At 35.5% G+C, this 107,692-nt stretch overlaps 14 protein-coding genes and 1 pseudogene across 22 annotated transcripts in view; 6 read left to right on the top strand and 9 right to left on the bottom strand.

Annotated features, from left to right (window-relative positions):
- Positions 1 to 3,649: 3,649 nt before the first annotated feature.
- On the bottom strand, positions 3,650 to 5,962 carry LOC110707090 (zinc finger MYM-type protein 1-like). The gene has a single exon (XM_021885125.1). It carries the CDS (start codon positions 5,960 to 5,962, stop codon positions 3,650 to 3,652), a length of 2,313 nt encoding a protein of 770 aa, XP_021740817.1.
- A 1,840-nt stretch (positions 5,963 to 7,802) lies between these two features.
- On the bottom strand, positions 7,803 to 12,744 carry LOC110707046 (DNA-directed RNA polymerases I and III subunit rpac1-like). The gene is made up of 9 exons (XM_021885071.1): positions 12,259 to 12,744; positions 11,990 to 12,172; positions 10,274 to 10,403; positions 10,102 to 10,182; positions 9,768 to 9,967; positions 9,433 to 9,528; positions 9,263 to 9,356; positions 9,025 to 9,138; positions 7,803 to 8,361 (listed from the first exon to the last, which is right to left on the bottom strand). Exons 1-9 carry the CDS (start codon positions 12,328 to 12,330, stop codon positions 8,258 to 8,260), a joined length of 1,074 nt encoding a protein of 357 aa, XP_021740763.1. The 5' UTR covers positions 12,331 to 12,744; the 3' UTR covers positions 7,803 to 8,257.
- Positions 12,745 to 13,974: 1,230 nt separating this feature from the next.
- LOC110707045 (25S rRNA (cytosine-C(5))-methyltransferase nop2-like) lies at positions 13,975 to 20,768 on the bottom strand. Its single transcript, XM_021885070.1, has 17 exons — positions 20,283 to 20,768; positions 19,919 to 20,091; positions 19,752 to 19,815; positions 19,335 to 19,468; positions 19,147 to 19,230; positions 18,958 to 19,032; positions 18,798 to 18,869; positions 18,631 to 18,704; positions 18,294 to 18,346; positions 17,359 to 17,468; positions 17,113 to 17,181; positions 16,675 to 16,749; positions 16,303 to 16,395; positions 16,147 to 16,226; positions 15,962 to 16,061; positions 14,759 to 15,078; positions 13,975 to 14,374 (listed from the first exon to the last, which is right to left on the bottom strand). Exons 1-17 carry the CDS (start codon positions 20,557 to 20,559, stop codon positions 14,311 to 14,313), a joined length of 1,917 nt encoding a protein of 638 aa, XP_021740762.1. The 5' UTR covers positions 20,560 to 20,768; the 3' UTR covers positions 13,975 to 14,310.
- Positions 20,769 to 25,072: 4,304 nt separating this feature from the next.
- LOC110707044 (heterogeneous nuclear ribonucleoprotein 1-like) lies at positions 25,073 to 28,103 on the bottom strand. Its single transcript, XM_021885069.1, has 6 exons — positions 27,922 to 28,103; positions 27,786 to 27,826; positions 26,980 to 27,143; positions 26,721 to 26,820; positions 26,385 to 26,554; positions 25,073 to 26,084 (listed from the first exon to the last, which is right to left on the bottom strand). The coding sequence occupies exons 1-6, from the start codon at positions 27,972 to 27,974 to the stop codon at positions 25,575 to 25,577; spliced, it is 1,038 nt and encodes a 345-aa protein (XP_021740761.1). The 5' UTR covers positions 27,975 to 28,103; the 3' UTR covers positions 25,073 to 25,574.
- A 3,264-nt stretch (positions 28,104 to 31,367) lies between these two features.
- LOC110707041 (GBF-interacting protein 1-like) lies at positions 31,368 to 40,750 on the top strand. Of its 3 annotated transcripts, none has more exons than XM_021885065.1 (11): positions 31,368 to 31,750; positions 32,448 to 32,491; positions 33,250 to 33,361; positions 34,290 to 34,334; positions 34,520 to 34,564; positions 34,775 to 34,907; positions 35,028 to 35,494; positions 36,330 to 36,573; positions 37,120 to 37,408; positions 38,978 to 39,439; positions 40,059 to 40,750. In XM_021885065.1, the coding sequence occupies exons 1-11, from the start codon at positions 31,549 to 31,551 to the stop codon at positions 40,347 to 40,349; spliced, it is 2,334 nt and encodes a 777-aa protein (XP_021740757.1). In that variant the 5' UTR covers positions 31,368 to 31,548; the 3' UTR covers positions 40,350 to 40,750. The 3 variants fall into 3 exon arrangements, with proteins under 3 accessions (XP_021740757.1, XP_021740759.1, XP_021740758.1); XM_021885066.1 differs by having other exon boundaries at positions 31,370 to 31,750; positions 36,330 to 36,564; XM_021885067.1 differs by lacking the exon at positions 34,520 to 34,564.
- A 1,177-nt stretch (positions 40,751 to 41,927) lies between these two features.
- Positions 41,928 to 45,023, top strand: LOC110707042 (nucleotide-sugar uncharacterized transporter 2-like). The gene is made up of 7 exons (XM_021885068.1): positions 41,928 to 42,025; positions 42,629 to 42,783; positions 43,046 to 43,254; positions 43,354 to 43,447; positions 43,583 to 43,749; positions 43,853 to 44,023; positions 44,260 to 45,023. Exons 1-7 carry the CDS (start codon positions 41,962 to 41,964, stop codon positions 44,540 to 44,542), a joined length of 1,143 nt encoding a protein of 380 aa, XP_021740760.1. The 5' UTR covers positions 41,928 to 41,961; the 3' UTR covers positions 44,543 to 45,023.
- Positions 44,896 to 46,705, top strand: LOC110707089 (annotated as a pseudogene).
- Positions 46,706 to 48,157: 1,452 nt separating this feature from the next.
- LOC110707040 (coiled-coil domain-containing protein 22 homolog) lies at positions 48,158 to 53,052 on the bottom strand. Its single transcript, XM_021885064.1, has 6 exons — positions 52,509 to 53,052; positions 51,030 to 51,500; positions 50,259 to 50,482; positions 49,775 to 49,921; positions 49,273 to 49,497; positions 48,158 to 48,803 (listed from the first exon to the last, which is right to left on the bottom strand). Exons 1-6 carry the CDS (start codon positions 52,773 to 52,775, stop codon positions 48,560 to 48,562), a joined length of 1,578 nt encoding a protein of 525 aa, XP_021740756.1. The 5' UTR covers positions 52,776 to 53,052; the 3' UTR covers positions 48,158 to 48,559.
- A 599-nt stretch (positions 53,053 to 53,651) lies between these two features.
- LOC110706741 (ABC transporter G family member 26-like) lies at positions 53,652 to 57,226 on the top strand. Its single transcript, XM_021884697.1, has 9 exons — positions 53,652 to 53,942; positions 54,045 to 54,334; positions 54,427 to 54,582; positions 54,691 to 54,874; positions 55,007 to 55,285; positions 55,389 to 55,673; positions 55,810 to 56,094; positions 56,216 to 56,323; positions 56,487 to 57,226. Exons 1-9 carry the CDS (start codon positions 53,745 to 53,747, stop codon positions 56,754 to 56,756), a joined length of 2,055 nt encoding a protein of 684 aa, XP_021740389.1. The 5' UTR covers positions 53,652 to 53,744; the 3' UTR covers positions 56,757 to 57,226.
- Positions 57,227 to 58,524: 1,298 nt separating this feature from the next.
- Positions 58,525 to 65,328, top strand: LOC110707039. 2 transcript variants are annotated; one of them, XM_021885062.1, is made up of 3 exons: positions 58,525 to 58,797; positions 59,326 to 61,296; positions 64,809 to 65,328. In XM_021885062.1, the coding sequence occupies exons 1-3, from the start codon at positions 58,600 to 58,602 to the stop codon at positions 64,917 to 64,919; spliced, it is 2,280 nt and encodes a 759-aa protein (XP_021740754.1). In that variant the 5' UTR covers positions 58,525 to 58,599; the 3' UTR covers positions 64,920 to 65,328. The 2 variants fall into 2 exon arrangements, with proteins under 2 accessions (XP_021740754.1, XP_021740755.1); XM_021885063.1 differs by lacking the exons at positions 58,525 to 58,797; positions 59,326 to 61,296 and adding an exon at positions 62,254 to 64,281.
- Positions 65,329 to 68,566: 3,238 nt separating this feature from the next.
- LOC110707038 (protein CWC15 homolog) lies at positions 68,567 to 72,986 on the bottom strand. Its single transcript, XM_021885061.1, has 8 exons — positions 72,844 to 72,986; positions 72,262 to 72,422; positions 71,561 to 71,667; positions 71,373 to 71,414; positions 71,184 to 71,271; positions 69,449 to 69,548; positions 69,120 to 69,226; positions 68,567 to 69,024 (listed from the first exon to the last, which is right to left on the bottom strand). The coding sequence occupies exons 2-8, from the start codon at positions 72,390 to 72,392 to the stop codon at positions 68,901 to 68,903; spliced, it is 699 nt and encodes a 232-aa protein (XP_021740753.1). The 5' UTR covers positions 72,393 to 72,422; positions 72,844 to 72,986; the 3' UTR covers positions 68,567 to 68,900.
- Positions 72,987 to 74,153: 1,167 nt separating this feature from the next.
- On the bottom strand, positions 74,154 to 95,084 carry LOC110707088 (farnesyl pyrophosphate synthase 1-like). Its single transcript, XM_021885124.1, has 13 exons — positions 94,971 to 95,084; positions 94,207 to 94,231; positions 93,965 to 94,080; positions 93,777 to 93,863; positions 93,567 to 93,683; positions 93,383 to 93,471; positions 93,224 to 93,275; positions 92,521 to 92,616; positions 92,307 to 92,348; positions 92,121 to 92,213; positions 89,172 to 89,174; positions 74,363 to 74,434; positions 74,154 to 74,282 (listed from the first exon to the last, which is right to left on the bottom strand). Exons 1-13 carry the CDS (start codon positions 95,082 to 95,084, stop codon positions 74,154 to 74,156), a joined length of 1,035 nt encoding a protein of 344 aa, XP_021740816.1.
- On the bottom strand, positions 89,253 to 91,944 carry LOC110707037. 5 transcript variants are annotated; one of them, XM_021885060.1, is made up of 7 exons: positions 90,522 to 90,658; positions 90,294 to 90,434; positions 90,141 to 90,215; positions 89,784 to 90,037; positions 89,647 to 89,695; positions 89,395 to 89,571; positions 89,253 to 89,290 (listed from the first exon to the last, which is right to left on the bottom strand). In XM_021885060.1, the coding sequence occupies exons 2-7, from the start codon at positions 90,360 to 90,362 to the stop codon at positions 89,288 to 89,290; spliced, it is 627 nt and encodes a 208-aa protein (XP_021740752.1). In that variant the 5' UTR covers positions 90,363 to 90,434; positions 90,522 to 90,658; the 3' UTR covers positions 89,253 to 89,287. The 5 variants fall into 5 exon arrangements, 2 of the variants coding, with proteins under 2 accessions (XP_021740752.1, XP_021740751.1); XR_002508419.1 differs by lacking the exons at positions 89,253 to 89,290; positions 89,395 to 89,571; positions 89,647 to 89,695 and adding exons at positions 91,308 to 91,385; positions 91,460 to 91,513; positions 91,604 to 91,938 and having other exon boundaries at positions 89,876 to 90,037; positions 90,141 to 90,434; positions 90,522 to 91,205; XR_002508420.1 differs by lacking the exons at positions 89,253 to 89,290; positions 89,395 to 89,571; positions 89,647 to 89,695; positions 90,141 to 90,215 and adding exons at positions 91,308 to 91,385; positions 91,460 to 91,513; positions 91,604 to 91,937 and having other exon boundaries at positions 89,915 to 90,037; positions 90,522 to 91,205.
- A 2,052-nt stretch (positions 95,085 to 97,136) lies between the features above and the next one.
- On the top strand, positions 97,137 to 102,541 carry LOC110707087. Its single transcript, XM_021885122.1, has 8 exons — positions 97,137 to 97,373; positions 97,518 to 98,168; positions 98,296 to 98,503; positions 98,708 to 99,027; positions 99,223 to 99,291; positions 99,407 to 100,015; positions 101,564 to 101,875; positions 101,969 to 102,541. The coding sequence occupies exons 1-8, from the start codon at positions 97,137 to 97,139 to the stop codon at positions 102,539 to 102,541; spliced, it is 2,979 nt and encodes a 992-aa protein (XP_021740814.1).
- Positions 102,542 to 105,089: 2,548 nt separating this feature from the next.
- Positions 105,090 to 107,692, bottom strand: part of LOC110707035 (cytochrome P450 CYP72A219-like) — a 6,911-nt gene continuing 4,308 nt past the window's right edge. For both annotated transcript variants that reach the window (XM_021885057.1, XM_021885058.1), the window contains 3 exons: positions 106,941 to 107,185; positions 106,139 to 106,547; positions 105,090 to 105,612 (listed from right to left, as the gene is read on the bottom strand). In XM_021885057.1, the coding sequence (XP_021740749.1) occupies positions 105,181 to 105,612; positions 106,139 to 106,547; positions 106,941 to 107,185 (1,086 nt within the window). In that variant the 3' untranslated portion in view covers positions 105,090 to 105,180. The remainder of the gene's footprint in view (positions 105,613 to 106,138; positions 106,548 to 106,940; positions 107,186 to 107,692) is intronic.

Genomic DNA, 107,692 nt, shown 5'->3' with positions numbered 1-107,692 from the left:
AGACTATTTAGCATTTGCATGGCGTTAAATAACTTTTTAAAGCCTTTAAAGTAGACTTAAATCGTTCTAGAAATAATAGGCACATCAACTCTCCAATACAAGTATATAATTAACTTATTCGTGAAAGTGTATTAGATTTATTTTAATTGTAAAAATTAATTTGATTAAATTGTGTCAAATATTGTTGAATAAAACGGTATGACCTCACAAGACAAAATCAACATGAAGGGTTGAAGGCCTCTCATTTACATGGTTTTCATAAAAAAAAAAATATAGTTCTAACTAACATCAATTTTATATCTTGTCAATTGTCATTGATAGATAGATTTGTATTGGCAAACAAAAGCAGCTCGATCGATTTCATTTATTGCTAAAGTATTCCTTTCTTGTCGATCTTTTCGTCATGCATTATTAAAATATAAATCATTTTTGATAGATTTAATTATATAATAGAGCTTAGCTAGCTAGATGCCTAGATAGGTGGACCATTAACCTGCCATTGCACTTTGCAATGAACTGCGAACTTAAGTATTGAGATCACTATCAGATTAGTTGTTAATTACGTTCTAATTAGATGAAGTGGATGATGATTTATTTAATATTTTCTTCGTTCAACAAATATTGCTTTTTATGATTTTCGCATTAAAAGGACAGCTTATAATAATAATAACAATAATAATAATAATAAGTAATTTTGTTAAAAGTATACATCAAAGTAAATGCTATAATATCCTTTATGAATACTCCCTCCGTCTAATAATCCTATTAAACCTAGTCATTGTAGAATGGTTTGCAACTTTGCATAGAGTTGGTAGCAAATTGTTGTTTATTTATCAAAAGTTTAGGTAATACGTTGTCATCATCATACTAGTATTGTCGTCCACAATTGTACATCCCAAAGCATGAAGATTGTATACATATACATTAAGGAGCTAGCATCGAATATGGTGGCGCTCTAGGAAACACATTAATAATCTATCCCTTTTTGCGCCCTCATATATGTGTATGACTTTATGGCTTATCTATAATCTTTCCTATGTTTCTGAATAATTAAAATAGTTAAACTTAATTACACACATGTTAATATACTAATTTAATATTAGCTATCTAATTAAATATCAATAAACAATATAAAAAGGTTGATAATATAAAGTTTTATATTAATACTTATATAACAATATTGTTTTTATACATTAATAAAAACATATTGTCAAATTAAAGTTAGTATATACTTCATATATAGTTAAAAAAGGAAAAAATAAAAAAAATAAAAAGAAAAAAAAATTAACATTTTAAAAACGAAAGTAGGAATACTACATATCAAAAAGTTATATGAAGTATCAAGTATGTATTACTGGTATTATAGTAAATAGAATACAAATATTATAATTGTATATGTAGCGTTCACCATAATTTATGGTCTTTTTCATCATGTATAAATTTGGTTGAAGTACAAATTCCAAAATAGTTTTGTCTCATAATTGGTTGATGGCCCAAAATTTGATTTTCCCACAGCACGTGGAAAACTGGAATCCATACACATACGAGAATGTAGGTTTTTATGGTGACTCCAAGTTTCCAACCCTCCTTTTTGGCTCTCTCGCCCTTTCCCTTTGCATGTGCCATATTATACCAATGAAGTAAATAATCTTTGGGGATAAGGGAAATCCTTTAAATGATCAAGTCTGGCGATGTTTGATCCCTAAAATCTCATGGACATGATCACACGAGACGGGACCAATGTCACTATTCTATCACTTCTACCTCACAGCTAAATACTACCTCCGTTTCATATTATGTGCAACAAAGGGGTATTATTTGTGAGACATAAAATATTCCTTTGTTGCACATAATAAGAAACTGAGGTAGTATATACTTATATGATGTTATATCTTTTCTTTTGTTTCAAATTAGTTATTGTATTTTAACTTAGACACTTTTAAATGAGTATAAATGTATTTTAACAATCATGTAAAATATGTTAGATTTCTTTTAGTGAGTATATATTCAAAATATTAATTAATTTCTTATATAATTTTATCTCATTGATCATTAGAAGATAATCATAGTTATACATTAAAAACGTGTCAACTAATAATTACTCGTATCAACATACTCGTGATACTCCGTACAAGGTTTTTTAAATAATTATTTATAGATGTTAATTAGTGAGACACGTACAAAATGTTATGAATGGGAGTTTAGAAATGCATACAATGATACAAGTAATTGTTAAAACAAAATTAGACAAATTAAAAGTGATGATAAAAAAGAAAATTAAGACAAACTCTTAAGATCAAATATGAGTATAATATAAATATTAGTACTTATGTATAACACTAGTATATCTTTGTTGATTTGTACCAAAATAATGTTAAGATCGGAATATATGGTCATAAATGAATAATCTATTGTTTTGTTTTCCGTAAACAATTTTTATTTAGGTCATACAATAGAATCCTATGCCCTTCGTTTTTAATCATACGAGGCACCACCACATGCAATGCATGTGCATACATTTATATATATACAACTCCAAAAAAAAAAATTAAAAAAAAAATATACGGTATTTGTTTTTTTTTTTTGGCAAATATGTAATCCAGGTAAAAAAGAATTAGTCTTTCTTTTTCCAAATAAAAAAATGTCTAAATGTTTAGATTAGGGTAATAATGTCTTTAAATAGTACATGTAATAGCTTAACTTGGAGTTTTGACCCTTGTGTGCTTGAAACTTTATATCTAGTACACCTTTTTTTTTTGACACATATATCTAGTACACCTTTATTTGTATATTAATTCTTCCATAATCAAAGTTCCTCTTAAATGTCATCTATTTTGATGATCCCTACATTTTATAATAAATGTTACGGTGACAATTGATAATCTGATGTGCACAAGTAAAAAAGACTTTCTATAATAGTGTTATTTTTATTTCATAAACAAGTAATAAGATAAGTAAAAGTCAGGAAAACTGAAAATCGAAAATGATATAAATTACATAATCGGAGACATAATGTGGCAAATTGACAACAACATATGAAGATGAAGTGATAGTTATCAGGATTGGGTGGAGGGGGCTGCGTTGGAAATTGCCACAACCACAAAGACCCCATTAATCCTTAACCTTAGGTTCTTATCAACAACAAAGTAGCTCAAAGTAGCTGTACTGTACTTTAATTTTGTATAACAATTTAGTGATTTACAATACACAATAATTCTAAGGAAAAAGCTGTTAATTAAGTTGGGTGACACTTTCTCTATAAGGTTTTTTTCTTTGTTTGGGACCACTCTTTTTAATACACAGACTAAATAATTAAGGGTAAGCCCTCTTTATTAATTAGGGTTTAGGCAAGACATTTTCTCATTATAGGAAAACACATAGGTTACATAGCCTTTACAACTATAATCCCAATATGATTATCATCACATGGCCAACTAGTCATAACAATTAATAACAGTGGCGGAGCCAGGATTTTCAACTTGGGGGGACAAAATGCTTAACTTACGAAAAGCTTAACAAAAAATAAAAACAAAAAAAAAACTCACACACAAATTGGTTAATACTTAATATTAAAATTTCAAAATACAAATATATACTTAGTCATACAATTCAAAATGATGAAAAAAATTACATAAACATTACATTAAAATTACAAGTTCATTCTTCGAGTCTTCATACTTTGAAATCGATCAATAATCTTTTCGTCGGAAACTCGTAAGAAGACATCCTTCTCAATAAAAGTGACCAAACAATCATTCATAAGTTGATCACCCATGCTATTTCGCAACTTGTTTTTGACACATGTCATTGCAGAAAACACTCTTTCAACACTTGCCGTGGCAACGGGAAGAATCAACATCAACTTGATAAGCAAATGAATAAGAGGAAAAGTCTTATGCTTATTGGTTTTAACAAGCATCATAGAAAGAGAATTAAGGTCATTTAAACCTTGAAATCTTTCATCATTTAGCATATTCTCCATGAATACATCAAGTTGATATTCAAGAGCCATCAAATCAAAGCTTGAAAATTCTTCGGGATAAAAAGAGGCAAGTTTAAGTACCTTATCTTTATCAAAGGATGAGAAGTTATCTTTAGGACTTAAACAAGCCATACATAATAGTAACTCCATATTCCTCTCATTAAATCGTTCATCAAGTTCTTGAAGATGCAAATCAATTAGTCTTAAGAAAATTCCAACCCGAAAATGATGTTCATTTGTTGCTTCTTCAACAAAACGTCTTGATCTTCCATGAGGAACATAAAGAGAATCCATAGTGGGAATAACAACACCATGTTTAGTGCAAAATGAAGTTACCTTGTTTAAGAGAGTATCCCATCCTCGCTCCCTCATTTTTTGCAACACCGTTTTTGTATAAGTGACAAGTTCCATGGCATTTACAATATCTTGCTCCTTTCTTTGCAAAGCAACACACAAATCATTAGTGTATCCAAAAATAGTCAACATCAAGTGAGCAACAAAAATAAAGTCAAATGACTCTAATTGTCCTAAAACAATTTGAGCTTTGAACTTATCTTCCGATGCACCATGCTTCCCAATTTGTACAAGCACCTTAATAATTGTAGGAAATAAGAGGATGGCATTTAAAAGTGACTTGTAATGAGAACTCCAACGAGTATCCCCGGGCCTACTCAAACCAAGTTCTTGATTTAAACCCGATCCACTCACAATATCCCCAACATCCAAGGCTCGAGCAACTTCTTGAGCTTGATCTTGACGAATCATTTCTCTTCTCTTGCAAGAAACTCCAACCACATTCAACAAATTTCCAAGTATCTCGAAAAGCCAACCACAACTATCATTCTTTTTAGCAACGGCAACTAATGTTAGTTGAAGTTGATGAGCAAAACAATGTATATAGTAGGCACTTGGAGTATCATTCATAATCAAAGTCTTAAGGCCATTTATTTCACCCTTCATGTTGCTAGCTCCATCATACCCTTGCCCTCTTATCATAGATGGGCTCAATGAATGTTCAACAAGTAAAGACATGATTGCATCTTTAAGAGTTAAAGCGGTAGTATTAGCAACATGAACAATGCCTAAAAATCGCTCCATTACCTTTCCACTATCTCTATCAACAAAACGCAAAACAAGAGCTAGTTGTTCTTTTTGGGACACATCACTTGACTCATCGGCCAATATAGCAAAGTAATCATCACCAACTTCTTCTATTATGCACCTAGTTGTTTCTTTGGCACAACAGTTAATAATGTCCTTTTGAATAGGAGGGGAAGTCATTTGACAATTTTTAGGTGCATTTTCAAGAGTATGTATCCTTACTTCCTCAACCTTTTCTCCTAACCATTTCAAAAGCTCAAGGAAATTACCCCTATTATATGACTCCCCACTTTCATCATGTCCACGAAATGCCAAACCTTGCCCCAAAAGAAATCTTAAACAAGATAAAGATGCTTTCAAGCGGATAAAATATTCACTTTTAATCACATCACTTGCATTGTCAATCACATTCAAGATTGATTTCTTTTTTTCATCTCTTAAATTCACATATTTCTCATAAGCAAGATTATGAGCACTTTTAATTCCACCAACATGCTTCTCAAATCTTTCCGGTTTATTCCATGCCCTAAACCCTCCATCAACAAATGCATCACCCCCCGGTTTAATACCAACTTCATTCTTGAACAAGTAACATACAAAACAAAATGCAGCATCTTTTTCAATACTATATTCAAGCCAATCCCATTTGTTGAACCAATGAACACTAAAGCGACGCAAACCAGACACTTGTCTTGTAGGGAAGACATGAGTTTTTGGTTGGCAAGGTTTTTTAAGAATATAACCCCTCCTAACAGCATTTCGTTCATTTGCGGGGTAATCCATAATGTTTATTCTTTTTCCCGGATCATGAGGAAGAAGTTCAACATCATACACCAAATCTTCCTCTAATGGTACATTACTATTACTTGAACCACCCATTTCCATACTATTTTCTTGACTTTGAGGGGAGCTAACTGAAGGTGAGTTATTGGACTCATTTTCATTGAGTCTCGTTCTTTTAAACAAGAATTGTCGAAGATCGGGTTGTTTAGTTGCCTTTGATTTGTTTGAATTTGGTGAATCTTTTGATATTTCCTAGTTAAATTGAAAATTATATATCAATTTCCACAAGACCACAATCCACATCATTACATAATAACAAAACCTAAGAGGCTAAGATTTTAAATTTCTAATTCAACTACACATTTCAATAATTTACAATAATTAATAATTTAAATTCACATTTCACAAAAACAACCAAAAACTCTAACAGGGGAAACAATCAAACAAATATAAATCAATAATCATTTATCAATTCAAATTATTCAATAATCAATACCCACAAGGCCACAAATGACAAATTCACAATAAAAATATAAACATTTAAACAAGTAATAAAAATATGAAATTCAGAATTTCAGATTTACTGTAAATTTAAACAATTAAACATTTAAACAACAAAACAAGTAATCAATTATTCAATTAATCATACATTCATTGATTCATACCTCCATTGAAATGCATATGACGAAGTCACGCTGTCACGAAGTCACGAAGGAGTGAAGGACGAAGGCTCAAGGGCGGCTGTTGAACCTCGTCACTGCTGCGAACTGCCGGCGAACGGTGGACGGCGTCACGGCGAGCCGGCTAGGCGATTGACGAACAGACGAAGTCACGAAGACACGAAGTCACGAAGGACGAAGGCTCAAGGGCGGCTGTTGAACCTCGTCACTGCTGCGAACTGCCGGCGAACGGTGGACGGCGTCACGGCGAGCCGGCTAGGCGACAGGCGACGGCGAATCGAAGAGAGAGAAATTGAAAATTGAAAAACTTAGGGTTTGGCTGGCTGGTAAATGTCGCAACGCAACAGATGAACAGAGCACTAATTGCATTTTTTTTTTAAATTTTTTTTTTTTTTTAAATTTTTTTTTTTTTTTAATTTTTTTTTTTGAAAATGGGGGGACAAGTGTCCCCACATGTCCCCTTCTAGCTCCGCCCATGATTAATAATCCCCTCTTCGTTAGAATGTATTCTATTCACCTGATTTTCATTTATCTAAACTAGCTTATCTTATCTTATCTGAACTTACCTGAATTTATTAGACTAAAATTTATTTTAAGAACAGCTTGCCTATTATGGCTCCGTTGAAGAGATGGAGATATCGATTAGGGGCAGATAGATATTGAAATGTCAAAGTCAAAAACCATACTGATTATGGCTCCGATCCGTTGAAGAGATGTGGGGATGAAGGGGGTCGGAGACATTGGTCCCAAGTTAGGTTATAAGTGCAAGAGCATATGGCATTTCAAATATATGTACGAAATAATTTTTTGTAGGATGGGCTGTAATTTCCTTACAAAATTAGATCTGAATCTCTCCAAATGTGAGGCTAAAAGTATGCATCATTGAGGTTTAGCCAATCAAGTGGACAAGAATCTAGCCCCCCCCCCCCCCCCCCAATTGTCATGTATAACTGAGATCTCATGTGACAAACTCAGAACCCTAACAAGTAACAACCTACTACAAGTCTAAAATATACTCTCTTTTTTGGTACACACAAACTACTACAATATGACATTAATACATTACAGAATTCTTTTAATATAATGTGCTAAAATAACAATAAACGTGTAAAATTTACACGTGCAGCAGCCAGGCAGCCAGCACTCAGCAAGACAAACAAGTACTATAATAACTATATAAACACAATCATTCAATATAAATGGTCTTGGGAGCAAAGCACCTAGCCAAAAATAAAATGACTATATGAAGAGGAACATGCGAGGATGAACCAATCTTTCACAAGTAGTTTAGAAAACAGCGTACTTCAAAATAAGGTAACGCCTCGAGTTTTGTCGCATATTAGCTGAGATATGCAGGTGAAATAACAATGGCCAAGTAAAGCAAGCATTATCCATAACAGGTTTCACATCAATAATCTTGCCATTTTACAAGGTACAGGTTCTTGTTTGGACCAGAACATAGCCACACAAAATTCGATCCAAAACATTGGCTATTAAAATTCCTAATTGTCTTGCTGATTAATGCTTGAACCGAATTTGGCAGAGATATCTATACAACCACCAAAACCCCCTTTTACACAGCTTATTTCCAGTTTTCTGAAGCACTCCGGAGAGGTTATAGGGTTGGAATTGTCCTCCAAGACTCCTAATGATTTGGCTTGATAAGCATATGTTTTGCAACCAATATTCTGATTCACAGATACAAGTGAAATTATGACAGTTCGGTTATGATACGTTCACACTTGTCTTCCAAGATCTTCACAGCTTCGGTAAATAGCACCTCAGGAGACAACGCTCCAGTTGATTCAACAGTGACTGGCAGCAAAACAAATATAGTTAACTCTAACCATAATTCTAATATACAAATTTCAAAAAAAAATCTTACTATAATGCAGGACTAGAAGAAAGATTAATATATCAATGTCACACCTAATACTAGACTGCAATTGCCTGGCCACCAAGAATTTATCACTAAATAGACCAAAATTAAAATCGCGAACTATTTAAGAATGTCATCAAGGATAAACAGCTTATCCTGCACACCAAGAGGCGAGTGGTGGTTCAAAATTAAGAAGGTTCGGTTCCTCTGCACAAGAGATATGACAACATAAAATGTAAAGAGCCTACCACAGTCCACAGGGACTCGTTAACAGAAAACATAGTTTCCCCAGGAATGTGAACTCTCAGCTCATAATGCACCTTCTCAAACTTGAAACAATAACAGAACCCAAATGGATAAAAAGTAATTCTCAATGAAAAACTTCCCTGAGAATTTAAACACACAAAGATGAAACCTTAGGCTCCAGTTCTCCATCTATACATGGAGTACAAAATTTCTTGCTGCTGAATGTAGTATTCCACAAGAAATCTATAGCTTATACAATAATCTTCCTAGTAAGTGTAATTCAAGCTAGAAAATAACAGTAGGCAACATTTTTTAAGCATAAAATAGTTTATTATTGGATGAGCATAACTTACATATAAAATGATCTTTCTTACGCCGCAAAGCGACATATTTGTCCCATCCTTCCCCTCTAATGCATTCTCTGCAAAGGGTACAGGATCTTGGTCGTGGGGCTGTTGCTTTCTTACCTGTTAAGGCGCAAGTTTTGATAAGGAAGCAAAAAGCAGGAAGGAGGGGGGGGGGCATATATATCCGAGAAAAAGCACAAAATCATTTGTGCAGTGGTAATATGAACTATGAAGAGCACAATACCAGTAGGAGTGTCTTCAATGTCAAAAACATTAGCTGGACATTTTTGTACCAGCTTTTCTGCCTCTTCATTAATAATATCTTGCAAGAGAACAACCTATGCCATAAAAGTTGATATCAGTATAGTCACAAAAAAGAGGGGGGGTGATCAGATAGCATTGTAGGCATTTTACCTCAGGAAGCATCCGGTACCAAGCAGTCGCAACTGGGGACCACTTTGCATGTTCTTTACCAACACCTTTAACAGCATGTGCTTCAAGTTCAATTTCCTGGACATATGACAAAGTTGACATTTGATAAAATTAAACATCAAGACTTCACAAAGGAGTTTGTGAACAAGCATCAGCAATTGATAAAGGAAAAACAACAGCCCACAAGGGGACAAGAATCACTCAATCGACAAACTGCCATATTTAATTTAACTACCTAAGTAAGTTTAATAACAAGCTGCTAAACTCAATGGATTAAGTTACCAGCAGATACAGAAAGCAAGAGATATGAAAGCTACCTGTCCTGGCCCAATCCTAGCTAAAGTGATATCAGGATACTTAGGATGAATTGGATTGTCTGATAATTCAGGTAGCTCATCCTGGCTCGACTTAAAATTAGTATAAGTTTTGGGTGCCGTGGTTGAACTTGATGCTTTATTTTCTATCTCCAATAAGAACATACTCCCTTTTGGCAACCAACTCAGTTCTTCTGACTTGACTACAGCAAAATGATAGCAATCATTATTCAAACGCATCACAAGCAAATGAATCAATGAAGGTGAACAAGTAGTACAAATTACAAACTAATTTGCAAACCCCTAATATACTCTAAGGATAGTAGCAAAGATATACCTGACCGCCGTGGTTCTTTTTGTTCACAACGGGCATGAAGTCCAAAAACAATGGTGTTTTTCTCATTTGGTTCATCCTTTTCTAAAAAAATATATAATTAAATTGTTAAAGGCAAACAAATTTGGTAAGTTCATAAACTTATTGTTATCAACATCAAACACAGAGCTTATACCTGACTTATAAGAAAATAACCTCGGGTCAACTCTTAAGGGAACGAGCCCCAATCTGTGCGCAAGAACCTCATCCTGAACCACTGACGTGTTTTTTTCTATAAAAACCTTCTCAATGGCCATTGTGGGAACCTAAAATAACATTTCAAAGTTCAATTTAATTTTCACACAGAAATCACCAAGTCATTAAGTTTCCAACTTGGACCATGCATAACAATGCATAAGACACATTCAAAGACATGAAACAATCTAGCTTTACATAAAATATAATGCATTCAATCATTCATCATCCATCCTCAACTCTGAAATAAATACAGAAGAAATCCTGAAACTCATACAATACTGCTAGTACAGCTACCATCAGTGTACCATGATAGTCTGTATAATTCATTGGGTATAGAGAAGGGGGTAATATTATGGTATTGCATAATAAGTTGGTTAGGATTAGCTTGGAGAGGAGAGTCAATAAGAGAAATTGGGGGAACTGCCATACATAGAGGGGATTAGAGAGAGAAGGAAATCGAATAGCATTGAGTGAATTTTACGTTGCTTTAGCTTGTATCCAACCACTAAAAGGTATGGGGTGTATGCTCAGTTTGATAATTTAATCCAAATCACAATCAACTATCATTTTCCCCTAAATTCTCTTCTTCTTCCTCGTTTCTACACCATGATTCAAGTCAATTTCATCTGCTAGTGCAAATGTGAGAGTAATCAGCTAATCATAGAAACGGTATATTCAAAATTTCATCTTTCAGACATTTTCTGGTGTAATTAACAACTAGTACACGCAATTTTAACCTTTTCAGTTCATTCCTCGAGAGGGCAAGTCATATAATCCAGCACTAGAACTTATAACACCTTGTCCGGTTAAATTTTCGGTTTTCATTGCCTAACATTTTTTATTCAGAGGGCACGAGGATTTATTTTTTCCTCAAAGATTTGGAACATCTCTTCAAATTCTCAAGACAGAGAACTTATTCTCTGGTATAGCAACCTTTCACTTACTACATCTTCTAGGAAATCAAATTGTATTTTATGCCAGGGGTATCAGGAAAGCCTATAAACTTGTATTGTGGACCTCAAACAAGGAAACAAGTTTCGGTATTTTTCTTATATCCTCACTTTGTCATCTACACGCTCATCAAAACTCGTTCCTCTGACGTTAATACCCCTGCTAAGCAACCTCTTTATTTGTTTGCAAAACCACTGTAACTTCAACTATTTGACTTAGTCAATCATGGGGAACTCTACCCAATTTAAGATAATGCACTATAATGTATACTATCTGACTAAATTGTGCCACACTCTTACTCCCACAATTGGGGTAAACTTGATACATCACAACACAAATCTTACTTAAAAGAAAAATGGTCATAATAATCAGCTCATTCCTAACCTATTCCCCATTAATCAGTATCTCCGAAGCCAAACATAAGTTACTACTCTACTACGGATATTAAATTTGATCAAAGATGAAAACTTTTTCCAACGTCTTGCGGTAGTACATGTGACTATTATTTCCGAACATACTACGTACATATTTCTATATCCAAAGACTCAATCCTCATAAGCAACAATCAAATTATAATCCACACATAATCAAACAATAATAGAATTCAAAAACCCACAAATTCACAAAATAGGTGACATACATAATAACCATCAAATTAAACAAAAAAAAAAGTTATTATCCAATCCAAAAATGAATAATTTACCTCGGAAATGAGAATTCGTCGAAAAGCATTAGCCAAAGCAGCATCAATACCAATCATATCAAACTCAATTTCATCCTCAGTAATACGATTGACAACGACTTTAAAATCCTTAAAGAAACTCTCTAAACTCGAATTATCAACGTCCATTGAAGCATATGCTCCAGAATATAAAATTGATTCAGTCTGTTGACAAAAAACGCCATTAATAATGGAGAAAATAGAATCAAAGATAAAATTTACCAGAAATTGAAGAAAGGAAGAGAGAGTACGTCATTAGGAGCATCGAGTTTGCAGGAGACGCGAGTGCGCTTGAGCTCGAGGTGGTCAGGGAGTTTTGGCATCGTTGTTGATTCTGTGTGTTTTGAGAATTTTAGGGTTTAGGGTTTTAGGAACCCCCAAAATCGTTTGTCTATTTGAACTTAGGGGAGGAAAAGGAAATCATGAGCTTGCCTCTAAATTGAACTCTTTTGGTGTTTGCCACATTACTTGGAACTTGGAACCTTCTATGGCATCGGGCTACTTATCTAATGGAGTGGGGTTTAATTTTGGCTTGAACCATATTGCTACTAAGTCATTGGAATTTTTTTTTTTTTGGGTGTTTAGAGAGCCACTAGTGCGAGGGTGAGAGTCGATCTCAAGTCGATCTCCTGCAAACGAGAAGGAAGCTCTAACCACTTGAGTTATCCCTCACTCTCTACTCGTATGTCATTGTGTCCATATAGATGAGTTTCTGGATCAAGTCTAGCCAAATCTGATCAATTTTTGACACCAGTATTACTAAATACAAATATGGTTTTTATCAATAGTAAAATTATAAATATTTTCATTTTAACACTAGTAGTAAAATTTGGTCAATAAAACACAATATTATTAGTAAAAACCAATCTTCATCAAAGACAATTTGAGGGTGAGAATTCGCTTACCCTTCCTCAACTTCCAGAGGGTCTTACCTACTAACCCATACTAGATTACCTGTGCAAGGTTCTAATTTGATAGGGCGCCTTTTATTGGCGTACCAAAACAAAAATTAAATGTGACACTACCAACCTTAATGACCTAGTATCTTCTTTTAGAATTATGCTAAGTTTCGAGAATCATCCTTAAGGGAATAACCATATCAATAAACATGTTCACTCTTGTCAACTTAATTTATGAACCCCGCGGTGCTTCCATTGGAAGGCCGGAAAGGATTTAGCGACAACAAAATCTTAAGATTACTTTGCGCCAAAATAGTAGATTCGTATCAAAGCATTCAACGAGGTCAGAAGCTCCTACTTCTCAAAGACAAGTTCATTGTGACACTGCACTCAAAGAACAAGTACTCCGTACAACAAACGTTACTCACTTGCCTCATGGACAAGCCAACAATGCCGTTTATAAAATGAAGTTTTTGTACAGAAGATCTTTCCAATTGATATACGAAGTATATATTTCTTGTTGCACAAAATGCTGGGTGTTTTATTTTGAACTAGCCTTCTGCCCCGTGCAATGCACGGTTTATTTATAGGTATACTATATAAATAATTATTTTTTAATATATTTATATTGGCAAATGAATAGGTTGCAGAAGAGAAGAAAAAAATAATGTCACAGCACATTTTGGTATTTCATTATATTTTAGATAGTATCACCATGATACCAACCACCTTATTCAATGATACCAATGAACATAAAATTGTTTTGTTGGTATCGATATAATTGTTGGTATCGATATAATTTGTCGTTGGTATCATGTGAAATACCAACGTGTGTTGAGTCATAAATGACTCTAACGGTTAGAGTCCAATAATTCTTCATCAATTCAATACAAACTGGTCTATCCATGTACTTTTTTTTTTTTTTTTTTTTGACAAATCCATGTACTTTCTTAATCCTGCAGGATTCTACATTCACAGGATCACATTTCCTCTACTTTTTTCCAAATGGTATAAACTGAACAGGTTCATGCTTTGCCAAAAAAAATCTCTTGAAATTTCAGAGTAATTGACCTATCAAATAAAAATTACTCATACAGAACTTCAGAATAATACAATACACCATAATGTCATAAGCATAATTCTTTCAAAGATTTATCCTTCCAGTTGTTTTGAACAAAATTTTCTATAACATGTGCTCTGATTCTACCATTAACCTAAGGGCACACATAATTTACTCCTAAAATTTTGCACAAAAACGGAAACAAAAATTAAATGGATACAAAACATTTTTCTTTTGTGGTTTTAAGAAGCTGGATACAAAACTGGGAACTAATAAGAGAATTTGTTCATCATGTTAGTAAACAACATTCTTGACAGAATGGTTTGAGAGGTATGCTCAAATGATCATTTACCGCGTTTCTTCTTGCCTTCTACCTTCTTTTTCCTCAACTCTTCTCTCTTTTCTTCCCTGCACATGTTTTAACGCACCATTGTCAAATGCAAAGGAAGCATATACTAGTGTAATTAGACACACGGCAACAAGGCTCTAAAAGCAATATCTATGCAGATGAGAATTAACTGGTCTACATTATATGAAGGGAAACAATCAAAGATTCTATCTTAAAAGTTCAAACCATAAATTTACGTTTTTTGAATAATGACCAGGGCAAGAATCCAAAATTTTTCAAACTTCAAGTAAAAAAATACAATTCTTCACATCATGGATAATCTAACAGATCATGAAACCACAATTCTTCAAATTTCCAGTAAGAGATCGGCTGATAGATTTAATTTTATGAATGATTTAACAGGATATGATGTTCAAACTTCCATTAAGAGATCAGTTGCTCACCTTGCTTTTGAAACTTCTTCACGAGATGGAAAGACCCTTTTCTTCCTCTTTTTTGGAGGTGATACTTCGTTTTCGTTATCCTTAACATTTGTCTTTGAGGTCGTTTTCTTCTCTGTGAGTTTAGAAGAAGGTTTCTTCTTACCATTATCCAAGGGAGTTTCATTCAAATCCTCAGTCTCTTGTGGCTCATCATCATCTCTTTGTCGCTTATTAGACTTCTGTCCATCAGCATCTGTGTCATTGAGATTGAGATCCTGCTCTATTGTTTCTGATGGAACATCAGAGCGTGGAATGGGATTTGTGTTGCTTACTTTTTTTAACTGCAAAATGAATTTATGAAATAACAGAAAGATTAACTTACAATGCAATACACACATCACATCACATCATTTAATCAAGATCATGCTGACAACTTAGTTACATACTCATCAGAGAATGCCTTAAAAAAAATCCTTCTTAGGTGATTTATGGAAAGCAGTTAAACAACCTTGATTAACCCATACCCCAAAACCGAAACAGGTGAACAAGTAGAGTACACAAGGGGCTTGAGAGATCCATGTTGGAGGAACTCAGCAAAATGACCCTGTAACTTCGGGAGCGCTTACATTGACATTTTCATAGTTCTTCTCTAATGTGGAACAAAACAAATCAAGTGTTGCAATGAAAATCCAAGTGTTGAATACAGGTTCCATAAGGACCATAACCGTGTCAGAGTGCACCTGACACGCATACTGAAGGTAAATAGACGAGTCAAAGTATCATTAGAGAGTAACTAATTTTCAGTCCAAATTTTTCTAATGGCCCAACTAGGCAGATTCTATACCACCATAACAGCATAATGCTTCTATCAGTTGTATGTAAAAGGTTCCATAACCGTATCAGAATGCACCTGACACACGTACTGAAGGTAAATAGAAGAGTCAAAGTATCATTGCCCCTAAGAAAAGAGAGTAACTAATTCTCAGTCAAAATTTTTCTAATGACCCAACAAGGCAGATTCCACACAACAGCATAACGCTTGTAGCAGTTGTTGTATGTATTAACAAAAAAGGACACATAGCAGAATCCCCCATAACTTTACAAGAATTAGAGGCAAGGTGTCAGTCAACCTGTCAGAGTCTGCCATAGCTATAGTAAAATGCATACATACATGTCATACATTCAGGCTACCACTTTTATGTTAATGGGACAGTAAAGATTTACCTTGGCCACAAAAAAACCATCCATATTGAGCTTATGGGGGTAGATCCGCCTAGTCTTGTCTAATGATGGATGAAATCGATATTGCCTAAAGTTGACAAATCTGAGAAAAAAGGTAGATATCATCAGATATCTTAGATAATCAGAATAAGCGGTTATGATCAACAGGACTCATAAATTAGGATTACCCTTCCTCTCCAAAGTCCAGTCCACATGAGACTAGTTTTACATTCCGTTTCTTCAAGGCATAGTCTACTACTGCTTCATTCTGCAAGACTTTAAATTAAGAGAAAATATTGGACAGTAAATGATATTAAACATAGACAAGTATCCATTTCACAAACCTCCATAACCATGATAGAACAAGTTGAATACACAACATATCCTCCAGTTTTTGAGTTTGCATCCACCAAATCAATTGCAGCTAGAATAAGTTGCTGGAGATATGGGTCAATAATCATATGTAAGCAAAAAAAAAAAATAAAGAATAATCCTACAGTGGCGAAAAACTACAAGCCTAGTGCCAAATTCTTAACACCGACATCAATTAAAGTAGCTACAATGGTTGCGTCGGAAAAGTTCCTTGACAATAGGACCAAATTTTTATTCATAGCACACATTCAAATGTGCCTTAATAATATGGTGAATTTTTTTATAAAAAGCATATTAATGCCTCAAAAATCACGATGGGAGTAATAATCAGAAAAAATAAATACCTGTTGCAAGTGAGCACATTTCTGTATCTCTTCAATGCTTTTAGAGGATTTTACAGATTCATCCTTTGATATTACCTACAAAAATATGACAAAATCAACACAACCTCCTTGCATGCTACTAAATCTCAACTCAATGATGCTCAAACTAGACTTGTAAACCTCACAAGCAAGTAGCATATCATGTAAAATTTTATTTTTACACATATAAAATATCCCACATCAGTTTACAAGGGGGGGGGGGTGGAATATCACATACTCCTGAGTAGGCTGACTTAATGAATAGGGCATAACCCACAAAATATAATGTCTATTTAACAGCATTTACTACTATATGAAGTGTGAGCGCATGCATATATGTTTTCTCTACTCGATTGATTTATCAGCAAATAAATGTTTGAATCCTGTAAGCAACAAAATATAAAAAATTATAGTGCTTACCCCTGTTCCGCTGCAAGGGGCATCCAATAGCACTCTGTCACATGAATTAACTCCCAATACCTTTGTTAGCTACATGTAAAAGAAAAATAATCAAGATCAGCATGTACAACTATTAAACATCCATCTACGTAGCCATACTTGAATTTTAGCATATTTATAAATGCAAATACAAAGAATGAAAGGGTATAGAGACAGAATTACAAACTTCTAACAAGAACCACAGCATATCAGTAAAAAGAATCAAACCTCTCTTCCATCATAGTTTATAACTATTGTGTTCGTCACCCCCATGCGGCTAATATTTGCAGACAAAGAGTGAAGCCTCTGCTTTTTCATCTCATTTGCAAACACTAATCCTACAAATAGATGATTTGAAATGAGAACTTCTGTAAGATGAATTTATGACAGTTTAATCAAGCATTTATGCTCTTGACTTTAGATTAATAATCATGCCATATGGCCCACACTGCAAAAAATAGTCATGGAGATTTAAGATTGAAACAATGATCTTTAACAAGTGCAGATCATAACCAACAGCTATAAAATTGGAATATACAGTGATAATTTCAGTCTCAAATATCAATGGAAACATCTTTAGTGAAATAAATGTTGGGTAGTAGGAAACAGAATTCTAAGGATCCACTTACAAGGAAGTGAGCAACGACACTATAGGAGATCATCCTATAAGGATTTTAGAAATAGACAACATTTCTTAAAATGTGGATGATCAACTTAGTTTTTTAGAATGATGCTGGCCTGCTGGATTCTAAATAGGAGGTTTTATAGAGATTGGCTCAACAGTTTTAAGCCTTTAAAGCCATATTGCATATTTGTGTATTGTTCATTATTATATTTCCCGAATTTTTTGAAGTTGACTCAGAACTCAAATATCTGCACAGCTGAAATCACCTTTTCACTCTATAAATAATAATAAGTGTCATTAAAAAAAAAATTAAAAAAAAACCCTAAATTCAAGTAAAATAGAAAAGGCCTTCCAAAAAAAAAAAAAAAAAAAAGAAAGAACCTACTTACTTCCCTCCACTATTAGCGAACAGCCAAATTCTATAACTAACTAACAAGTTTTGAAAGCTGTAACAAAAATTTATAGTCTTACACATATGAAAATCCTAATAAGAATACTACGGCGTTACAGGAGGGAATATATATATATATATATATACCTGTGTTCTTCATATGAGCAGCAATATATGTAGTTTTCCCACCAGGAGCCGCTCTGCAAGTACCATAGAAACACAGCACATCACAACCATTGGCACGAATCAATTTCACAATCTTACTATCCAACAAAGATTTATACTAAAACGGATACCAACAGGCATGAGACAGCCAACACACGAGAAATCTAAACTGTTATAAGTGTGCAGCCTCATCCTTCTTCCCTCTTTCTTGATAAGAAGTGAAGGGAGGGGGGGGGAGTAGGTGACCTTGAGGACAGGAAACATAATGTCTTTCTTCAAAAAATAAAATTCAAGCAAAGTAGCAACATAGATTACTTACGCCATGTCGACAATTTTCTCTTTTTCTTGAGGAGCTAAAGCCATCACTGGCAAGAAAGAACTTGCACTTTGCAACTGCAGCATGTCAGAAGAAACACTTAAATGTCAAGTGAACTAAGATGGAATCAGCATCAAAAAACCAGTGTACTTCTATAAATAATAAGATACCATGTAGTGACCAGCCATATATTCAGGAGTGGCACCAATTGGCACTTGGGATTCATATATTATTAATCCAACCTACACAAAGCATTCAAAGTGTAGTGTTAGAACCAGCTTTTGACCAGAAAACAGAATTTTCCTACCATGCATGCGCACATATACTTACCTTTGACCACTTGCCCAAAGGGTCCAAGTTCACTCCTCTGTTCAAGAGAACATCAGCAAGGTCCCGTCTACGTGTCTACATCAAAAGACATGATATATGAATTCTCAATAGATCAAGTACAATTGAGACTAATCGTGAATGTAACTGTGTAAGACATAATATGCATAGAAACATAAGTCACAATGGCACCTTCAATGTATTAGTTCTTATACACATTGGACGAGGATTTTCAAAAGCTTCAATGAGTTCCAATAACTCAACAGGTCGGAACATCTGTAGAAGTTAGTGATAAAGTTAGCATATAGCTAGTAAGAAAAATGCAAAATTGAGATGGAGAGATAAAGAATCATTGCAGAAACAGATTAAGAGCACAATACCTCTGACAACATCCCAATCAGGAACTCATTGTAACCGTAATATGTAGATAAATCGGTTTTAAGCAGGTCAGTATAATCTTTCCTTGACGCCCCTTCTTGTTTCAAAGTCCTAAACTTTGAAAGGATCCGAATATCTAACATGAATAAGGGAGGGAGGCATTAGGTTTCACGAACTTGAATCTCAAAAACTAAACTTATACTGTGAAACAGTCTCAGATTCTCAACTATGCTTTACATTCAACAAAACACATTGCATTTTTTTATAGTCGTAATAAAATAATTAATAAATGGATCTTATATGACAGGAACTTGAGGAGTTGAGGTAAAATGAAGAGTCCGAGTAACATTGAGATAATGCGAGTATTATTGAGACAAGATAATCTGTTATCTATCTAATAAAATAAAAAATAAACATACTTTCTTTGATTCTTCTCTGGAGACTAGGAAGATCAGGAGGTCCAAGTGCCTCTAGTTCAAGCTCCTACAATTCATTCCCAACGAAGCGAATATATTTAGTTAATTTTCGACACAAATACAAAATGGAATACTCTTAGCTAACAAGTTATAAAAACTTTATAATATACCTCCTTGGTTGGCAGTCTAAACTCAGTTTCTTCCTGTATATTGAGCTTCAATTCATCATCTGCTTCCTTCTGTTGCCTTGCTCGTTTGTCATCAATGGCTTTCGACGACAACTCAATGTTTTCTTCATCAGAATCATCCGAATCCGACCCCGAACCCGACTCAAAATCATTACCTATGCAATAGAGTTCACAATTAGTCCAATAATCATTATAGTCACTACAATTAAATAACACCCAAAAAAAAACCCAAATTATTCAACCAATCAATAACAAATTCAAAACGAAAAGGGTTTTATTTTCCTAAAATCAACAAGAACAATTTTAAAAATTATCAAACTAACAAGAACAACAATAAAAATTCAACCTCCTTCTTCATCCTCCTCATCATCATCGTCATCCTCATTATCAGTTCCACTTCCAGCAAGAAAATCATCCTTAAGTTGGTTATCATCTTCTGAATCATCAGATGAACTTCCACTTTCAGTTTCAAATTCATCAATTTGTTCAGAATCATCTCCAGATAATATATCATCAATTTTGTTCTTCTTCGTGTTCTTCACTACTGGAGCTTCTTCTTTTTTAGTCTTTTTGGCAATGAAATTCTCGACATTCTTCTTCTTCTTCGCTGCTATTGCAACCATTTCTGCTACTTTTCTGAGGAGAGAGAAAGAGACTACGAATTGAAAGAGGGGTTTAGGGTTTTTCTTCTCCTCTTTCAATAATGGCTAGGGTTTATTAGAGAAAGCTGATTTTTTTTATTTTTTTTTATTTTTTTGGCAATAGTTTTACTTTGTGGATGGTTAATTGGTTATGGGCTTATGGCTTGGCTTTGAGACTCTTTTGCAAACTGGACTCTAGGCCCTTTCAACCAAAATACTTCATTTGTTTTTTTGCTTGAAATATCTTAATTTATCACTCATGTCAATGCATAATCTAAGTATTAAGATATTTTGATACTCCCTCCGTGTTTTTTTAAGTGTTACAGTTCTGATTTTCGACCGTGTATATTTTAAGTGTTGCACTTCCTTTTTTGGCAAAAAGCTACATCAAAATATTATATTTCTCTCCTCTCATGGTTTCCACCTAAACCCACTATTACTTTTTTAGTTATCTTTCATCTCACATTCATTACTTTTCAATAAACTATTAACCTCACTATCTTTCTTTTACAATTTTTTAAACTCCAACTACCCCACTTACATCTTATTTTATTTAAGTCAATTAAATTGCCTAAAACTATGTGTCGGTCAAATTGTAACACTTAAAAACCACGGAGGGAGTAGGATTTATTGAGACTTTTCATACAAGAACCTACATGACTATGTAATGCCTTATGTATAAATCACAAATGGTCAAAAATGCGTGTGTGAATTGGTCAAATGGCCAAGTAGGACGAAGGAAGCATATTCTGTCAAAAAATTCATATTCAACGCGTTTTGTAAGTTGTAAAAGTACAAAGTAACCCCTATAACATTGATCGAGTATCCCTTGTAATAATGATCGAGTACCTCTTAAAACCTAACCATGTAACCCGTGACAAAATAATCCTTGTGTTACACTAATTAAGTAACCCCTATAACATTAACGATGTAACCCCCACAATGGCTAACCACAAGGTGGGTCAGCCACATGGAAGAATTTGTGATTCATATTTTGATACTAATGGTGTATTACGATGATTGAATTTTTGTTAAGAAATTCATTGTGATTATAAGCTCAATTTATACAAATACAATATAATTAGAGGCAAATCTTAAATTAAGACAAGGTGAACTTTAAACCCTAATTAAAACTATACATTGTACGTTCATACATCATATTCTCTATCTATATCTACTTTAGAAGAGGGGGAGGGGGGGGGGGGAGGGTGTTGCTTATGTGCCTCCATGAAGATCTTCCCTTGAATACAATAAAAATGAAGTAGGGCTTACGTGCCTTCACAAAAGATCTTGGCTTGATCACAATAAAAATGGAGTGATAAAATTAGAAATGGTACATAATTATAGGTAGCTCTTTCTATCCATGACCATAGTAGGACTTCTAACATGTTTAGCATCAATTGTGAAAATGTGAAATCAATGAGAAGTTGACCAACATCAATTGTGAAAATGTGAAATCAAGTATATACATAATGGTTTGATCCCTTTTGGAGAGCACCAAAGTCTTAGGCTCTATCACAATATAAAACCCCGGAGTTGGTTCAATGTGTGGAACATAGACTCGTGGTTGTCCAACATTTTTCAACATTCTTGTAATTATCATATTGTCGGTGAAGTCAATAATAGAGATGGAGGGATAAGATGTTGAAGGACCGCGGGCATTTGTAGGAATGTTGGAGAAACTAAGGTAATCATAAAAGTCCATGTCATAAACTAGTTGAGGATCCATTGACCATTGCCATGTTTGGCGTCATGTGACCTGACCCCGTTCTTTAAAGGTGTGACATTCCTGTTCTTATTGCTATTACGTATTAAAATCTCATTATTGTCAAAAGAACTTGTTGCACTAATAAAAAGTAGAAGGTGAGGTATGATCAAACACACAATTATTAAAAGGTACATTTCACATGCGTGGTACGTAGACCTGGTTATTGGGTGGGTCAGATCAGGGTCAAAGAGGGTCACATTTTATAGGGTCAATATAGGGTCGGGACGCGGGTCGATAATGGGCGGGCCTACAAAATATCAATTAAAATAAATATTGGACAAAGCCATTATTAATTACATATGAATACAAATTAATCTATATAATTATTTTTACATTATGTATTTTCTTTATCAACTAAATTGGAAAAACATGTTGGCCCTATATTGACCCTACCCAATAAGAGTCTTGTCCATTAAAAGCCCTATAAGCTTGGCCCTGACCCTATTATCATTGGACTACCCTGTCCAATAACCACCTCTAGTGGTATGTGTAATGTACGTAACGTGCGTGACTACGGAGTTGATTGCTGCAACACTCCAATTAGGGTGTAGCTTCTTAATAAGAGTCGCAATACCAGCAACTTGAGGGGTTGCTATTGATGTTCTGCTAAATAGGCAATATGGACTTTTGCATTAGGTTGTTATTGATGAATATGTATTACCTTGTTTCTAAAAATTCAACTCACTTATTATTCATATGTTCAAATAAATTACCATATTATATGATTTGTACAATAGAAATAGATTAGCGTGCTAGATCTTGTTAGATCCCCTTTAATATACATTTTTAAATATCACAACATTTTATAATTTTCATTTATACTAGCCGAAGATATTCAAGGTCAAAGATGTTCATTGAATAGCGCGCAAAAGTGAAGTGAGTCAAACTTTCAGAAATAGAGAATGTACACGTTAAATTGCGTAAGAGTAAAATAATTATATTGTGCAAGACCAAAAATTTAGTTAGGAAACTTTTGAAATACCGGGGCTAATCTGGTTTAGAGTTTGGACACCAGGATGAGAAAAAACTCAAAATTGCAGTAGGTATTCCCAATATTGATAGAGTGATAAATTTTTGAAACATAGCCATGAGGCACATTATTTGAACCGTATCAAAGTGTAGTCCTACACCATCTATTTTTCATGATTTTTACTAGTTACTACCCCATATATAGATAAAATCTCTATTCTCTACTATAGCTTAAGTCTTCACATTCATGCACAAAAACAAGGAATGAGATGGGAGTTTTGAATTGAACTCATTTTGTAAAGTTGATATAAGAAAAAACAACAAAAAAAAAAAAAAAAAAAAAAAATTCTAATATTCAATCTCTAAACAAACCTCAACCCCCAGTTTTTTCCTCTCGTTGAGTTCACTATCCACAAACTTGTACTTGTGCGTTAGCTTTGATTTAGCCTTGTTATGCGTTCATTTTGAGGATTTTAGAGTATTAAATCCGCAACCATAGATTAGTTTTGAAAATAATAGGATCACTTGCAATACATTAATCTTATTGCAATGCAAATTCAATTTCCAAGTATAAGATCAATTATGATACATTAATCTCATCACGATGCAAATTCAATGTTTGAGTATGTTAAGAATTTTATAGTACTTGAACTCGATTAGAAAAGAGAGACAAAAAAAAAAACTAGAGTTAATAGTAGAGGATTATAATGCAACTTTCAAGTAAAACACAAGATTTGACGTCAATGCGAGGTAATTTGGGGGTGGAGATTTACATGTACAATTTTAGTTCCGTAAACTGAAATAAAGCAACTTGTTTTTGTAGTACGGTGGGAAGAGGGTCAAGATGAATATTTTATGTAAAACTCACGTAATAAGAGAGGAAATTAATCATTCCTTAATAGAATTAATATACAATAATGAGAATTTAAAAAAAAGGAAAATTAGCAAATACAATTAATCTAACAAACAAATGAATAATCTAAATATGTCAAACCAATAATTTATACAAAGTGTAGTTGAAATTTTTTCTAACAAGATAAGTACATCAAACAGAAACCTGTTTCTTTTGGGTGATTGAAGGCTCTAATCATCTCCACGTTAGTAATAAAAAATCCAAACCATGAAGTGCAAAAAAATCCAGATACGAGACACTGAATAGATAGGTATTAGTTCTGTACATAAAAATAGTAGAAACGATGAAAATATTGACTTGCTTTAAGTTAGATTACTATGCTACTACCCACTGCACAAAAAGGGAGTTGCTACAATCATACCATAAGTTCTCATAACCATAATATCATGTCTCAGGTAAGTCTGAGCTGCATGGCAAGACAACTCCATAACTTCAACCCCGATATGAGCTAAGCCTCTAGTACTCAACATTAACCATTCATAGACCCAATTACATACTAAATGGACTAAACCAATTGGGTGTTGGTGTAGTGGTGATTGGGACTACACTTGGTAGGGAGGACCTGTATTCGATCCCCCGCAACAACAATTGGGAGGGGACTGGAACCTAACCACCCAGAACTGATCCCCGAATCCGGATTAGCCCAAAAGGGTGAACCGGGTAGAACACCAAAAAAAAACATACTAATGGACTAATATCAAGCAAAAACAATATCCCACAAATGTACTATAACGGTAGCACCTAGAGTATATAGCCAGGCTACAGAAAAGAAAGCAGATAGAATAACACAACATGCATTCAGAGTCTAGGCCAACTCATGAACAATCAAAGTAGAGAGTCATAAAAACAAGGAAGCTGCACATTAAATCTGACAATAAATCAATAATACTAGTATTACAAAGGATTTACCAGAAGATGCACATGTCCAAAACGAAAACAATAATAATGAAAATATAACCTCTATAAAAAAAATCAGGTGACAGTAGAAAACACTGGCAGATACCCATTGGCAAATACTTAAGCCCCTCTAGCTCATTCCAATCAAGGATTGCATTCAAAAGCTATGTAACAAAATAATTTCACCAATATCTATCTAAATTAAGATAAACTTCATCTAGCATCAAAAATCCACATAAGATACTGATACTAGAACAAGGTTAACACCAAATTCTTCAAATCATACTACATAGTTGTCTAAACCACAATAATAAAGACGTCAATAAAAGCAGATCTTCTAATGCCTTAAGCACTTGAGGAAGCATCTCTAATTCTCGTCGGGGTAGTACCTATCAGGCCAGACATAATAGGAAGGACAGCTCCTATCTCGAACTTAAGAACACTGATTTTCTACCGTGAATAAGGATGATACCGACTACTTCCACTATAGCCTCCCTTACCATAGAACCCACTAGCTCCACCATAACCAGCACTAGCGCCGGAATCATAACTGCCGCCATAGCCTGAAGCTCCATAGCTACCATAACCTTCACTTCCACCATATCCACTTAAGCTGCCACCAGAGTAAGCACCACTAAATCCTGCACCATAGGGACCAAATCTGCTAGAGTACCCAAGGGATGACTCTCCCCCATAAGCCCCTAAACTACCACCGCCAAAAGAACCATATCCTCTACCATATTCCCCTCCACTACCATAGCCTCCATACCCAAGCCTACCAGCAACACCTCCAGACATCCTATAGTTATTACCTGCACCATACCCACCATCAAAAGCCCCATAAGAGGCTCCATAACCAGCATAACCATCCCCATAAGAACGGTTCCTAGTGTTGCTACCATAAGTAGGAGCTACAGGATGGTTTGTGGGTTTCTTTGGTTCGGCCTTCTTGATCTCCACCTACAACAAAGCAACTCAGTTAACCTAAAGCCTGCTCCATCAAACTAAGATGAGAGTCCTCTTATGGCAAAATCTATATCTGTATAGAACTATAGACGATATCCATGACTACAAACTAAAAATCCTTAAAAGAAGAATATTAAAAATTGAGCATTTAGCAATGAAAATTGATTCTCAGCTCAAAACAGGTTTGTAAAATTCATTGGTGAAAATAAAATGCAGACATACCCACAAGCACAATAGATAAAAACATTTCCTAGTAACATGGGTTTTCCAAACAGAAAAGTTTGTTGAGCTCACCTGAGTACCCTCCATGTCAATCATATTTCCCTTGGAGAGTATTTCATCAACCACGTCTTCATTGTCAAATACAATGAATCCAAACCCGCGAGAACGATTAGTCTCATGGTCTCGTATAATTTGGTGTTCAGTCACCGCCCCGTACTCGGAGAAAAAGTTTCTGAATTCATCTGAGCAATCCAAAATTAATTCAGATTTTCAAGTCAGGTCTTAACTTTGAGTAGCATTTAAATATGAACATGAAAAAGATGGATACCAGTCATACCACATGCATGCTTTTATCTATTACTCAATGTACAAATATCGATCAGGATAAAATCAAATAAAACAGCATACCTTCTGAGACGCTCGAAGGAATGCCTCCAACAAAAATCTTTTTTGTCTTGAAATCCTTTGACTGAGAAGCACCTTTTGGTATAGTACGCTTAATCTCAACCTTGTAACAAATAAGAACACAATTAAACTAACAGAAGACACAAATCAACAATAAATTGTCCAAGTATAAAACTTTCTACAAATTCCAACACATGATGAAGAGAATAGTACTTTGAACTGCAAAAAAACACCACTAATCCATAGAACTACACCACAATACCTGTTTCCCATTAATGATTTGAGTATCCTCAATAACTTTGTCAACAACCGAGGGATCAGCATAAGTGATGAATCCAAAACCCCTTGGCTGCCCACTGTAACGGTCTTTCATAATAACCGAGTCCGTTATCTCACCATACTTCCCAAAGTGCTTGATAAATGTAGCTATTTCACATTAAAACAAATAGAAACATAAGACTTGTAATAATTACTAACAATCAATATAAAATTTCACAATAATTCAGCCAGACGAACAAATGAATACACAATTAACAAGGCAAAATCTAGAACTTTTAACCTAAACAAAAAAAAAAATGTCACTGCATCCTTGGTTCAGTATATTAGAAACAAACATATAAAATCATAACTTAATTTAGAAAAGGGTCTTTCTACTCTTTCATTTAAACATTTCCATATCCCTGAACATTTACACCAGTTCGAAATTCGGACAACTAACATAGCGAGTATCCAAATCAAAAATTCACCACAAAACATAACAAATTTGAAAAATTGGATATTCTTCCTACAGAAAAATATAATTTTTCTACCGCCATGGCTACAATTAAATTACAAGCTCAAATCCCACCAAAAAAACACTAATTCATTATTCATGAATACACGAATAGTTAAATTGCATGTATTTAATTATTACAGAGTATATTAATATCAAATCATATTAAAAAAGCAAATAATTTGAGAGCCAAAAAACAAAAATCGAAAAAGGGGGAAAATAAGTAAGAATTCAACAATTAAAAAAAAAAATTAACAAAAGTAATGTAAATTAACAGTAGAGAAATACGAACTCACTGTTAGTAGTATCTTTGGGAAGCCCGCCAATGAATATCTTCCTGCAAACAAAAATCAAAATTAAAAACAAGAAAGAAGAAGAATTTAAGCAAAAAAAAAAATGAAAATTATTGCAAAAAAGGGGAAAAATTCGAACCCAGGGCTAGCGCCATCGCCGTGAGGACCATCCGCCTTGAATTTGGAAGCCATTTAGCCGGAAAATCGAAACTCCGATTGAAATTTGTGTGGGTTCAGAAGATTTTAGGGTTTTGATATGGAGAAAAGGGGGAAAGAGAATAAGAATGGACTACAACGTCTACAAGTATATAAATAAAACCTTGAAAAAATAAAATAAAGGGGTTTATATACCAGTCTACTGAAGTACTGACTAATCTCATGGGCTTTTCTTGAAATATTCAGTACGTACTTTTTTTTTTATTGCGCCCGGTCGGAATGAGAAATAACTCAATAAGTGCATTATAGAGCGAATTATAACTTTGGGTTTCTTTTGATTTATTGAACTAAGCTTAACTACGAACAAAGCTGAAATGAATTGTTTATGAAATAAAGAAATTAGGAGCTGAACTGCACTGAACTAGTTGGAGTGAAATTAAGCTAAAGATAACAAACCCTTTACATACTGAGGGGGATTTAAACTTGAAACATGTATACATTTTGTCAAAAAAAAAAAAATTGTACACATGCTACGACTTTTAAATTTCATTGGCAATTTTTCCTTGTAATGTTGTTCAAATTTCAATGGAATAAACATTAAGATGACATCTTAATGAGAAATATCTATTAATGATACTACCTATTATTCTTATCAACATTTTTGTAAAGAACATTCGAAATACATATTGCTACTTTTGATCATAAGTATCGTAATATTTGTATTAGATTATGTACTTGACCTAAATCGTGATATTTTCTGGCAACGACTACCCAACCCCACCCACGAAACCTCCCCCTCCTCAGCCCAATTCACAAAATAACCCCCTCCTTCGTTCTACCCACGAAACTGCCTCCCCTCCTCATCCCCACCAACAAAATCAAACTCCCTTCTTTCCACCACCTTGTGAAATTTGGATTTAGGGTGGTTCGAGCGTTAATTTAGGGTTAGGGGAGTGCGGCTAGGGGGGCAACGTTGACTATGGAGGAGAGAAGGGTGGGTAGGGCTATAGGGGAGGGTTTAGGGTGATCAAAGTCGTTTAAGGGGTGTGTTTAGGGTGGTCAACGTCGTTAAATGGGTGTGTTTAGGGTGGTTAGTGCAGTGAAAAGGGTGGTTTTGTGGGTGGAGCTTGGGAGGGAGGTGGTTTTGTGGGTGGATTGGGGTAGTCAACGCCGGAAAATGGGGTCAAACCTCATTTTTCGGTATAAAAGGTATTGATTTGCAAAAAAAAATTGATTAAGGTGTGTCATTGAAAAATAATAATAAGGTGGTTTCTTGAAAAAACTTGCTTATAAAAGGTGGTTTTTTTGCAAAATTTCCTAGATTTTATTCATGACTCAAGTTATCTCCTCTAGTTTGAGAGAAAAGTTGAGTGTCTTAGACAATGACTTCCCTTAATCTATCCCTCGTAATGTTATGTCTTGAATAAAATTACTTGTAGTTTGTGATAAAATTGAGTAATGTAGCCCATGTCTTAGACCTTATTAATATTGTAATTCGATCTCCCTCTTAGACTTTAGTAGATTTGAATTGGTAGTTGATAGATGAAATCAAACCAAAACCATTTAATTAATCTAGCTTGTTTAAATGATGATATTTGGTGGATGATCCAATGCCTCTTATGGGTTCGACACTTTCTTACCCTTGCTACTAGTTAGTGAGACCGAGATAGGTTATTATTTGATAGGTTGGTGGCGCTCTATCAACTGGCTGGAGGTGGTTTTGGTGATGTGTGAGGGTGGTTTGAGGTGGGTCAGGTCGGGTGCTAAATGGTGAAGAAGGTGGCTATTCTGGTAGGGCGAAGGTGAGGAAGGTGTGGGGTGTTATGTGTTGGTGGCTTAGGGAAAGAGGAAACAAATACCATGGAAGGTAGGGAGGAATAGAAGTATAGGAATTTGGAATAATTGAGTGGGTGGGGAGGGGGGGGGGGGAGAATGATTAAATAACCCTAACAAACAACAACTAAGTTAATCATCCTTGTCGATTCCATTTCCCTATGCCTTTCCTAGATACCCCCAACAAAATGCTCTCTTGGTATACCTAAACCCTCATCTTATCCATCTTATTTATATTTATATGTTGATTTAGAAAACACATACATTAAATATGCAGCTAAAATAGTAAGCTTGTATAGCTACTCAGTTGATCTCAAATTTCAAGCCTCACCTTTTGGTTTATCACACCTAATATTTGTTAGGCTGATTGAAGAAATGACGCATGTCATACTTAATAGAAACACTTGTTAGCACTTTATTCATGCTTAATTGAGTATTAGATTGTCATATATAATTGATTAACTTGTTAGCACACTATTCGCACTTAAAAGTATTAGACTGTCATATATAACTATATAATACGTGTTAGAACGAATACAAAAGTGACATGTATAACATGTCATGGTTTTATGAAAACACATGTTAGCACTCCATTCATCCTTAAGTAAGTAGTATGCTGTCGTTTATAATTGTATAACTTAATAACACTCCATTAATACTTAAGTAAGTATTAAACTGGAAGTAAAAAAAAGTAAGTATTAGACTGTCATATATAACTGTATAATACGTGTTTGAACGAATACAAAGGTAACACGTAATATGTCATGGTTAATGGAAACACATGTTAGCATTCCATTCATGCTTAAGTAAGTATTAGGCTGTCATTTATAACTGCATAACTTAATAACACTCCATTAATGCTTAGGTAAGTATTAGGCTGGAAGTAAAAAAAAAAAAAAAAGTGTCAGGCTGTCATATAAAACTATATAATACGTGTTAGAACGAATACAAAGGTGACACGTAGCATATTTGTTATGGTTAATGGAAATTAAACACATGTCAGTACTCCATTAATGCTTAATTAAGTATTAGGCTGTCATTTACAACTGTATAACACTCTATTAATGCTTAAGTAAGTATTAGGCTGGAAGTCAATAAAGTATTAGGCTGTCATATATAACTGTAAAATACGTGTTACAGCGAATACAAAAGTGACGTAACATGTCACATATACTTTTTAGAGACACTTGTCATCTTACTTAATATTCCCTCTGTGCTGATGAGTTGGCACATATAACTAATTGGGAACATTTGTTTACATTCTATTCAACCCTTTTTCTTCTTCCAAATTGGAAAAAATGACTAAATTACCGTATTTGTAAAAATTAATAAGAGAGAAACAATTACTTGTAAAATAATTGATATCTTAATTTTTACATTGAATAATCCTATTTTTCAAAAAAAGAAAAAAAAATCAAGATAATTAGTGTGGCTTTTGACAGACTAAATAGCCGGTAATTAAAAATTAAAATCATGTATAAAGAAATTCAATTAGTGAAATATTGCTTAAAATTGTTGTAAATCAAATAATAATTCTTCAATAACTGAGTTAAATTTTTTTAATCTTGTCTACATATTTACCATTTACATATTTCAACAGTAAAAGAATTAGTCCAATTAACATTTAATTATGCTCAAAATATTTTCCTTATATAATGTAATAAAATAATTAAAATGAAAATCTCCCTCTTCAAAATCTCCCATTCTTACTTTCTCTCTCCTCTTTCTGTTTCTCTCTCTGTGTTTCTCCTGTCTGAGCTTCAACCAACACCAAACAATGAGCAACAACAGCGGCGCCTCCTCTCCTTCTTCGTCTTCTTCATCTTCTTCTTCAAGGGTTTCGATCCCTAACAATGTCCGCAAAACCATTCAGCATATCAAAGAGATCACCAGTAATCACAGCGAAGAAGACATCTATTCTATGCTTAAAGACTGTTCTATGGATCCTAACGAAACCACTCAGAGACTCCTTCATCTTGGTTTACTTCCTTTTTCTCTCTCTTTTTTCCCCATTTTTCCCCCTGTTTTTTGTTTTTTTTTTGTACTTTAATTTATTGAGATTATGCCTTATTTTTCTGGGGTTTTTGTGGGTTGATGCATTTTGATGATTTATGTAATGGGTTTTTGGTTTTATGCTGTTTTTCGTACTTTATGTTTGATTGCCCCCTTTTTATTTTGCTTTTGTGGGTGATTGGTAGGGTTTGAGTTTTAGTTTCATTGCCCTTTTTTGTGGGTTTTGCTGGATATGTGTAGTATAGGTGTTGATTTTTAACTCCATTGATTAATTAAGAGAAAAAATGTTAAATTTTTGGGAATGGTATGCCGCTTGACTTAAATCCGACCAATTGCTTTGGTTGTGGTGGCAAAAATACTTGGAAGCAAGGATAAGGTAATTCAGTCCACGGGACGGATTTGGATCGAATTCAGGAAGGTTGTTCGTTGGGGTGGGGGGGTTATCTCATAGGTGGGATGATTGCCTTTTTTAAAGTTGAAGCGGAATTTGCTGTACATTTTAGTGTGTCAATCATGGTTTGGTTGAGGTGGTGGTGGTAATGGGGTGTGTGTGTGTGTGATGTATGTGTGATGTGCTTCTAGTTCAGGAATTATTGTTATACAGATTTCTAAGGTATGTACAAAGTTATTAACTAGTATTGTAACAATCTATTGGTTTTGCAGATACGTTTCATGAGGTGAAAAGGAAGCGGGATAAGAGAAAGGAGGTATTCACTACTCATCCATCTGTGACATGTAATTTAGCATGTACAATCTTTATTAAGTTGCTTACTGTATTGCTACCTATAAAGAGGCAAATGTTCTGAATTTCTGTCATAATTTCAAAATTGGTTTTTGGTCAATTTATAGTGGTGTTTTAGATCTTAGATTTGGTCATGATTTTAAAACCACTTTTGCGGGCAGTGCAGATGGTTTGCAGTTTTCGTGGCCTAATGTTAAGGTCACGGTAAGCTAAAAAACAAAACCTTTACTATATTGCTGTGCTATGTTGTTTGACTGAGGTTTACTAAGTACTACCTTGATCGGTCTGATGCATTGATTCATTGATTGCTTTGTTATGCCAATTTTTGTTTATTTTCCACCATGCTTTAATTTGGGCAAGATTTAGCTGTTTGCTCTTCTGCAACACTTGAGGACTAATGAGATTATACCAATCAATATGTAGGGAATGTGCTTCACTAAATAATTGGTGTCTGTTTGATGACATTAAATCATTTAAATACATCGGAGTTCAACACAGATCAAATGGACCTAAGTTTTAGTGAAATTGATTCGCTGTGGTTACTTAAAAAATAAAGTCTTCCTCTGTCCTTCTAAATGGAGAAAATATCAATTGTGTAATTGAATTTTCTAGAAGATTGTTGCATATTATGGAATACAATGTATGAGGTTCTTGCTGATCCTTTATACACGTGTTTACTGTTTTTTTTTAGTAAATCTTGATTTTTTTTTTCCAAATGTATAGTTGCAGACAGTGAAGAGCAGACCAGGTGAAGATTCTAGGTGGAAACCTGGTCAACAAGGGCGAGGGACTAGGAATGCTCGAGGGAACTCTTTTTCTCAGTATATTTCTAATGGTACTTTTTTTAATGCCCTTCTCTACTTAATATTCTGATTTTGCTCCAATCTAAAATAGCATCTGATTAGTGATTATGCACACACATTAGTAGATGTGCACTTGTGCAGTAGGTGCACTTGTATGCTCTCACAGTCTCACATGCATTATGACACTGTGTACACTTCAAAACTGTCCTCAAGCCAACTCAGTTAATGGTGGTTTGCTGAAATGCAGGGTTTTAGGTAGTCTGACATCCAATATATAATTTCTGGGAATATTGCTGTTCCTAGTCCTTGTGGTTTTTTTTTTTTTTTTTTTTTCCCTTCCATTTCAGTGTCCACCTTTTCCGTGATTGTCTTGTAACTCCATTGAGAGAAGTTCAAGTTTCCTGAGAGATGTAGGTGCTTGGATTTGCATTTCTTATTGTATATGAAGTTTGGAGTGTAGTTATAATGAGAATACAAAGTGAATACTGACACAAATATCTTTGCTGTATGCACAAGTTTGAACAGAAGAATATTGTTCCTGATATTGTGTAATCTGTGTATCTTGTAAAATTCTTTTGGTGTCGTAGCCTCGTAGGGAAGTCAAGAAAAACCTTAACTTATAATGGAGTACTTTCTTAAGGATTCTGAAAAATACGAAATAGTATTTTCTGTCCACTTATTCTTCTGCTTTTTTTATTTGGCTGCTCATTTTCCACTCTTCTGGTGGGGGTGGAGAGGAGGTAACTAATATATTTTGAAAGTAAAAAGCGATATTTAGACAATTACTGATCTATTAAGCTTAAGATATTCTAATAGAGAAGCTAAATGCGTTAATTATCTAGTTGAAAATGGTTTTACAGTTTCACATTGATGAATTTTGTGGAATACCCTCTCTCTTTTTAACCTATTGATCTATGCTTGGATGCTAATGTCTCCTTGTTTATTTCCTGTTTATGCTAGATGTTGGGGGTCAGAGAACAGCTGCCATACGCAAGGAGAATGGAGGTAATTAATATATTTTGAAAATAAGAAGCGATATTAAGAGAATAACTGAATGATTAAACTAAGATACTCTAGTAGAGAAGCTAAATGCGTTTTTAATCTTGTTAAATTGATGAATTTTGTGGAATTCCCTATCTCTTCTTAATCTTATGGTCTCTGCTTGGATGCTTCATTCCTGTTGATGCTAGATGCTGGGGGTCAGAGGACAGCTGCCATACGCAAGGAGAATGGAGGTGATTAATATATTTTGAAAATAAGAAGTGATATTTAGAGAATAACTGAATGATTAAACTAATATACTCTTGTAGAGAAGCTAAATGCGTTTTTTTAATATGCTTATACATTTTCAAATTGATGAAATTTGTGGAATACTCTACCTCTTCTTAACCTTAAGATCTCTGCTGGTTGCTAATGTCTCCTTGTTTCTTTCCTGTTGATGCTAGATGCTGGGGGTCAGAGGTTTTCTGCCATACACAAGGAGAATGGAGTAGAAGAGAGTAGAGTGAGAGGTTTCAGGCATCCTCCTCCGCCTATTTCCAAGGGAGCAGACTCTATTCAATTACGCAATCTAGAGAAGTAAATAACTTTTAGGCTTACCAGACTACCTTGGGGCCACCAGTTAAAGCTATTTTTTCTATCATGTCAGGAATGCATTTAGAAAATTCTTCCATTTTTAATTTGTAGCTATCCGTGCAGGTCGTCTTCCATTGTGAATGGGCCACTAGAGCTGTCTAATGGTACCCTCAGTGGGAGCCATGGTGGCCAGTCAACCTACCCATCCGACAAAAAAATTGATGCTAGTGCAGACAATGCAGGTAGTGTAATGCCCAAGGCTAATGCTGAAAATGCACCCTCTGCTTCAGATCCTGTGCTGGTGCCCCCATGTGATTTGCCAATTACTACAGATGGTTCGATTAAACGGGAAGTGGGAATTCAACATATGTCTGCTGACACATGTACTGATCTTGCTGATAGAGGAAATCATCTGAACCAGCATGAACCCCAAAATGTTGACAGTTCTCAGGCATCTTCATCTTCAAGTGAAAAGCAGCTGTTTGAAGTTGTAGAAGTTGCACATCCAAAAATATTGGGTGAATGCCCTTCAGCTGATAAGAGTCATGTTTCTGACAGTGTTACTGTTGTCAAGCCTTCCTCACGACAAGGTATTGACCCATCAAATAAATTTGTTGCTCTCTCCCTCTCCCTTTCTCCCTCTCCTATCATATATCACCACTTCTCCCATATATAATTACTTCAATCTTTATTTATGTGCTTTCTATGACAATTGTTAAGTGCTTCAACAATCGGAAATTCTAGCCAGTGTTTCAATGCAGTTATGTTTTCTTGATGTGGCGAAGACACTGTAACATATCTCGTGCTTTCTTACCGCTTGATGGCCATCCATGTCTGACTGGCTTTGGTCTGTAGACCTTAAAAAACTTTGACTTTGGCCTCTGGGCACATCATAATGCCCTACTTGAGTGTGTGCAGGTCTGCTCAGTCTGCACTTAATGCTGCTCTGCTTAAGTTTGTGCATGGCCTTTTCGGAGGCAATTGTTAAGGCTCAAAGACTTAAATTTTTATTTATTTGTTAATGATACTTTTCTAATGCTTGGCTGACTTTATGTTTCTTCATAATTAGATGTTTACTTCGAAGCCACCTTTGGCCTGTTTTGGATGCTTGCATATTCTTGTTCGATGATTTTAGTACTTGCTGATTATATGATAATGCATTTGATTCATGAATTTGCTCATCTCTATTTTCCCCCAAACCTCCATTAACATGTTTTGTCCTGATCTGGTATATAATTATATATCTTATGGTTTGACTGATTATACTGTATGATGTTAGAGCTGAAATGCTTTAAGAGAAACATTCCAAGTTATGGACTTTGCTTGGCGCCATAAACTAGATCTTATGAAAGACATGGTTGATCAATGACACTGTAGCAGTTTTTGTTTATGGTGTTTCTCAATAAGTGATTTTAAATATTTCAGGTGTAAAGGGTACAACCACAAAGCTAGAGAAGTTAAAATTCTCTGATGGTGAACATGTCATCATACCGCAGCATATCCAAGTTCCTGATGCAGTGAAAAATGTACTGAGTTTTGGAAGCCTTGATGCATGTTTTGAGGTCAGGGAAAACTGTGTTGTAGCCATTGAAAGCAATGGGAACTCTGACCTTGGTACTGATTCAGCTCAAGAGGAAACTGTCAGCAAACTTTCTTCACGGTCTGTTTAGTATGCTTCTCCTCCCGCACTCCTCATTAATCTGCTACTTGTTAGGGTTCTATGTCTCCTTGTATTAGGTGTCCTCTTTTGATACGAGTTTGCTGATGACTGTTTCTATTTTGGTTGATAAAAATTCCTGATTTCAAGTTTGCTTTCTTTCTTTACTCTGTTGATGTGCTCACTGCTCAGTTATTTTTTGTTGCTCAAAAGAATTGCATATTAATTGCCATTCCAATTTTGTAAGTTGATTTAATCTGTTTTAAATACACCTCAGTGATGAATGTTAAGGTACAACTTAAGTGATATGTGTACTCAAGGGATGTCAAACAGTTCCATTTCAACAGGGAATGCTGAATCTTGATGTTGTAGATTTGCTGCATTTTTTTTTGGAGCCTAGTTATCATATTTGTGGGTCATGTGTGCTATGGAGTTTCCTTTGTCTTTTTAAATGTGGATGTGTGTTTTTGTATCTTCTAAAAAGGATGACTGGTGGAGTTTATTGAGTTAAAAACCCTATGGCTCTAAACTTATATTTTTATCTCAAACTATGTGCAGTGATCAAGATGGAATTTCAGCTTCACCCCAGGCAATCCATGCAGATCATTTACAACCAGCTTCTCATTTACCTGGCAATAATTCACCCATTGATACAGAAGTTTCTTCATCTGCTACAGTTCCAAAAGCTGATCAGCCAAAGCAAGAGACTTTGCCAGCTGTAGGCCCTCCGTTTCCTGTTGTTCAAACTGCTCCAAGCTACACCTTTGGTTTCATGCCTCCAATGGTGGCAAATATGCTTGCCCAACCTGAAGGATTTGAGTCCCAAACTCATGTTTCAAACTCTCTGGTATGTTTTACTGGGACCTTTGTCAAGTTTTTTTATCTCAAAAGGTTGCTGATTGATTTGGTTATTGCCTATGTCCCTTGTAGGCATTCTAGCACCCATCCTCGTTGAAAATGCTAGGTTCATTAAGCACTTTCGATTAGGTCCTTTTGGCTAAAGGAAAACTCAAGTCCAGTTATATTGGAGGCATCCTAGCACAGTAGCACCCATCCTCATTACATGATCATTAGAAGCATTAGAAGTGATTGAAATGCAAAGACGAATTTGTACTTATTATTTGAATTCACACTAAAGTCAGGGTTTTCCATCTTTCTTGGAAATTAGATTGGACTGAAATAGAAATTATAGTGGTCTGTTTGGTGGTCATTGTGATCTAAGGAGATATGAAATTTAAGTATGGTGTGATTTTATTTGGACCATAATCTATATCTATATATATATTATTATTAAAACTCATAGGAACAACCTGCTAATGCCATGTGTCACCCTTAATGATTATTTAGTGCCACATGTGCACCATGTATCATCATATGTGTATCATTTTTTTTTTCTCACTGCATTGAATTATGTAGTAATGTGTAGTTAATTAAAATTACTCTATAACTTTAATTCTCTATAATAATATTTAATTTTCATGAAAAACTCTTCATATGTATAACCTCTATATTTAAATTTGACATGCATATTTCAAATATATATTAATAAAAAATAATATAGATTATTATATTTATCACTCACTTTATTATGATCTGTATTGTTTAACATTAACTGTTTTTATTAATTTTGATCAAACAATTATAAAATACGATGTACCGGGGCATCGCCCGGGCCAATAACTAGTTTCTTTCAAATACCTTGGTTCAGATTTAGACCTTTCCATAAGCATGCTACATTCTGTGAGCAAGAATTATACGATAATTAAAATCATGTAAAACTGTTATATAGTCTTGTACTCCATGATTATGCGATTAGCTTAGGACTCTTTTTTGCATCTTGCCTGTTTTTGCTCTGTTGAGCTCACCTGAATACTCACCTAACTGTTTTTTAATGATTGAAACTGATATTTACTAATTAAAACTGTTTGTACTGATTTCAAAGTGTCTTGAATTATACGATAATTAAAATCATGTAAAACTGTTATATAGTCTTGTACTCCATGATTATGTGATTAGCTTAGGACTGTTTTTTGCATCTTGCCTGTTTTTGCTCTGTTGAGCTCACCTGAATACTCACCTAACTGTTTTTTAATGATTGAAACTGATATTTACTAATTAAAACTGTTTGTACTGATTTCAAAGTGTCTTGTTACATGTGGTTAGGGGATTTTCCTGATTGGAACGGATTTTTCCTGAATGCTACTGTTTGTCTTGATAAGAACTGATTTTGTCTTGATAAGAACTGATATCTGCTTATTAAAAATGGATTTTTGTACAGATCTACACTGATTCTTACTGTGTTTTTTTTTGGGTAAAATTGAACAGGGCCTTTGTGCTTAACTGCCAACTATGATGTTCTGACTCCTATTTGGAATTAGTTTAAAGATTCTGACTATTGTATGGCTCTTAATTGCAGAGTTCTACAGCTGTGTCTACTTCTGTATCCACCCCTCCTCCAACGCAGTCTGATGCTGGGCAAAGCTCCGTAGCAGTATCTCCCCAGCCCATTCCTCTATTCCGTCATCCTTATCCTCCTAACTATATACCTTATAGCCATTACTTCTCTCCATATTATGTACCTCCTACAATGCATCAGTATTATGGTCACACTGCATTCCCCCAACCACTTCCTACTGGCAATATGTATCTACCCCCACCTACTGCTGCAGCAGGAATGAAACTTTCTCCTCATTTTAAGCCAGGTTCCAGTACAGGAAACCAAGTGCCTTTAGGGGTGCCATCTGGCTATGGGGCATACAGTACTGCTCAGGTTGCCTATAGTCAAAATGCTGCTGCTGCTGCGACTTCGGGAAACAGTAATGGTGAAGATCTTGGCTCACCTGCCCTAAAAGAGAATAATATATTCCCTGGACAGCAGGTTGGTTTATGCTCTGTTTAGCTCTGTATTTGTTCATTAAAGCATATTTTTGTTTTAGTTTTGAAATTGAGTAGATATGGTAAATATGACAATATTCTTACTATTGTTAGTATTTGGGGAAATCAAAAGGCTCGGTTTTGAGTAAAATCTCAAATTAGCCCTTTTTTCTTTCTTATTTCCTTTAGTCATGTTCATTTAGTTTGATAATTTGGTTACGGTGTGCTGTTATTGAAACATGTGCCAATATCCCTATATGCCAATTCTGATACTTGTATGGCTGGCTCCTTGTGCTAGTATTTTATTCTGGTATGTTAGTCCTCTCAACATAAAGTCTGAGATCATCCTCTCTTCACTATATATTTTTTTTCTCATATATTTGTGTGATCCAATCCATGTTATTGTAAATCAATTAGAACTCAGGCTCACTGTCCTGAACACTTCTTATACTGATTCTTGATGTTTGAGTCAAAACTTGATTGATTACTAATCTATGTCCTGCATAAATCAATCAGAACTTGTGCATTTTTCAACGTAGGCTCACTGTCTTGAACGCTTCTTATACTGATTCTTGATGTTTGAGTTAAAACTTGAATGGGTTACTAAGCTATTTTTTGAACAGAGTGAAGGTTCAGCTGCCTGGCTTCATCCAGCAGCAGGTCGAGATACAACAAGCTTCCCATTGAACCCTTTCTTAAATCTTCCTCAACAAGGACAGCACATACTCAATCCTCAATCTGGACCTGGCGGCTTTGCTCTCTATCATGCAATGCAACCCATGGGAAGTCCAGCACCCGGTCTTCCACTGTTGCAGCAGTCTCAACCTGTGGCAGGATCAGTGGAATCCAATGGCCCACCTTCAAATTCCTATCAACAGCCGCAACGACAACAGCAGGTTAACTGGAACATGTAGTTTCACAGCAATATTTGGTACATGACTAGAATGGTCTTTTTGAAGCCTTGTGGAGGGGAGGAGATAGTATACATCGGCCTGCTGATAGTGTAAATATAGAACAATTTGTGGCCTTGAATTTGAAAAAAACTGAAAGGAAAAAAAAAGGAAAGAAAATTAAAGTGAGTAGATTTCTCTTTTGATCCCCATTGATATGCAACGCTTTCGGAATAGTTACTAGGAGTTGTTAATGGCTTCCAATTTTTAACATTTTCATTCTTTTTGGATTGGAGGCTGATAGGAATTTGGAGAAGTATGAAATGAAATCGTTTTTTGTTATCAGAAAATCATTTCTCCTGTATATTGGATTTTGATGAAACATGGTGGATTATAGAATTTGTAATTGGTAGGAAAAAAAAAAATCAGTTAACTTATTCTATTAATCATCCAATTGTATCTCTGTTTGTTATTCTTCCTCCCACCTTCCCTTCTCCCCATTCTTTTTTACTTCTTTTTAAAGACAGAGTATATATCATACTTTGTATACAATTGAAAAATGGATTAGCCTGTAAACCCGTGTGATGCACAATTTATGTATTACTACAATTTACTCCGAATGATAATACTTTGAAAATGTGAGTTATATTACATGGTTTCTAGATACTGGCCACACAACCCTAACATCAACCGGAAAATTCATCTCATCTCTCAACTTTCTTACACTCCGTCGTTTACTCTAACTACAATCCAATACACATCTTGTTTAATTCATTCAAAACCTTTTATACTTCTTGTATTTTGTTTAATGCTAACATAGGAAATATATTCAATGCTTATGCGTAGACTTTAGGTGGCATAAATCATACGAGTATCATTATTAGCCTTATTTTCCCCTCTAATTAACAACTTATCCTATATATGAATATGTATGCAGGTAAAATATGATCCGTGATGCCCTCAACAAATGCAGACCAAGTCACTGTGATTTTGTTCACCTAGTATCCTGGTAATATTTGGCATTTTCTTCCATATTTTCTGGGGTAAATAATAGTTAAAATAATAATAAAAAAAAGCTATTATCAACCTTTTACTTCAATCTCACATTCTCACCTGAAGCAATTTTTATTTTAATTAACTATAATTTTCTTCTCTATTTTTTTTTGTTTTAAGTAAGTTGCTCATTGATCATATATTAGTACATTCATGAATTGATCAAATTTTCATATATTTTTGCTCGTAAAATAAAAAATATAGGTGGTTATGCACTAATTAACTTATTACTAAATATACATTACGGAGTACAAATTAAGAGTTTGTTAAAACAATCTTTTCAGTATTTTGATCTTTCACTAAGACATTTTACAAGCATTTCTTTCTTCTTAATTAGCAATGTTGTTTAAGTTAATGATTTTGATACATCAACAAATTTCTTATATTCAATAAATTTGATTCTATACTTTTATTTTTAGAAACATTCCAATTAAGGAAACATCTCTAAATGTTTTTCATCCTTTTATATAAATATCTATTTACCAATAAAACCTCATTCTTTAATTTATTTATTGTAATACTGTCATAATTGTTGAAGAGTTTTTCATGTCTGGAAAATCAAGGCAAATAGTAGTAGTCCTACATGGGACTGTGGAGGGATGCTAGTAAGTTTCTCAAAAGGAAAGAAAGTGATGCAGGAGAATCAGGTTTATTTTCTTCTTCTCTTCAATCTTCCTTTTTTAATGCAACAATGTTAGATTTTAATGCCAACGAGTTGTTGGTCCTAGGTGCACATACAATATGATCGTAACAATAAACTTGATCTTTTACGTGGTAGCATATGTCCTAAAAAAGTTACATCTCATAAAAATACGACACTTTAAAAGTGGTATGTGTATATATTGTTCAAATCTCCCGTAAAACAACAATTTAACTCTACACAAACAGATTAGAACATACTGATTCTAGAAAAAAAAGGGCATTTTTATTTAATCATCTAATCTAGTTTATATAATTATTCAATACCATAGATTATACTTTGAGTATTTGAGTGTGACTAAATCATGTCCCTTTGTATATAAGCAATCTACACAATTAGTTACGTGTGTCACATTCAATCTTTGCATTATTTAATGTTTGTTATATAGTTAAGATCATAAGTGGTCCATATAATGGATTCAAAACTTGTTGGTTATTTTTCTTAGCATCTAAGTGAATTGAGTTTCAGTTTTATTCCACTCTATTAACAAAGTTTACAAACTTTCTCCTTTACCTGTATTTGTTGCATTCATTTTTTTGTGTTTTACCAGGTAGAGCCCTGGAGGAACTAAGAGGTTCTCTGTACAATGATCTACTTACGTCTTCAGAAACCGCCAAGCGGCAACAGCAGCGGTTCTGTGGCCCTGCCGTGGCCATGTCTTTCAATTTCATGGTCGCCGTTGGGATTATACTCACCAACAAACTGGTACATTTTCTTTGATCTCATTAATTTTATAAAAATGTGGTTAGATGGGATTTATTTCATTACTTTTTAATGCATGTCTATATCATCCTTTTCTAGTTTTACTACTTTGTTACGTATGTTAGTTTGTGTGTTGTACATTTGTACTCGATCTATCTATAGAGGTGACAAATGAGTTGTTCACTTTGATGCTTATGCATAAGTAGCTTTGTTGTAACTTAAGCGAACTCGGTTTATTTGTTTTGTTTGGCTTTCTTGGTTACAGGTGATGGGGAAAGTGGGATTTAATTACCCAATATTCCTAACATTAATCCACTACACAGTAGCATGGATTATGATGGCCTTGTTCAAGGCATTATCTTGGCTTCCAGCCTCACCGCCTTCTAAATCAACACCTTTTTCTTCTCTGTTTTCTCTGGGAATTGTCATGGCTCTTTCCAATGGCCTTGCCAACACTAGCCTCCAGCATAACAGGTTCATCAGATCACCTCCGGCCTCTTCCAAAACCCGAAGATGTAAACATAACTTAATCTGGAGTATGCTGTATTGTTCATGCTGTTTTTCATTTTGCAGTGTTGGATTTTATCAGATGGCTAAGATTGCTGTAACTCCAACAATTGTTCTCATAGAATTCGTCTTTTTCCGGAAGACCATATCTTACAACAAGGTCTGCTTTCTGTAATGTTATATGACCTATGAAATTTAATTACCAAACAAGGCTAAGTTTGCATATTAAGTGATTTATACTTATATACTAAGGTGTGTTTTAGAGCTAAGTGTATGTTATACTTGTTCGTTTCAGGTCATGGCTTTGGGTATAGTTTCAGTAGGTGTAGCTGTTGCAACAGTGACAGATCTCGAGTTCAATGTATTTGGTGCTTGTGTTGCGGTTGCTTGGATACTTCCTAGTGCAGTGAACAAGATACTGTGGTCTAATCTACAACAGCAGAGCAATTGGACTGCTCTAGCGTAAGAAACATCATTTATCGATTCAGAGTTACTTCTTCGAAATTAGTCTTGTAAGGTTTTTAAACTAGGACACTTAATAAAGATAGTCTAACTAATAATGCAGATTGATGTGGAAGACAACTCCTGTCACAATATTCTTCTTAGTAGCTTTGATGCCGTGGCTTGATCCTCCTGGAGTTCTGTCCTTCAATTGGAATGTCAGTAACTCATCAGCAGTTGTGTTGTCTGCTGTTCTTGGCTTTCTGCTACAATGGTCTGGAGCTTTAGCACTCGGGTACTTGTTTAGCCCTTCAGTTCTATGAATTATTTTATCTCAAGTACCCGTGTCTGATCTGATACTCTACATTGTCACATTGGCATAGACGTACTCTTCACTTTGCACTCAAAACATGCCAAAACATTACTATAAAGTGGCTAAAGTTACATTCATGCAACAAAGGTCTCAAGAAAAAGTAACAAAATACTTGCTAAGAATTTGCACAGAATCTGACTAGTTTTATGGAAATGCAGGGCAACATCAGCAACATCTCATGTAGTTTTGGGACAATTCAAGACCTGTGTCATCCTGCTAGGAGGCTATCTATTGTTCAATTCAGATCCAGGACCTACGAGTCTTTGTGGAGCAGTGGCAGCGTTGGGTGGCATGTCAGTTTATACATCACTTAGCCTTAATGAATCCGTTGAAAGTGTTGTGAAGCAGTTTCCGAGCTTGAATCAACTTGCAAAACATAAATCAGACATTGAAGAAGATGAGGAGAAAGCAAGTGTGATAAGCGTCTCAAGTACCGAGTGATTAAGTAGTAGTGAAAGGCTGATAGTTTACAAAGAAAGTAATGTAGGGGGGAGTGTACTGTCGTCGAAGGTGCAAAGGAAGAGAAAGTAAGAGAGTGGCTTATTTTAGCTTTGATAATGCATGTTGTACAGGACAAATGAATATAGGATTATTATGAGTTCAAACAACAGTCAGCTTTTCCGTTTCTACTGATTAGGCTCGAAGGAGATTTACATGCTTTTAAGCTGAATGTATGTCATTAGTAACTCCATCTTTGTATTCCTAGGCCATATTGTTCAGTAGCACTTGCTGATTTGTGCCTCTCTCCACTACTTCTACACCACTTTCAGTCACATGCCAGCATTTTCTCTGGCATGGGTCACTTCGTAATTGCGGCACTATGTATTGTTTTGCAAATCAGAGTTGTAGAAGTTTTTGTTTTGTTTTGGTCAGTTGGTGACTTGAAGTTAAATACTCATATTTATCCAAGATTTTTAGTTCATTACCAAGTATAGAAATTGTTTTGCATAGCTGAGTGTGTTCATCTCTTCTGAGATATATTATCATGATCAGTGAGTAATATCTGCTGTGAAACATTTATGCAAAAGAAGAAGTAATATCTGTCCTAGATATATTATGCATACTTAAACATGATAAAACAGAATTTAGCTGATGAATCGTCCCTTGCTATCGCAACAAACAACTTAATTTCCCTTCGAGGTCCAAAAGAAGTTTCTGACAGCCTGAAGAAGCTTGATAGGCTTATAGAGAAAGGTGATGGAGGCCAGTTCCGGCTGGCTCGTGCGCTGGAGTCAAAACTCTCAGTCAAGCAGAAGGAAGCAGTCTGTTAATCGAGCTCTTTTGCTTATTCATGCTAACAAAATTGACCAGGTAACTTCAGTCTTGTCTTTAACAAAGTGTCTGTCACATGTTTACTTATTTGTTTCTTTATTTTTATTATAATATATCCTTGTGCACCATTTCTGCACCAACTCATGCTTAATAGGTCGTATATCAAAGACATGAAGTAGCATTGAATGCACTATCTAATTTTCAGGCTCGGGAACTTGTTACTGCTTTAGTGGGAATGTTTCCAGACAGCGTGACGCCTGTGCTGCTTCAAGCTGCAGTACTGGTCAGGGAGAACAAGGCTGGCAGAGCCGAAGAAGTGCTGGGGCAGTTTGCTGGAAAGTCCCCTGACAAGTCAAAGGTATTTCTCCTTGCCAGAGCCCAGGTTGCTGCTGCTGCTGGTCACTTTCAAGTTGCTGCCGAGTCCCTTTCAAAAATCTCTGATATACAACACATGCCTGCTACCGTGGCCACTATTGTTACCTTGAAAGAACGTTTAGGAGATATTGATGGTGCTGAGGTTGTATTAGACAATTCAATCAAATGGTGGTCCAATGCAATGACTGAAGACAACAAACTTACTGTTATCATGCAAGAGGCTGCTGCTTTTAAGCTAAAGCATGGTAGACAGAAAGAGGCTTTGGAGTTGTTTGAGGAACTTGTTAAGAAGAATAGCAATGTTGATGCTTTGGTGGGATTAGTGACTACTGCTGCTCATGTCAATGTTGAAAAGGCTGAAGCTTACGAAAAGAAGCTCAAATCACTTCCTGGTTTGAAGGGAATTAATGTAGATGAGCTTAGCTTGAAACAACCTCTGGGGCAAAGCCTGCTGAAAATGGATCTCGTCTTGTGAATATTGAAGGGTATGATGAGATTAAGAACAAGGATAAAACTAAGATGAAAAGGAAAAGAAAGCCAAGATATCCAAAGGGATTTGACCCTGCTAATCCCGGCCCCCCACCAGACCCAGAGCGTTGGTTGCCAAAGAGGGAGAGATCTACTTTCAGACCCAGGAGAAAGGATAAGAGGGCAGCTCACTTTAGAGGCTCCCAGGGTGCTGTTGCTCGGGATAAACAGGAAGCTGGAACTTCTGATGGTCCTGTTCGCAGTTCTGGGGCTGATAATGCTGATACAAAGGCTACAAATTCAAAGTCAAGCCAAGCTAACAACTCGAAAGCAGCCTCTCAGCATACTGGTGGATCTAAATAAAAAAAGAAGTCAAGAAAATATTTTTGGAAGTTATTTTTAGAAGTCACCCCTTAGTTTTAGTCTCACATGACAGTTAAATAATTTTGGTCTCTTATTTTTGGACTAATAGTAACACAATTAAATCCACACATAAAATCGAGAATTATTCTGCATGCTTTTGCCTTTGTGTTTAACAAAGAATAACATAAAGCTATGTTCTCATCGACTTATGTTAAAAGAATTGCACTTATTTATACTAAAATGAAATTATCTTGCTGAAATACAATTATTTTTGCTGAACCCTACTAGTTGACAGACTCTTTTATAGTTTTGGACTTCTTTTTTATGAAAATTGGCCTCATGTAGTTTATTAACCCCAAATTGCTACTCTTTACTGCTATAAATCCACCCAATTTTCATAGCCAATGCGCCTGCACATGGTAATATTTTTACATTTATACTTCTTAAGGGACCAAGTTTAGCCGTTTAGGGCTAAGTAAGACTACAAGCTTGTCTTGAATGTCGTGAAGGGTCTTTTTTTTTTAAAATTTATTTTCAATTTTTTTTAACCAATTTGGTCAATTGGACAGCATTTTTAAGTCAATTTTGAGTTTATATGATTCCTATTAAATGTATGAACATGCATTTTTTACTAGCTTGTGAAGGGTTTCAATGGAAAGGACACTCTGCATCCTCAAGAGATGCTGAGTTGCAAGCTATATTACTAGCTTTGGGTTGGATTAGAGATCGAGAATGGCAAAAATGTTACATTGAGACAAACTGCATATTTCTTGCAGATGATCTTACTGACAATAGGAACTCTTTTCTAACCCCAAAAATGAATGAATGCAGGCTGCAGTTTCAGGAACTCTACTGATGTGAAGCTGTTCTATGGAGAAAGAGGGAAGAACAAAGTGGCAAACATCTTGGCAAAAGATGCAAGAGGTACACTAAATATTTTGAATCAGATTTGTATTATATCTGTTCCTCCTACAATTTGTACTAATACTCTAGCTTATGACTTTGGTAATATTTCTAGGGATGAATATCAACAGGATGTAATTTTGGGCTATCCCATGGGAGTCAGGTGAAGAGGCTAACCAGGGAGCGAGCAGATGGCTGCCAATCCATATCCCAGTAGTAGTAACTCCGATTCCCCCCTTCGTGGGTGTTTTAAAAAACTTGTTTGTGGAACCTTTGTATTTTCAGCATCACTTGGATGTGCTCTTAACTCCTTAACTCTAACTTAGCTCCTTTTGAAAACTTTTTGGCACCATATCGGGTTAAATATTTTGCTCATCGTTTAATAATTTGTTCGGGCATCTGTGGTCTTACTGCCATGGTGACAAGACTGCATTTTACTTTCCGAGTGTTGCTGAGCAAGATCACTAGATCAGACTGAGATGTTTAACGTTTCTAAATTCCCTTCAATACCTTAGACTGTGCCTTTGACTTACTGTTGTGGACCAACATTTTCGTGGACAAAAGTTATGAGCAAAATCCTATGCTGGATAGCAGCAAGGAGCATTTTAGTTAGTTTGTTTGCTTATGAGTATGCGCAATTTGGTCATTGTGGCTAATTTCATTCATCCAGTTGCAAAAATTACGATCAACCAAGCTTACTGGTCTTTTTATCAAAACTCAAAAGAGAATATCGATGTTGGGTTAAGAAAACGATATGAATTTGCTGTTTACACTTGAAGTTAGTATGCAATAGTTAAAACATTAAGCTTCCTGCTATGAACCTGAATCTACCAAAAACAACAATTATGGAAGCCTTGTAAAAATGTATCATCGAAGTAAAAAAAAAGTGAACTTGAACTTGTACATGAGTTCAAAGGAGAGAAGATCTTCATTTATGCATCATATAAAAAAAAATAATATATATATCTTCAAACTTGTGTTTCATACAAAAATAACAAAACACAAACTACACCACCTCCCAAAATAAAAGCCAGAGAATGGCATGAAATTCATCTAGGATCTAGTTTAGGGATCACATTAATGATTCATGAGGGTTTTCTCTAAATGTTCATTCTCTGTCCTCATGGCATCAAGGTCAGCTTGCAATTTATGCCTATCCAAACTCCGGGAGGCAATTGCTGTTAACTTTACTTCAAGTTCTGCAACTTCTCTTTGAGCTTTATTAGCTGCAAGGATTTGCTCCCGAATCTTTTCAAAGCATGCATGTATATTTGTTAGCAGCTTGTAAGCTTGGCGACCAACAGGATCTTTCTTTGCTTCCCTAAACATAAATGTTCGAACTCAAAAATAAGTCGGTAGCACTTTTGTGCCAAAGCAATTGTTACAGATATATATATATATATATATATATATATATATATATATATATATATTTTTTTTTTTTTTCCATTTTGAGGGAATTAAGCTTACAGGCTGCTAACAAATATACATGCAGCCTGTAAGCTTGACGACCAACAGGATCTTCTCTTCAACTTAAAAAATTTAGTGAAATAGTTTCATTCAGTTAATTTCAGTAGCTGCATTACTTAATCAGTAATATAACTTTTAATCAATTAAATCAGTATTTATTTGAAAAGTAATTTCTATGAATATCAAGTGAATAGAAAAGGGCCCAAGTTACAACATTGTATGACAAGGGAAAAACATATGCCATCAATTTTATTGTCTCAATTTTTAAGGTCTTCCAGAGGGTAAAACAATACACAAGCAAAACTTTTCAGGGTTCTCACCTTAATATTGTTTCATCAACCACTGCATATGTTCGATGAAGGCGTTCCTCAATGGAGTTACTCTCTAACTTAAGCTCTCTTGTTTCCTTCAAAATGCGATCAACATCTGTGTCCAATTTCCGACTGTTCTTTGTAATCTCAGTGATCCTTTCGATATATGATCTCCTAGAAGCAACTTTTGGCTTCTGCTTCATTTCTCCTGTAAGTTTAGCACACTCCTCTTCCCTTTAAAAAAGACCAGAAAATTTAAGTCATTTGCCTTGAGTTTATAACCAGCTCAAATGAAAGTATGAACGAGGAAAGCCAAAACCAGATCAAGCAAGCAACACTTGATTACTACAGTAAAGTCTTATTGTCAAAAATTTACCCAGTCATCACAGCATAATTAAAGGCCTATTTTATTTATACTCCGTACATATTTTATTAAAGGCCTATTTTATTTATTGTCAAATCACAATGCTCATGCTTAGGCTCAAAACAGCGTAAGCTGTAGGTACTGTACCTCTTTCTGATTTCAGATAAAACAGTATGAATTTCACTATCAATGTCTTTCAGTTTCTGCAGTTTGAGCTGACAGTCAGGTTTACTCTCACAAAGGGACTCCAGAAGATTCCATTTTTTCTCTTCCAAAGACTTCCTATCAATGTCACTGTAAAGATAGAAATACAACATCAGCATACTACAGAATTACAGATCATTTTACATGTACAACAAATTGAGCTAACCAACTACGTTTACCCATAACAGAAAATGCCGGTAACATCAGCTAGAGCTATTTATATTTGTTTTGAAGCCACAACATCATAATGAGACATTAGGATTTGCAACATGCCTTAAAAGCTACACAGGGATTGTCTTACCAGCCTACCAATTATACACAGTGTTTTTTGGTTATAATAATATTTTTTTTTTCAGTTAGAGAAAATCACCCAAGTACTCAATCCAAATTCAATCTTAAAATAATGTTAAAAGCATTAAAGCATCACCGCTGGTTCTCCAACTCATGAAGGTTTTCGCTTCTCGAGACTATTTCTCCACTGAGTTGCTCAACATAGTAACTGAATGAATGCTCATTATCAAGTGCCATTCTCATTGCTTCTTTGAGTAGTTCATGTTCTTCCTCTAGATGGTGTAATTCAAGATCTTTTCCTGTATCCTTATCAGGGAACACCATATCTTGACCACATCTGCTTTCTACCATGCGTTTCAACTGCATAATATGTAAAGGAAAAGAAATTTTAAGACAAATCTGTAAAACTTAGTGTCCCGATTGTTGACTCTTAATTTTGCTTCACATTTGACAGAGAAAGTACTCTTTCCATCCTAAAAAAGTTGTCAAATTATCCAAATCCTCACAGTTAAGGTTCTTAAGGATCATACATTATTTTGCAAAAAAAAAAAAAAAAAAAAAAAAAAAAAAAGAAAAAAAAAAATTACAGTATTAGAGCCATTCTTGTGTTCAATGCAGCAATGCCCATCACATAATTAAAGTAGTGACACTGTTAGAAACCAATCATAAATCACTGCAGAATATTACTTTAAGAATGGCAGCAGCTTTTCCCGGTACTCTAAAATAGAATATTTTGTTTAGGACTACTGATTATGAACAGAGGGAGTATCAATTTTCTGCTGTCATCCCACTAAGATTTTACACCACATAAAAGGGGCAAAATGAAAATAAAGTCAAGAACAAGTAGCAACAACATAAAAGATCCAGTCTTGCATATACAGATATACTATAACCTATTCAGTAGTACCTCGGGTGAGAACATATCACAAGACATTGAATCCAGCTCAGGCTTGCAAGTTTCTGAAACAACAGTAGTTTCCTTAACTTGAGCAGCCTTCTCAATCAAGTCTCTTGCACATGCTATTGTTTCTTGCTTGTCAACTTTGCCAGTTATAGCTGCCAAATCCAACTTCTCAGAAACAAGATTATCTTTAAGCAATGGAACTTTGGCACAGTTTCTCAATGGTCCCTGTGCAACAGTCTCTGATCTCCCATCCAGCAATTCTTCTCTAAGTTTCTGATTGTTTGGGTAGACCAAAGGTTTCAGTTCAGGTTCAGCTTCAGCAGTCGTCTCAGAGCAGGTCCTTGAAATGTCAACATTGCTGGACCTCATATTATCCGCAAACTTGACAGTTTTCCTGGCTTGAGACAATTCAGAAAGCTTTTCCACCAAAAATCTGACCAACTTATGCAAGTCCTCTTCAGACGGGTACAGGAACTGCCGTAAGCAACATATATATTCTGTAAATTATAAATAGTAGTTATAGAAACATAAGCATAATGGAAATGGTGAGAAATGATCAAGAATATTAGAAGTCATTAACAATTCCATTTGCAGACTAGAACTATAGAAATCTAAAACACAATTCTTTAGCAGCAAGAGAACAACCTTCACCAACTACACAATTTCATCTAATATCATCCAAGAAAAAAGCAAGAATTTCTCCCCATACAAAGGCAGAATATAACATGACAAAGTTGGGAACAAATACAACCTTCCCAAACTTATGCAATCAGTTATGGCTGATATATTTGCGCTAGAATTTAAATTATGAATTCTAGACGGCGACAAAATGATCAAGTCAGAAAAAATGGTTTCATTCACTAAACTATGGAATTATCTATCTTATTAATTATGAAATGATCAAGTCCATAAATTATGAATTCTAGACGGCGACAAAATGCTCAATTTTCAATCAACATTGAGAATAGCATACACATAGGAGCATGAATAGATTGAGTTCATTTGATACATAGCAAGATAGACTATAGCACATCCAATAAAAAATTCTCGGTACAATACGTATTCATATGTAAATCTCATAAAATTACTTGTACTTCAAAAACACCATACACAAATCACTTAAAACACTGTTAATTGTTGAATATACAATTGCAAAATCTTACTCAAGCTTAGTCACCACAAATCCCATAAAAGTACTCGTACTTCAAAAAATGACAATTTAAGTGATTAGGAGGGGAGACTAGCACCAGCCTATCGTATCCGTTCCATTCACCCGTTGTATACGAGACCTACTAATTCTTTCAATTCATTAAAAATAGGCCAACATTTTCACTTAATTGATAACAAAAACACAGGAAAATACAAGAAAACAACAAATTGATAGAAAAAGATAATTAATTTGTTTCCAATCTCAAATTAATTTCCTAAATCAAATATACAAATTGCAATAATCTCCATTAAAGATAGAGAAAAAGATTATACCTGATGGAAGCTAATCTCAAAAGGGTACCCGAATTGCTGAAAAAGGGAGGTCAAATGAGTGCAAGAATTGACCTTTTCTGCCATGGAATCAGGGAGTGAGGTTGGAAACGACGGCGTTTTATTGGTGTTGTGAAGGAGAAGGAGAGATTGGGAAGAAATGGAGAAGAAAGATGAAGAATCAAGGTCTTTAATTGAAGTGATTTGAGATGGAATTTCAATCCCTAGATTTCTGAGTGAGCTCATTAATATCTCTTTCGATTCTTCCATTGTTTTTCCTCTTCAATGGCGTTCTGCTGTTCTTGGGGGTGTAGGACGAATTTACAAATCTTCTTGCAAGCAAGATCTGACTCGGGTACTAGTGTCGGACACGATCACATTGGTACATGTTTGTCATATTCGGTTAAATTTCGATTTTAACCCAATATAAAGTGATTAAGTGTATCAACTATCAAGGATCTTACACGAGTACATTAACGAGTTATGTGGAGCAAATCCTCACCCTACTAAAAAAATAAAATAAAAAGTACTTTGTACAATATATCAAGGACCCGACACAGTCACGCAGGGTATGTTAATGAGTTCATGTTTTAATTTTTAATTTATTGTAATGACTATGGAGGTTATTGCTTATGTCAATCGCACAATTTTCATTATGTAAATTATGAATTTATTTTGGCAAAATCCTCCTATGGATAATCAAAAGGCATTTCTAATTGCCACATATAAGGTGAATAGTAGAAACATCAAAAGCATGGAAGAATGTGATCCTTCTTTATAAGAAGACTTATTTTATTTTTGTTACATTTTGGCCTTATTCTTGTAATGCAAATTTGGCTCATTTCAACTAAATAGAATGATAAAAAGTCTTAATTGTTGCATGCTTGTGATGATGCTTCTACTATACATCTTCTGTGTATCAATTAGAAATGCCTTTGTTAGTTGCATTTTTGTTTAGCTTGAAAGTTTTAAAAGTCATGTTCTTGGCATTCTTTGTTAAACCTTTGAAGGATGCAATTCAAGAAGCTGATAAAAATTAATTATGAGAAAAAAGAAATAGCTAAGAGCATGAAAAAGATGATGTTCACCAACTTTTAACACATCTTTGATATATAGTTCATGTTTTGGTTGATTACAGTTGACTTAACATTATGTTAGATTGAAAATAATGCTCTGATAGTATGATACAATTTTACTTTTAGTTTAGGCTAAAAAATTTCTTGTTAAATCACAAAAAAGATGGAGATTAGGAATCAGGACGAAATCGAGGACATGACATCAGTAAAAATTGGTTCAATGCAGATTGCAGGAAGCAATGGGTTTGGTCATAACATAGACTTCATGTCACAAGCCTATCTCAGGAACAGGAGTTCTGAAATCATCATAGAAGATGATTCTTCGCCTTCAGTGGACCGTCCTCTTTCGATATATCTCAAGGTACTTAACATACATGATCATCAATAGAAACCCTACTAACAGTTAACTGCAATATGGAGTTAACCATTTGCTTTAACTTCTTTTTTTTTTCGTTTTTCAAAGTTTGAAGATGTTGAATACAAGGTAAGATACAATCAGGGATCAACAGCAAACCCAGTAAAAGCAGTGGTATCGAAAATGGCCTCACAACTCAATACAGAACATGACAATTATAAGCAAATATTGAAGGGCATAACAGGAAGCATTGGCCCTGGTGAAATTCTGGCTCTTATGGGTCCTTCTGGTAGTGGTAAGACCACCTTACTTAAAATCATCGGGGGTCGACTGCAGGAAAATGTCAGAGGAACTGTAACTTACAACAGCATTCCTTACATTGCTGCTCTTAAGAGGAGGTTAGTCAGTAACTTCTAGGATTTATGATCTGATCATTGTAGGCCAGTAATAGTAGTACATTCTTAATGAGTACTCTCAATATCTTCTACAGAATCGGGTTTGTGACACAGGATGATGTGCTGTTTCCACAGCTGAGTGTTGAAGAAACCTTAGTTTTCGCGGCATACTTGAGGCTTCCAAGCAATATGAGCAAGAAACAGAAGTACCAAAGGGTTGAAATGATTATCAAAGAACTCGGCCTTGAAAGGTCTATCTTTTTAAGAATATATGTGACTGATCATACATTAACCTACATGTATATGCAATTATTTCAATGTATGATGATTTTGTGATTGATATTGTTCTTTTGATGTAGATGCCGTCATACAAGAGTTGGAGGAGGGCTAGTCAGAGGAATATCAGGAGGTGAAAGAAAACGAACAAGCATAGGTTATGAGATTCTAGTCGATCCATCTTTGCTATTGCTCGATGAACCAACTTCAGGACTTGATTCAACATCTGCCAATAGGCTAGTTCAAATTCTTCAAGGCCTTGCTAAGGTTCTTATTTCACATCAAGCAATTTTACAAATAGCTAACTTAGCTTGTAGAAAATTTCTCAAGTATATACTCTAGCTCAATCACAATATAGCATTGGTTTGTGACATATGCATACATTTTTGCTAATGATAGGCAGGAAGGACAATAATCACAACGATTCACCAGCCTTCGAGTAGAATGTTTCATATGTTCGACAAAATTCTCCTGCTATCAGAAGGATATCCTGTATATTATGGCAAAGCTTGGGAAACCATGGACTACTTCTCGTCTTTAAGGTTCACTCCAGAGATACCAATGAATCCTGCAGAATTCTTGCTCGATCTTGCTACCGGACAAGTAAATGGCATTACTGTTCCTGATGAGGTGAAGAAGGAAAATGGCTCCCCTGTATCTGACAAGGCTGTTCTGAAAGTACATAACTCTTGCAAAAACTCTGTTACATTTTTGATTTTTGGATAAATTAATGTACTTGTAAAGTGTACATCATGATTGCTTTTGTTTGTTCAAATGGCAGTACATTCAAGTCAAGTACAAGATGCTCCTGGAGCCGAAAGAAAAGGAAGAAAATCATAGACTGTCAAGCATACCGGAGCATCTTCGAATAGCCATCCAAGTAAAAAAGGACTGGTCCATGACTTGGTGTGACCAGTTCTGTATTTTGTTTAAGAGAACATTCAAAGAAAGATGGAGGGATTATTTTGACAAGTTGAGATTACTTCAGGCACTTGGAGTAGCACTCTTATTAGGCCTTCTTTGGTGGAAATCGAAGAGTGAAACTGAGGCTCAACTAAGAGATCAGGTACATGTACTTATGATTATCCTAGTTTTTGTTAAGAATATGAAATGTATTTCCTACAATAATATCTTTAAAACTGGTTTATATACAATTATCAATATGTTTTACCTTGAGAAAATTTTTAATTTAATTTGTCTAGGTTGGTTTGATGTTCTACATATGCATTTTTTGGACATCCTCGTCGATTTTTGGAGCAGTTTATGTATTCCCTTTTGAGAAGATTTACTTGGTTAAAGAACGAAAAGCAGACATGTACAGACTAAGTGTGTACTATGTTTGTAGCACACTCAGTGATTTGTTAGCTCATATACTCTACCCTACTTGCTTCATGTCCATCGTTTACTTCATGGCCGGGTTCAAGAGAACCGTAGAGTGCTTTTTCCTTACCCTCTTTGCCATCTTACTCATCGCGTTTACTAGTCAAGTAAGCTGAACTTTAACTAAACATAGAATTAATTTATCGCGTTCTCTTTTGAATGTTGATTTACTTAGTATTAACTACTGAGTTTCGATGAATGTACTTGTTTTTTGGTGCAATCGATTAGGGGGCTGGAGAGCTTTTCGGAGCAGCAGTTTTGAGTATTAAAAGGTCAGGAATGATTGCTTCATTGATACTAATGTTGTTTCTTCTCACTGGAGGCTATTATGTTCAGGTATGTAACTTTAATTCCAGTCTTTTCAAATATTAAATACTCGTCTTAAACAAGTTAAAAAATAAAGGTTACGTTACATACACCTAGACCTCTTGCAACGTGTATTGTGTATCATAATTTGGTAGTAATATATACTGATTTATTGTTATTGTTATCGTTGCAGCATATACCAAAGTTTATGAGATGGTTGAAGTACGTATCGTTTATGTACTACGGATTTAGGTTACTATTGAAAGTGCAATACTCAGGTGACCAACTATACGAGTGTGAAAGCAGTGGAGGATGTAGGCCTCTGCAGAGCTCCCCTTCCTTTGACACCGTCAATTTAAATGGTGGCTTGCAAGAAGTTTGGATCCTTCTAGCCATGGCTCTCGGCTATCGGGTACTCGCATACATTAGCCTCCGGAAAAGAATCAATTCTTGCCATCTTTGATCATCTAGATGTACTACTAAAACTCTTCTTCTAGACTGATTGATTACTTAACTGTCAAATTGTTGGTAGGATAAGTGTACGATTAATGATAGAGAATATACACACAATTATATTTATTCTATTCATCCATTATTGTCAATTTATTTATGAAGTGTTAAATAAAGATGGTTATGGGTCGTGCCAAGCCAATGTGATTTGGGGTTAACTAGTCCAGGCAGATGACCTAAGTGTCATGCTAAAGCCTTTTTTTTTTTATTATTTTTTTTTTTTTTTTTTATTATTTTAGTGAGTTTTATCGTGTCGTGCTAGGTTGTGCTATTCCTTGTCGTGCTCCCGAATAAAGGCAGCCTAGGTCGGCATGCACACACAACAACAATTTTTTTTTTTTTGGTGATGGGATGTGGTGATACACGGCTAGTCCGGCTTAGTGCTATCTTTAAAATTAATCTAACTATATTTTAATTCACTTTATATATTTTAATTCACTTTGTTTTGGCAAGTTGAGTTTCCAAAAGTGCAAAAAATTAGACATTAACTCACACTTGATCAATAACGTCTGCAAACAGTTTGATTTATGCTGTTATGCATGTTAATAGTCATGAAGCACTAATCTTGGATGTTTGTGAGTTGGCCTAGCTTTACATCCAACCGACTTGATCTATACATAATCATCTTTTATGTAAGGCATGCAATGCACCACACTAGGGAATTAAACTAAGAAAACTATACTACTTAAACCCGAACTAGATCCAATTCAACTAATAATTCCATAATCCAAATTTCATAATTCAATTCCGTATCCATTTTCATGAAACCTAACTAGCGATTAATAAAAAATTAATAACCTAACTTATGGAAGCAGTTGGCCACTATATGTACAATGATGCATGATTCGTTACGTATGAGTAACTACTAATGCAATATTAGCTGATTGTTCCAATATTATAATGGAAGTTTCGTAGAAAATTCCTAAGATGACAAAGGAATAACTTCTGAGCGAGCTTATTAAAACCAAAAGGTAAAATTTAAGATTGCACAATCATGATGTCAGATTAAAATACAAGAACAAAAAGTTACCACTGCTGAAGAATTTTGTATTAGATGATAGTTGAATTTTTAGAATAGATATATAGTGATCTATCAATGGCTAAACAATGTATCCAAGTACATGCTACGGTGCTACCCCTAGTTTTGTCCATGCTCAAATTTTTGGTCGTGCTAAATCGAGAGTCTAATCACGTACAAGTCCAGTAATGGTTGGAGATCTTGGGATAGCTCATTAGATTGGACTACTAGTCTGAATGAGATTTATTTCATGACAATAAACTTGAATATGAGCTTAGAAAGGTTGCATTATAAAACTAATTGACAATAGATGGAGTAGCCCACCAGACTAATTATTGTGTTGATGTGTATAGATATACATAAATAGCGAGTATCAACTAGATTAGTCAGCCAAGGTCAAATTCGGACCACTTGTAACAAGATTAATCATCTTTTGTTCATCTAAGTGTTCCATAATCTGATACAGTAATTAAGCAATATGATTAAGTAGTATTGATATAAATTAGGCCATCTTAGAGATGTATGAAAAAACAATGATCTACCTACTTTTAGCATATGAAAATCATTTACTTCCTAGTAAGATCCAAAAAGGAAAATTCTTGATAAACATCATCTTGTCAAGTTGTAGGCGGAACAAATTATTTTTTCTTGTGTACTGTATATATATATATATATACTACCACAATATACTAAAACTACAGAACCCAAAATTTCTAGAGAAAAAATTTAAAAAACAAGCCAAAAATGGGCTCATTCTTGTAATGTATCTAATAGATATATGGAGTCATGTAGCAGTACTGTCCCATGGAGGGAGATGTTTCAATCTGCATCGTTTCGTATGCCTAAATCCGATCCTTTTTCTGACACTGAAACAACTGATCATGTACTATCTCCTAAGGATCATGCTTTGCAAACACAAGGATTAAGCGCGATTTATGTACCAGAAGCAGCTGGCAAAAGTTCATGTTCTTCTGAGGTACATCTTTGTAGGCTAACATTATATACTAGAGTTAGTAGTACTAGCTACTTCATAACACTTTTCATAACATTTTAAAGGGTTGATCTTATTTTCTATCTATGTAAATGATTTCAGTCTCAACATGTCTTTGAATTCAAAATGTTTATCACTTCTTAAATAATTTCTTTCTATTCTCTTTTTCTGTCCTGTTTTGAAAACACACACAACTTTCATAACTATATAGACCGAAATTGAGCCTAAGCAAGCCTACTAGTTTAGGATTGATAATTGACAGCAAATTACAAGAACAAGCTACCATTTGTTAGTTTGATTTCTATGAAATACTGAATTTGTTCCTAGCTAGTTTAATTTTTAAAAAAGTCGAAAACTTGATATATTTACTGCACTTAGATGAGGTAACTATGAGTTCTACATGACTAGAACTTCGTATTTAGTCATGTAACTTGTCTAGTTGTCTTACCTCCAGGATCAAATTGAGAAGGAACATAACACTAACCAAAGGCATAATTCCTTGCAAAAATGCAGATTCGTGGGTTGCGTTCTTATTCACTAGATCATAATCCTTCCAGCAGCCTCAACCTGAATTCAGAAAACTCTTCATCTGTCCCTTGGCAAGTCATGTTTCGGACTGCTTCGTTCAGCAGGCCTGATTTATCTTCTCGAAACCAAAATCCAATCGCCGAGGATAGTGCAGCAGCTACAGAGAAGGCAGGACATGATATTCTAGTAGACTCTAAACTCGTAGAAGTGTCAACTGATGAAAGAAATGTTACAGGAAGCACTTCAGAGACTTCAGAAAGAATTATTGAAAAGATAGAAGCTAAGCAAAAAAGTTGTTTTGCTTCTGATGCTTGGATATGGGTTGCAGTCTATGTTACCTTAGGACAAGCAGCAGTCACAGTTCTGATTTCTCTATCCTACGGAGTCTCCAAATTGCTCGAAGAATACATAAGACCAATTATATGGGCATCCCTTTGCTCGATTCCTTTAAGGGGAATCCAAGACACCCTTGTTGAGTTCTGGTCCGAGCCTCTTGAAGCAGGACTAACTGATGCAATTTTAGCAGTACCAGTGGCAATTTTACGAGCTTTTGCAGGAACATTAATTGATGCTCGCGATGTATTTTCTTGGGTTTTCTACGGAGAGAACAAGCTCAAAGATGTAAGGCCAGAAAAAAATGGCTTCATAAGGTTGGTCCGAAGGCTGGTTTCGTTCAGTCTCTTCGTGTTTGCTTATGAGCAGATTGGAAGATTTGGGGCCTTCACTCTCATTGGATTAGGCTTCATGCTCAGCTCGAATCTCTCAACTTCAACAATCTCTGCAGTTTCTTCATTAAGAAGTGACAGTTTTCGCCAAAGGAGCAATACTTGTACACAACAAAACAAGGTAAATAATCCTAATCTTGATAAGATTAGCAGGGTTGTTAGTCAGGGGATATTAAGCAGGCTGAAAACAATCCTAGCAGTAGGACTAATTATCGGAATGATCATCGGAAGTTTAGCTGGTTTGATGTTCTTCACTTACCAAATTGGAGCCGAGGGAAAAGATGCAGTGATTTCGATAAAATTCCAAATTGAAGAGAGCAACTATGCAGAGAACATCTTCATTAAGAAATGGATACAGGAGAATCATGCCATGGAGTTGATGGATTGGTACACTTCTGAATGCTACGAGACATTATTACACCAGATTGATAAATTCGCGTATAAATACAACTTATCAGAATTCATAGAAGTAATCAAGCATTTTGCCATCACTCCATATAGTGATGATTTCCCTGAAAATTCATCCATTTTCTTTGGCCCTCCCCAGGCAAGAAAGTACACCTTTAAGCTTAGAAATCTGATGGAGAAGCCGGTTCTTAATAAGGCGAAATGCCTTGCAACTCAAGGGATGGATTTATGGTTCTGGGTACTGACAAACAGCAAGTTCCTCCTAGATGGAAGTGCACATTTTCTGCTGTACATAGGACATGTAATGGTCTCAGGAGCAGCAGGAATAATGCAATTTCTGCTACAATCAGTAGTATTTTTCTGGGTGTTGTACTACCTTCTGACATCAGATTCTAGTGGGGTGACTGAGCAAGTAATGAAGGTTCTTCCCCTTCAAAAACACGTCAAAGACCGATGTGTCGAGGCCTTAAACAATGCTATATCAGGAGTGCTTTTGGCAACAGCAGAGATTGCCTTCTTTCAGGGGTGTTTTACTTGGCTTCTTTATAGGCTATTTTCGGTACATTTTGTTTACATGTCAACTATGCTTGCTTTTATCAACCCTTTGCTTCCAATTTTTCCTGCTTGGCTTCCGACATTGCCTGGAGCTGTAGAGTTAGTTTTGGATGGAAGATATTTTTTGGCAATCAGCTTCTGCATAACTCATATATTGGTGTTGGATTTTGGAGCATTCGAAATCGCAGAATCTGTGCCCGGTTATAGCACCTATCTTACTGGTGTTAGCATCATTGGAGGCATGACTTTGTTCCCTTCTGCATTAGAGGTAAAATTTACTGATCAAATTCCCCTTATTCTGTTACTTGTTCTTGTTTAATTTCCTGAAACAAACATATATACTTTAATACTTCATGCTTGAAAAAAAGAGTACATAAAAGATTCACTTACTAATTCATGTAGCATGATTCATCATTTTACTTAAATAATTTAACATAACTTGATTTTACGTATTGTTAAATATACACCTCCAAGACTTTATCAATTAACTTAATTGACTAGATGACGTTATTCTATGATCATATAGTATAACAATAATAAAACGGAGTTATCTTAATTATAACTTAAGAACTCTACAAAAATTGACAATTTTGCAGCTTACTATTTGGGGAAAAGGGATATAATACACTTATTTGTAAGTTATTTTCTTGCATTTTATGATGATTACAAGTGATATATGATGCTGAGTTGCTGAATGCTTAAGCTTAGGCATGTGAGCTTTCTGATAATACTAATTGATTAATGAAGGTTAGCTTAGCTATGAAAAAAGATAATTAGACTAGATTAAACCCTTAATAAATTTAGACAACGAAACATCATTATAAGATATTCAAAAAGCCTAATATCTACATCAACCACTTTCCCCCACCAAAAAATAAACAATCAAACCAATCTCTCCTCTATCAACTCCTCACATAATAAAATCAATCTTTTTGTCTCTTCCTTAATCAATAATTTCCAACCTCTTAAATTATTAAATTCCTATTAAATATAGAGTATTATTAACTTACAAAAATACTACGTATATATATTATACATTACTCTCACATTTTCCTTTAAAAATCAGTAAAAAACTTTAACTATGAATAATTCTTGTTCATATAAATGTGATAACTTGTTAAATTCCTGTTTTTTCCATATAAATTACAAATTGTTGAATTTTAAAATTGTGCAAATGCAAATGTGACAAACAAAAAGAAGCAAAGATATTTTTTTTTAAACAAAGAAACTGAAGATCATTAATTAATTAATCCCAATATTATAAACATTTTATTATATCCACCCAATCAAATTCCACCCGTTAAATTGGGAAAAAAGTATTAATTTTCTCTCTCCTACTTTTTTTCATTTCTCCATCAAAAAAATTCAATCTTTCCACCAATTTGATCATCATCTTTCCTAAATGGAACTTGTCCCATATTCAGACCCAAATGACCCTTCTTCTTCCTCCTCCACCCCACCTTGGCAAGACATGTTCCGATCAGCTTCTCTCCGAAAACCCACCTCCCCACCACCTCCACCACCGTCTACGGCGGCGCGTGACTCCCACGCGCCGCCTCCGTCTCATTCATCTCTCTCCGGTGACCCCCAAGTCCGGCTAGCCATGTACATAGCCATGGCACACGCCTTCCTCCTTTTCTCTCTCCTAACAGTTTACGGCGTTTTCCGGCTCCTCGAAGGCTACCTTCGCCCCCTTCAATGGGCCGTCCTTTGCTCAATCCCTTTACGTGGGATTCAACGAACCCTAGTTTTGTTCTGGAAAGATCCGTTGCAAAAGGGTTTTACCGAAACGATTCTCGCAATACCCGTTTCGATTTTCCGGGTTTTCGTTGGTACAATCGTTGAGATCCGAGAGCTTGTGTTCAAAAGGAAGGAGAAGAAGTCGGATTCCGATGAACGTCGCCGAAATCGTCTCCGGAGAAGTGGGTTTTTCCGGTGGTTAAGGTGGTTGTTGTCTTTTAGTATTTTTGTTTTGGTTTATGAACGATTTGGGGTTTTTGGGGCAATTGGGATTTTAGGGTTTGGGTTTTTGTTTAGGGCTAATAGTGTTGATTCTACAATGGATGCTGTTTCTAGTTTTAGAAGTCAGAGTTTTAGGAGAAGTAGGGTTAGTGCTTTCTTTAGTCGTGGAATTTTGAAGAGATTGGAAACTATTGTTGCAATTGGTTTGATTGTTGTGATGATTGTTGGGTTCTTAGCTTGTGTTATTTTCTTTTCGTATAAGATTGGGGTGGAAGGTAGGGATGCCGTTTTCGGGTTGAAATCTCATGTAGAGGAAAGTAATTATGCTGAAAGAATTGGGTTTAAGAAATGGATGGAAGAGAATGATGTTCCTGGGATGGTTGATAGGTATACTACTAAGTTTTATGACACTGTTTCAGAACAGATTGATGGGTTGGCAATGCAGTATAATATGACGGAGTTTGTGGCCGGTATCAAGCATTATGTGATTAAGCCGGCTAATGCAACTGGCCGGTCTACTGAGTTGATGTCGCCTTCTCCTTATGCTGAGAAGCTTATAAGTTTGAGGATGAAGTTTAAGGATCGAGAGTGGTGGGATATTTATACTGATATTGATGCTATTGCTAGGGAGCTAATTGCTAGTCGGGTTGATTTAGTTGAGAAGGTGAAGGGTTTTGCTGTGCAAGGACTCGATGTTGGACAGCGTGTGTTTTCAAGTAGTAAGTCTGTTCTTGGTGGAGGTGCTAAGTTTATGTTTACTATTGTTGGATCAATCGTCTCTGGAGCTGCAGGTTTTATTAACTTTATATCGCAGTCAATGGTATTCTTTTGGGTTTTGTATTACCTTATTACATCGGATTCTGGAGGTGTTACTGAGCAAGTGATGCAATTGCTTCCTGTCTCGAATGCAACTAGAACTCGGTGTGTTGAAGTTATTGATAAGGCAATTTCCGGGGTTATGCTTGCAACTGCTGAGATTGCTTTTGTTCAGGGTTGTTTAACTTGGCTTCTGTTTAGGCTGTTCTCCATTCATTTCTTGTATATGTCCACATTACTTGCATTCATTAGTCCTTTGTTGCCCCTTTTCCCGCCATTTGTAGCAACTGTCCCTGCTGCTGTACAGTTTGCATTAGAGGGTAAATACATACTGGCAATTTGTTTATCAGTAATTCATAATGTGCTCTTGGATTATGGGGCTTCTGAGATCCTGGAGGATATACCTGGTCATAGTCCATACCTTACCGGGCTTAGCATTATCGGTGGAGTGGCATTGTTCCCGTCTGCTGTTGAGGTAAAACTAAATTCGGGGTGGAATTCTTCTAATGCATCTTCATATCTTGTTACTGATTTACCAACTAGCTTATCAGCTATATGCATGTCAACTGTCATAATCAACTCAAACTGTTGCATTTTCTGTAGGGGAATCTAGTTTTTCATAAATTGCATAGTGTGTTTTGAGTTTATGATCATTAGTTTTAAGTGATTTTATGATTTTGAACCCTGGAGGTTTTTGTGTCGTAGAAAATCACCCATTTACTTATGAGGTAACAGATGTGAAGATAATGTTATCAAACGAGTCGGAGACATAAATTACAATTCTAGTTCGTATTAAAGTTGCAGCAATAGTTTGAAATACTGATCTGCTCATTGCTGATTCATTGGCTTTATGTGGATTTAATTTTCGTGAATGTGCCATTGTGATGGCTTATCTTTCCATTTAGGTTTTGGTGCTTAAATCTTGCTTTCAAGTCCTATGTGGCTAGCAGGTTAGGGTTGGTATTTCTCTCATACTGAATCAATGTTTCTTCTGTGATGCAGGGAGCAATAATGGGACCTTTAATAACAACCGTTGTTATCGCCCTTAAAGACTTGTATGCTGAGTTTGTGCTGAACGAAACAATGGAAACAAAGGAGAAGAGTAGTGAGTAAATTCAAATTCAGATTCCATCTGAGTACCGCCCTCAGTTATGAACAATGGCTGATCTACTCATACCAGTCTGTCTAGTACATGATTTCCAGGAACACATTGCTCAGAAAATATGATTCATTTTTGGGAGGATAATTTATTTGGCAACTTGATTGAAAGCTGTGTCGATCATTGTTGTTGTAATTTTAAGGCAGTGCATTTGTAAATTTGTATTATTCATTTCATAGTCTGTTTTCAATTTTTGACAGTTTGAGTGGTATTCAGGTCTCCCATTTTTGTTGTACTTAAAGGCTAAAGCCATTCGAATCGAGGTCCTTCCAAACTTATGTTGTAAAGAAATCATAAGAATACAAATGTATTATTTGTTTTACAAGTTTTCCAATGTTGATAAATTGTGTTTACTTATTTTAATTATCTGTAACTTGCTTCTATGCTAGGGGACTAAAGGGCGTATGATATTGTGGTACATCCTTGATTGAAGCTTTCATGTTTGAAGTTTGTATGGTGCCCAAACATTTTTTAAACTGGTTTTACAACGACTTAACTCTACTCGAGTCAAAATGCAAATGCAGTAACAATTATAAATCAAACTGCCAAAAAAAAAAAAAAAAAAAAAAAAAAAGAACACAATTATATATAGAACGGAGTAATAAGGGATCATCTTCATCTACTAGTCAATTCTTTCTTTCATTGATTAAATCTACTTGCACAAACAATTAGAAAAGTTCCACAAACAATTAGCCATCAATTGTGGAATATTTTGACCTTTTTTCATCCGAAAAATGAAAATTGCCGAGATTTTAACTATGGTCCCTAATACCTTTCTGGAGTCCAATTGGGCGGGTGGATGAAACCATCCAATTTGCCTTAAAACGGTCAATTTACCCGTTTTCGTACTAAAACCATTTTACCACGGATATTTTTGACAACATATAATGGTCATATACGGTTCCAAACGTCATTATATGACCCTAAGATGTATCCCCTAGGATCTAAAGACTTTTCGCCACCGAGCCCCGTAACATCAAAACTTTCTCAAAAAGCGTGGATAATAATAGCCTTTAGTTTTGGAATTTTCTTACTTGCCGAGATGTTAACCATGGTCCCTAATACCCCCCGGGAGTCCAATTGGGTGGGTAAAACCATCCAATTTGCCTTAAAACGGTCAATTTACCCGTTTTCGTACTTGCACCGATTTCGTGAACTCAAGCCTACCACGGACATTTTTGACAACATAAAATGGTCATATATGGTTTTAAACGTCATTATATGACCCTAAGATGTATCCCCTATAATCTTAAGACTTTTCGCCACCGAGCCCCGTAACATCAAAATTCCTCAAAAGCGTGGATAATAGTCTTCAATTTTGGAATTTTTTTGACCTTTTTCGCCCAAAAATAAAAATTGTCGAGACGTTAACCATGGTCCCTAATACCCTCTGGGATTCCAATTGGGTGGGTGGAACCATCCAAGTTGCCTTAAAACGGCCAATTTAACCGTTTTTGTACTTGCACCGATTTTGTGAACTCAAGCCTACCACGGACGTTTTTGACAATATATAATGGTCATATATGGATCCAAACGTCATTATAAGACTCTAAGATTTATCCCCTAGGATCTCTAAGACTTTTCGCTACCAGGTCTCGTAACATCAAAAATTTGTCAAAAAGCGTAGATAATAGCATTCAACTTTGGAATTTTTTGACCTTTTTCTCACGAAAATAAAAATTGTCGAGATGTTAACCATGTTCCCTAATACCCTTCGGAAGTCCAATTGGGTGGGTGGAACCATCCAATTTGCCTTAAAACGGTCAATTTACCCGTTTTCGTACTTGAATCGATTTCGTGAACTCAAGCCTACCACGAACATTTTTGACAACATAAAATGGTCATATATGGTTTTTAACGTCATTATGACCCTAATATGTATCCCCTATTATCTTAAGAATTTTCACCACTTAGCCCCGTAAGATCAAAAATTCCCTAAAAGCGTGGATAATAGCCTTCAATTTTGGAGTTTTTTTTGACCTTTTTTCGGCTAGAAATAAAAATTGCTGAGATGTTAACCATGGTCCCTACCACCCTCCGAGAATCCAATTGGATGGGTGGAACCATCCAATTTGCCTTAAAACGGTCAATTTACCCGTTTTCGTATTTGCACCGATTTCGTGAACTCAAGCTTACCACGGACATTTTGACAACATATAATGGTCAAATATGGTTCCAAACGTCATTATATGACCCTAAGATGTATTCCCAAGGATCTCAAGACTTTTACCCACCGAGCCCGTAATATAAAAAATTCCTCAAAAAGCGTGGATAATAACGCCTTCAATTTTGGAATTTTTTGACCTTTTTTCGTTCGGAAATAAAAATTGTCGAGATGTTAACCATGGTCCCTACCACCCTCCAGGCCTCTGGGAGTCCAATTGGGTGGTTGGAACCATGCAATTTGTCTTCAAACGGTCAATTTACCCGTTTTCGTACTTGCACCGATTTCGTGAACTCAAGCTTACCACAGACTTTTTTGGCAACATATAATGGTCATATATGGTTCCAAACGTTATTATATGACCCAAAGATGTATTCCCTAGGATCTCAAGACTTTTCGCCACTAAGACCAGTAACATCAAAACTTCCTCAAAAAACGTGGATAATAGCCTTCAATTTTAGATTTTTTGACTTTTTTTCGCCCAGAAATAAAAATTGCCGAGATGTTAACCATGTTCCCTAATACATTCCGGGAGTCCAATTGTGTGGGTGGAAACATCCAAGTTGCCTTAAAACGGTCAATTTACCCATTTTTGTATTTGCACCGATTTCGTGAACTCAAGCCTAACACGGTTATTTTTGACAACATAAAATGGTCATATATGGTTCCAAACGTCAAAATATGACCCCAAGATGTATCCCCTAGGATCTCAATACTTTTCGCCACCGAGACCCGTAACATCAAAAATTCCTCAAAAAAGTGTTTAATAGCGTTCAATTTTGGAATTTTTTACCTTTTTTCGTCTGGAAATAAGAATTGCCGAGATGTTAACAATGGTCTCTAATATTATCCGGGAGTCCAATTTGGTGGGTGGAACCATCTAATTTGCCTTAAAACGACCACTTTTCCCGTTTTCGTATTTGCACCGATTTCGTGTAGTTAAGCCTACCATGGACATTTTTGACAACATATAATGGTCATATATGGTTCCAAACGGCTTGATATGACCTTAAGATGTATCCTTTAGGATCTCAAGACTTTTCGCCACCAAGCCCTGCAATATCAAAAATTCCTCAAAAAGCGTGGATAGCCTTCAATTTTAGAATTTTTTGACTTTTTTTTTCGCCCGGAAATAAAAATTGCCGAGATCCATGGTCCCTAATACCCTCCGTGAGTCTATTTGGGTTGGTGGCAACATCCAATTTGCTTCTATGCTAGGGGACTAAAGGGCTTACGATATTGTGGTACATATCCTTGATGGAAGCTTCCACGTTTGAAGTTTGTATGGTGCCCAAACATTTTTTAAATTGGTTGTACTAAGACTTTTAACTCTACTCGAGTCAAAATGATAATACAGTAACAATTACTCTGTATATTCAAACTGCCAAAAAATAAACAACTATATTTAGAACGGAGTAATAAGGGTTCATCTTCATCTACTAGTCAATTCTTTCTTTCATTGATTAAATCTAATTGCACAAACAATTAAAAAAGTTCCACTCGATTGTGAGTACAATAACAATATGGAGTTCGTATTGAAACAGTATTCCCAAAGACAATAGCTGGAGACCAAGTTTTCATTCAAACAAGTAAATAAACCTTAGTTTGTCCCGTCCAAACAAAAAAAGAAAAAACCCCCTAGCTCGAGCCATTTGGACACAAACATTGCTTCACAAATCACATAACTGCACTATCAGGGTAATAACGACATTCTGTTTCAAGAAATTGTAATGGATACAGGAAAGTAGTTTCATCTAATGGCTAATGCAATTTACTTCATGTACTTGTGTAAAAATTTCCTGTGGAAATCACTCCTGATGGTATCATTAATGAAGCGTTTAGTTGCTTTCGTCTCACCACGTGCTTGATTCTTGAACACAACATCATCATCCCACCTGCACCACATATACAGGATAACTTAGGAGATCAGAAAACAGTAACAGTCTAGTAGTCACATCATTTGTACTTGGCTAGAATTTTCAAAGCTAACCTTCTTTTAACATTGAAGTTAGTCGGAGCATTAACATTAATTAGAGGGTTTCCTCTCATAAGTTCTGCTTCTTTGTTTTTCAATTCTTCCTCTTGTTGTTGTCGATCCTGCAAAGATGTATCATCAATTTCAATTCAGTCAAAAGTTGCATTACATTTATTAATCATTACCAGTGGCGAAGAACACACCCCTACAAGCATATTGTCCCCCCACCCAAAAAAAGGGGAGAATATACAGATAAAAGGATACATTAAATGAAAAACAAAGGTTCAAGAATCAATTTACAATAACAATGTGTGAAAAACTAGTTCAAGGTTTAACAATCACACCTTTCGCATTTTTTCTTCAGCCCTTTCCTTCTTTATTTGTTCAAGCTCCGCTAAAAGCGCTTCAGTTTCATCTTCATCATCATCATCCTCATCATCGTCACTAAAAACAGAGGAAATTAGCACGTATCAAACCAACATATCAAAACAGATTTCTCATGCACGAACAGGAAAAAAAAACTGATCAATCATAATGTTATTGTAAGAAAATCTGTCCAATAGCTCTGCACATATATTTGAACTTCTGCAGAAACAATTTCTAATCAAAATCCACAAGCATTTATGTTGCCAAGTACTTTCAGTCTTGATCAAGAGCTGAAGCAACCCTTTCATTCAAGTTCAGCACTTTTGAACAAAATTTTTTAGCATTCTCACCACATTACACATATCAGAGGCAGAGAGGAATTCAAAACCCAGGAAAAAGAAAAGAAACAGGGGAAAAAAATCAATACCAGGTACCTTTATCTTAAACAGAATGGAATATTTAAGGAAAATTTGCGAGAAACAACCTTTTAATTTTAACATTTTGCGAGAAACTACCTTTTAAATTATTTTTTATTAGAAACTATCAATTATGATTTTCTTTTTGGTGAAAGACTACCACTCAATGTTTTCCGGCCAATGACTATCTATTCCGGCGTTGACTTGCACACGTGACTAATTGAATATTTGGTAAAAATCTGTACAATTTCAGAATTTGAGGGAAAAACCCCGATCTAATTGAATTGAATCGGTTTGGGGAAAATGATTGAACAATTGGAAAATACTTACTCAATTGCTATAATTTGTAGTGTCAAATTCTTGAAAAGCTCAATTGTTGTGTGCTTGGGCCTTGAGGTATCCTCGCATACGAAGAGTTTCTTAGTGGAGTAAGAGGAGAGAGGCAGCGAGTGGGGGTGGGGGAAAATAAAATTGGGGGAATTGGAGCTGATGAAGAGTGACTAAAGGGAGGGAATTCATGAATAGAATTAGGGAGAAAATAGTGATTTAATGAATCACGTGACTTGTACGTGAAGTCAATGCCGGAAAATATTGAGTGGTAATCTTTCACCAAAAAAAAAAAAAATTCAGAATTGGTAGTTTCTAACAAAAAATAATTTAAAAGGTAGTTTCTCACAAAATGTTGAATTTAAAAAGTTGTTTTTCGCAAATTTTAATTTCATTTATTTGCACGTATCATTCCTAGGTGGTAATTTAATTTCATTTATTTGCAAGTATCATTCCTAGGTGGGGTACTAATAATTGTGATGTGCTAGTTTGTATCAGTTCCTTCCCTCAAAAGTCTTTCGACTTTAGCGGAGCTTGAATTGATTTAATACAAGTCCGAGCTACCTTTCTTTCAAAAAAAAAGGTACCCGCTTATCTGCGCAAAAAATCTAAACCAGATACATTTAAGTGTTTAACTTAAACACAATGATATAAAATTTCTTTTCTTTGCAGACTCACAGTATTTTGTGCTACAATCTATACTCTCATCAAAAGAGATGCAAATGGAACTAAAATATGATGTAGAGCACATGGTATGTGTGTTCACACTGAAAATCATAAAGCACCAATTGAAGCTTATACTAAGTAATAAAATTATATATCCTTTTCACTCTCATTTAACATAGGCTATATATGAGCAAGACGAAAGAAGTAATAACATACAAGCAGACAGACTAGTTTGCGTAACATCATAAATGAAAAGCAAGTTGAAGGCAAAAGCAGAAACAACTGAACAGGAAGTTTGCCTAACCTTTCATCGTCACTTTTTACATCCACATCAGAGTCATCAGCATCTACACTTCTAGGAATGATACGATCTTCAATATCCCTCTTTGAACCTGCAGGCACACAATTATTTTTTCCCATTAATCCTAATATCAATTAATTAATAAAATGGAAAACTATAAATTCAAAACAAACCAACATAGGCAGCACCTACCTTCCAGAAGAAGATGGCTTCCTTTTCTACGATCTCTATCCTCTGCATACCACACGTAACAAAATCAAGAAAGTGGACAAATGAAAGTAATTCAATCAAGCAATAAGACACTCCTTGAGCAGAAGTTGTATAAACAATGGTTAAGAACCAAACTGATTCTAACGTCTATTATTCTCAAACTTTCTTACCACCAAAAGATTTGTCTTTAGATGAAAAATGCCTTCGTTCACGCTCTTCAAGTTCTTCACGAAGGTCCCTCTTCTGAAGTTCATCCTGGGAGTCCTGTCCATCCTTCCTGTATTAAAACCAGAAACCGTGGTTAGGGGGGCAGTGCAAAGTAGATCATTGCAAGCACAAATTTTAAAAGTAACTGCAACACATCACATGGGCAAGCTACAAGGAGGTAGCATTATCGTCTCCAAACAAACTATTATTGTCTTAAACTAAAATGAATATGTCAATCAACAATATCATGAAACATCTGGAGATCCTGCTATTCACAGATACTAAGGCCATAACTCTGTCCACATGCCACACAAGAATACTGGATCATAAAGCAAACAACAATCACGGACACCTAATTCACCCTTAGAATTTATTAATGGCATTAAGCATACACAATCACACAGCAATAAGAACACAAAACCATCGTTTAATCAGCTTAGTCCATAGCTCGACTACATGTATACTTAAGCATCAAGCAACAGAAAACTATCACATTAAGCATATATGTAATTCATAAACTCCCATCATCCAATAATTACTGGTCACACTAATGGTATAGCTTACATTATAAATGTGACAATTAAAGCCGGAAGAGGGTGTATTTATCCCTTGCTAACTGCCTGCCTATATCAAACAAGGTAAAGCTAAAAAAGTAAATCTATACCTGGGCTTCAAATTTGTATGAGCTGCAAGATCCCTGGAAGAATACTTTTGAGACGGGCCAAAAATCCTCGTACCGCCTTGCTCGTTGCCACCCTTGGCAGGTGCCCATGTAGGTCTAGCAGCAGTCGTCATTCTTTGTAATACTCACCTACAAATCAAAAGCTGCAAAAACACCCAAATTTACCAAAACGAAGATGACACAATTTTCCAACGTCACCAAGAAATCAGCTAATTTTCTCACAGCTTAACATAATCAATCTCCACTCGAAAAACCAGTAATTTGATTTGCAGACTCGAAAATTCACCCAAAACAAGACCCCCCCAAAAAAGACATAAAGTTCTATACCTTTAATCAACACTCCCCAAAACCCTAGATTTCAACCAAAATCACTACCCCTACAGCAAAATAGAGGGAAAATTTCATACAAATTCAGCAAAATATATGGAAATCATTTGCAAAAGATGTATGATTAATATAAAATCAGCGAAATAAACCCTAGAATTGAGATTAGATTACCAAATTATGATTCCAAGAGAAACGGAATTGAAGAATTGAAAATTTTTCAAGGAATTAATTTAATACCTGGGAAAAATAATGAAATTCCTAGTCGCTTGAATTTGATTTGTGGGAATAGAAGAACAGCGGAAGAAGACGAACTTCTGGAATGAAATATTTGGATGCGAAAATCAATTTTAAAGAGCGCTTTTATTTGAGAAAATAGAGTACCGTATTTATATACTACGTATTTTTATTTTTCCATTTTCATATACAGTACTTAACACTTCCAATACTTTATCTTTTACACTATTTATATGAATATGTTAATTTAGACCATATTTTCACAATGACAATACAGTAATATGACCACATTAATCTCGATGTACTGTATAGTTTATAACTTTATAAGTACTCTTTATTAATTATGAGTGCATGATGCAATCAAGAGAAGTTTGTTTACTATTGATTTATGTGAAATTAAAAAAAATAAAAAAATCATTCGATAAGTGACAAAGTTAAACCTTTTAGTTATTACATGATTTTAATGGCCCTAATGTATCCAACTTAATGAGTAATTTGGATTGGGTTGATTCTTTATCCTACATTTGGTTGAGCAGACTCTATTATAGTCGAGCTTGAATTGTTTGATAAAAGCTAGGTTACAAGCAAAATACTGAGTTTTTATCAATTCTCACGTGAGTTTTCAACTTGAGTCACTTTTAAATCATTAATGCTCGTGAAAAATCTTTAATATGAACATTCACTTCCATTCTTTTTTAGAGAATGGACCATGCATTCACCTTTGGAAAATTATACTTCGTATATGTTTCGCATCAATCAAAGAACCACAATCAATTAATTCATGGTCATTATTAAGGGCTATGTTCATTCTCTTCAACATTGTTAAATGTAAACAATATTATTAACTTATTTTCATCATAATAACTCAAAATGACTAGAGATTATTTATTTCAAAGATCAATTGTGCGGAGCCTATGACAATTTTGAAATTGGTCATATTAAATAGGCTTTCATTTTGTTTAGTTATGTTAATTTCAACAACAAAATCTTATACTTGTAGTTAATATTTGTCCTTGTATCTTTTCACATAAATAAAATATATGCAATTTAGATCACTTGTATGCTTTATTAGTGGTTCTGTTACAACATGAACCCATAATTACATCAATAATTATTTTCTCCACCATATATGCAGTTATGTACCCCTGTAATATACCAGAGATTAAGTCATATATCATCTTATGTTGGTTACATTCAAATTTCATTACCTAAAAGATATGCATAATTGAGTATACAACAACCAAGTAGAAAATTTAAAGCCCTAGTTACAGAAGTAGTATTTAGAAAGTGTGAAAATAGAGAATGAGTTTTAGTTATGCCCTCTTGCTGTATACTTCGGCCAAGAATGACTTCAGAATTGCTTGCACTGCCGCGCTAGGATATGCATCAATGGATGTGATCAACCGTACGTAGTTCTGCATCTCATACTCGACATATGCACCCTATATATAGGATGTTACAAAACTCAGGAAATGACAGGAACGCAGAGAAGAAAAAACAAACAAGAAATCAAATAACTAACCTGAAGATTGAGCTCATTGTAGAGTTCCTTAACTTGTGCCACACAAGCAGGATCTTGTTTGCCATAGTTTTCCTGAACACCAAATTTATATGCAAGAATTGAGTAAACAGAATGATGAAACTGTCACAGTACTGTATCAAGATTGCGCGATCATAACTTACATGTAAGACTTTTTTCTGGAGCTTCCCCCAGTTAATATGACATATTAACGTTATATGTTTATATGATGGCACTTTCGTTATTTTTTGAACAACTCGCAATATTTTAATGTTTTCTGTCTTTGTAGCTGATATGGCAGAAAACAGTCAACGTTAGTTGAAAGTGAACGCTGAATTTCAATCCCATTTAGCGTTTAACTTGGGAATTAAAAGATCCCGTTATCGAGTCATCTGGAGAAGAGCATCAACAATCTTCCACTTCGAAACTTCGAGCTCTTCTCCATTTTTCCTATTTCGAGCTATTCTCCTTTTTTCTCAGCGCGTGAGGGAGCGATTTACGAATTTGATGGTTGGAGTTCTCAACCCAACTTGATATTGCGTTGTTGGTGTTCTGAAGAGACATCGTAATTGGTAAATTCCACAGCTTGAAAACCCTAGTTTTTGCTAATCATTCAATTCATTTTAAATTTTGCATTTGTTGAGGTCGGATATTGCATTTGTAGTTGATAATGTATAATGTAGTTGATTTAATTGAATTTTATCCGCTATAATCGAAAATTTGAATTTGTAGTTTTCTCAAATCATTGAAGTGCCTTTGAATTTTGGAATTGTTAGATGGGTTAATGCAATTGGTGAAGAAAAGTGTGTACTGTAAAATTGGGATAATCTGTTGGTGTGTAATGTAAAGTGTGTAATGTAAAATTTAGTTGATTGGAATGCCGGCTGAAAATTTGTTGTTTTTGATAAGAAATAGGAATAACAAGAATTATGTAAGTGAGGGTTGCTGCAAGTGCTTATCTTGATTTTATTGATTGCTTGTTATTATTGATTTTGCTGCATGTGAGGAGTCATTTGTATGTTTATCAAACCTTACTCAGTGTTGGAATTATTTGGTATTTTCATTTCATGTTGGGAAATATAATAGGATTCCCCCTTCTTTTCTTGATGTTGTTGATTGCTTCTGGCATGAGGAGTCATTTGTATGTTTATGAATCCTTAGTCACTATTGGAATTATTTGGTATTTTCCCTTCATGTTGACTCTAGATGTCTGTAGTGTTATTACCCTTTTCATGTTGACTATATATGTCTGTATATTGCTGGTGTTGAGGAGTCAAATTGTAGGGAACTTCACTACTGATGTATGCTGCAAATTGAGCAATATATTGCAGGTGCTGTTATGGATTGTGGTTTTGAATCTGGTGAAATGGGTGAGCCTGTTGGCATATCATATAGTGATGAGGGGGGCAAGTGATTTCTTCTGGAGGTGTGCCTGATGGTCTCCCCTTTCTGGACTGTATTCCTAACTCAGTTGAGAGACTAGCTGCCCTATCACCAATTAAAACTATTGAAACGGTGGAGACCATTGTCTCAACAAATCAGATTTGCATGTACACTTATGTTGAGTCACCTAGGTTAGGGATGGTTTTCAAATCCTTTGAAGATGTAGAAAGCTACTACAAAGAGTATGCTGAGCAGAAAGGTTTTGGGGTTACCCGTGTTGCATCAACATTTTCGAAGAAGGATAAGGAGCGGAGAGGGGCCACCTGGAGGTGTGAGTGTTAGGGTCCACCTGATATGAGGGCAAGGAGGGAGGCGAAGAAAAGGGCAAAGGTAATGGAATTATGTGGCACGGGAGGGATTGTTAACGGTGAAATAGGGGAAGATATCATGCAGCGGGTGAAAAGGACCTCCAAGAAATGTGAGTGTGGTGCCATGTTATATGGCGGGGTTGATAGTGATGGGTTGTGGGTTATTAGGAAACTGAAAAATGAGCATGATAACCATACCCCTTAGCCGAGTGATGCTAAGTTGGTTAAGGAATATCGAATGAAGAATTACACGTCGAATGTGAAGAAGAAACTTTTTAATTTCTATGAAGAAGGTGTCTCTGTAAGGCAAATTCATGGGTGTATGGCTACGGAGACCGGGGTTGATAACCTTCCTAGTGTTAAGGACCTTGAGCATGAAGTATCTAAGGAAAAACGGCTGAAAATGGAATGTGGTGATGCGGCTGCAATGATGGCATACTTTGATCGTATGCAAGAGGATAATCAGAATTTCTATCATGCACACCGCTTAGATGAAGAGGGCCGACTCAAGGATGTACTGTGGGTGGACGCCCGTAGTAGGGTGGCTTACGAAGATTTTGGGGATGTTGTTTGTTTTGATGCCACTTATCTAACTAATGCGTACGCGCTACCTTTTTCCAACTTTGTAGGGGTAAACCACCACGGCCAATCTATATTGTTGGGCTGCGCTCTTGTGTCACATGAAGATTGTGACACATTTGGTTGGATATTTAGGCAATGGATTTCTTGTATGGGCAATAAACAACCCGGGGCAATTTTGACTGATCAAGTTGCCGCTATGCGCAAGCCTTTAGCTCAAGTGATGCCTAATGCTCGACATCGTTGGTGCATTTGGCACATAATGAAGAAAATCCCGGATAAGCTTGGAAAATGTGAACAGTAAGTTGTCCGGATTAAGCTTCCTTTGTTTTGCTGTTCCTTTGTTTGCTGCTGTTATTTTTGTTGTAACTTATGCAATAATATAACTCATAGATGTGTACTTGTTGTAAGTTATGCCATATACCTCTGATTATTGTTCTTTGGTGTGATCACTGGTGTACTGAAGGTGATCAATGGTGTACTGAAATCTTAATAGCTGATGGTGTACTGAAATCTTAATAGCTGATGGTGTACTGAAATCATAACAGCTGGTGGTGGGTGGTGTACTGAAATCATAACAGCTAAACTTTACCCTTCTCTTCACTATTATTTGCATTTTTAAAATAGTCAAGATTCATTCAGTCTGAAAATAGTCAAGATTTAATCTACCTAATTCTTTAGGTTCTTTCAGTAAAGACATGAACATCATTTTTTAAGTCTGCAACTCTTCAAAATCAGAGGTGTAAATTTTAAGACATGAACATCATTTTTTAAGTCTGAAACCCAGAGGTGATATCAAAATCATAAGGGTACACTTTAAGATATGTTGTAACTTTTGCACGTAATAAACTTGTACATTTTTTAGATACATTTTCAATAATGTCAGTTACCTGATCATTGAATGAAATTGTGCTATGTATTGTAGTTCAAGTATGTGTCTGTGGAATGATCTACACTACATATGTTGTTTTGAACTGCATCAGATCTAATTGATGAAGTCTGATTTGAATGTTTGGTTACCTGATAGAATTAGAAAATTCTCAAGTAATTAACAAGTGTTGTAATTGATGCAGCTACCATGACTTTAAGAGCCCTCTGAAGGCTGTTGTATATGAGAGCTTTACAGTTGCTGAGTTTGAGCGTCGCTGGACAGACTTAATAAAGCAATTTGAACTAGAGGATAATGATTGGTTAGCTGATTTGTTCGAGGAAAGGCACATGTGGGTCCCAGCTTTTATGAAAGAACACTTTTGGGCCGGGATGAAGACAACACAGAGGGTCGAAAGCATAAATAGTTTCTTTGATGGGTTTGTGAACAGGAAGACTAGGCTTTACGAATACCCTGACAAGTACACTAGGGCAATGGGGAGGCGTGTTAAAGCTGAAACTGATGCGGATGCTCGCTGTGGCAAATATTTGAGGCGGCTCGTGAGTGGTTTTTATGTAGAAAAATTCTTTCGGGACATCTACACTGACACCAAATTCCAAGAGATTCAAATAGAGTGTTGTAGACTTATGCATTGCTCTGGGAGGGAGGAGCGTGTGCTAGAAGGGAACGTGATTCAATATCTACTTGAAGATCGGGTCTGGATCATCCCAGAAGGGAAGAGCGAAGAAGAGATAACTGATAGAAGACGTTTCTACTGTGTCCTGTACAACACAGTTACGAAGGACGTGTCTTGTGATTGCTGCAAGTTCGAAACCTTTGGTATTATTTGCAGGCATATCATTCAGGTTTATGATCAAAATAGGGTGTCTGAAATTCCTTCAAAGTATGTACTCGACAGGTGGCGCAAAGATGTCCCTCGGAAGCATACCCGGGTTAACGTTTCCTATCACGATCCAAGTACAGATTATTCTGTCCAGATTTATAGGAAACTGATGGGTGAGTTTGAGGCAATTTGTGAAGTTGCAGCATCTGCTGATGACAAGGATACAATAGATCTTGTATTTCAGTCTCTACAATCACTTTCTTTGGATGTCAAACAAAGCAGAGCGAAGTTCTTGGAAAAGCAACCTTGCCTACCCACTCTCCCAAGAACCCTGATGCCTCCATCTGAGATATGTTCAAACAGCCCTGAATCATGCCAAACACCTCTGTCGATATCAAAACCTACTGGAGTTGAAGTGAACCCTGTTGAAGTGGCTCCTGTTTTAGTGAAAGATCCTGTTAGCCGTAAAAAGCCGCAGGGACGGCCAAAGGTGTATAGGCATAAATCCCTTTCGGGGATGGGATACAAAAAGAGTGGAGCGAAAAAAGGTGAAACCGCGCAACAACCTCCTGCAAAATTACCTGTAAGTAACTTTGCAATTATATTTGTTGTTGATGTATTTGTTGTTGAAGTATGTGATGTTCTGATTTGTTTTTTGGCACTCTCACCTAGGCTAAGAGGAAAAACCCACAAGGCGTTCAGTTCCAAAACACAATTGAGAACTACTATGACTACGTTGCAGATGTTGGCGCGATTGATGAATTTGCACAGCGCAATGGGGTTCAATGGGGATCTGGTGCTTCTGAAACCTTTTAGGTCGCAACTGATGGTTAGATGACATATGATGCAGTACCGCTTCTTTTGAAACTTGAGTTTCGGGTCTTGGACAATGTTTTTCGTATTTTGTAATCCGTTTAAAACATGCTTTTGACTTACATGTTTTTATCAAACCTACAGAACCCTGTTCTGATCCTATATATTTTGTGGTTTGATATTCATTTTGCAAACATGCTTTTGACTTAGAGTATACCATGGGTGTTGTTTTTTATCAGTTAACAGGAGAATTAGGAGCATTTTCATGTTGGTTATTATTTCCCCATATTATCTCGACTGATTTTCACATGCACTGTAGATTATATTATACATGCTTTACTAAATAATTAATACTTACAAGGTGAATGAATGTGTAGATTACAGAAATAATTAAGATTTATAAAAATAATTAATTACACTAATGATTTATAAGTTGTCGAATATTTATTAGGACAAATCATGTGTGATGGGCTTCTTTGCATTAACTCATATTCATACTGCCAATCTGGTGAAATGACGTGTTTGCACTTAGTATTTTATTTAATATTTGATGTGTTTATCTCTTTAAGGCATGACTTGATTTGCAGGTGTCCTCCAACTATTAAAGTAAATAAACCAAAAATTAGGATGATTTTTGCCTAATTTTTTATATTAATATAAATGAACCAATTTCACGCCTAATTGTTAACTAACTATACTTCCAGTAATATAATTGGGCCTTACTAAACCTTAGACTTCCAATTATGGGCCTTTGGGTTTGCATACTATACTCTGTGTTAACAAACCCACCCACTTTTGGGCCGCAGAGTATCTTCACAAATAGTGGCCCACAACACAATTATTGTCCAATTCTAAACAAGCTCCCTTTAGGATGGGTTTGTTGTTTAGAATGTTGAGATCAACAACGGTAATAACTTGACTTAAAATAAAACAGCACAAATAGCATTGTCAAACCCATAATCAGTCACACAAAAGATAACAAACGTGGAGTTCAGATTTTGCAGCCACAAAATATTACAATGAAAGGAACGAATTGAAATTGTCCAACCACTAAAAGTAGAGCTCTGCATGCTTAACTATATTACAAACAAAAGGCGTGGTGTTGCAATTACACGTTCTTCTACCTCCGACTCCAGCGACATCCCAAAAGATAATTCATCCCTCCCAACAACATACCTATCCAACAGTAGACCTTCACACAGCAACACTCATGGCTGGCTGTTCGGAGCCACAACGACTTTGTCTCCATTTTTTATTTCAGCTTCCCTGATAGTGTTGAGGGTGCACAACACGGTATCTTCATGATAGAAAATTACCTCAGTTGGGTCCACATTAACCCTGTCACCCCAAATGTGGAAAAGACGGCACAGCGGGGTGTCCAACTTCCCTTGAACCCGGAGTTTGATCTTCCTGCGGTGACCCGTGTTCTTGAGGTAGAACCTCTTGAATCTTGTGCAAGTGTTCACCACTCCCTCCTGCATACATTACATTTTTTAGTCAAGCAAACCAACTTCAGTACGCATTCGGATTTATAAATTATAATTTCTACTCAATTGCCATGTATTTTTACTCAATTGAGTAAATTATAATTTTTACTCAATTGCCATGTATTTTTAACAATCACCAATATGACACAACGAGGTAAACCTTTTCTATGGGGAAAAAAAATAAACAAATTAATTTTTAAAGCATTTTATTTCAAAGCCAATATTTAACTAAATCCAAATTAATTTTATTTTTAAAAAACCAAAATAAAAAAATATATTACATCATCACTCCTAAACTATCAGACAATATATGTTCAGTAAGTAATCCTATAATACTCTATTGTTTTCCATAACAAAACAACTACAAATTATATACGTCACCAGTTGATGTTGTTACATACACCAAAAAATAATATATGTCAACCGTTGCCTTATTTTTCTAAGTAATAATAATTAGATTGTAACATCTCATGAGCTGTCCTTCATTTGTTTCATTTTAATTTTCCTTTTTTTCAATGATTTTTCTAAGAAATATTTATCCGTGTTTTATCCTCTAATGTTATTGACATCATTATAATAATGTGAAACTCAACACCGATTAAACAAAGATACACAAGAAAGATGTACTCACAACATGCACAAAGATAATATTTATTGTAATCTACATAATTACAAATATAGGAAGGACTGTTACTCATCAGTGTTTAAATGCAATAATGAAATACAATCAAATACGATAATGGGTCTAATCATGCAATCACACCCAATCATGGGATTAAATACAATCACAAATCAAATGAAACAGATGACTTTTAGATAATCAGTTAAAATGATGCCATCACCTAACAATCTCACAACACATGCAATTAATTGTTAACATGCCAAATATTAAAACAGTAAAAAGATTAAATAATGTACCTCTCCTTGTACGTAAAGTACAGTTCCGGTTTGAACACCAATTGCCAGAGGATACTCCGTAGACGGAACATAGGTTTCTCCGAGATAAAGCTTGATCTGATTAGCTTTGACATCAATTCGAGAAGCGTAGTCTTCATAGATTGCTTCGAAGGTTTCGTCAGTCCGAATGTTGTACATAACACCGATATCACCAAGAGTGTAGCTCCTTACGACGATTGAAAGCACCATAGCGTGACCATCTTCAGCTGGTACGACCTCATCCATGTCCACATCAGGCTTTTCAACCTGTTCACCCCCCTCAACATCTTCAGCTGGTTGTCGAGGAGGCTGAGGTGCCGCCCTCACCACCCCCATACTTGTAGTAGGGGGGACTACAAGAGTCCCATCACTTCTTTCCACCTTAGGGTACGAGACAACTCGGAATGGTGCACCTCGAGGTGCCTCGAAATGAGTGATCATAACCTCATGCGGGGGTGTAGGAGCGTCAGGTGCCGGACCGACAGTCGGAGATGGAGGAGCTGTAGCCACAGCAGTCGTAGCTACAGCCAGAGCTGGAGGAGCCGTAGCTTCAGCCGCAGCTACAGCTAAAGGCGGAGGTGGAGGAGCCGTAGCTACAGCTAAAGGCGGAGGTGGAGGAGCCATATCTACCATCATATCTGCTACAGTGGGTATAGCAGAAACAGTACTCGGACCCGCTCCACCCAAGGCCACCGGAACATGAGTTACTCGTGGCTGGTCATTACGGAAAGGTGGTATATCCATGTTGGCAATAATGTGAGCGATGAGGGCGTTACGACGTTTGTTTTTCGCACTTTCATTTCTTGGTTTGATGGGTTGTGGGATTCCCGGACGACGTCCACCACCGTTGGACCCATCACCACCGTTACCGTTAGAGCCACCATTTGCGGTTGCCATTTTTTTTAATTTGTTTTTTGTGTGTTGAGGCTTTGTTAGGGTTTTGCAGTACGTGTTGGTAGAGTATATATAGTGCGGGAAAAGCAAGTACACCTGATGACATGGCATAAGTTCATTAGTTTTTGTTTAATATGTAGTCGTAGTTTATGTCAATATATTTTGAAATTTATTTCTACAATGTAATTCCTAATGAAAATGTACATAGTAATCCTTAGTGTCAATGTGTTTTTGATGGTTGGGGAGTTTTCATTTCCAAAAAATGGTTGTTCAAACCTTGTAAATTGTTATTGTCAACATAAAAAGTCACCCTTTATGAGCGATTAATGTGATGTATATAGATTAAATTGATTGCTCTCTTGAAACAGTTTTATGTTAAAATGGTCTCCCTTAAAAATGACGATTTATTAATGAGAACTAAATAATCCCACAATGTGCTTGTGGTAGAGATTACTATGATATCAAGGCGAGACTTTATCACTTCATATGTAGGCATTATATTACATATAAAATTTACATCGATTTTAAAAAAGAGATTGAGTTAATTTCAAGTTTATTCATACTGATGTTACTAGTTTATTACGAAGTAACGGAGATTATAAAAGTTAAGTGTATTAATGAATTATTATTGTTTTACTATCACATTATTAGCTGCTTCTTATTCAATCATCTAATTGATGTGTCATAATCATGATTTGATGAGTTATTGTGAGATCAAAATTACATTTTGATTTATAGACAGTACGGTTTATAAACGGTTCGGTACAAACGGGTTGCAGTTTGTTAACGGTTCGGTTTGATATCAGTTCGGTTTAATACTAGTTCGGTTTGTTCACTGGTTTGGTTCTTGTTCGGTTTGACATTATTCGGATCGGTTCTTTTACGGTTCTACTTAAATACGGTTCGGGTCGGCTTTCGGTATAACAAAATCGGTTTTTAATCGTTTCGGTTCTCATTTGGGGTCGGTTGGTTTCGGGTAGTTATACGGTTTCGGTTTGAAATTTGACAGCACTAACTATAATATTTAAAAAATGATCAACACATCTAATTTTTTTTCAAATTAATAAGTCATAACCCTTGATATGGCAATGCAAATATTCCCAAATTGCCATGATCAACTCGCCCTTAATGTGCGATTAATGTGATAATTGTCTTGCACTGATATCTCTAAAACTCGAAACCCTTAATAATGGCAATAATGATAATAGAAACAATGATCAACCTTGTCGTGTTTTTTAATCAATTTACATAATCACACATAATGTGCAATTAATGTGATGACTCTCTTTCACTGATATATCTTTAAAACCCGTAGTCCTTGATAAGGGCAATTAATGATATTATCAAAATGATCAACCTTGTCATCTTTTTCATTAAAATTAATAAAAACACACATAATTGTGCGATTAATGTGACTACTATCTCGCAGGGATATCTCTAAAACTCGTACCCCATTATTACGGCAATAATATTAGTGTTAAAGTACAACTTAGTATTAATGTGATAACTCTCTTATTTCATTGATTAATCTTAAACTCATCTCCCTTAAAAAAGACATGAATGTTATTCAAATCATCAACCCTTGTGATTTTTTTTGAAATACTAATTCATACCTCACTTGCGTGCATTGAAAATACAGATAAATGTGAATAGTCTATTTGTTTAATTACTCGAAAACTCGTCTCCCTTAATAATGCCAATAATAATATTACAATAACAACAACCTTGTCAATTTTTTGTGTCCGATATTCAAAGTAAACCCTACATTTTTCCTTGCGACCATACTCATGAATTCATACACATGAATTTTTGGCTAGAATTTTTGGCATAATTTTAAATGAGAGTTAATATAAGTAAAACAAGTACAATTTCAATACCACATTTAAAATTTTTCTTGTGTTAAAATTTTAATGAGGGCACTTGTACAATTTTATACATAACGTTACATAAATCAGGATTGGGGGTAGGTTATAAGATTTTAGACAGTAGGGGGTATGATTTTTCCTGCACTGCTGCAATGGTTTACCAAACCATAGTCTGCAACAACTGAAGCTAACGCATGCTCCTTAAAATAAGGTGGTCCAGCCAAAAATGTCCTTGGTTTTCTCTACGTATTTAACCTACCATGTATTGTCCAGCGGTCCATAGGTGTGTTGTCAATCCAAGTAAGACAAGTACAGACTCATTGGAGGCATAACCCTAGTACAACGACGACTTTACCCTATTCGTCTTTACTAATATTTTTTTACTTTTTTTTCATGACATCTTATCAACCATACTAATAACCATTTTGGTGTAAGAGAAAAGGAACGTTGTGTCAAAGTTAAACAAATGTTGATAAGGGAAGTAAAATAAAAAAAAATTAAAAATATAAAATTAAGTTCTGTTCGAAATTCCAGGTTTCAATTTTTAACCTTTTGTTCACAGTGTTAATTTAAAAGTCTCACATTTTATTTTATCGGGTAATAACCTTATCATAAGACGAGGATTTGCACTACAGCCATATAAGCGATTTAAGTATTTTTCTTTTTGGAATATTAGCTTCAAGTAATTAACTTGATCGATTATTAATATAGATTCAGTAACATCACTTAATTTTATTAAACTAATACGCATTCTCAATAATGAAATTGTTATTTCTGCTAACTCACTTTAATTTTTATAGTATAACATGAATTGAGTTATCACATTAATTTAATTTACAAGGTTTGATCAATCATTTGTTTGAAATGATAAACTCCCCAACCATCAACTCTGTTACTGATATCTCTACAACAGGATATTTGTTTTCTTTTCTTATACGCGTTGAAATAACTTGAAAAAAAAAATGGTTATCTACATCAACGTAGATTAGAATCGCAAATCTTCTGTAGAAGACCATCACTCCATTTGATCCAGTTTCAGGAGCACACTACTGTCAAACTTCTCTTTCACAACACATAAAGGTGTTGTCATCTAGTATTCAACTTGTATTGTCACATCCACATGGGTTAGAAATGTTGTAACTACAGAAGAAAACTACATCTACCTATGACACCACATTAAATGAAGAAGTACTATGTTATGTAATATAATTTAAACATTTTGTTCTTTTACTAACTTGTCCTATTCTTTTTTTTTTTTTTCAATGTAGGAGGGTTTAGGGTTAAATGGTTTACTATATTTTATAATACAATATATTGTTTTTGTCCTTTTACGTTTTTTTTTTATTTATAAAGCATAATTTAGGGTTATGGGTGTATGAGTATTCGAATACTTTAGGGTTAAGGGTTATAGAGTTGATGGAGTATGATGATTTATTGTTTTATATTTTATAATATAATTTAATATTTAATCAGGGGTTGATGATATGTGTTAATGTTAAAGGGATGACTATTTCTGATGGAATAATTGAGTGTATGCTATATCTGCTACGGTGTAACGGGATTGATCAATCTGGAAGGTATCATCTTTAAGGTGTGGTTCAATCTCATGGTTTAGTGTTAAAGGGTTCTATTGAATTGGATTGTTTAGGATTTAGGGTTTAGGATTTAGTGTTTGATAGAAATTGGGAGGGTAAAAAGGTTTGGTCGAATGGGAGGGTTTAGGCTTTAGGGTTGAGGATTTATCAAAGTTTTAGGGCTTAGAATTTGATATAATTGAAAGGGTTTAGTGTTTGATCGAATAGGAGGGTTTAGGCGTTAGGGTTTAGAATTTGATCGAATTGGAAGGGTCAACGACTTTTTTTCTAACTGGAGGGTTTAGATTTGAGAGAATTATAAGGGTTTACGGTTTAGTCGAAATGGAGGTTTAGGCTTTAGGGATTGGAGGGTTTAGTGTTTGATCGAATAGGAGGGTTTAGGCTTTAGGGTTTTGGGTTTTATCGAGTTGGAGGGGTTTAGGATTTTGTTTTAAAGGTTTAGGTGATTTGATTACAATATTTATTATTCTCTTTCACTCAAATTATCTAGCTTAATACAGGATCTAGCTTAATACGTGCTAAGCATAACGAACCATTAACGCACAAACGATATAATTGGAGGTATTAAATCAATGATATAATTAAAGGTATTAAATCTTGATTAATAAGGTTTTAGGATTACCTATTTTATTTGAAATATTAAGCTTGCATACATGAATTGCACGTACTTCGATGATATGATTATTAGAGGGTTCAAAATCAACGATTGAATTAGTAACCATAAATTTATTTATAATTTCAAACAAATAACTAGTACGTACTGATTACTAATAAAATCACCATGACTCTACTAGCATTTCGAATGTGATAACTATAGCATTTCGAATGTCATAATTACACCCAACTAAATTTTCTAATAGGAAAAAAAATTGATCTACTCAGTCCATTGTTCTGACAGATTCGAAGTTGTGTTAAAGTATTTTATCCAACGATTTTCTTGTACGAGAAAAGAGCTTCCCCCTACTCAACAATATTTCCTGAAAATCTTTCCCCCTACTCAACAATATTTCCTCAACAATATTTTGTTAAACTCAACAATGGAGTACGGTGAAAAACAAGCTCCCAATTCAGCCACCTCGAGTAGGAAGCGATGCCTACCTAAAGCCACAGTACTGTCCCTGCCAAATTTATGTAGGGTTCTCTCATGTAGTGTATATCTATGGTGAACTTCTTATACCCTCCTCCCAAGCAACCCCAAAAAATGGCCAAAAAGAAAATGTTAATCCCAGTCTCTATGATTAAGCCACTCCAAAAAAAACCTTGTAACAAAGAGTTCCTACTCAAACCGATGACACAAATTAAAAAAACAAAGGGTTTGCATATGGTTCGCCCTTGTACACCCAACACAACGACAATTGTAAGGCGTCGAAAAGGTGTGCTTGGCGTCATTAACAGCCCAATTGTTACTTCGGATGGGAAGGTTGCAATATCCTTACTTGATGCGGCAACTGCAACACAAGTAATCGCCGGTAAGACTAAGCTTCAAGGAGATCTCATTGTGATCACTCCCTCTAATAAGGTTAGTCCTGCTCACTTACCGGACTTATCAGACCTTGCTTTATTACCAAAGTCGGCCAAGTATTTTCTCAAGTGGCTCATCTGTACCGAAGGTGGGAAGGAAGGGTGTGGTTATGAACATGTGCTACCAAATGGTGTGGTGGAGGTGGTTGATCCGCCGTCAGAATTACCATCTACCATCGAAAGTTGTCATTTGTCTCTCGGTGATCATGTTATGACGATACCGAGTTACAGAAATGACTTCAAAATTTTCACTCTCCAACATCCGATGTATGTCTCGCACATACATTTAATGAGTAGCACCAACACCTCTAACATATTATATGGAAGAAAAATAGAGATTAAGGTGCAAGTCTGTGTGAATGAGGATGTCAGTTTTTGGAGGGAAGTGAGCACAATGGGATTAAGGTACGTTGTATGGAATTGTCGTGATATGGGTAGAGACACATTCCTTCCCTTAATGAGGTTGGTAATGGAGTTGCATATGCCTCATTTCATGATCTTAACTGAAACAAGAGTTTCGGTTCATATGGCACGCCTCATATGTGCGTATTTGCACCCTTATGCCGTGTATGGAATGTCAAAGAACGACTATGAGGGAGGTTATGTAATGCTTTCCTTTACTAAGAATATGTCATTAAAACTGATAAGCTCATTTCCTAATGAGTATTGTTGGGCTTTTGATAAGCACAATTAATGTACTATGTGGAAGTGACAGTAAGAAGTGGATGTGCTCTTAAGAGTTGTAATATTCAATATTCCATCAAAATTACTCTGAGTAGTAATGTTTAATATGTATTCAAACTTTAATGCAGAATTTAGTAATTACTTATGAGTTGTTCATTTCAAATATTAAATATTAAATTTTATGCGTAATTAAGAGTAATTTAGTTATATTACTAACATTAATATGTTGTCAAACATTAATATAATTATGCTTATTTCAAATATTACATATATAATTTTATGCGTAATTATGAGTAATTTAGTTTATTAGACGATAATATGTCATATTAAAAATTGGGTTGAATTTGAAAGAACGAGTTATTAACTTGATTTGCCCAAATTATTTCCTTTTCAATCCACAAAGCCCCAAACAAGCCCACATCATTTTGTTTTAAAGCCCAAATTATTACCAATCACTCCACAAATGGATTATAAGGTTTATAATAGGTTTGAAATTGGGCCTACCCCAATTTATTAATATCCAACAGGTACTCTTGTAATAAAACACCTTTCTGAACAGGCCATAATAAAGAAATCATCTAAATAGCCCATTAATTTGGTTGGACTAAAGAACTTATAAATTTGTGTACAACAACAGTCAGATAAATGATGTTTCCATAGATAACCCAATACATGTTATACAACATTATTACATTAAATTAAAAAAATTAACAACTCATAATGAAAGTAATGTACAAAAGGGTTACAATCTGTTATCAGCTCCACAGCATTTGATACATTTGACATCGTTTTTAATGATCACATTTCTAGTACTGTCTCCGAAGGCCAGCCCATTGCCAAACACCTTATGCGTTTCGTGGATCAGATCAACAATGTTGCCAACCTGAATCAAAAAAAGGATTCAGAGATCAACATAATTACTATCAAATATCACTGACAGCATGTACTACCAACTCACATGTACTAACAACTCACATGCTTCTTAATCACTTTCAGCATCGGGTTCCATGAAGTACAGTGTACGACGTATATGTCTTGTGCATGGCCAGGTTTTACAAAAACACATATAGTACATGGCGCAGTGGAGGCCGCTACTGAATCACCATGAACCTAATAAATATTCAGGAGTGATTATTAGACAAGTACCACACAAGTAATATCAAGTTATGAGGACGGTGGATTGTGAAGTTAACATTACCTCCGATACAATGGCCAAGTAAGCACAACATTGAGTACGTAAAAACCCAGCTATTGACACTGTGGACATTGATTCAGCACCAATACCACCAGAAAATAGCACCACCTCACCCGCCAACGAAGATATTAACGGACCCGTTCCAGAACAATAGTCCATAGCATGAATCCATCTCAAAACCTTTTGAATATATAACCAGTAAAAAAATTAGACCTTTATGCTCAGTATCATTTAGGATTTCATACAGTTACTTACCCTTGAAGTAACTGATTGTAGCATGGACACAACATCAGCAGATATCCACCTAAAAATTTAATGGTGGTACCATTCAGCAAAAGATAATCGAAGCAACAACAAATCAATGAATTCATGTAATAAAAAAAGAGAAATACCTCTTCAACATATCCATTTTGAAGGTTGACACATCATAAGTGTTCATCACTACCATGTTCTCTACACCAGCATATTTCATTGCCTTCTCCCCATTAAATTCATCTGAGTTAATAGATCTAGCACTTGCTTTCTCCCCTTTACAATCATCCGTGTTAAAAGATGCAGCATTCCGCATATTCGACCATTTTTTTGAGGTGCTTTTTCTTGCTCCCTTCCTCTTGTAACAAACACTAGCACTGCCACTACAAAGAACCTGTTACATCGTACACCATTGAACTACAACATTACAAACTTGCATAGATCTACATCCTTTGAACTAAAGACATTGTAAATTAATTAGCTATTAAACCCCTAACCTTTTTTAACCCCTCAGGCCCATTGGTATCTCTTGCCTCACTAGGATGCATTTCACCATAGGCAACATCCAAAGTCTACAATAACAAACCACAGTAGAACCATCACACACTTGGTTTAACTAATATATAAATAGCTTTACGACTTTTGCTTACCCCAAGTTTACCAAAATCACCAGAATTTGGGAAACGATCTTCCGTAACTGCTTTGCGTATCTCATCCATCTTCCAAACCTCCTAACGCGGGAAAAAACCCCACTGCACAGGATGTCTGTATAGCCGATCCAGATACATAATCTGTATCAAACACGTTTGGTATTAAACCTGTATCAAACACGTGTTACAAAAAAATAACAACCAAAAATTAACATATATATCACATACCACAATGTATATTAGGCAACCTGCACAACCACTAGCATAGCCACTTGAGTAAAACCGTCGTGCAAACATCGCGACACTATTCATGAGCTTCTTCAAAACTAGGCTGCACCAGTCATATTGAGCAGCCTTTGACGCACACGTTAATGATGGCACTAAGTCAGCAGCCAATCTAGATGATTGATTAGGACATAACAACATCTCTAGCGCCAACAACAAGAATACAGTCTTGAACTCTTCCGCCTGATCATCCTCCCATTGTCCCTCAACCCGGGCAATCAAATCAGCATTAACTTGAATACCCTCGAATATGTACTCACGACCAGTTGTAGAAGACTTAGTTTTCCATGTTTTACCATACCTATCCATAATACTTTTCACTCTTTCAAACATTTCACTACCCATTGTTTCGTAAGTGGGAACAGGAAGTCCACCATTGGGAATGCCAAGAACCCAATGCACTTGATTTTGAGAAAGCTTGAAAACTCTACCCTCTCTGCTAGTGAGAGTACAATTGAAGGGATCTATACGAGTCATCAACCAATAAGCCAACTGTCTTGGGAGGTTAATTTCTCCTATTTTTAAGAGACCGTCAAACCCCATTTCACAAACCCACCCCTTCCTTTGTTGGTCTAACTTTTGACATATTCTACCAAACGACTCTACGCGACAACTTGTATTAGCTGGCTGTAAGCATGAACAATTACAAACAACAGGTTTCATTATAACGGTTACCATTACTGCTAACAACTCACTCACCCCTCCATAAATATGGAATTAAGGACTTACCCTAGATGTTGCCTTCGCATGTCTTTGCAACACTTCGCCTTTCCTTTTCACACAGCCGCCCAGAGTTAAAGAATCATCCTACAACATCAAGCCACTAAATAAGCCCCATTACCAAATTAAGTTCCAACTACCAAATACAATCTACTTATTACCTTGATTAACTCAGGAGAAAGCTTCTTCAGGGTAGGTCCTCGTCCTACTCCATCCTAAAATGATAATTAATTTGAGAATATCTACACAAACTGTAGGGTAAATCTGGTCTACTCCTGTTTCAGATTTGTGTGCAAAAATTATACCTCATCATCACTCCGGGTGCTGCACGTTTTACGCTTCCTGTACCCTCCCTCCATTTCCGCTTTAGAACTGTTAGTTCAATTCAATTCACAATTACTAATGTAAATAACCATGGCAATTCAATGTACAAATTCAGCAGTTTGTTCAAATCAATTCACATTTCTTATCATCGCAATCAAATGTGTTTCCTGTTTGTTCAACTTAATTCAGTGTACAGTTCTATTAATAATTACACAGCCCAATTTCATGCCCAATTTCATGCCCGATTCAACCCACAATAACTATACGAACCTATGACAATTAACACAACTTAATCTCACAACTATACAGCAACATCGATGCGATTTGAAAACAACAACAATTACACAACTTAATCATCTCAACCTACAATCACAAATATACAGCAACATCGATGCGATTTGAAAGCAACAACAATTCGTTCCCCCACTTCATACTGAAATAGGCGAAAAGACATTCACACCCCCTTATAAACAAGTTTTGTTTATAGGCCATATTAACCAGTATTTTCTCTTTTTTCTGTTCATCATTACAGAGTTCTAGAGCTTTCACAACCAACCACGAACACTTAAATTCTTCAATATCAGTTCCAGTCTGAAGTGTAAAGCATAACATATAAGAAACTCAAATAAGCAGACATATTACATTTTAAGAATGCAGTGGCAGTTAGTTTGAACCCTTGCTCACCTTGCCATTTCCAGGTTCTCCAAAACAATTAAGATAGTCAACCTATAACAGAAGAAATTAAGCATCAAATTTTTAAAATTGAACACAAATAGACCTATCAGAAATAATGATGTCTGTTTTATTTGTCGAACTAGCTTGTGTTTGAATTTATACACATTCTCTCTTCCTGCTCCACATGGAGATCGAACAAAATGTTGTAAAAACAAAAACTAACATGAACTTGGAAATAATTTCCTATGTCAATTAGAATGCTTTTGGCATTAAGATGATCATCAAGATTTTCTTCAGACATAAGTAAAGCACATGCAACCTGTAAGTTTAAGGAAACATGTCACATTTCACCAGGATTAGTAATAAATTACCTCCTAATCGAATTAAAAAAGAAAAGATCGCGGATCACCACTATGAAGCTTATATAACTTAGCTCAAAAATGGTAAATTATAACTTAGGTTTTACACGAAGGTAGTATAAACGATTCAGTTTGACAGTTTTCGACTTCAATCAACTAAGGTCATGTACATACCTATAATGGTACATATGTTAGCCACCTTTTCCTCGTTACTAAATTAGTCTTTCATTTATACGAGGCTTGATGCATTTATCACATACGAAGTACATTCTACTCTTTCAAGATATGCAATCGAAAAACTCTGTATTTTGCAGCTCAGGAAGCCAGGTGGCAAAGGCATAAGTGGTGCAGTAACAGCTCAAAGTGCTAAAAGGGAGCTGAAGTATACCGAATCATGTTACTAAGCACTGATCATGCAGTACAAAAGCTTAAACAAACTCTAAGGAAAAAACTTACCCCTGAATCACTTAGAGTTATAGTGATAACTTATAAAATTGAAAGAATTTAATCAAAAACAAGAAATATGCGTATGAACAGTATATGACATAGTTCAAGAATCAAACTTACAGATAGATAGCATGAGTAGCTAGCAGTTTTGTACAGAACAATGCGGCGATGACTACATCAGGGAAAATGAACTTAGAAATGTTAATTAGATATATGAGCAGTTAAATTTATGTAAAGTTATAAGACAAAGGAATAGAGGAATGATTTAGCTCTACTAACAGATCCAATGAATATTTTGAAAGATCTTTTTCTTCTTCTAAAGCAGTAAGCAGACTGTTCATTTGTCCATAGGCAGTCTGAAATTCAACCTGTAATACACAGGACACGCGTAACATATATGCATAACTATATTAACATGTAGCGAAAACTGTATGTAACCTCAGACCAAGCAAAGCATAACTACCTCATTAAACAAATCCAAGAGTTCCACATAATACTTCTTATTTCTGAAATGCTTCTTGAGAACTCTTTGAATTTGATGTCGAAGTATAACACCACCATTAGCAGCCATCATGCGAATCTGAAAGGGGTAAGAACAATCCACTTACAGCAGATTTTACAGCTTATAATGCCTTCTCAAGAAGACTGAATGTAACCTAGGATATATACACACCTTTGGATCTTTGAACCATAAAGGCCAATCTCTCTTTGTATGATGCTTTTCCAAATATTCACAAAGAAGAAGGAAATATGATTGAAGCTAAACAAACAAATTTTTAATAGTTAGTCAACCCTCTGTAAGTAATGAGTGATTATTATACAACAGAACATACATACGCGAGGCATAGTTTATGTCTATACCCATTCGATACACCATCCAAGTGCAGAAGCAAGAAAGATTTCATCATCAGTTAGTTCTTTTCCATCTTTCAAGAGCTTGTAGCTGTCAATAACAGAAATCCCTCGACTTAACTTCTCTGCAGGTCAAATGAATCGAAAACAATTCGTGAGCTAACAAATTCATAGAGACATTATATCAAGGCAAAGATAGTTTACAGAAATTTTTGCAATAGTTAAGACAGAGATTTTTAAAGGTTCCTTACCTCCTGAGCTGTCCTGCTCCAGCATCTGAAACACGGTGCAGAATATCAGACATAGATTTCTGCTCAATATATTCATTCAATCTTTTTATAATCCGTGTTCAAGCATTATATATAGGAATATGATTTGGTATCTAACTCAAGCCTTAATTTGAACACTATCAATACTTAGCTTTGGCCTGGTATGATTTAGATGTAATACTAGAATGGAAATATAAATCAGAACAACATGCATATTTCATAAATAATTCATCTTTTTCTATCAATGGAACTCACAAAAGAACTTTAACACTACTAATCAGTTGAGGTTGAGGTAGTGGGATAGTGGTTTCGCTCCTTACCCCAGATCCCCTATGGTCTATGGATCAAATCTTACGCGACTCATTTGATAGATTGATTCCCCACACATGCCTTGGGTGATCCCTTAGCTTTTTCGTTCTTACCCAAAAAAAAACAAATGAAACTAACTTAACTATGATGAAACATATACTTTGTAGTATATATGCATAATTGTATGTGTTTCAACTTAACTATGATGAATCATATACTTTATAGTCACAAATTCTTGATTTGTTTTGAATGTTTATGAAGGAGATTAATAGTTAAACAAATGTAAAAGGGATTAATGTACCAATATAAATCAAATGTAAAAGAGATTAATGTAGCAATATAAATTCCCAAAAATTAAGAAAGAGTGTAAACATATACAAAAACTAAATAAAGGAAGAAAATAATACCAAGAAAACTAAGTAAAAATCATTGAAAGCATGGTCAACCCATTTTCGAGAAATGTCAATCCCATCAAAAGCAGGGTCATTCATGAGTTCAGATTTAAGGATTTGGTAAACATCAAGAAACTTTGACCTCAAATTATCGCTCATTTTTCTTTTTCTTTCGTGCAACAAACAATTAACCTGCAACAAGAACAAGAAAAAACTTTAATGTCTTGGTGTTTTGTAAAATGTCAACGTTTATGTCTTCTACTCTTCTTAACTTGCTGAGTTGCTAGCTAAGTGTATTTCTTACTCCTTCCATTTCTTAATTAAACGCCTTCATTTTCGGGAAGGAGGGGAGGAAGTTCCTACGGAGTTTGAATGACTCATTTCGAGTATTGGCGGTAGGTAGTTTTGTTAAAATAAGGTGACCTTTATGTCATGTTAGCTTCGATACCACCATGTTAGGGTACCAACTCAACCAAAAGTTTATACTGATGTTTAAGACCTATGAATACATTTAATGATCTATTATTTATGGAATTTGACCCTAAATCTTGAATATCAAGTTTACTTTAAACCAACACAATAGTTTTAAATCTAGTCAGTCAATCTATCTAGCAACAATTGATTACAAAATTTTCTTGTACTACATGAAATGTGCTCGACTGTTTGTATATACTAGTTTGTAGCTGATTGCATTTCAAGCAAAGCCAAAGGAACTTGACTTCACGTGGCATTAGTTGACTCAACCGTTAACAATTTCATAGTTTCCTTCGAACTGATCATATCATTGCTTGATTAATAAAGAAAACATGGCTTTAGCTTGTTTGTGAAGCGGTTATCATCATCCATCCCACTTTTTAAGCAACATTTAAGAAGCAAAATGCATGTAATCTAATAATCCCTTCGTCCCACTAAGATCATCTTACATACTAAAATTATTGGATTTTCTAATGAGTTTGTTCCATCTTTTTCTAAGTACATTTTTACAATGCGATGATAATCCATGATGAAAAGCACCTCTTTGCCAATTCTCTGATGTCAGAAAATCACGAGTTAGGCCATGTTCTTTTAAGTTTTAGAGTTGAGTAGGTGTCAGCAAAGCAAAATATTTATAATATGTGTAGCAAGGCTTAGTAGAGCACAGCAAACCACAACAACTTAAAATAATCAACAGGGCCTTTATTACACGTACTACACAAACATATAGATATGTTGGGTTAATCTTCCCCGTAATTATGTAGTCCAGAATCGGACAAGTGGCACCTTCTTGCAAAAAAGAAGAAAAAAAAATTCTTGCCAAATTTTTCTTAAAAATGTAGTTTCTCACAAAAAATTATATTTAGTAGCAATAAGAGGTCATTTTGTCAAATTTGGTTTTAAATTAGTTAGGCTATTTAAAAGGTAGTTTCTCTCTTTAAAAAAGAATAAGGGTTTGTTCAGTTCAGTAGTTCAATTCCTAATTTCCTTCTCTCATAAAATATTCATTCCAGCTCAGTTCAGTTCAGCTCCATTCAGTTCATTTCAATAAATGTGAACATCCTCAGCTTAGACGTATATTGTGTAAGTTTGAATATGCATATTCAAACTAGTTTTCCCAGATCCTTTTGGGGCCGGCCTTAGCAATTGGCTTGATGAACATCAAGAGCCGCAAGCTGCGTCTCCACTCCAAGTGGGCTCGCCATCTCCTTCTCTGGGTTCTTCATTCCCCACTCATGTTTCTGGTGAGTCAGGGTATTAACCCGACTCTTCTTCTGGGGGTTTCAAATTTTCACACTCTCCACTATCAGTCAATTACTCTCCTGATGAAACAACAGTTGATTCACCGGCGGATTTAGAGGTGGATTCGGATGAAGCCATCCCCATGGATTGGTCACCGCAACATGCTCCTCTAAACCCGGGTATCCGCATCAATGACACATCACCTCCCGTATCGAACTCCGGTAAACAGGCGGTTCCCTTGAAGCTGAAAATGGTTAAGGGAAAGGAAAAAATATGGAATTGGGTTCGAACTTCTTGTCCTGCAAAACGGCTAGCATCGATTTCAGAGCCAGACACTCCACCAGCAATACCTTCTCCAAAGTGTTTAGCCTGCCTCAAACAGATAAAACGGCGTAAGGGTTCTGCGGGTTCGCCGGTTTCTGTCTCTGATTCACAGTCGAATTCTGCTTCTGATGAGGTTTCGGTGGTTCACCTTCAAGAACCGCCACCTCAGCCATGAATATTGGCGCTTGGAACTGTAGGGTCCTCGGAACGGCGGACTCCCCTAAAGTTCCATACCTAGCTTCACTTGTCCGCTCTTTCTCTTTAGATATTATGTTTATAACAGAGACTTTTGTTGGGCTTAATGCTGCTGTACATAAGCTTAGTTCTCTTAAGTTTGATGGTTTTTGCGGTTTGGACTCATGTGGTCTTAGCGGCGGGTTGGTAGTGTTTTGGTTTTCCCCGCTTAAGGTAGTACCTATTGTAATGACCTCTAATGTAATCTTTTGTGAAGTTTGTACTCAAAATGAAACAAAATATATTATGTTTGTGTACGGATCGCCTCACTTTTCGGATCGTTGATCTGTTTGGGCAGAAATTTCAAATCTTTTACAGAAATATCAGAATGTGATTCTTATAGGGGATTTTAATCAAGTTGAGTATAGCTCGGACAAAGTGGGAGGTTCTAAATTTATTGCTGGTCAAAATGAGTTCAAGGATTGGAAGCTTGATATTGGTCTTTTAGACATTCCTTTCTCAGGCCCGGAGTTCACTTGGACTAATGGCCATAATAATGGTGATCCTACATTTGAACGCCTTGATAAAGCATATGCTACTCACAATTGGCTTCTTGATCATCCAGACGCCTTCCTTCTTCATCAGCCCATTCTCTTCTCGGATCATGTGGCTGTTATTCTTCAGGAAAATGCTATAGCAGTACACCGCAAACCATACAGGATTGATAATTGGTGTCTGCTATCAAAAGAAGTAGCCACTATTATATCACTCTCATGGGCTTTGGAATGTAAAGGTTCGCCTATGTTTTCCATCTCCCGAAAACTTGAGGTTTTACGTTCTAAATTACTTAGGTGGTGCATCTCTCATAAGAAACTGTGGGGTATTAATTGGAAGGAGTTGCATTCCTCTATCTCTCCACTAGCTGAGCAGTTGGATTCTAAGCTTTATAGGATTCTATTTTTATCCGTCCGGGACGAACAGGTGGTTCAGGCTCAAACGGCCCATATTTACTGGAAACAACGAGCAAAGGTCAAGTGGGATGCTTTAGGGGAAATGCATTCTCATCTTTTTATTCTCCTATGTTCAAGCTCGCAAGCGTCAAAACAAAATCCAGGGGCTTCAAGACACTTCAGGTAATTGGATTCATGATCAACAGGGTATCCAAAGAGTGATTTTGGATTATTTCTCTAACCTGTTCAAGTGTAAGAATACTCGTCCTTCACCTCCTGATTTTGACTGGTCGGATCTCGACCTCCCATCTCTTTCGGATTCTGATAAATGCGAGCTTATGTCCCCTATTTCCGCTGATGAGGTCAAGCAGGCAATGTTTAGCGTAGATGATTCCAAATCTCCTGGTCCGGACGGTTTCACTTCAGCATTTTTCAAATCCTACTAGGCAGTGGTTGGCCCCTCAACTATTTCAACGGTGCAATACTTTTTTCTTCATGGTCATATGCTTCGTGAGTGGAATCGTACCTTTATTATTCTCCTTTCGAAGGTTGAGCAGCCCAAGCAGCCCTGCCAGTTTCTAACTATTGGCTTATGTAATGTTCTTTACAAATGTATAGTCAAATGTATTTCTTTTCGTCTGCGAAAAGTTATCCCCTCCTTAGTCTCAGAATGCCATAACGCTTTTGTTCCCGGAAGGCTCATGGCAGATAATGGTCTTCTTTCTCATGAAGTTCTTTCTTATATGAACTCGTCGCGAGGACGGACTATGTCGGCGGCTTTAAAGTTAGATATGAATAAAGCATATGACAGAATTGACTGGGAATTCCTTTGGAAAGTTTTACACGTGTTTGGTTTCCCTCCTTACTGGATTCACATTATCAAGCAATGTGCTTCCACAGTTTCGTATCAGATCCTCGTCAACGACAATCCTACAAAGGTTTTTAGACCCATCCGCGGTCTTCGCCAGGGTGATCCTCTTTCTTCTTATCTTTTTTTTCTTTGTATGGAGATTTTTTCGGTTATGATTCGAAAGGCAGAACGTGACAATCTTTTCCGGGGGGTTAAGATCTCTCGCCACGCTCCATCAATCACACATCTGTTCTTCGCTGATGATTCTCTCCTGTTGTTTCAGCCGTCCCCTGTGTCTTGTGCTAATGTGCTTCAGGTGGTTAATCAATTTTGTGATCTTTCTAGTGAGATGGTAAATTTGCAGAAGTCTTTTGTCCGGTTCAGTGCTAACGTTACTTCAGACTTCCGAGATTACCTGGCCTCCACATTACATCTCAAGGTTGTTCCAAATCTGGGTCCCTATCTAGGTCTCCCTGTTGATCTGGGTAGGAGACAAATGCCAGGCCTTTCAGCCTCTACTTGACAGGATTTCTTCCCGTCTCACGGCATTTGCTCCCCTTCATATTTCACCCTCGGGAAAGCTAGTAATCATCAACTCTGTTTTGGTGGCGTTCCTTAATCATGTTCTTTCGGTTTTTAAAATTCCTGCCTCCATTACGGATAAGATTAATAATCTTTTGGTTCGATTCTGGTGGAGGACATCTGTGCACTCTAAGGGTTTGGCCTTTGCTCCGCCTTCCCTTTTGTTCACTCCTAAAGGTATGGGCGGTTTGGGTATTCGTCATTTAGGGGTTTTTAATTCTTCTCTGCTCGCAAGGCAATCTTGGCGTATTTTGCAGAACCCTCAGTTTCTTCTTTCTCGGGTTCTCAAGGCGAAGTATCCTTCCCTTTTTAGTATTCGATCTTCGGAACGTCTTCCCCGTTCATCCTGGGGTTGTAAAAGTATTTTGGAAGGTTTTAACATCTTACGGTCTGGTCTCGGTTGGAAGGTGGGTAATGGTTCTCAGATTCGAATTCTTCAGGATTCTTGGGTGCCTGGTGTTCCGGTTCACTTCAAGAGTTCTTCTACTGGTTCGGTTCAGCCGACACTGGTGTCTTCTCTTCTAGATCCCAGCACTAACGCTTGGGATGCTACTTTAGTGCATTCTCTTTTTCCGCCTTCCACAGCCGTTAGGATCCTCAGTCTTGAGCGTCCTTGTAGGTGTCGCTCAAAGTGTGCCTACGTAAAAGCATGTTGTGAATATGCTTGGCACTCATAGGAATTGGGAATTGACATAATACGATTAGGGACAAGGAAAGTAGGGAGCCGCCAACAAGTTTTTAAGGAACTTGTAAACCGTTCACGGATCATAAAAGGCAACCATGATAAAGGGACAACGAAGGCAACAACGATTGACCCGTGAAGGTTACACCCCATTCATAATCCATGAGATTACTAACTCCATATGGTTCGGAACCACGAAAGGAGGATCGGGGATGATGGTACGAAGTGAGTCATGGAGTCACGTTCGCCCGTATTGGCCTCTACTCGACTCTTATAGTGAAAAGCATTTCTTGATCTCAAAGGCATACAAACAATAATTCAATTCGCTCCAAACTATTATTTAACTAAATTGGTTCAAAATTAATGCACACATAATTCTAAAAATTTGGTGATCACTTCAATTAAAAATAAGATTAAAAGGAACCTAAACCGGTTGTCCAAATTATCTTATTAGGCGTGATTTTCAATCACATATTCCCTTTAACATGCAATATGGTGATCAATAAAAATAATAGAATCAACATTAATATTAAAACCAATTTAATCATAATCCCAACAACATAAAATTGTTAGAAAAATAATAATAATAATAAAAGAGCATGATCCTTACTTTGAATCTCTTTGTTTGCAACTACAAAATAATAAACGAGTTAGTAACTTTAAGGAAATAATAAAACAATAACTAAATTAAATTAAATAAAACTAAAGTTGATTTTGGGGCCAAACCCTCAAACGATTCTACCTTTCACGCCTTGGCTTAAGGACAGAATCTCGAGTAAAATATGGACTCCTTTGAGTGCTTGAAGAAGGAATTTTGAAGTGAAAAGGGTAGGCTAGTGTTTAGGTTAAGAGCATAGAAGAGAGAAAAATAAGAATAATCGAATTCTGATTGCCCCGTACATAAAAAATGAGGGGGTATTTATAGGGAAATGTGCTGAAGGAGCACACGGAACCCTAAAATGATAAAAACCCTAAAAAAGTATCCCGTGACACGGTCAGACTGTACCGTGACACGGTCAGACTGTACCGTGACACGGTCAAACTGTACCGTGACACGGTTAGATTGTACCGTCAGACGGTACAAGTGCCCGTGACACGGTCAGTTTTGGAGTGACGCGGGAAATTTTCAGAAAACGGAACGGAAAACGCGTCAAGGGTTTACGCGGAAAGGACACGGAACTTTCCGTGTCACGGCAGACCTCCCGTGTCACGGGAAGTCCCACCGTTAGACGGGAAGACATTTTTAGGTGTCTACAGTCCTCCTTAGCCCATGGATGATTTTGTTTACTGGAAATTTACTAGGGATGGCAACTTCTCAACTAAATCAGCCTATGCTCATGTCATTCAATCTTTACATCAGGTCTCGTATCCGACCAATTTTATCTTGCCCTTGACCTGGGCTAGGCTTTGGGCCCTTCCTATCCTTCCTAAATGGAAAATTTTCCTTTGGAAGATTGTTCACGACGCCCTTCCAGTGGCAGCAAAACTGCGGGATAAAGGCCTCCCTGTGGATCCATTATGCTCCTTTTGTCATCAGGTTCCGGAGTCCTTGGATCATTTATTACTCCATTGCCCCTATTCCATTCGTCTCTGGGCTTGTGGTCCTTTGGGTATTCGGCCTCCATCCCCGGATACTCCGTTGCTGCACTGGTTCTTCCCACTGCTTGTATTGGTTATTAAGCTTGGAGATTGGAACGGGTTGGACTCCATTCTTTCCTTTGCCTGGGCAATTTGGGTTCTTCGTAACAATATTCGTTTTCGATAGGAGGAGTATTCCCCTATCTCTGTCTTCCGCATTGCTCAGAACTGGTGTTCTAGAAGCTCTGATGCTCGACTTCACTTTACTCAGCCCTCTCCTTTACCCCCAGGTTTTGGGTTTCAGATTCAGTCAGTTTATCTTCGTCGGGAGGGTAATGCTTCACCGACCGTTGTTCTTCTTATTGATGGGGCTTGGGATTCCAGAGATTGCAGAGCAGGTGCTGGTTGGTGTTTTTATTCTATGGACACAAATTCGGATCTTGGTGGCGGTGCTCAGGCATGTTTTGCTATTTCGGCGTCTCATGCGGAACTTCTGGCTTGTTTTTTTGCCCTTAGGATGGCAAGTCAGCGTGGCTTTTCTAAAATTCGCATCCACACAGATTGTACGAATTCTCTTTATGCCCTAAAGAATGATTCTCCTTTAGACATCTCTACAATTTGGGTTCGGCAGCAGATCATCGATCTCCTTCCCGCTTTTCAAGTTTGTATTCTCCAGAAGGTTCCTAGGCATTTGGTTCTCCCAGCTCATCAACTGGCGGGTTCTGCTAGGATGCGGCATTTACTTCATTATGTGTACTAGTTTCTTTCTTTTCGTGTTAGCCTTTGTCAAAAAAAAAAAAAAAAAAAAAAAAAAAACCTAGTTTTCCATCAACTCTAAAACAATACGAATGTTTTCTCCCCGATCAACCTGTTATCGATCTAGCTAAAAATGGACCCGTCCACAAAAAAGAATCTCAATTCGAAAAGTTGGCCCTTTTGTGTGTTTGTACACCTTAGAATGAAGTTAGAAGGTCTCGTAACAACCTTTTTTTTTTTTAATTTTTTTTTTTTGGGTCATTCAATTTTGAGAGTATGGTGGTGGTGGTTGTAGTCCTTTCGCTTGAGGATAAATTAGCATACATGCATGGGAGCTTCTTTGTATATTCCTAGCTACTAATATGATGAAGTGGATATATTATTATTCTAATTTCTACATCTAATTAAATTCATTCATCAACTAGTCTAGTCTTCCCACCACCCATCTCAAACATTATTTTTAATAAATCAAATATTCAATAATTAATTACTTTGTAAATTTATTTATTTTTTTTAAAAAAAGACTAGTTCTATGCTGGATGGAAGACTTAGGTACAACTAACTACCATATAAATATAATAATATGTGCTACTATAGTCTAAATACATGTGAAGCCTAGTAAGTTAGTACAAAAATGAAATTATTTAGTCCAACTCCCAAATTATAATAAGCTCATGAAAATGACATTTTTGGAAACAAATAAAAGTTTAATTAAATTATAGGCAACTTGAGTTTGAGGGGTAGACTAATTAAAAGAACAAACATATTGAGTTCACAATGTTATTATTATGTTCTAAACAAACATAATTCAAGAGAAAAATAAAGCAAAAAATTAGCTAGTGAAAGGCTTTAGGTTGCCTTTGTGGTGGTAATGGGGAAGCTGTGTTGTTCATCGGAGGACGACGAGACGAATTTCACCGGACTCTTGATTGTCGCGTTCGTTGCTGTGATGCTGTTCTATGTCTGCCTCCAAGAACCACCTCGGCGACGTGTGGTTGCCGTGTACCGATGCTATTGATAAGTTTGTGACCGATTGTCTTTTCTTATGTTTCTTGAAATTTTATGTTTTCATATATATCAATTCCATGTAAAGATCAGTGCATCTATATATGTTATTTTATTTATAAGATGATCATCTTTACATTCAATTTTATATGTTTATTTTAGCTAGTAATTAAGCTAGATAAAACCTTAAGCATATAAGTCCCAAAAAAAAAAAAAAAAAAAAAAAAAAAAAAAAAAAAAAAAAAAAAAACTTGAGCATCTTTCAATTGATGAAATATACAAGTATATAGTAACATTACAATTTGGAATTGAAGGGATGATTCAAATGTTGGTGGTGCAAGTGTTGTGCACGTACATGGATTAAATAATTAATTTGATGTGGATCGTTTAATTTAATACGCTGTTAATAAACTACATTTGATATTTAAGGTGTGTATGTTATTTACATTTTCATGTTTATTGTGTTTTTTTTATTATCTTTTTGGTATTTGGCATTGAAATAGGATGGTACTAAAACTACTAATAGGATGGTACTAGACTACTAGCTAGATAAAATCCGTGCAAATGCTCGATTTTTCAAATAATGTTAAATATATAGAACTTTTATATTTTTCTAAATTTAATTGTCATGTAAAATTTCGTTTTCATGATGACCCTCATAATTTAGGAGTTGGATTGAATAATTTAATTGGGTAAAAACATCCCTACATCCCTTCATATTAGAAAGATGATCGAGTTTTAACCTCTTGAAACCATGTAAGCAGAGCTATATAAACATTAAAAAAAATGGTGATTATAAAGGTTGTTCAATCACCCAATAGGTCAATTGGCTATTTAAGGAAAATGTTGTTTTGCATAAATTATATACAAAGTATATAATATATTGATTTTTCATATTACAAAAGTTATGTGGCATGAAAACCCTTTTGCACGTACAATGTATAAAATTAAGTTACAACGAACCATAGCTTCTACAAATCGACACACATATATTTTGGTTTTTTTGAGGATATACATATATTTTGGTTGAATTTGTTGTATTCTACCACATGACATTTACAACACTAGTAGGAGATTTTTGCAAATTAATATCAACCAACAATACACCGACCTTTTGTATATTCCAATTCATACATCATTTCAAATTTTATTATTCAAATATACGTATAAAGTTATTTATAATTCAAATATACATAAAGTATACCGAACCAAAAAAAATCGTGAGAGTTGAGGTATGGTTAGTGCCTTTCTCCTTACCTAAATTTTTTTTTAAAACAAAAAAAAAAGCACTGATATATATTACTTGGTTCATATCTATCATATCACCATCTATTTTTTTTTTTTTTTTTTTTTTTTTTACGAACACCATCTACTTATGGCCTGTTCTCATACGTTGAAATTCAATTAAGTTCAGTTCAGTTTTGCTCAGCTCAGCTCAGTTCAGTTCAGCTCAGCTCCTAATTTCCTTCTTTTATAAAATATTCAGTTCAGTTCAGTTCAGCTGAGTTCAGTCAATGAGAACAGGCCCTTACTTGATTCTTACATCATATCGAAAATATAATCATAACCTACAATTATATTATAAAGTATATAATATTAAACTTATTACATTGCAAATGAAATATGAACACCTATAATTTAGATACGATGCATAATTAACTTAGCACCAAATTGAGGACGAAGAGTTCCAAAACCTATAGTAGGAGCATGAAAATAGGATGGAGAGAGCTCAAAGGAGAATCGTTGCAAAATCATTGCCAATGCCATCTTAGCTTCCATCATCGCGAAATTCGATCCAATGCATATACGAGGCCCCCATCCAAATGCAAAGAAACACATATTATTTCCTTTTGTGGCCTTCAAAAGTCCTTGTGAAAATCTCTCCGGATTAAATTCCTTTGCATCAGTACCCCATAATTTTTCACTATGATGAATAAAAATAGTTGGCAAATTAACATGTACACCCGCCGGTAGAACCATATCGCCTACTCTCATTTCACGGCTAATCTTTCTGCTTAGGGAAAATACCGGCGAATATAGTCGTAGAACCTCGTGTAGTATCATGTTCACCTAAACAAATTAATTAAAGCTCATAATAAATCAACATTTAATTTTTTACATAATAAATCAACATTTAATTTTTTACATAATAAATCAACATTTAAGCTATATATGGGTTAATTGATCAAATAATATTTAATTTTTCAAAATTTTTTTTACAGTTAATTATAATACTGTATTACGTACTAATAAATCAATCAACATATATTATTTCATATGAACTTTTTTACGTACCCTTCTTATATATATACAATTAATTAATTAGTGATAAATATTAAGTGGAAATAACTAATTAGCCAATAAAAAAAAATAGATGGGTTAATTAAGGCGGTAACCTAGATTATATCTTGTGTACAATATGCAAGATGTATATGATGCATGGTTAAAACAATTAACTAGCTTAGCCTATTTACTCGTATATACTTTTGATACACATCTTTGATATATATTGTGATTACCTAACTAGTCTGCAGCTCGATTAGCTTAATTATCTATGAATATGTATACAAAATCACAGACATGTATATATACATACCTTTTTGAGTTGGATTAAGCCATCAACATGAGGTGTATTGTGACCGAACGTGGCGAAAATCTCTTCTCGAGCTTGTTCTTGCCAATTTGTGTGTTTGCTTAGCAAAACAAGAGTCCATACCAACAACGACGAAGTGGTGTCTTGTCCGGCAACATAGAACATTTTGCACTCTTCAATAACCTCTTTCATACTCATCTTAAATTGTTGTTGTTTGTTATCATTTCCATGTAATAATTGATGATCTTGTACTCCTTCTAAGTTCGATTTTAGCAATAACCCTAACAAGTCATCTTTAGCTGCTTCACCATTCTCCATTGTTTTTTGCCTCTTTTGAATCATATCTTTTAACAATGATTCCATTTCATTGACGATTTTCGCCTCCCTCTTGTTTGTTTTAGTAGGAAGAAACCTAGAGACGGACCAAGTATGTACCAAAGATGAGAAACCTTAATCAATCTATGTCTCAGCTAGCCAAAGATCTACTCGATTAGCTAGCTAAGGTTTATCATGTTATTGTTGTGTATTCGAACGTTCTAATAGTGGTTGTTTGAAAAATGACTACCATTTTATTTTAACAATAAAACTTATATGATCAGGTTTTTATTATTATTATTTGAAGGAAAAACCATCAATTATTTTTATATGATCGGTTCATTTTTATTAAATTTATTAATTTATTATTTGAAAAAAAAAATCAATCATAAAGTGCATAATCATTAAAATACTATGATTGTCATAATTCAATCGACCACTACTGTATAAAACTTTCTGTGAGGAACCCTTTGAAATGAAAGAAAAGTACCTGGATCCAGGAATATAAACTGACTGCATGGCTTGTACAGTAATACAAGTATGCTCTCTTAAAAGTTCAAACACTCTCCTTCCTTCTTCAAAACTACTTCCAAATGCAGCTCGAGAGATTGCATCTGCCGAAAGATTGTGTAAAAATGACCACATTTCTACCTCTTGAGATCCCGTTTCGGGTGTCGTCTTCTCCCATTCTTGGATCATCTCATTGCAACTCGCATGAAATGCTGGTACCATAAGCTACAAAAAATAATTCAAAGTTGTAACAAAATGCATATTATGAATTGTAATTGAGAAAATATTAAAATGGTCATGCATATTATTCTTTGGTACATCAATAATGATTTATTACAAGGCGTGTCGACCCTAAGTTTTGATGATGACTCAAGGAACCTAAGCAAATCATACCTAGCTTAACTTCTATTTTAGCTTTTATTATTGACAGGTGTATGCTACGAAATTCTAGAGTAAGAATGAAGCATGGTTCAAAATCTAAGTCTGCTATGGAAGGATAAAGAAGCCAATCAGATGTCAAGTTCCTTGAGGGAGGACCTGAAGCTCCAGAGTTGAAGCTTCAAGACGACGAGTTCCTTGAGTGAGGAACTGAAACTCCAGAGTCGAAACTTCTCAGAGTTTCAAGGAGTCTAATGTATTTTATTTTTATTTTAGGCTTCTTGTATTTATGTTAAGTACGATAATAATTGATAGGATTTAAGTGGATTTAATTTTATTTAGTAAAGATATTAT

This window comes from Chenopodium quinoa, unplaced genomic scaffold (assembly GCF_001683475.1).
Source record: "Chenopodium quinoa cultivar QQ74 unplaced genomic scaffold, ASM168347v1, whole genome shotgun sequence".
NCBI lineage: Eukaryota > Viridiplantae > Streptophyta > Magnoliopsida > Caryophyllales > Amaranthaceae > Chenopodium > Chenopodium quinoa.
Note: the sequence above shows the minus strand (reverse complement) of the source record. Positions and strands in the feature narration are given on the sequence as shown.

Bases quoted from the DNA above. Each gene is read 5' to 3' on its own strand.
- LOC110707087 (XM_021885122.1), top strand. From the start codon at position 97,137: ATGAATATTGGCGCTTGGAACTGTAGGGTCCTCGGAACGGCGGACTCC. The intron at 99,292-99,406 runs GTAAATTTGCAG...GTCCCTATCTAG, and splicing joins GTGATCTTTCTAGTGAGATG to GTCTCCCTGTTGATCTGGGT. The intron at 101,876-101,968 runs GTTATTAAGCTT...CGTTTTCGATAG, and splicing joins TCTTCCCACTGCTTGTATTG to GAGGAGTATTCCCCTATCTC.
- LOC110707045 (XM_021885070.1), bottom strand. From the start codon at position 20,559: ATGGTTGCAATAGCAGCGAAGAAGAAGAAGAATGTCGAGAATTTCATT. The intron at 16,227-16,302 runs GTTTGTGAAATG...AAAGTCTTGCAG, and splicing joins GTTCTATCATGGTTATGGAG to AATGAAGCAGTAGTAGACTA. The intron at 14,375-14,758 runs GTGAGCAACTGA...AAACATGTGCAG, and splicing joins GAAGAAGTTTCAAAAGCAAG to GGAAGAAAAGAGAGAAGAGT.
- LOC110707037 (XM_021885059.1), bottom strand. From the start codon at position 91,657: ATGGAGGGAGGGTACAGGAAGCGTAAAACGTGCAGCACCCGGAGTGAT. The intron at 91,386-91,459 runs GTAATAAGTAGA...TTGATGTTGTAG, and splicing joins TTTCTCCTGAGTTAATCAAG to GATGATTCTTTAACTCTGGG. The intron at 91,206-91,307 runs GTAAGTCCTTAA...TCATGCTTACAG, and splicing joins ATGCGAAGGCAACATCTAGG to CCAGCTAATACAAGTTGTCG.
- LOC110707044 (XM_021885069.1), bottom strand. From the start codon at position 27,974: ATGGCTTCCAAATTCAAGGCGGATGGTCCTCACGGCGATGGCGCTAGC. The intron at 26,821-26,979 runs GTATTGTGGTGT...ATTTGTTACAAG, and splicing joins AAATCATTAATGGGAAACAG to GTTGAGATTAAGCGTACTAT. The intron at 26,085-26,384 runs GTGAGCTCAACA...GCTTTGTTGTAG, and splicing joins TTGACATGGAGGGTACTCAG to GTGGAGATCAAGAAGGCCGA.
- LOC110707040 (XM_021885064.1), bottom strand. From the start codon at position 52,775: ATGGAAGAATCGAAAGAGATATTAATGAGCTCACTCAGAAATCTAGGG. The intron at 51,501-52,508 runs GTATAATCTTTT...TGCTTACGGCAG, and splicing joins TTGAGATTAGCTTCCATCAG to TTCCTGTACCCGTCTGAAGA. The intron at 48,804-49,272 runs GTGAGAACCCTG...ATTTATGTTTAG, and splicing joins GTTGATGAAACAATATTAAG to GGAAGCAAAGAAAGATCCTG.
- LOC110707041 (XM_021885065.1), top strand. From the start codon at position 31,549: ATGAGCAACAACAGCGGCGCCTCCTCTCCTTCTTCGTCTTCTTCATCT. The intron at 32,492-33,249 runs GTATTCACTACT...CCAAATGTATAG, and splicing joins AGCGGGATAAGAGAAAGGAG to TTGCAGACAGTGAAGAGCAG. The intron at 34,908-35,027 runs GTAAATAACTTT...CTATCCGTGCAG, and splicing joins CAATTACGCAATCTAGAGAA to GTCGTCTTCCATTGTGAATG.
- LOC110707088 (XM_021885124.1), bottom strand. From the start codon at position 95,084: ATGAGCGATAATTTGAGGTCAAAGTTTCTTGATGTTTACCAAATCCTT. The intron at 93,472-93,566 runs GTAGTTATGCTT...TGTGTATTACAG, and splicing joins TCTTGGATTTGTTTAATGAG to GTTGAATTTCAGACTGCCTA. The intron at 92,214-92,306 runs GTGAGCAAGGGT...TTTACACTTCAG, and splicing joins GAGAACCTGGAAATGGCAAG to ACTGGAACTGATATTGAAGA.
- LOC110707046 (XM_021885071.1), bottom strand. From the start codon at position 12,330: ATGCCAAAACTCCCTGACCACCTCGAGCTCAAGCGCACTCGCGTCTCC. The intron at 10,404-11,989 runs GTAAATTATTCA...ATGTTATTTTAG, and splicing joins GACGAATTCTCATTTCCGAG to GTTCCCACAATGGCCATTGA. The intron at 9,139-9,262 runs GTATTGTGCTCT...GCGCCTTAACAG, and splicing joins CATTGAAGACACTCCTACTG to GTAAGAAAGCAACAGCCCCA.
- LOC110707039 (XM_021885062.1), top strand. From the start codon at position 58,600: ATGGAGTCATGTAGCAGTACTGTCCCATGGAGGGAGATGTTTCAATCT. The intron at 58,798-59,325 runs GTACATCTTTGT...GCAAAAATGCAG, and splicing joins AAAGTTCATGTTCTTCTGAG to ATTCGTGGGTTGCGTTCTTA. The intron at 61,297-64,808 runs GTAAAATTTACT...TCTGTGATGCAG, and splicing joins TGTTCCCTTCTGCATTAGAG to GGAGCAATAATGGGACCTTT.
- LOC110707042 (XM_021885068.1), top strand. From the start codon at position 41,962: ATGGGACTGTGGAGGGATGCTAGTAAGTTTCTCAAAAGGAAAGAAAGT. The intron at 42,784-43,045 runs GTACATTTTCTT...TCTTGGTTACAG, and splicing joins TTATACTCACCAACAAACTG to GTGATGGGGAAAGTGGGATT. The intron at 43,750-43,852 runs GTAAGAAACATC...CTAATAATGCAG, and splicing joins AGCAATTGGACTGCTCTAGC to ATTGATGTGGAAGACAACTC.
- LOC110706741 (XM_021884697.1), top strand. From the start codon at position 53,745: ATGGAGATTAGGAATCAGGACGAAATCGAGGACATGACATCAGTAAAA. The intron at 54,335-54,426 runs GTTAGTCAGTAA...TATCTTCTACAG, and splicing joins ATTGCTGCTCTTAAGAGGAG to AATCGGGTTTGTGACACAGG. The intron at 54,583-54,690 runs GTCTATCTTTTT...CTTTTGATGTAG, and splicing joins AAAGAACTCGGCCTTGAAAG to ATGCCGTCATACAAGAGTTG.
- LOC110707038 (XM_021885061.1), bottom strand. From the start codon at position 72,392: ATGACGACTGCTGCTAGACCTACATGGGCACCTGCCAAGGGTGGCAAC. The intron at 71,668-72,261 runs GTATAGATTTAC...GTTTTAATACAG, and splicing joins CATACAAATTTGAAGCCCAG to GAAGGATGGACAGGACTCCC. The intron at 69,549-71,183 runs GTTAGGCAAACT...CTCTGTTTTTAG, and splicing joins GTAAAAAGTGACGATGAAAG to TGACGATGATGAGGATGATG.
- LOC110707090 (XM_021885125.1), bottom strand. From the start codon at position 5,962: ATGGGTGGTTCAAGTAATAGTAATGTACCATTAGAGGAAGATTTGGTG.